Here is a 144,179-nt window from a genome sequence, read left to right as displayed (position 1 = left end):
CATTATTCGAGTCGAGTTGCTAGGCAGATTTCGTGTGGCACATCTGAAAGTGCCCCCCCCACCCAATGTTAACTTCGGCCTGTGTGTTTCACGCTCATTGGTGTTTCCATGGCAACAGTCTTAAGTTTGGGCCGTTGCCCCCAGAGCAGAGACGGACGGCAAGAGAGAAGCTCATTTCACAGAGCAAGCACACAGACAGAAACACACATGAATCAAATGACTCCAAAACAAGACTATAATGCTTGTGAGTCATATAAAATAAAATAAAATATATTTTGCCACAAAGTACAGATGTATTGAGCTTTCTGCACAACACCGTCATCTGGATCTGGTGGGGCAGTGCCCCACGTGCCCCTAATGTAGAAACGCCACTGAGTTCATCTATTCGCAGCACTTTTTTATTCTATGGGGGGCCAATCAGGGTTCAGCATCTTGCCAAAGGACACTTCGGCATTCAGATGGGTCAGACCGGGGATCGAACTGCCGACCTTCAGGTTGGAGGAAGACCACTCTACCCCTCAGCTACAGCCGCCCCGTTTCCCACAATGCATTATGAAAATGAGTGTACAATCTATGGTCACTAACCAAGGTACTGAATACCATCATGCACTGCAGCAGAGAGGTGAGAGGGCAGCAGGAACAGCCCAACCTGTCGTATAAATGTAAATATGAGCAGAACAGAGCATCACAGCACAGAACGAGACAAATAAGTTAATTTCTACATTTAAAGATGGTCATTCAACCTTTTTATTTATGTTTTCAATTATATCAATGATATCTCACACTGACAGAAAGCAGAACTTGATGATTCTTTCATTTGCACCTGACATAAATAGAATTTGGACCTCTAGCTGAAGGCACTTCTGAGTTGTAGCTCACTATATGTAGATGAAACCTCACTTTATATTGTAGATTCAAACCTCTGTTTGATGTATTAGATGCAAAGCAAGCAGTCGGAACAAAAGACCTTCTTATAAAAATAGACAAATGCAGTGTATGTTTGCTGTGCTTGAATCTTCTACGATTTTTTCTCAGACAACAACAATCCATTTTTTTAATTAGCCATTTTTCGGTAGCGTACATCAACAGATGCAGGAGACAGCAATTTCTGCCAAGGAAAAAATATCTAATCTCCCAGTGAATGCATTGCAACATCTTGTTTACTGTCAACTGCACAGTGTGAATACATCCTCGGGGTTGTTAGTTGTACAAAGACATTCATCCATTCGTATGTTATCTCATTCAACAGTTGTCCCTGCTCTCCACATACAGTTCAAGGAAACATGTTATTAACTGTTGAATTGCCGTGTGTGCTCTCAGTGTGTTGTGTGTGTGGTTGGGAGAGGCTGTGCAGATTAGTGATGTTTGTAGAGTTCACACGAGGATAGGGACAAGGACAAAGAAACCACTGAGAACACGAGGGAGAAAGAAAAGACACACGTGTGACAAGAAGAGAGTTATGTACATTGACAACCTTCTGCAAACCTCCGACTGTCTGTGGAAGACATATCACGTGAACTGTTCATCTCATTGGCTTTACACTTGGCATGTGTAATCCTCAGTTCCATTTAATGAAAAATAATGACTATAAATACTTCATTGCTGATAAACCAGGTAGGATTAACACTTGAACAGCGTTTTAGTCTGGACAGGTAGAAAAGAAGATGTTTGGAAATGATGAAACACTTATAGATTGGCTCTTTTCGGTCACAAGGTTGTCTTTGCGGATTGATCAGGCTCCACAGCTGTGGTACAGTTACATTCGGCATTTTACAATGATACAACTGTTTACATGCATAGGAGACAAGTTATTATTCAAGCAACCAATGTTTACCCCAGCACGCACGTGTCCAGTGTCTGTGTGTCATGTGATATGGGATGTCAGTGTTATGGACGGGTATGTCTGCCGTCCTACCAACACTGTGGCTTCTCGGTGACTCCACTACACTGAGGTTGTTTAATTGTGACTTTAGTACCGAACCATCATTCCCTGAATCCTCCTCCCCTGCAACACTGATGAAGAAGACCTCTTCCACAAGGCTTGTCTGTCTGAGACTCTGCTGCTCCTCTTCAGGCTGGAGCTGAGAAGATTAAAGCAGACAACTGGCCGAATGAATCCACAGGCTCTATTATAAGGGACAGCCTGAAAGCAGGGCACGAGTGGATAACAGACAGAGCACATGTCTCCTATGGAATGTACGAGGAGCCTCTTATCACGTACCGATCTCTGTTGATTAGGTAAAGGAAAATACCTCTTAGATCATCAAAGCACGACTCAGAGATCCTGTTGGCTCCATAAAGTGCGTGGTTAACCTCTCTGCTTGCTCTGACACAACTTTCTCTCCAACCAACTGTGAGCAGTTCTAAGATCTCTTTCTGAATCTAATTCACAGCATTATGTCAAATATTTTACATTCCATCAAAGACATCTCACTGGGACCCTCCTGCTTTTGATCATTTCCACCCAATCTCTTTATTTTTGCTTTGACACATAATCGCAGGTGTGAAACCCACAAACTCAGCTTGATATAATCCAGACAAAGCTCCTGAAACAGCAGTTGCTCTGTGCATACTGATGATTTTACTGATGGTTTTTACCAGATCTGTCTTTATTTCAGGTGTGTCGTAGTTCATCCCCAAATTAAGAGAGCCTGACAAAGCTTCCAAACTATTTGTGAGCTACATTTAAATATCGAAATTTTTTAATCAAAATACTTTTTATTTGACTTTTTGGAATCCCTTGATTCGACAGTCTCACAGAGTGTTTTGCCCATATTAATACAAAAATTAATAGATATGAAAAGCAAGAGGCCGGTGCTCTCCGAAGTTCCACTCTTTCTGGATCCAAATAAATGAAGCAATCTCGTTGTTTCTAAAGAAACCACAAAACCGTTTCTTTAATATCATGCAGATGTAACCAACAATAACCTCACAGTCCACTGAAACAAAACAATTTCCTCCAAGTCTGTGGGATTCTTTCCTCAGAGTATAGACAGTTTCTTCACAATCTTTTCAAAGTCCTGATACATATGATGATGTGGTGGTGATGTGACAGAAGATGAAGTATTTCATTATATGTGAAACCTAAATACTAAAGCATAACTTAAGAAGAGGCTCCACATACATCATGTTATCACAGGAGACATGCTGATCTTCTGATATTCCATCTCTAATATGACATATAGCCTGGAATTATCTCTTAATTCTTACACAATGTTCAGTTATATTATGGGGTGTTAAAGCTTTTTAATGACAAGACGACAGTTAAATCGTTTTTCTTAATGATTTAAAACGTCAATCTATTTTCTTCACCACATCACTGGCCTGAGAACAGACTGGACTGACTGTACTGTGATACACAAAGCTCAGAGAAAATGTCACAAGATGCAAGCCTTGATGAAAAGATGGATCAATAAGGTGCAGTCGACCCGTATCTTGGTTCCCTCTATGATTACTATCGGCTATAAAAAGCTCAACCTGCTTCGCACTGAAGAAAGAAAGAGAAATTTCCTCTACTACTGTGTAGTTAGAAAGACATGTCCACATACGGAACACCCACCCGGAGGCAGTGATCATAAAGGACCCCTACCAACAGCGTTTAGTTTTTCAGCATTTGACAGGTAACTACTGTGCATCTTGAAAGAAGCAGAGGCTTTAAAAGAGCCCTCCAAAGAAACCTGTAGTTGACATGACAGTTGTGACATTGAGGATTTTTCTGCCGCCTGCCGGCCTCATGGGCAGAGGAAACACGGCTGTTGCTCCAGAGCATGACATGCAGGGATACTTCCTCCTCTGTGGGCTGTGGAGGAGCTGTCAGACATTCACTGAACTCCAGACATTCCCCTGAAATGATCTGGAGCGGCTGTATGTGAGAACGATCAACCAACTGATTGATCAATTCAATATGAAATTGTCAAAGCATCATGTGACCCACAGAAATGAAGTGCTGGATTGAGCAAGCACCGCAGTAAGAGTAGTAGAATCGTTAAAATCTGAATGTAATGTCTTGCCTTTATAAGTTGATTGACTTGTAAAACGAATAATTTCAGCCTAGTTGCTGAGACCCACACACACGTGTACATGGACAGGTAGTTCTAGTGTAGTGCAGCTCCAGCCTGTCTACTTCCAGCTAGGCCCTTCGTTGTTATAATGATATTATATTCATTCATTCACACCAGGCTGAGGGCACAGAGGCTTAAACATATTGATTGGTCACGGAGCTGTGAAAGGCCCTGAGAGGAATCAGAGCTGCAGGTGCATTTGAAGATTGGGCGTGATGGTGCTCATGAAGATGGTCTCAGCTCGCTGTTTTTAAATTCTCTTTTTTGATTACAAGAGCCCAACACTGCGTTTTATAGTTCATGTGCTGCCTCTGTTTCTGTGATGGACCGGCTCCCTGCCCCTCAGAACCTGTGGATCAATGCCTGATTTCATCAATGTGTATGTTTTGGGATTGCCTATTTATTCAGTATATATTCTGAGGTGGTCTAATAGCCAGTTACAGTTAGCCAGACGTGACCTCGCTGCACACCAGGCAGCATGAAATTAACCTGGAGGAGAAAAGGGAGCACAGAGATGTGAGGAACTCCCTCAGCACCTTGAGGACACGAATCTCCCTCCAAGCTGAGCTCAAGATGCAATCCGGATTTTCAAGAGATAACTCGCAATTTCATAAAACAAGAATTTTTAATATTACAAAAACAAAGTTGTAATATTATGAGAAAAATGGAGAATAAGGTCCACAGTCTGATACTTTGAGAATAAAGTCATAAGATTGCAATACAAATTGTTATGATATTGCATGGTATAAAAAGTGGTAATGATCTAAAAATATTAAGATTTGATATAAAGGTCCGATGGCTGCCTTTGCCTCTAATGTACTACATTATCACAACCTCCTCCACTGTCACCTTGTTTGTTTCTAAACGCCGCATAACGTCTTGAGCACAGACACTGTGTTGTGACCATAAGATCTGACCATAAAATGTCAAGTTGTTGGTTTTACACAAAAAGGTGGTACTGTATCTTAGTGATGCTGAGTGTTGGACAGGGCCAGGTTCGATGTCTAAGCTTTTATCTGCTGGCTGGAAAAAATATTTACTGCTTAAACATAGTGGATGTGTATTTAACTTCTCATCCACAACTATTTAATATAGACCTTTGAGATTCATAGATCTTATACATGGGTGCTCTGCTTTGTCTCCTCTTCTCTATGAAGACCCCCCCCCCCCCCCCCCCCCCCCCCTTCTCTCTCTGTCCTCGTCTGCTCCAGCCTCATCTGGTCACATGGTCAGTGGCTGGAGATTTAGGAGAGCGATGAGAGGATTAACCTTAAGATTTGGTTTGTTTTTTCTCTGCAGAGCTGAGGGCTATGTGCACCTAAAGAGCAAACAGAAAAGGGAGTGTTCACTTCTTCTGCAAGCAGGCGTAATTAATCTGTCACTACTTTTCTGCTTTGGACCAAACTGCAGGAGCTGATTCTGATGTTTCAAGGTGACTCACAATGTACAAACTAATGTAATGTTCAGGACCGTTTTTAATATTTACTCACACCATTTGAAATAAAGAGCTGCTGTACCTATATAGTAAGGAGCTACACTACACTTTGGATTTTAAGTTCTTCATTTGTAACTTTTTTTGAAGCAGGTCTTGAAATATCTTTTCATGGTGAGTAATAACCGTTTCTTCCAAGGTCACACTTGGTGGCAGAATCACAGAGCTAATTAAAGTCAAAAAATTCGATGAGAAGTCTATTGTCTCAGGATCTCAGATAACCCCCACTCAGCCCCCCCCCCCCCCCCCGCATCAACAAGCCTCCACTTTATACTGCCTGCTTAAATCTCATGAAGCTTTAATCGATTTTTTTGAAATCATGTTGTTCAGCCATTGTTCACTCTTGATAGGCGTGATATTGAGAGTGAGAGTGGTATTGATTCACTGTCATTTATTGTGAGAATGATCTCACAATCTAGCCAGCACCTATAGCTTCTAGTCACGGTTTACATTCACTGACCTTAATGACCAAAAGCTGTTTGAGGTGGACCAATTAAGCTTTCACAGAAACAGAGCAGGCTTCTCGTCACTCAGCCTGATCACTGACGCATGAGGCAGTTTTTTTGAATTTTTCAATGGGAATCACTGAAACAATCTGAAGTCTGCTCGCTCTCTTGTTCGCACTGGGTCCTCATAGGGATCGGTGTAAGGCTAATTTATGCTCAACACTAGATACGTTCCCCTTCTGTATGCAATCCGCGTTCATTGAGAACTTATTTGTGCAAGTCTTCTGAAAGCTTCCGGATACGGACGATACAGAGCAGAACTACAAGAAATCGTTTGGGGCAGTGTAACCAATAGTTTAGAGCAAGACAGCCACATTGTTGTTGGAGAAAAAAACAACGTGTAGGCATCTATATGATGTTATTTAGTCCGAAATGAGCCATAAGTCTGACTTGTGGTTATATTTAGTTTTATATGGGTGTTGAGAGAAACTTGTCTGCAGATCATGCAAAGAGAGTATGGCCGAGATGTCTCACAGAAGTGCGTTAAAGGAAAACACGTATATGCAAGTGACAACTCAACTACAATAGCCAGAAGTCAACCGCCCAAACCACAGCGCGTGTTTCCTTGTTTGTAATGCAGTGTTGTGCAAGTTCACTACTCTCATGAACTAGTTCAAAGTTCAGTTCATACAAGTAAACATGAATAGTTCACGTTCATAGTTCACCATTTAAATTCTGAAATAGTTCATATTTCAGTTCATTTCATAGTTTTAAGGTGGAAAGTGAGAATGAAAGACTTAACTTGTTAAAGAAAACCTTATCCATCACTACCCCTTGCCTTTACTGTCGGAATGTTTATCAGACAGTGTGTAAAAATCCCTCGCTCCTGCTGTATATCCGAGAAATAAAGTGTCCGCATTCCAAGTAAAGAAACATCTCCTCCTCCTTCTTCACGGAGCGGTCCAGACGGCTGGTTACCGGCCAGACAGCGAGACAAGTTACAGGGGCAGCTCCTGGTACAGGCGACACAGGAGACTGATTTATCATGACGTGACACATGCAATGTAAAACAATACATTAACGTCACACCATCATCCTCTAACCCCGGGGACGCACCGGAGGTAGAAGCGCTGTGAAAAGCACTCCGCCTCCTTTCCTCGCCCATGTTAAATACTTTGGCTGTTCCACCGGCAGCGTAGTGCCGGGAAGAACCAGGAAGCGCCCCAGCCACACACACGAGCACATAATCTCCTGTGGGGGGGTGGCGGCTACAGGCTTGCGTAGGTCAGTCACCTGTGAGGACCAGCATCATTTACCCCTGAACCAGCGCGGAGAAATGATGACGAAATGTAATAAAAAAAATTTAAATATAAAATTTAATATAAAAAAATTAAATTAAATTAAATATATATATTTTTTAATTAAATTAAATGGGGAAAAAAAATGCGGGCGCACATCCTGCGCAGAAGCCCACTGCGCACATTCTGCGCAGAAGCCCACTGCGCACGTCCTGAGCAGAAGCCTACTGCGCACATCCTGCGCAGAAGGCCACTGCGCACATCCTGCGCAGAAGCCTACTGCGCACATCCTGCGCAGAAGCCTACTGCGTACATTCTGCGCAGAAGCCCAATGCGCAGGAATTGTGCGCGCAGCTTTTTTTTTTTTAATAAATTTTTTTCCTGTTTGTATATTTAATTAATTTAAATTAGCATAGTGTAAGATATTTTGCAATTAATAGGAGAAGTCCTGCCAATTTTAAGTGTAACATATTGCCAGCTTGAAAATGGGAAAGAGTGGGATTCGAACCCGGATCGCTCTTGTTAGAGACCGAACGCCGACTAGACCACTTCAGCTGATGATTTCCACCCGGAACTAAGCACATTAAGAAGATGGACCAATTATCGTGTGTGTGTCGGTGTCATTTTATGCTGCTTTTGATAAACACTTCAGAGAAAATATTTTCTACTTTACTACATATATTTGACAGCCTTACTTAAAAGTTACTTTCACATTTTTGGCTTTTAGATACTGGATGAAACCTATTGTTAGAGAATAACCCAGTGGGGGGGGGAAATATTTTTTGAGAGAAGATTCCAGATTTATTCACTATACGGCTCAACAGAGCCGTATAGTGAATGAATCCATGAAGCTTCCTTCTACCAAGTTGTGTGGTACGGAGCCGAGACACTGGCCAGAGAAGAAAACACTTGGAATACGTTGCTTGTTTGGTCTGCATATGTGTGCCATGAGTGATGGGTAACGTAGTGATAAGTCTAGTTAGTTGGTTTCGGTTAGGCTAAATCGCGGACATTTTCCGGGCACTGTGCAACGACATGGTGAAAGCATTCGATTTAGAAAGCGTCTCTCCTGAGGAGAAAGTATTGAAATGTCCCAAGGGTCAGTGAACAGGTAGGGGTGGGGCACGTGAAAGTTCTAGGCCAATGGCTGTAGGGTTTTGTGGGATGCCAGGCTCTCATTGGCTGATGAGTTGGCGTATCAATGGTGAATGAGGAAGGGGAGTGAAGAATACAGTGGTGGATGAGAGGAGTGTCAGAGTTACGAACAAGAAGCGTGTCGTGTTCGCTGGACTTTAATAAAATTACACATAAAGAGAAAAGTTTCCTGTCGTCTATACGCGAGGACGCTACAATTTGAACGTGTTCACCGTTCAAATTCATTATTTCTCATTGAGTTGCGTTCAGTTCATCGTTCTCATAAAAGTGAACGTGTTCATTGAACGCGTTCTTTTGCGTTCGTTCATGCACAACACTGTTGTAATGTGACCGCATCTTCTGCTCTTGATCAGTCTACAATGGTGTGGTCTCTGCGGACTGAGTTGACCCATAGACCATGAGACGGTCTGTCCACCACCGATTTCCTATTTGCGTCACCTTTGCCATTTGTCCCTCTTTCACTGTTGCACCTGTCCACGATGAAGCCTGGGATGCGTTGGCCTGAGAGGGTTATGGTATGAAATATTCATATGGTGTCATCTCTATCTAAATGTTTCATCGTACACTTGTGCATTTCCTCAGGAACAAAAACGTATCTCTGGCTTTCAGTTGCTTGACATTTCAAACCAATCAGATACACACATTGTCCGTTTCTAATATTAAAGTGTCATGACAGCTGCACAGCCTTGATTTTTGCCATTGGCTCTGTCTGCATGTTCTGACATTTCCTGTCATTTCTTCCCTGGTCCTTTCTCTCCCCATGATTAATTCAAAAAGGTTCTCAGCATTTAAATCCTGCATTGTAGTACAAGTCTCAAGAGAGAGGGGGCACACAGAGATAACATACACACAAGGAGAGGTGGTAATTAGACACGAGTTTGTAAGTAATGCAGTCAAGTTACTCACTAAGTCACACAGCAGCTTTGCAGTTATGGACCTGTGCCAAAAAGGACTCAGTGTCAGTAATAAGATGGCTACACAGTCTGTAAAGCACTTATACAGCAAATCCACAGAAACCATTATCATTGACCACTGACATATTAGAGCAGTTGGCTCATCTGCTCCTCCCAAGAACCTCTCATCCAAAACAGCAGTACCACAAGTACTTCGGTTTTCTGATAAAAGAGGAATACCTAGGCCAAGTTCTCAGTAGCTTTAAAGTAACAACAGGTGGCTAATTAGGTAGAAACAAATGTCCTAATACATCAGTGCTCCCCTGTAGCTTGTGCCATGATAAAGCAGATATGACGAGTACCTGCAGGCAGATTCTTTATTAGTCTCTAATACTTGTCTCTCTTCAAGTCATCGCTCCGATCTTTACTGCCATCCTCTCCCTGCCTCTTCCCCCAACAGGGAGCTTTATCTCAGTTCTTTCTCAACCAAATCCCCCTGTTTTTTGCTCTATCTTGGTCCATCTCTTCTCCCAATCCCCTCTTTAATTTCACCTCCAATGTTCACTTACATACACACACACACACACACGCAGAGATGGGCAAAAATACATCAAAATGTATTTCGATACAAAATACAAAATACCCCTCAAATAAATGTATCAAAATAATATACAAAATACTGGTGCCAGAAAATGTAACAAAATACATTACATGTATTTTATACATTACATGTATTTTGTAATTGAAATATAGGAAATACTTTTTCTGGATTTTCTGTTTTCTCACAATTTGGTATAGCAGAGCATTCAGGTTTGGGCTGTATAATTTACACAAAGCTCTGGTGAACCTCACAAAAAGGAAGAACAGTCACGGAATGTCAGTGTAACTAAGCAGAGCTAATAAAAGACAACAACTTGATTGATTACGTATATATATATATATATATATATATATACAGTGGTGGCCAAAATTATTATAACACCATTAGGATCTGAGAAAATTGGTAAACTGATAAAAAACATAATAAACTGGACAGATCTATTGTACATTCAAAGGAAAGCCTTTGGCTTGAGTTGCAGAAGGCATGGGATAAAATTAGGGTTGAGGTTCTTAGGAAATATATTGACACTATGCCAGAGAGATGTGCTGCTGTAATTGCTCCAAAAGGTGGACGTACCAAATATTAAAGTTAAAAGTGTATAAAATCAGTAGGTCTCACTTCATCTGTTATTTGTTTGTGCTCAGAGCAACCATCTGCATGTTTCATGAACATTATGACATTAAATCATGATTTGAAGGCAAAAAAAGTCAATTTTGTCAGATCCTAAAGGTGTTCTAATAATTTTGGCCACCACTGTGTGTGTATATATATATATATATATATAGATTAATGGGTAAACAGCCCAAAAACAAATATTCATCACATATGAATAGCATCACACATTAGGCCTCTGTATACTATTAAAGCAAAATATAGAATTAAAACCAGTTTTACACAGGTAAATAGCCTAAATAAATTACTGTACATAAAGTTCTGCACAGAAAAATAACTAAACAAGTGAGTAGCCTACTTACTTCTCTTTTACTGAACCTTAGCCAGTGGCATGGTAGCCTGCTAATTTCTCTCTTACATTGGCCAGTGGCATGGTAGGCCATAGTTATATATTACAGTGTTAAGTGTAATATTCACACTGACATATTTATGACATAATAATCCTTTCCATTTTGGTTCTTGAGACCCAACCATTGATATGGCATTATGACATTCACATTGAGAAGACAAAGCAAAACTTGTAATACAGTGCAAGATTAGATGGTCAGACGTCTCTGGATAAGGTTATCATGAACATACAAGCTCCTAATCTCCCTCTTCCTATAGCTAGCTACTCAACTGATAAATTAACTTGCTAAACACTAGCTATGCACTAGCATAGCCAGCATGCTAGCGTCATTAGCATGTTAGCATCTATCGCTAGTTTGATATTAAAACCATCACCATGTATATACAATAGGCTATATAATGTAGCCAGACCCTGACATAAGTTATACATCCAAGCTAGTTGACATCTGTCACACTCAGATAAAATATTTACCTTGACAGACAATCTGCTGCACTTGAAGATCTGAAGACTGAACTCGTGAACTTCTTTTTGATTAGTGGAGAAAGTATTTTGAATATTTAAAATACTAAATTACTCCACTCTAAAGTATTTTGTTACAAATTACATTTGATTTGTATCGGCACTATCAAATACAAATTACAAAATACTTAAAGTACTTGAAATACGTATTTCAAATACAAGTAATTGAAATACTGCACATCTCTGCACACACGCAGGCATCACACACACCAATACTGTCTCCTTCTGTCTCCATTCACCCCATCATGGCTGTAGGGCGTCTGTATTATGTTATCATTGGCTCACTGTTGACAGTTGCCATAGTAATGCTGTTTAAGCTTATAACTAGCCAACTCAGCTCTCTTTTGAACTGTTGTTCTAGTATCGTGCTCTATAATTATTCAAAATGCTGTCATCCAACTACTACTTTGCAGCATCCATTTATAGAGAACAATGCTTTTCTCTGCTTTAGTCATTTATGGGTAAATAGTGTTGATAAGCAGTTGCTCTGAAATGTTTCAAAGCTCCAACCATTGCCATGATTATTGTAATTGTCATTATTACTGTTACAATATATATATATAATATACAGGCATTGCCAAAAATTTCTCAGGATGAAAAGAAGAGTCATATTACACTGACGAAGATGTCCACAAAAAAATGGGGTGGAATTTATACGTCTTGTCCTGCCTCCTACATTCTCTACCCATCCATCACTGAAACACTCCAGATATCTCTCTGTTGTTGAGAACACATCTGACCCATTCTTCCCAATTGATTGGACATTTCCCAGAGTTCATGTCTGATTCAGTGAGGTGTCTAAGGCCATTTTCAACCATTGTTTGCATTTTGTTCTATCAGATCTACAATCTGTATCTTGACAGCCAATGTCTGCAATCACTGGATTAGGATTGCAAAACTAAAAACCAAGTGATTTCTCAATCCTCTACCGACATATGATCACAACCTCTGATGGCTATAAAGTCATTTTAACTGCAGAAAAGTAGGGTTAAAGCTGCAAAGATCTAGAAAGTGCATTGTGAATGTAACTTGAAACCAGAAACATGAGATAAAAAAAAGCCTGTTATGACACAGCTTGTGTGGCGGACAGCTCTTTTTTGTCCTTTCACCTAGACACATGAAGTTCTCATAGTAATCTAGCAGTCATTTATACCCTAAAACCTTTAAGTCTAAATATCCTTTTTTTATTACAGCCCAAAGCCCTTTATTCAGTCACTTAGCTCGGTGGTCTCTAAAGTCTCAGTTCCTTGCATTTCATGGCCCTGCCCTCCCCTGCTGTTGTTTTAAGCGCAGACAGCTTCCCCATGCTTCACTGGCTGTCTGATGAGGGGGAGAGAGAGGGGGAGACTGACAGGGACAGGTGTGTGTGTGTGGGGGGGGGGGGGGGGGGGGGCTGTGGCTGTGGTGGTGTAAGACAGCAGGTGAAAGAAAATGAAAGAGGAAGTCGGAGAGAAGTAAAGACACCGGAATAGACGGACGAGGGCAGACAGTCATTTCGTGAAGGAGGGAGTGGGTGGACGCGCAGCGGGGGGGAAGTGGAGGGGAGGGAGGCCACTGTGACCTCCCTCTCTCCCTCATTTCAAATTTTATTACCCATTTCATTTTTATTCATCCGAGGCGACTCATAACTTTCCTCCCCCTGTGAATTAAGAAGTGCATATCCTCGCCTGAAATCTCCGGCTCTGGGCCGCGGTGTCTCTTCCCTGCTTTAAAAATTAAAAATGATATTTTGGGCATCCGAGTCAACAAAGGGTCAATATTTGCATTATGACTCTTTTCATTAAGAGGGATGGGCCTGGAGCTGCTCGTCTCTTCATAGCCTGTCTAATTACACCTCGGATGATGAAGGAGGGCAGGGAAAACCATGTTAGCTCTAAAAGCCTTATGTCAGTCTGGTTCTGAGCCGCAGCAGCTGAGGACTGAGAGAACTAGACCAGGAAAGTGTCGGTTTCCAGAGGGATCATGAAGTTGTGAAAAGGACGACAAGCCAGTCACCATTCAAATGTGACGCTTGTCTCTTTAAGGTGTTATGGTACAGGGGTGTTTTCCCTCTTTGGGTAATAGCAGCACTTTAACCATAACATCGTAAAGAGACAAGCGCCACATTTGCATGGTACCTGGTTAGACTGGTTTTCACCACCGATGGCTCACTTGACTCATACACCCATGACTTGACCACAGAGAGCAGCTCTGCTTGTTTCATTGTCAACATCCTGTGTCACTCACCTCTGTTGTAGTTGTGTGTCTGTATTGTGGCTTTTGTAGTTTGGTTGTGGCTTTTGCATTGGTGCTGCAGCTTATGAATTAGAGTTGTGACTTTTACATTGGTGTTGCAGCTTTTGCATTTGAGTTGTGACTTTTGCATTAGAGTTGTGGCATTTTGTCATTCCTGTTGTGGCTTGTGCATTAGAGTTGTGGCTTTCGGTGTGTAGACATTTGTCATCTTCAAGTCTCACGTATATCTCATGAAGTCATGTAAACGAATGTACAGGCAATTGAGAGAAAATACTGAATGCATCTTACTAATGAATGTCCTATAGATCATTCAAGAAAAAAAATATACACAAAGTTTACTTTTGGAGTGAGGAGTGACTCTTGGTTTGAATTATTTAATGTGTTAGAAAGACGACACATGTATGAAAGAGACGTTGAAAGCCTTTTTGTCTCTCTCTGCTGTTTTCATTGATCCACATCTTCTCACGATCCGGCAGATGCTGTAATTGCAGTGTTTCGATGGCGAGAAATCTCATCATGATGGAATCAGGTGCTCGGCGAAATTGCAAACTCCCCAGTATCATCAACAGAGAAGCTGTGTAAAAAAACATCAGCCCCTGAGGACGGAGGTAATATAAGACAAAGACAACAGCAGCTCAGAACCAAACATGAACATTCTATGACCTCGTTACAACGATAGCTATCATTTATCATTTTAAGTTTCTCTGCTTTTGTTGAAGGTATCTTCTCCTAACTCTGATAATAAAAGTGCTGGTAATCAATGACAAGGGAAATATATGAATGTTGAAATCCTCCCCTGGGTTTCCTCTCACCTCATGTCTTGAGCTCTCAATGGCTGTAGCTCACAGCTGTGCTCATTGCTAGTGGGTCACAACCACCAGGTTTGGACCCGCGTTGGGTATTTGGAGAAGGATGTCTGAACCACATGAGACATTATCATCCTTGGTCTTTTGCATGTTATACTCTTTATACCTTCATTGTTCAGCATTCAAACACTGTGCATTTCACTCTTAAACTATCTAGTTTGAGATCTGAGGGCACAGAGTATGAGCTTCTTGCAAAGTTGTTTAATCCCCTACTGACAGGTACTTTTCGAACAGGCACTCCACTAGTAAAGTAAAATGTATGAATGTTGGTTACACCTTGTGCTCAAGTTCAGTCACACAAATACACAATAAAGCAAAAGGCACATCCCTGCAGTTCACCCAGAGCTGCCTGGAAAATGTTATTAGAGTGTTGTTTGGCACAGGTAAGTGCTCCATAATGTCTTGTTTTGAAAGGTCGACAGTGCATTTAAAACCCCCGTCTGCTCCACACTCATCTGACAGCCCAGTGTTTCTCCCCACATCAGTCTCCCTTTTCTCCATCTCTGTCTATTTGTATAACCGTGTCCCTTAATGCCTCTCTCTGCTGATTTTAGCTGGAATTAGCATGTCCATCAAGCAGAGACGTGCTGGTGCTTTTCAGTAAGCAGGGAGAACAAGGTAAGAAAGAGTGAGCGCACAGGCAAACATGATCCACAGAGGAACTCTAGAGAATTGGGTCTGGACTTTTCCTGCAGTGTTCCTTTAACACAAGTACAACTCTCAGTGGGAGGTTCTCTGCTAAGGAGCGTTCTCAAAATTATTCAATTCAATTACTAGGTAACTAGTAGTTAGTTAGTTAGTAACTTAAAAACGGTTATTGTTCATTCTGAAGAATGATTACATTACCATAGACTTCAGCACCAATCCAATCCGACATTGAAACGCTGAAACTTTCCCAAACTAAATTAAATTATTATACATAAAAAAAGATAAACATGTTCATTTTTGTCAAGTAAAATGTGTGACTAAGCAGATGTTTGTTGGGGAAAATGTTAAAATAATTTGTGTATGAAAAAAATAAGATACAACACGCTTGTTTGTGAACTAGTGTTTCTGGTAGATAACTTTGGACAGAGCCAGGCTCATTGTTTCATGCTGTTCGCAGTCTTGCTAAGCTAAGCTAAGCTATAAGGGTCTCTTTTCTCCAGCTTCACACTAAACACAGATATGTGAGTGGTATCGATCTTCTCTTCTGTCTCTTGTGAACAAGTGAACCAGTTGTCCAAAAGTTTTCCTTTAAGTTAAATTTAGAATTACTTTCTGTGTTAGTGTGTTTGCGTCACTTTCTATATGAATGTATATTTATATATATGAAGTGTGTCTCAGCCTCTAAACAAAATGGCTGTGGCCTCGTCACGGCTGTCTTGCACAAAGGAAAGGTCAGACTCCTGCAATCTCATCTAATCTAACACCGATCAGTGTACAAAATGTAAATAAGCCACCCAGCTCCGCAGCTACACTGATGCACACAGGTCACAACCCTTTCATTCATCCACATTTCGGCTCAGTCGCTGTAAACTTTCTCTTTAGGTAATTGCACCCTTGTATTCAAGTCTTTCTAAAAGTATACCCTTAGCAGATGCCCCGCACTGTACCACTGAGCAGAGAGCCACCGAATCAGTGAATCAGATGTTTTCAATACCCTCATGAACCATTTATTTTTTCCTTTTTTTTTAGGGAAAATAAAAAATACTTTGCTGGTTCTTGTTGAATTGCATACAACAGGGTAAGAAGTTCAAGACATGGCAAACTTTACATATTTCCAGTTTGCAAAATGTTATGTAGGTCCTTATCATTGCATTTTCTAGAAAGGCATAGAATCACAAGAATTACATAGCTTTTATTTGTTGCATGTATTCGAAACAGCGAAAGGTTATTCTAAATCCTTCCTGTCTGCTGAACACAGTAAAATCATTACAGATGTTTTAACGGCCCCTAATGCTGCCCTAAATTTATCCTAGTGCTGCTTATGGTCTGTCCCACTGCATGTGTCAGACACTCAGTGTTTGTGTGGGAGAGAGTTTGATGCCTTTCGATTCATCAGCAATTAGTTTAGGATGTTCACCAGCACACTCAAACTTCTCTCTCTCTTTCTATCTCTCTCTTGAAGGGGAAGGGGGTTGGCAGAATCCCTATATTTATTCATCTGCTGCTACCCGGTCCTGTACATATATTCGTATTCACTTTAACTGTAATTTACATCTGTATTACTTACCTCAATGCACACCGATCACTCTAATCATTCAGTAATTGTCATTCGATAATTATCTATGTTATTACAATTAGCTTTCACAGCCGTTAACCTGTTTACCAGCCGTTTAAATTCATATACAGTTCTCTTTCTTTAAAATGTTTGTATACTACATTGTTTTTTAACTGTCCGCGGACTTGCACTGATGTCATCATTTTTTTCTTTCTTGGTTTTACTTGTGTTTTGACATCCTCTGTGTGCCTTTGAATTTCCCTCCGGGGACAAATAAAGTTGTTTTGAATTTGAATTGAACATATCCTTAGATCAATTATTCCTCAAAGAAGAAAAGAAAGAAACATTTGGTTCAAGTTTCTCCTCATTGTGACTTAACTCCTACTCTGCTGCTGCAGCTCTAATTGTTCTTACGTGTTTCTGACACTCAGTCAGCGTGAGCTCCTCGAACCAACGTGACATCCCTGTTACATCTCGCCTCAGCATGTGTCAGCGCAGTTTGAAATTAAGTCACTAATGACAAGAGGGCGCATCGAGGGTGTCACAGACTTCTCTTCATTTACTTTATTGTTTTGGGTTTGTGATTGAATTTTAAGGACACTGATGATGGTAGGATAAACAGACCTGTTAAAGCTGTGATCTGTTAAGTTCTCATTCACTGTGAGCCTCCTTAATGTCTTTTCAGCCGGTATATCAAGTAGTAAAAACAGAAGAACAGGGTAGTTAACATTATGAAGCCACCATCCCTGGAGGTGGTCGTATAAACAAAACTAAATTGACAGAGGAGCAGGCACATTCAGGAGCAAAGCCACCATGTCTATCGAAGTTACAGTGAACATCTGCTGGGTTTTCACGGTGATCTCTGACTTTCCATTGACTTTCCATTGACTGATGCAGACGAGCCTCTGTCTGTTGAAAGGGATATTTTTCTGACTTGAAATGAGTAAGAACTATAATGTTTCCAGTATGATACCGTCAAATTAAAGACTCAGGAATCCACATAACTTTTAAAGCAATGCAACTCATCCAAAAAACATACCTGTATACATACACAAGTCATTTTTATACATTAATAATTACATAATAAGCGAAAGTATGTAAAAACATTTTACATACTATACTACTATACATACTATACTAACATTTTACACTATTTAATATATACTTTAGAAAAAACTAGCTACAGCTAAAAGGCTTTTAAATTTCCCATATTTTCCACATGTATTTTTTCCTTTTCTTCCTTAAACTTGCTCATATATTTAGATTTCTTTTTAGATTTTTTTTCCCATGAAAATTTCACTTTATCACCTTTTGTAATTTAACTGTTTGTATACCATTAAAATCTTCATTTCATAATATTTAGTTTGTGGTGGATCAAAATATCGGTGATGTTTTTCTTGTCATTTAACGCTGCGAAAAAGTCAGGGTATAGTTTATGTAAGCCAGCAGTGCAGCACTATTTCTAGCCTTTGACTCACCTCTGAGTGTGTGTGTGTGTGTGTGTGCATTACACTGTGTAGGTGGTCAGTATGAACCTTTGTTATTGTCACTGCACAATGTCTTTCTCCACACTGGTAGAGAGCTGTAGCAATTCAGGCTCTGCCATTACAAGCACAATGGTTCATCTGGGAAACACGTCACTGTTGCGTTGTATCTCTCCAACTCTTCATCATTTGGCAGAAAAGCCGAGAAAACAGAGGGAGTGATGGAAAAATGAAAACTCAGAGAGAGATAAACAGGTGCTGAAAGAGTGAAAGGTAAAAAATAAGGGGGGAAGAGGGACCAAGAAGGACAGCCGGAGAGGACCAGAAAGAGAAATGATTGACATAAAATGCTGCTGCTGTGCTGCCTGGGCCAATTACAAAGCCATTATTGAATCTCCATAATGACGCATCATTGAGCGTGCTGTACTCCTGCACCAGCCCAGCTCCATTATTCCCTCACGCCTGTTCCCTCTTCCTCCTGCGGCTGTGAAGAAGGACAAAAACACAAGGGGTGCGTGGGTGAAACTTATAATTCTGAGGGTTGACGTGCTCCTGTGAATACAAGGCCACCCTCAGGGCCGGAGAGACCAGGTGACGCCGTGCCGATAATTTCACCTCTGGGTTCCTGAGCTGCTGTGTCATTGAACTGCTTTTAACTTGATGTCGAGTTAGGAGGGCTGACCTGTAAATTTGGCTCCTAAGGGTAAAACTACCATCCTACTGTATATATCTGACTTATATAAAATACTGCAAGAGAGAGTGAAGCAGCCAAATCATAAAGACAAGAATCCAGTCTGATCCTGATCTGCACTATTGAGGGACTGTTTAAAAATAAGTAGGGGAGGTCAGAGTACTTTCTTGCTTTTTCTAAGTGGAGAGTACGTTGACTGTTTGGGGAGAGCATGATAGGATTCAAAAAATTCTACTCAAAACTTAATTTAGGACTTAACCTTTCTCATCATTGTAGAACCAGTATGTCAGTTTGGACCTTAGACTGGATGTCGCATCTCCACTTCATTGAGGTCCATGTCCTATCAAATAACATGGAGGAGGCGGGATTGATAACCCATACTGCAGCCAGCCACCAGGATTAACCAGGATCTCAGAAATGCAATATGCCTCATTAGGACCAGGGTTTGGTCCCCACAAGGTCTAGTGTATATGCTGGAAAAGGTCTTACAGAGGTAACAAAAACAAGCATACACACACACACACACACACACACACACACATCCTCAGTGAAATTAACAGTGAAGAGAGAAACTCTGTCTCAGCTGTATTTCTAATGGTTGAAATGACAACAGAGACAGCAAAAGCAGAAATGAGCCGAAATGAAAAGTAAATCAAGATGTTGAACAGCTCATACTCGTACACATTAAATATTCATTAAATGGAGTTTCTGCTCTGCATCCATTATCCCTGCAGTGTAAATGTAGACGCCTTGAATCATTGTCTTCCATTTCTGCTGCACGAGGAGCCCAGTATCGCGCCTTGGCACAGTGCAATAATGTGATGCTCAGGAAGATTGTTACCCGGGGATCCGAGTTTGTGGCGCTATGGCTCCAACTGTCTCCCAGGTGTAAAATACACTATTAGAGGTATTGTCTCATCTGTCTCTTCTCTGTAATTCTCATTACTCCCTCTCTTGCAAACGCAGTACTCCTGCAAAACACCCAGCAGCTTCAAGGCTAAATAAGCATTCAGGCTCATAGAAATAACACTCAGTGGATGAGTATGTGACCTACTGACTGATATACCTGGTTTGTAATTTGCTGTCTTTGCCTTATTCCAACGTCCAAAAGAGTCTTTGTTGACATTTTTTTATTGACTACACTGTAAAAAATACACAGTTTTCAGACATCAGACTCGCCCATTGATTTGGTTTCCAGCTCGAGACACCCTGAGGATTTGTATTAAAATTGTTCCTGTGAATCTTGTAGGAGACTGGCTGAAGATTTAGCTGATGTTTTAGCATCACAAAATCCGATCCAAGAGCGTTTGAAGGGACTTTGGGGGCCGGATCATGCAAAAATAAACTACCCTACTGTTTTCCATGAAATTTTGTGGAGGAGTGGGACATGACCCAATGGAGAGCCTATTAAATTGTTGTAAGGATTGGTGTGGTCGGACCCAGGATTCCCCTTAAGGACAGATTATTGAGTGGAGTCACAGTGGAACCTGTTGGCGCTGCAGAGGTCTCTGTATATGGGAGGCTGTTTTCACATTTCCAAATAGCTATTGTGTGACCACTGGACCGAATGCCATTCCATCCATCCATTATCTATACGCTTATCTAAGCCAAACTCAAAAAGCCTTCAAAAAAATCAAAGCTGCCGCAGCATCTCGGGAGGTAATAGGAAAAAATGTAACCTCCATCAGTTGTTGGAAAAGAACATCTAAAGGCTTGATGGCACTGGCCTCATTGATCTCATTACAACAAATGTTCGTACAAACTGTTTGACAGCAAGAGAAAGAGTAATTACAGACTGGTAGAGGTGTGAGGATAAATTAGGTTTTGAAGTAAAAAATATCATTGAGAGTCAAAATGTCTAGAACATTTGCACGTTTCTCCCTAAGAATATTTATCTGTACCTTTTTGATAAATGACGTATGAGCACGAAGGTACAACATGCGTCTGTGGAGAGACAGGCGTAGTTATTTATATCTAAGTGGTTGACTCAAGAAATGTCGCATTCTCCTCCTCAGCCTGTAATTGTCCAGGACAGACGGGCAAAACCATTTTTGAGGGTTTCTCTCAGAGAGCTGGCATTATCTTCGTTTTCTACATGCATCGCTGAACGCCATAATTACTTCTATCACATTTCAGAAGCCTGTGGAGCACTCACATGAAGAGCATTCACTTCTCAACAGCTCTGCCATTCAATTAGGCACGCACATGCGCACACACACACACACACGCACACACACACGCACGCAAACACACACACACACACACACACATACACACACACACACACACACCTCATAAGACAATTACACATGTGCTTTAGAAGAACACATGCATATGTTCAGTTTTTATCCTGCGGGAGAAACAGCAGTCCATTGTCGATTATTTGTTCCCTCACTATTCATCCCAAACTGAGCTGTTGCGTTACAATAGACTAAAGTCAATATGCTGCTGATCCTGTTCCAAAGAGTGCAGGCGAGCGAGGCAGCCGCTGGTTTCACTTCATGGCAGCATAAGGTGCAATGATTAGTTAGCAGCTTGAAACTGGTAACACAATTATCCTTCTGCAGCTGATACCTGAGCTCGCTGCAGAGGAACGCAGGCCAAAATTATATTAACTATTTATTTGACTATTGGCTAAACTGCTCCTGTCTAACCGCGATTGTCAAATTGTAGCTTAGCAACTGCAGTGAGGCCCGGTGAGACACGCTTTGCATTTCACCTCATGTCTGAGTGGTGCAGAAAGAATGGATTTTTAACAGTGTTAATCTGCTTTAGAGTGAGCTGCACCTGAGCATTAGCCCAGCCTTACTTCTCAGGCTGTAATTAGTGATTATTACCTTCACGTATGAGGGAATTACACAATCCCAGGATTACAGTAAGTAAGTTTTGTGAAGTTCTTTTTGTAAACAGGCAGATTCTATATGATTATTTCACACATTGAGATAGAGGGCCCCTCAATTATTGAGTCATCTGCTGATTATTTTCTCAATGAACTGGTTGTTTGGTCTATGAAACATCAGAAAATTGTAAAAAGAATATGAACTTGCCTGTTTCACAACGGAGGCAATCTTCAAACCCAAGTTTTTCCAAATAAAAGCTCTGTATTAAAAGAACATAATTAACATTATGCTTTCACTTAAAAAAACAAATTGCCAAACAGGAACTGCTGCACCTGTGTCTGTCTCAGACCAATATGGTGAAATAAACAAATATAAATAAAGTTTCCCTGAGAATACACAAGTCAATTCTATTAATGGTTGGTGACATTTCTTTTCCACACACAGACAGCCCGATATTTGTAGAATTAGTTGATGGTCCAAATAAAAATCTGGATCCTGAATTTAAATGTGGTTTGTCAGGGGATTGTTGGGCCTTGGCTGAAGCATTCAATCTACTAAGTGCCCTTCAAGTTCTACATAAAATAAACTGGCAGAGAAATTACAGCTTAATATCATGCATGTGTTAAGAGCACATGTCAGAGCACTTTACAGAGTTTTCAAGTATAATCCTAGATTCTGCAGCTCTCACACAGTCTCCTTCACAATCTGTTCAGACAAAGCAGGTAACTCCCCTCAGATCTCCACAATTATGAACTTTTAAACCATTTCACAGACTGAGCTGAGGCTCTAAACCAGACCAGACAATGAGTTCCCTCAGGGAGAAGAATGAGCCACAGAGACAAAGCCACTCCAGTTAGAAAAGTGCTGCGCCGCTGACCTGATGTGGATCTCATATCTCGCCAGTGTCTCTCCCTCAGGCTATACTGTATGAGTTTGTACTTTTCCATTTGATTTGGTGTCAGCGGTCAGGGGCGATAATGGGGTAAACAGCGTATAGCTCACTGAGTGTGTGGCCCAGAGAGAAAAGAAAAAGTTTTGCGGGAACTTTGCTGATATATGTTCACATAAGAGGAGAAGGCGTGTGTGTATGTGTGTTTGTTTTTGTTAGCTCTGTACAACCTTTTCCAGCATAAACACTGACCTTGTCAGGACTAGTTGACCTCATGGGGACCAAAGCCTGCTTCTAATGAGGCTCATTTCTGAGCTCCTGGATAAGGTTAGAGTCAGATGTGATGTGTGGTTCGGGTAAGGTTAGGTTTAGGCATGAATTGGTTATGGTTAAGGTTTGGGGTAGGTTTTTGGTTAGGCTGTCCACAAGGAATAGAAGTCAATATCAATCCTAATTATGATAGATGCACAAACGTGTGTCTGTGTGTGTTTGAGAGAGAGAGAGAGAGATGAGATAGCATTAAGCCCTGAGGGAACTAAGAGCGAATGATCAGCAGAGTCTTTTGTCCCTTTGATTTGTTTCCCATTAGATGAAGTGATCAGAGTGACAAAGAACAGATAAAGAAAAGGAAACTGGGAAACAAAAAGCACAATGCGACGCACAAAAGACGAAACAGCAACAGTAAAAAATGTGTCAATCACACAAAAGTACTTTAGCCATATTTAAGCTGTTAAGAGGAAGTTAGTGAAGACACTTTAATTCTTGCTCATTGACTGTATTTCTTTAATCTTTTCATTTAAAAGGTTAAACCAACTCTTTTGGTCATGACCATAGACTAGATGGACAACATAAGCATCTCGATGCCACCTGGTGCCTGGCTGCAGTCTAGGTATGCAGTATACCTCCTTGATGGTAATGCTTCAGTTCTGGATAGTGGGGGGAAGTGGATACTTGTCCTCCTTCTTTATTTACGGACTGTGGTCATGATCAGTATGGTCGATATCAGACTCAAACTCCGGAGAATGTCTGCTCAATTGGGTTGGGACTTTCTCCAGAGGTTACCTTTCACAAATAGTAGACTGTGGAAATGAACATTTTCTAACACTTACCTTAACTGCCCAGTCGACGGACGAGACAGGATGGAGTCCTGAGATAAATTAGTACACTGCATTGGTTTCAGAATAGATTTCAAGGTTTTACAAGTCAATCATGCCATGGTCTCCCTTCGGAAGACATTTGTAAATGTTTTTGATGCAAAAAACTCTGAATCAGCTTGTTAAATTCACTTCACTAAAAAAATAGTTTTCCCCCATTTGTTTTGCCTCCGTGTTAGATTGGGTCATTGTGTCCGACTCATGTGATTAGTCTGTGTTACCGTGTGAACCAAGGGGCTTTTCCTTTGTATTGTGCAGATTATTGTTGGTTTTACGTTGCCTCTTTCGGTCTCTGTGAAGCTTCACAAGGCTGTTTTGAAGTGTGATGCAAATAAAGGCTATTATTGTTTTTACGTTTTGAATAATACATTTACGTATGTCACCCGTGAATCATGCCAGTTTTTAAAATGTGTGTTCTATGTTTTTTTTTGTTTTTCATTATGAGGCAATCAGGATTTTTCCTCCTCCTCTCCATCCTCCTTCTCTTCTTATTTCTCCTCGTGCTACTTCTCCTCTGGCTAATCCTCCTCATCATCCTCCTCCTTTTTTTCTTCTTCCTCCTTCTGCTCCACTTTCTTTGTTTTCTCCTGCTCCCCCTCTTCCTCCACAGGTGTACGGTACACAGAGCTCTCTGCGACGCTGTGTAACTGAAGCATCCTCTCTTAAGACATTCATGTCTTCATGGAGCCACAATGGAGGAACCTGTTGCTACAATCCATCTTCATTTTAATTGGGAACATTTTGTGTTGCTCACATTAATAAAACAAAGCCCTGCAGCAGTTTCTCGAAAGCTCATTAACGCGGTCCAAGCTAAGTGTTGCTGAGCAGAGGACTCAGAGGAACAGAGGAGATACTTTCCCTCCTCTTCATCTTCACACCATCATTGATTCATCCTCATATGTTTACCATTATTGTCATCAGAGCCAAGATGTTAGAGGACATTTTAATTTGTATTATAACTTCATTTGGTAATTTTTTGTAATTGTATGGCGCTTGTGAAACTTACCCTGGGATGGGATGGGCATGGCTCCAAAAACTGATGGCGCAAAAACAAACAAAGGAGGATGATTTGTCGAGGAACATAAGGACAGAATACGCAGGTTCTGTTTGGAATTTTGTTGTAAAGATACAAATATCACAATTTTTCATTCAAATATATAAAAACAACTAGATCTTTGTTATTTATCGTGTTGACTTGTGCACTGACATCATCCAAAATGTTTGCAACAATGTTCCACCCAGAGAAATCCACAATTTCATTCAGCTTAATGGACGGTTCACTTTGGTCGCCTTTTTAGTTTTAATAAGCGTCTATCTGCTTTACTGTGGCTTTCCCATGATGCGGCAAAAAACTCGCTGCTAGCCAGGTAGCCAGTCTGCTGTTTTCCCTACCACTGTTTGTTTTGGTCATGATTATTCAGTTCTGCTCATTCCTTCGCCAAAGCTCTCTGAGAAAAGTGGACCCACCCACACACAAACACCAAGAAATAGTGAAGACAGCAACTCCCATGATCCCACACTGCTTCATGACATCATCAAATTAGGTTTTTTCTTATTGTTTTGATTGCAAGACCAAGTGGCAAAAAATTTATATTTGGTTCCACTCGGCCTGATCCCCTCTTTTACTCTGCTGCCTCATTTGTTTGCAATAGTTGGTAATTGTTCATTTGACCGCCACAATAAATGCATTTGAACTGAACCGACAACATCTGGTTTCATAACAAGAATATAGGTTCTGATATAGTCGGTGCTAAGTTGAGCCGTGTGTTTAGAGCAGCACACAGCGAGGTAGAGACGGCCCACAACGCGTCTCCCGCTGCGACAAATGCAGTTGTTTTGGGAAAGCGAGCGGTGATTCATGCCGGCAAACTGATTCTTTTCATGTGCTGATAAGCCCCCGTTTTTCCCTCTGACCAAATGCTGCAGTGGCTTTGTAAACCCCCATTTGCAAACCACAGTGAAGCGCCACAGTGAAAAGGGACAGGGTGGGTTCACAACAACAGCAGCATCTCACAATCTGTAGTGATTCAATCCGAACATCCCAAGTGCTCTATTTTTATATACTAATCTTGACAGGTAATTGTTGTGATTGTGGTTTGGGCGACAATCTGTGTGTGTATCTCGGTATACAGGGCTTATGTTTGATAAGTGCCCTGCAGGTGTGTATCTGCTTTTAGGAACATCGGTGGCCGGCTCTTATCAGCAACAGGCAGTCCATAGCAACACACCAGGCGCCGAGATGGGTTTTGAAAGAGCCCACCAGCTAACCTGCGCTACACATCTCAGCTCTGCCTCGGCTGCAGGGATCACACAAGCTGCTGGACCTGTGACCTGTCACTCAGCTCCGAGCAGAGCCGAGGGCATGTGCTCCGTGTTTTGCGGGAATCAAATGGGGGAGTCGGTCCCACACTGGACCTCATTCTGACAGTTTATGCAGAGGATTCAAACCAACCCTCTTCCTTATTTGTTAATTTAGGCAAGATGGACAAAGAATAATAAGACATAGAGTCCAAAAGAAACCTTGATGTAGGCTACACCCCATGAGCAAATGTAGCACATTTATTTGATGCGTCTACAACAGTGTTGAGAATATCATTGTTGAACTTGGTGAAATAGAATTCAAAAGGCAACAGAGGTTTACACACACACACTTAGGCACAGATGTACAGGCAGCTGCAAAGTACTGACTCATACACTCTAGTACTCACAGATGAACAGATGTCACAGCACATTTATACACACACATAAACACACAGACACACACACACACAAACACACACACACACACACACACACACACACACACACACACTTTAGAATATCAAGTCTTCTGGATGAGTCTCAGAGTCAACAGTGCCAAAGGATCACACTCTCACACTCCTCGGGTGCGGTGCGGTGTGTGTGTACGTGTGTGTGCATGTTCATTTGTGCGTATCACAGTGGAATTCCTCAGCGGCCATGTAAATATGTGGCGTGGATCATCACAGTCACGCTCTTAGAAAACCGTGACTGTAAACTTTGTTTTGCTTCTGCCAGTAGTTGATGGAGGAATATCACAAGTTAAACAATACTCATGAGATCGTGTCAAGCTCGAACTGCCCTGACCTGGTGAGACATTTTCTCTGCCATGACTTTGTTTGCAGGGGAGCTCTCAAGGTCCGCACCATGTGCCGTGTGTTACCAAATCCCACATGTCAGTCTGATGCAGAGCCTACAGTGTATCAATTGCAAGCTGTGGGTCACAGCGAGCGTGTGATTACAGCCTGTGAGAACATGCTCGTCCGTGTGACGAAAAGAAAACACATCGTGACGGACAGACTCTCTGGCCACATCTGCCAAGGAAGACAAACAGAAGCAAGCAGACGAGTGTGTGTACAGACGCTTGTTTTTAATGTTAGCTAGAAAAATACATATTTGCCCACGTCCTTCACCCGAATCTACAGTAAAATATTTGCTGTCACCGTATGAGAGGTCTCCCGTCGCAAAACAAAGTAGTTCACTAGCAAACACCTTCTCTAGTCACAGTTTATGTGCTGTTGGTAAACAATATTTCAAAATACAACAGTTCAAAATCAATCAAAAGTATAGTAGTCATCGGTTAATGTACAGTAAAACTCTGACATTTGTGTTTGAAGGCATCATAAAGACTCAAATATGTAGCTACCACATCTGCATACATGAAGCAGCCGTGTAGAGATCAAAACATGTTATGTACAATCAACAAAACAGCAGCCGGAACCTCGTCACAGACACATTGTGAACTGATATTAGCTTCCCATCTAGGTCAGTTAATTTACTAAATTTCAATGTCATTTTCCACTCAACACTCACTCAACACTCAGTGACGCACACAAGGGTAGAGCTCAAGCTCCGGACCAATATAGAATTCCCCTCTCCACACACTGATATAAATAGGACACACAAGGAGATCACACTGCCACCTCATATTAATATTCTTTACCCTTTCGCCAGAAGAGCAGATTTTTTTTGCCCACCGTTGTTTTCTCAGTCTCACTTTTTTTTAATTTGTGACCTTTTTAAAACCTGTCAGCCACCAAGTGTGATTAGAGCTTAAATTGATGGTATTGATTTGAATAAAGTGTCTTATTTTTCTCCTGGGCTGGCAGAAAAAATTGGCCAAAGACAGATGTAGGATGAGGCTCGACTAGGCTACATCCAAACCACTACAACGATCTTTGGCTTCGTATCAGTTTGAATCCCTGTCCACACAAATATTCTTGAAAAGGTAACATATCAGGTGACCCCTCACGTGCATGCACATGCTGGTGTAAACAGGAAGGTAAACAAGCCCTGCTGGACACAGGAAACATTGGCTGCAGAGTTGTTGAAGATATAGTTTGATAAAAAGCTCTGGACACTTTTTTTAGTTCTATTTTGGTCCCAGCCCGTTCACAGGCTTATCTTAAACGGAGTATGAATCACATTTGGTTCTGGATAGACAATGTAAAGTGAGTGAAAGAACTTTTGAGCTCAAAACTGCTTCTTGTACCAAATCATTGGTGGCTGGCCCGAAAATTGCACCAAAAAAAGGTGATTTGTCACTATGAGCAACTCAATTGTCTCATGATGCAATCCATTCTTTAAATAAAGTAACAGGCAATACAAATTTACAAAAATTTAAAATTCAATTCAACTTCATGGCGTTTTTTGGGGACCCTTTCCCTCTGTTACCATTTGAATAACTGCAGGCTGCAGCTCAGTGTCTTGAGCACCAGAGCAGGTGTGAGCCATGAACAAGTGGATCTCTCTTAACCACCAAAGCTGGAGGTTATGCACACAACCAATATTCCCTGAGGGAGGGAAACGAGGTAACACGTCAGCATGTGGAGCTGCAGCTAGTTAGCTAGCTAAACAAGGTAGGAGCTAGCATCGTAGCGACGCCCTGAAGGCAAACAGGGAAGGGAAAATCTTTTCTGCCTCCTGTACCAGTGATGATCTGCTTCACAGCACATTTTAACTCTGGCTAAGATAAGCTAATTTGTTAGTTCAAAGGTGACATTCTTTTTAAAGTAAAACCCTTATATGCGTAAAAAACTTTAAAAAAAGCTATTAAGTATATATTTTCTGGGGGATTTATTACACATCGCATCACACCTATTGTGATTCTGTCTTTTTTTCTTTGTGATCCACAGCCTGTATTTACAGGTGCAATACATATACATCCACTTTAGAGCACACAGCCTGCACTTTGCCAACATGTAACACAGGACTAAACGTAGTAAACCGTTTAACACAGAAAGAATGTGTGAACTTTTACAGTCACACTGTAAAACAAAGACTGGAGGTGAATAAAAGGAGAGTCAGTGGCAGTGGACTCAATTTAGCTATAATCAATGGGGATTTGGACAATAAACTCTGGTGGCATTAATCACAGACACAGTTCAGGATCCCAGATAGTATCCGAATGTGGATTGGGCAATGACCTCTGGCCTTCTGTGGCCCGAACAAAATGGATGTGAGCTTAAATTTCCCCAAATATCCCGTAACAGATTTTTTGCAAACATGCAATGCTCTCAGAAAGGTGTAATCTGGATGTGAGCCTACATGGGGTCCATGTGGTAAATGGTGAATATGACCCTAATAGCACAAAACTGATTTTAGCACCTTTGGTTGAAGCGCAGGAATACTATGACATACCATTGGCACAGATTTGCCAAACAGGAACCGACCACCCACGTGCCATCATCCCATGCAGTACATGCGCCTGACGCCTGTGTTCAGTGTGGGACAACTCCAGGCCTAAACAATTGAACTATGAGGGGATAAGAGCGGAGTAGTTTGGACCTTATGTATTGCCGTACACAGGACATGATGGAAGCATTTGTGTTTTTGCAGTATGTGTTGGAGTGTGTGCAAGCAGGTGCTACCCTTGATGGTAATAAAGCATTTAAAATGTGTGTGACATTGGTGGTGTGCCCACGCGTGGCCCCATCTTCTCTTGTACAACTTCTTACTCTGTTAATGGCAGCACAGCACTTCATAGCATTTCTACTCCTTCTTCAATTGTGGATTCGTTCAGTCATTGCATGACCCAAACTCTAAACTCTGAAGAAAAACAAGAACCAAAACAAACAAACAATAGAACGACAAAATCAAAATGGGCAGAAAAGCGGCTGGCTGAGGGGAAGAACTGGATCCTCTCTCCCTGATGAAATACCCCCCGGTCTTGTTGCGTCTCCCTGCCGAGTCCTCCAAGAACGTTCTCCTGTTTTCTACTTGAGAGGAAGAGGAGAGAGTGTGGCAGCGATGAGTACAATCCATTCCCTTTCTGCACCTGCTTCTTCATCGAGTTGTGAAGTGATGAGTGTGAAGAGCAGGAGGAGATATGATTGTCCGGACTTTAGAAAGAATCGTTGGGGTCCATCAGAGCCTCCACTCTTACAAGCCAACGATTATAAACGAAGTAAAAGTTCACATGATTCCATATTCCTCAAGAGATTTGAGCAGCACCGTGTCCTTGACATCGTTGAAGACCCTGCGGATGTTGTTGGTGTCGGTGGCGCAGGTGAAGTGTGGGTAAAGAGTCTTCCACTCCACCGTCTGGTCACGTTTCCTCGCCTGCTGCTCGTACATCTTACGGATGAACTTCTTTGCTTCCTCAGGGTCTTGCCTCTTACCTGTTACAGGGGTGAGAAGGAGATGAGCAACGGAAGTGGACAACAAAAAAGGCGAAGTATGAATTCAGGTCAGTTAATATTGATTGAGATGATCCCTTGCTCCAGGATTTTAATGTCTTATGTGATAGTAAATCGACAAAAAGCTTTATTAGGCCAAATTTTGGTTTAGTTCAGACCAAATCAATTAAAAACACAATAACCAACATATCGATTTATAGTGAAAATAGTAGTTAGTTGCAGCCAAAACTCAGCTTGAATAAATTGTTAGTAACAGATGGAAATAAGGAGGAGGACATTAGAATTTGTGTGTAAGTATTTAGGCTACATCAATACTACATTTTTATCTGAAAACGCATCCCCTCTGCTATGGATGCACTTTGCGTCATGCTCAAACCGCTAAAACAGAGGGGTTTCGAGAAGCTGCTGGTCCAATTGTGGTTTGAAAACTCCAGCACTGCATTTGAGTCTGGACAGGCACAAACTGAGAGGTTAGACAATTGGGTCTTTTTAGCCACCATGTAGACTAAACTAATTTGTCTGACTCTTTTCACATGGCCCCCTTCCGGAAGAAAACACCTGGCTCTTGTCTTTGCTAACAGTTTTTGTGCATTCAAATACTGTATTTTGCAATGATACACCTGCTTACATGTTTAGGACACAATGTTATTCAAGCAATTCCCAGAATACGTGATTGGTCACGTTATATGCGTTTTCAGGCATATGTCGGTGTGGACAGGGATGATAAGTGATGCCGAGCCAACTCATGTGAACAGAGATCATTTTAGTTTGAAAATGCTGTTTTTCAACTAAAATGTAGTAATAAGGATGTAGTCTAAATTAAACTTTCTATAGACGCAAAGGTAGCCTGGATGCCAGACGAACTTAGCCCCGCCCACAACATTTTGGTCGGGCAGTTCGGTCTGGAGTCGCTCCATTGGGAAAAAATTATGGGGCGTGTTTCAACTGACCAGGAAGTAAAATTCCTCTTCGCTCAATTGGATAGACCTACAACCAATCAGAGCAACGTAGTATGTGACGTATGCTAAGCAACGCATTGTGAGTTATTTACTGGGTTCACACCGGACGCTTCAGCGCAGCGCCAAGCCTTAAATAACAGCTGGCTCCCATCCACTCCCATGTTAAAACTTTGTGCCGGTCACACCGGAGGCTGAAGCACCGCGAGGCAGCCTTGGCGCAGCGCGGTGCTTCAGCCTCCGGTGTGACCGGCACAAAGCCGTGCAGCGATCTACTGGATCAACGGGTGATATTATTAGCGCTGCCCGGCGGTTCAGCGTCGCTTCAGTGTCCGTTGTGAACAGCCAAGCGCCGGGGCGATAGGGATTAGCGCGGTGCTCTGGCGTCGCCTCCACGTTCTGTGTTCCTCTTTCAAAATGAATGCGCTGTCGATGTCTTCTAAAACAGACTCAATGGCAGCATCTACACATCTCAGCTCGCCAGCGGCAGGCATGTTTGTTGAAAACGAATTCAACCCAAGGGCACTTTGGTGACGTGGTTGATTACGTTACCGTTGATCATCTGTCAATCATCGTATAAAGCCCGCCCTGACAATCTGATTGGCCCGGTCGGGCCATAATTTTTTCCCAATGGAGCGACTCCAGACCGAACTGCCCGACCAAATTGTTGTGGGCGGGGTAAGTTCGTCTGGCATCCAGGCTAACGCAAAGGCTTAATATCTGTAAAATTCTGTCAACATTCAAAAATGTTGTGCATCTCCTACTACAAATAATGTCACATGAAACAAACATCCTGGACAAACAGTCTTATCAAATCTAAAGAGAGGCAACTCCCTCTGTGATGATACCAGGGTGTTGTGATGATGTTAAAGCTTATTAGCTTATTAAAAAATTATTGTTAATTGCAGTCTAAAATCTTGCAGTTTTAAAGAAGGTTCCAGGATCCAGCCCTGATATGGATCCCCAACAAAATGTCATAGTTTTTTTTTGTTAAGCTGCTAACTATCAGACAAACAAACAAACACAGATAAAACTGATAGATTTGTGTTAACAGACTAATAATTGAATTGACAAATCAGTTTAGTGCTCCGGTCCAAATCTCCACATCTCTCACTAATTAACATCAGGAGCATTCAAGTGAAGCTACAGCAGCAGTGAGAGGGGCCACACTGTCTCCACACAGGGACATGGCGACATTACCGACAAATAGCAGCCAGTGGTTGGAGCTGCTCAGAGCTGGTGTTAAGGTTAAATTGACATCATGGAGCTTGACCCTGTGTGAGTCATTATTTTAAGCGACACACACACACACGCAAACACACACACACACACACACACACACACACACACAGACACACACAGACACACACACACACACTAATATTCACTTGCAGTCCCTCCTTGCACACACGTATTCACACATGTGCACCTGGGGGTTGGGGGGGGGGGGGGCTGCAGGGATTGCAGGAAGCACAGTATCTGTCCGTAGTTGCCATGGGTAACAGAAGGAGAGAGGACGGAGGTGGGGTGGGGGGGGTGGGGGGGGGCTGTCAGGGTGCAGCCTTTCACACCACGGAGGCTACAGGCTGCAGCCGCATCATTAAGCACACTGAGTACCTGGAAGTGACTCATTTGTGTGCATGTGTGTGTACAGTTGTGCATTCATGTACTGTATGTGTGTAGACTCACAAGAAAGAGGGAGGAAAGAAAGAAAGAATAAAAGACTCAAACAATAATAAAAAAAAACAATGATTGCTAAATTTCACTTTGCAAATTAACTTTTTGAAATGATACATTATTTTGCATCGGATGCAGTAGGAGGTGAGGAGATAGCTGCATGCTAAGAGCAATCTGGCCGGAGAAAACATCCTCACAACCCTTGTTTTGTCAGACAACCACAGGAGCTGCAGTCGTACTTGATAACGGTGGTGAAATCTGCTGTTGACCTGTCTCTGCACTCAGGCTTTTCCTCCAACACGGTTAAATTATAGACTGTATATAAAGATGGACGATGCAACTCCACTTCGTCCCTTTGTACAAATTTTTTTTATATTTCGAGTCTGCACAGTAGTGATTGAGATGTGAAGTGAACAGGCTCGACCAATCACGAGTCAGCATCAGGTGTCAATCATGACACCTGATGTTTCACCTCAAAAAACAAACTTGCCCGAAAGACGAACAATTGAACAAACACCAGCACGATAACAACTAATGAATAAGACATCATTAAGAAAATTTTACTTTGAAATGTACTTTGATTTTTATAGTTTGGTCCATGTTTCATAATCTAAGACAGGGAAGATGTGGGATTTATTAACTATACTGCAGCCAACCACAAGGGGGCGATCAAGAGTCTTTGCCTTCATGTCAGTGTTCACACCTGTATTTGAGCCAAGTTACAAAACGCCTCAGGTCTTGGAACCCTAACTAAAGTAAAGTGTCTAAAATTGTGCTGGAAGAAAAGCTAACAGACAACAAAAGATACTGGAATTCATCCAGTGAAGGTCATGAACGTGTAGCAGATTTCCACCCATGAGTTGTTTGTCAAAAATCCAAATATTTCAAATCTAAAACACTTGTCGGACTTCTGAGCCATGAACCAATTAGTTCAACCACTAAACTAGTTTATCCAACAAGTCCTACTACTTAACCTCACTATATAGGAAACAAGCTTACCTGTGAAGCTGGGGAAGTATTTCTGCAGATCGGAGGTCTGGATTTTGTCAGCCAGGATGTCAGTCTTGTTGAGGAAGAGGATAATGGAGGTTTTGAGGAACCAGGGGGAATGGATGGTGGTGTAGAAAAGAGCCAGACTCTCTTCCATTCGGTTCTGAGGCACAGAGAGGGAGATATTTCACTGTGTCATTACACTTTGACATTGTGCTCATTGTTGGGGGGAGATTTTATTGTATTTGAAGTGTTTGAGACTTTGACATGGAGTTCAACTTGTTCTCTGTGATGCCTGGGTGGATTCAGATGACTGAGGTTGACGCACAGAGAGGAAGCGGTCCTTTCAAAGAAAAGGGGGGGGGGGGGGGGTATGGGGGGGGGGTGAGGTCTAGAGCGTGCGGGCCACAGTGGAGGTTAATGAATGTGTTAGCAAACTTAAAAGTGGCTGGGAGAGATAAAGGGCTTAGTGACAGGATGGGAGGGAGGAAGTGGACAGAAGGCGACAGGGAGGGGGGGGGGGGGGGGGAGCGAGGAGAGGTTTTCTTGTACAAGGGTGAGACCTGGTGGTGGAAAGATGAAATGACTGCAGTTGGATTTACAGATGGATGGATGGATTGACAATGCTGCACCAAGTCAATTTTGAAAGACAGACTTTTTGTTAGTTGAGTATTGTAAATTATGGTATTGGTGAATAGGTAATGGGTTTAGTTATGTCGCTAGGTAGTGTGGTTTATTTATGTAGATGGGTAGGTAGGTAGGTAGGTAGATAGTTTGCTCACATTCTGCAGTGTTGGACTGACAGAGGAACACAGACAAAAAGCCCCCCCACACACAAACAGGATCTTACTATGTCCTCTCTCTCCTCGAGGACCTGGTCATACTCGCTGAGGGAGGCCAGGAAGATGAGGGAGATGACATTTTCAAAGCAGTGTATCCACTTCCGACGCTCTGACTTCTGACCGCCCACGTCCACAATCCTGTCAGGGACCACAGCAGAGGAATATATAGGTGTCAGAGTATGAAGCATTTTGTAAAGACTTTACGAGTCATCATATATATTTTTATATAGATAGTTGACATGTGGGCTCCCCGAAAAAGAAAAGTCACCTTTCCTAGTAGCCACCTTGTGGCTGGCTGTAGTATAGCTCATAAACCCTGCCTCCTCAAGTTATTTTTGATGTTATAAAAAAGGTATGAAAATGTCATGGCAGAGATTGGCAGAGACAGTTTATCTATGGGACCTTGGTCCATGGCTCCATCCCCCAAGCGCCTCTGCAGGATACTTAAGTTCTGTATAGTGGGAGGATGTGGATCTCTCATTATTTACAGCCTATGTTAAGAAATCAAGCAAAATGCCTTCATCAGTTTATCTGGTTTTATTCTGAGCTCTGTCTCATGATTAAAGAAAAGGTGTTATTTCCTTGGGGAACTGTTTCCCTTGTGCTGTAAGTGAACTTTGATCTTCTTAGCTGTCAAAGATCCTGCTAATCTCCGAGAGAAACGACACCAATACAAGGTCAAAGAGAAAACACGCAGAGCGCCACCTCACTTCCCGGGAGGAGTTCTGTACAGAGGTGATGAGTAATGTGATCCTACAAAGAGGCGAGCGAGTCAGAGTCAAGAGTGTGGTTTGTTTCTGTAAGAGACTGGTGATCTGAGGATTGGCCACCTTAGCGTGACGGGCTTGATGGTGAAGGAATAGTCGTGGATGCCTGTGGTGGGGAATCGAACTCGCAGCACGTCCTGTTCTGTGGGGATGTAGTCTTGGACGGCAATACGATCCAGATTACTCATGTAGCTGAAAGAGAGGGAGGTGGGAAAGAAAAAAAAGATAGTGTTAGTGACACTAGATGAGTAAAACAAACTGTCTGTGTTTATGTCACATCCAGCCTGGTCCATGGGCAACAAACTGAAGTGAGATGAAGAACGGTGATGATGATAGAAGTAAATCAGTGATGTGGAGGTGGCTCAGTGAGCTCTCCAGGTGAACCAGGGAGAGGGGACTGGCAGACCTGAGACTAGTTGGCCAATCAACTCTCCCTGGATTCAGAAGGCAGCAGCTGAGCTGCCAGAGAGAGAGAGAGCGAGACACCCACAGGAAGAGGAACACGGACACACATGGTGAGAGACACTGAGGGACAGAGCTGTGAATCCAAGGCGCCAGCAGAAAGTGCAGAGATTCATGTTTGGTCTGGACTTTATGTTTCCTGAGTGGACACTGTGCACATGTCGATACCACCGGGGTCTCCCCACAGCAACCAGAGACAACCATTCACTTTTCAGCATTTATTTCTTCCTGAACACACGTGATGAAACATAAAGACCAAACCAGACATACATCTATGCACCTGGAGGTGCTCACTGAGCCATCTCCACAAGTGATTAAAAACACAAGGAGGGAGTGGGGTGAGTCCATATCAGCCTGTGTACAGAATACAGCTTTATGGCTTGTGTTGATACAAGCTGTCATTAGTTCATGTTGACTGGATGTCTCTTATCAAGCTCACACCACAATGATTGAGCTGCTGGGTAAACACAGAGCAGCAGTGGAAAAGAGAGATCACAGAAGAGGAAGGTTGAGCCCAGGCTTTGTTCCCTGATACCTCCGACACTCACACCTACTCTGTGTTTTTATCTTTTCATGCCAATTCAAAAGATGTTGACTCTGTGGTGCTTACTGACAATATTGTTGTCTCACAGTTCATTTTTTTTCTATTTCCCTTAAAAAGACTCTTATACGTCAACTGCAGTTTTCAACACGGCAGAGAAATGATCAATTGCTGTGACGTCTGTGAAGAGTTAGCCCCCTCTTGTGGTCTGAGTACAGTATAATAGGTGTTAAATACAACACAAATGCACCAAGTATGTGTATCGAAAAATATTGAAACAGATAAAAAAGAAAATAATAATCTATTTTGAATATTTTCATTGAAACCGTATTGCATTCTATAAATATATATTGTGTATATTTTTCATATTTTTTGTTCTTTATATTTTGTACAGTTTTTTTGTGTTCTTTATCTTTTATGTTGCTGCTACAGCACAGGCATGTCTGTCTGTTAACTACCTATTGTTTGGTCAGTAAAATGCCTCAAAACATTCTCTCAGAGCATTTGTTTTATCCCATCATGAATCCAAAGACGTTCATCATTTTCTTATGATCATTGGATTTTAAAAAACGACTGATTTATCAATAAATTAGTTTGTTTTCAAACACTCAAAACATGCAGGATGAGACGCAGTGTGAGGAGCACAGGCTTAAAACAACTCATCTGAGTCTCTTTGTTGTGCTTCCACTTGTGAGTTATGGTGCAAAGGTCACATGCGGTAACGATGCAGCATTATGTCGCTACATGTTCTCTTGAAATTCAATGGCAGGAAAAAAATGATGTTATTAATACGTGTGTATAGTTTTTATGAAATGCAACGTTTTTTTCCCAAGGTTGCTTCCTTTCTTTACCATGGCTATTTAAGTATTGTGCTGAGTCGTTTTTTGGTTTATAATAGTTTTCTATTCAAGAAGATTGACACATGTTGTTATGCCTTGTGCTATTTAGCCATACTTTGTTTTACAGTAAAGATTCATGAAAAATCATTAAATAAAGAGGTTCAACTCTGGTTGATACAAAACCTGTTCCCACTCATTATGCATTTGGCACACATTCATTCATTTTTTTTATTTAATTTGTTTGCTCTTTTGATCATTTCTTTTTGTTTTTGATCCAGTTAAATTATATTTATATAAACGCGCTAAAAAATACTGGATCATGGTAAATGGTCCAGTTGTTTTTGTGAAAAATTTGATCCAACTAAGAAAATACAGTATGTATACCATATTGTCCTTGCACAACTATTTGTCCTTGCCTCTAAAGTAAGAAGTAAATAAATACAAAGTTTGATTTGTGTTTTTTGATACAGTATATTAAGACATTCACAGGTGTGTTTTCTTCTATTTCCACAGGCATTGTGCTGTGATGTCTCGCTGATATTGTCTCCTGACCATCATAGGTTCCTGTATAGTGATACAATCTTTGGCAACTGGCTCTGACAATGCTTCACCGTGTGACACTCTCAAATTCCCAGCCCTGGCTCAGGGTGTGGTGCAGTGTCGACAGCAGCTCACTGACAGTACTCACTACTCTGTGGAGTCCAGGAGTTGGTACTCGCAGCGCCGCCTGTAACAGACACGGATGCCCGGGTCGGCCCAGAGGCGGCGGATCGCCTCCACGTAGCCCCGCTCCAGCTGGGTGATATGCACTGTGTTTACGTCCTGCAGCCACTTGGCGACCATCTGAAAGACGGCGAGAGAAGACGTCAGCACATACTGATTTGTGTGTCGCCTTTAACACAACTCTCAACTCTCTGAACTCCTGAGTGCATCCTGTTACGTTGGCCCTGAGGAGATCACCACAGTAAGAAAACACGAAGAAATAAAAAATATAAGGTTCCTGCTACCTGTTGACAAGGACGTACGTGTGTGCCGTACCAGGAAAACAACAAAGGAATGTGAAAGCAGTATGTCCTTCCTGTTAAAAAGACGGATAGTGCGTTCATCCAATCAGCAGCGATCCTTCCCGACAGCCATTTTCCACTGGAAGTTAATCTCGTTGTGTTTTTTTATTTAGTTGTGCCGTTTCCTGTGTGTTAGGTTTTTCCCATTCGTCGTTGTGATTTGCAACACAGGGCCACAGACATTTTGTGTGTAATTAGTCCCTCTTTATTTGCTGTGCTCCACTGTTCATTTGATGGGTTCATGGTTATGCTTCTATTTGTAAACTACAACCTGCTGAGTGTGCAAATAGATGTGTGTGAGTTAGTGAGTGTTATCCTGTTTGGTGTCTCTTGTTTAATGCGGGCACTAAACATTTTTTGCCTTATATGACGTCTGCTTTTTTAACACCCGGTGATGTGAGTCTACCTCGTTCTCTGGGTTTGAGTAGGGGATCCTGAGTGTGGTCATGGCGCCAGTCATGGCCTTGATGGCCAAGAAGATGTTCTGGAAGATACATTTAGCAAAGGTTTTCCTCTCCTCTTCTGAGAAGCCTCGCCCGTGGATGATCCTCATTTGTCGGATGAAGGTGGTCTTTCCACTCTCGCCAGTTCCTGCACAAACAAAAGATGAAATTACCAAAAACACATATTAGGGTTACGATTCTACAGATGTTAGCAGAAAGGCTAACTCGGTTTGCGTCCACATTGATCGGGGCCATTGTAGTTGTATGTCTGTAAGTTTTCTTTTACAGGTTCTACAGCTTCATCCCTCGATCTGAAGACGTGGAGAATAGGTGAAGTGAAAACTTGATGTGCGTGTGTGTGTGTCTTGCTACCTTGGACCCTGTCTGAATCAGTGATTTACTGATAGTGACACTGAAGCTCCAGGCTGTCTGGTAGTAGACTGCAAGAGCGCTTGGCAGTTCGCAGCACTTAAGATTCCACTTTTTATGTGTATAAATAATATAATATTCGAGCTTTAACTTTCTTCTAAAAATGTATCTGAAATATCATTAACTAATGGAAACATCTCCTCTAACGCCCAACAGTCAAATTAATTCAATCGAGCTTCACCAAATTCCACAAGCTCACAGGGAGCAGTCCCCTCGACATGCTTGGTTATTGCACATTGTTTGAGAAGGTGAAAAAAATCCTGAAACTTGAAATCTGCTTCAAACAATATTGCTCTGCGAACAATGGATCAAAAATGGTGTAGCTGAGAGTGACTAGTACAGATAATAACCAACTCTTACTCAACTCTCTACAAACAATTTTTGCATCTTTCAGCTCACCTATTTGGTTTTATGTTCTGCAACATTCATATTTTCTCCCCACGCTCTAATCAACCCTGTTTTCAGCATGAAAGCTCTGGTGAACAGTTTGAAACTGTCTAGGACTAAACAGCAGACAAACAAAGTAAGTGATACCCTGTGATCACAGCAAAGCATTTAACAGACAAGTAGACATAAAACCGAGCTAAAAGAAGAGTGAATATTGGACTCAAAGGGATAGTCAACCAGACAATTCACTTATTTCTGGGTGAACTATCCCTTTAAATCTTCAGTGTGTGGGATTTAGTTGCATATGGCAACTTACAAATACCCCTTGCCTGACCCTTCCCTTTTAAGTGTGTATGAGAAATTATATTTAAAATGTGATAGGCCCTCTCTAGAGCCAGAGGTGGTTTGTCCTTTCCGGGCTACTGTAGAACATGGTGGTGCTACGTGGCAGAGGGAAGAGGAGCTGCTCATGACTTAAATATAAAAGGCTAATTCTAAGGTAACAAAAACACGACTATTAGTTTAAGGTTACTGAAAACACCATTTTGAATTTTGTAATTGAGCCAACTGTACCTTTAATGTTTACAGCACGTCCTGCTTCCACTGAGAGCAAGAATTCAATCATGCTGCTTTTCAGTAGCAACAAAGAATTTCTCATTTTAAGGTAATGAAGAGAGACCACTTTATGATATCAATGATAGTTGATAAGACTAATGAGTCCCCACCAGTGGTATTAGTCCTGTCTGCAAAAGTCCTACAAACAGCAGACTGTTAAATGGATGGATATGCTATGAGAACGTATTGCACCTCGTCTATAGGGTTAGATCTAGCACTGATTTCTTTTTTTTCAAAATACATACATAATCAACACTGCCAATAAATTGAATCTATAATCAACAAAAAGAGATATGTGGTGATTAAAATCAAGTCACCAAAAGTTGAATTTCAACAAGGCAATCTTTCTATTTATGTAATAAAGTGGTGCTGAGCTCTAAAAGATCAAAACTGGAAAAAGAAATCCAGCAAACAACATAAGAGGAACAAGGTGACTGACAAATACTGTTGAACCAGAAGTTTAACTAATTCGAGCCTGACCAATAGGGAGAAATAAGGATGAATAAATGTCGTTTTCAAACCCTTATGACAAAGAAAGGTTAATTGGGGCTTAATATTTGTAAAATGTAAAAGTATATTCACATTTTCACATCTTTGTTTATTCTGTCAAATAAAAGCTTTCATATCAGCACATATCGGTAAATATAAACCCTTATACTGATTACAGACTACACACAGAAACATCAGAATGCAGAACCTATGACCTCTTGTGATTGGTTGTTCAAGAGGACTGAATATGAATAATTTATTCATTCATTCTGTCGAAGAAATCTTCTAAAGTTTTCAGTAATTTATTAACACTGCTTTTAATCCTTGCACAAAACTGGATAAAACAATTTTTGTAAAAGTTTATTAATAGTTCTTGTCCCAGCGCAAACAAGTGTTTTCAGTATTTCTATGCAATTAGAAATAATATATATATAAAGCAATAATAAAAAGCAGCAAATCTTTGCGACTGAGATGCTGAACTTTGCTAAAGTTCTGCTGTTATTATGCAAAATGCCTAAAAACAATCAATCTGTAAACTAGTTGGATAAACAAGTGGCAAAAATGCTTTCTTACTTCAACTAATAATCTGCTATAATAACCTGCAATTATTATCCTGACCTCATTAAAGCCTCAAAGCAAAACTGCACAGCTGCTGCCTGTCAGGTGGGAAGTCAATAAAGGTTCAGTGTGCAGAATCTAGTGGTGAAGTTGCATGTTGCAGCTGGTAACCTTTCACCTCAGCCTCTCATTCCGAACACGAAAGAGAACCTGTGGCAGCCGTCAGTTGTCATAAAAACTCAAAAGGTGTTTAGTTTGTCCAGTCTGGGCTACAGTAAAAAACATGGTGGCGTCCATAGTAAGGACCCGCTCCCGATTTGTAAATATAATTGTAAATTATAAGTTGTAATTGTAAAGTAAAGAAAACCACAATTAGTACAACTGAGAGGAAACAGAGAAGTGAAAACGTTACTAGGATTATTTTATTTTCAGGTTCTGCCAATAGATCCCTTTCACCTACACCTTACACACTGGACCCACTTAAAGCGGCTGTAAACTCGGCCCTCAGGATCCTGGGCGGTGCATCTCCACATTCCCTGTGGTTTTTCAGGTATAACCAATCTCAGTCTGGACCATTCTTTAAATACTCAGATGGTGACACATGCTTTACAATGCTTTCTCACTCGGCTGCAGGCGATCAAACAGGCCGAGCAGTTTTCATTTGCATGCAGGGTGTTCCTCACAGTGACATCCAAAGTCAATTATATTTCTTTCATTTGTATAATTAGTGCCGTTTGTTGAGCCTTTTCCAGAATAAACGCTGACTTTGTCAGGACCAGTAGAGCTAATGGGAACCAAAGCCTGGTCCTTATGAGCCTAAACTTCCTTTCTGATGGTTAAGGTTAAATGTGACTTGTGGTTGGGTTAGGGTTTGGCTTTGGCATGAATGAATTGGTTATGGCTGTCCACAATGAAAAGAAGTCAATAAGTAGGATAAAGAGGATAGCTGCGTGTGTGTTTGTGTGTGTGTGTGTGTGTGTGTGTGTGTGTGTGTGTGTGTGTGTGTGTGTGTGTATGTGTGTGTGTATGTGTCTGTGTGTTTGTCTGTGTTTGCGTGAGTGCAGTCACTGACCCAGCAGGAGGACTTTAACTTCCTTCATCTCCTTCTTCTTCTGCTGCTTGAGGATCCTCTGGATCTCTTTGTGCACAGCCATGGACTTCTTCTCCTCCTCGCTCATGAGGCACACACAGGTGCGCTGGCACCACTGCCAGCAGGCCATGGCCACAGCCACCGACACCAAACTGTTAATGAATACTCAGCTGTAATGAGCCGATAAGGACTGACAATAAAATCAAGCTGCCGTGTAGGATCCAGTCCTGGTCAATGGTTTTTATTCTAGCAGAGTTTCTCTGAAGCTGTGACCACAATCACTGTCAACAGGTCAGAGCTGAACTTTGGTAACTTTACAATATTCACTTGGAAAACCGCTCAGGCTGCTGAGCCGGTGTGAACGTGTTGGAGCTACAGACAGAAATCCTCCAGCTTCTTACCTCCTGTCAGTCCGTCACTCTCCCCGATTACGCGCAGCTCCGCGCTCCATTTCTCACCGCGTCTCCTGTCCACACACACCGTGGCTGAAGCGCAGCTTTCCAGTTTCCAGCGGCAGTCGGCTCGGGAAAGTCCGCCGCGCCTACAGAGGAATGCGCAGCCTCGGTGGTGCGCGGCAGACTCACCGTACCTGGAATGCGCTCAGGGCAACGGAGCGGCAGCAGGAGCGGCAAGTTACCGCAGCAGCGCCGGAAGTGGGGCGTCGCGCGTATGAAATAAGAGCATGCCCAAAGAAGTGAAGTAAATCGATGGATTTTACTTGTTTAAACATGTTTAAATATGTTGTATAAAACACGTGGCATTGTTTACAATCTTTCATTTCCACATGGGGTGACCACTAACAACTTATACCTATACAATGGAAGTGCAATATTTGTATTATAATGTGCAATATTTAAAAATAGTTAAAAATCATGGGCAATATTTCAATATCATGTCAAATCAGATATTACTCACTCCTTCTTTCATTACTACTTAGTGCCACTTTTGTTTAGCTTCAGTTTCACTGTCTCATGTTACTTGTTTATTTTATTCTTATTTATATTGTTATCTCCTTAAAGCACTAGTAAACATATATATTATTTCATTTACAACACACTATTTTATTATTATTGTTATTATTATTATTATTATTTTGTTTATTTACTATGTATAAGTTTATATTACTTCCATGATACTTGTCTCCTACTTTACCTAACTATGTTGGTGCCACTTCATGCAATTACATACTTTACTACTGTCACTATTTCAATTTGAAATAATGTGTTGTTTACTTCAGTACATTTATCTAACAAATACTGTGTGATCAAAATGTACATAGAACTTTGAATATTTTTGAGGAATTCATTTACCTTTTCAGAGATGACATTTAGACTGTGCTAATTTTACTATCTTTCTCAATTTAGACATGTACATGACATATACATGCAATTTACTACACGGTATTATCATGTTGTTTTTATCAACAAATGGCATCCTCATATCAACACAATCAATCAATAAATGAATCTAGTTTGTATTTCTATAGCCCATATTCACAAATCACAATTTGTCTCATCGGGGTTAATGCATTGTGACATCATCTGCCCTCAACCCTCAACAAGAGTTGAAGGAAAACTACAGAAAAAGTTATGAACAGGGTGTAAAAAAAACAACGATCAACAGCCACCACGATCAGGATCCACCACCATGTATTTCAGCTACTCGTGAATCGTTTGCAAATGTGTTTGAGTCTTTTGGATCAAACCGAAAAAAAGTCAATCTTTTAAACCTGTTGTTATTGTGACATAATCATCTTGTGATAAAAGATGCAATATGCTTTACAAGATGATTCCAAACCGTTTAGGGCTGCACTTGTTTTCTGAACCATATGATTCATTGTTGATACTGACCACTCCTCAGGTGCATTGTTCCAAAGTAAATAAGTGGTTCATGAGTCATGCAGTTACATGATGAGAATCCACAGAGCTGTAAGTGCACAACAGGCTAGTCCTAATGACAGCAAATAATATATGAGCTTGTGTTTGAGTGTTTTGCAGGATGTGGCTTCGTCTGAGTCCTGCTTGATGTTACTGTCTGACAATTTGGAGAAGACAATTGTGGGGTTTTATTGTGGCGAACAGTCTCATCGTGAAAGTGTAATAGCGGAAGCAGACTTTCTCTAACTGCGTGCGATTTGCGTGTGGTGAATCAGTGCGCTGCTCTGCGGGTAAAGTTTCGGCCTCAGCGGAAGCTCCCTGGTTCTCGTTTCAGCTCCAGGGAAATCACCCTCACACACAAGTTACACTCGAAATCTGTGAATCACTCTGATTTTACTTAATTTCAACTTCTTATGAAATTATTTTTTATTCTTAGCTCATACTCTATTTGAAATCACAATCAACTCATCAAATTGGAAACACAACATTTCTATAAAAAACATCATAACACTAGAATAAATGAGTCTCATGGTAAAAGTGTGAGAGAGCAGTGTTTATGTGGCAGCAGGTTGTTTGACTGAGCTTATAACAGGTATTTGTTGTCCCTCCTTCTCTCTCTATTCTGTTTGGATGTCAATCTTTTGTCTCAGCCAGTAGAACCGGTTTGTCCAGGTTCTCCTGGTCTCACATACTGAGCACTGCATTGCCATGGGAACCAGGTGAGGTGAAAGAGCGAAAAGAGGTGTGCACATTTACTGCAAGTTATACTGTACAGTGAGTTTTTCAAGGTTTACTACAAAGCTGCTGAGTAATGATTTTACTTCACATGATGGAATTATGTTACAGCTGTTATTCCTACAAACAAATAGGCCTTCTTGTCACACGTGGTGTAGATGAGTGTGTGTGTGTTTCACAACAGGGCAACCAGTTACACAAGCGTCAACATACATCATATATTCTACATATGAATTTATGTGTTTATGTATTTTTTAGTTTACAGCGCACAAAATTCCTCGAACAAACAAAGACAAATTAGCAGAGACAAAGAAGTCAAATAAGTTATAATTATAAAAGAAAGTAAATAAATCCTTATGTGCCCACTTTACATTTTCATAGCCTTTATTTTACGACTTCACGAAAATCTTTACGAAAGCTACTAAACTTGCGTTAATGTAAAGAATTTGGCCTGGACAATAATTAGATTCATTGAATTATTTCGCTTTAGGTGTTTTGTCAGAAATCAAGAGGCTAAACACAACATGTTCAGCAACTATAAAATCTTTCAACAAAATTGTAATTGTCACTTTGAAACAATAATACAGATGCTGCCAAAAAAGATGGGGCGCCGTTTTTCTGTGTCTATGAAATTAAAGGAAAAGGAAAAAGGAAAAAAGAAGAGTGGGAGGGAATCCAGTGGGTGTGGACTGACTGTAACAGAAAACTATCCACCACATCCTTCCAGGTATGTTACAGTTTACAGGATGTAGATCCCCATTACCCACTCTGTTGTGACAGTGACAAATATCCTTCCAGTCACAGACAGGGGGATGTTTGATATGTTCACCTGCTTGTGGAGGTGAAGTGGAATCTCCCAGATATATTGTGAACACGAGTTAGGACAACCTGTATAGTTAATAAACACTTTATGCACTTGTTTTATTGCATATTATTTCACTCCATTTTATTCTATTTTACTCATTTGTATCAATATTTCTAGGTATTGTTTTGCTAATCAAAGTTTTCTGTTTTGATTATGTATATATCTGTTAAAAATATGGGAGTAACAATAAGATCAGAGGAAGATCACAGAAGAAAATTAAAATATTTGATGACTTTAAATACAGAAGCTGAATCTCTAGAGAATGATGTAATACATTGTAGAAATATGCAGGGCCTGTAGGATTTGAGTCTCCTCTTGATGGATCCTTACAGGCACCCGAGAGACCAGCAGGAAGTGGAGGACCGCGAGGAGACTTTGTCCCCTGTCGCCGGCTGGTATGGGAAACAGAGGATGATCAATAATTAATCTGACAACAGCAATCACACCCTGGGACGCACTTTCCTCTCATGTTAACATCACTTCCAAAACAAATTACCACCCATGAATAATGCCAAGTGTTACTAGTGTAGTGTTTAAAACACAATTTCTCAAACAAGACTTTGCAGCATATTTGTTTGGAAAATGGAATAAAAATGTTAAGCACGATGTAAAATTTGAAAATGACTTAAAAACGGGGAATAATAAGATCTCCAAACTGAACTACCCAACATCCTATACTTTTCTTCTCAGTAAATGTTGTTTAAGGATTTTTCCATTCGAAGTATTTGACTATTGCAAATGTTGTATTTTTTTTAGATCCAGAGGGACTGAATGAGGATGTTAGTCACTTCTGTGGGTGGAGTCTTGTGGCAGGAGTTTCAGCTCACAGCCCCCAGAGACGTGGGCAGGCAGGTCAGGCTGTAATGTCATGAGTCATGTCTGAAGTTTTTTCCTCATCATACCAAACATACCAACAATGCAATCTGAAGCGCTACATTCGTCCCGTTACATGTATGTGTCTATGGCATTTGAGCGTCAGGATGTCAAACTCGAAAACTGCCAAAACCTTTTTCAACTTTCCGTAAATCGAATTGTTTAGGAGTTGTAGAGAAGAGATCACTGCTTTCAGCACAAGGCACAGAAAATATGACTGCAGTCCTATGAAGTATTTTATTTTACCCCAGGCTTGCAACTACACCACACGTCCACAAGATGTCACTTGGCTCAACAAGATCGCATGTCGGCCCATTTACTTGACATGAATTTACTCACAGTGACAGAGTTGTGGTTTCAACATCGATGAAGATGCTAACAGTCATCATCATCATCATCATCATCCACCTGCTCTGCCTCATTCTCGTAGAAGTATTCACTCTGCTGGAGGAGAGTAAACACGTACAAGTATTCTATTCTATTTTTTTCTTTTTTTTTTATCTGCTTGTAATATTTTGAGCATTGCCATAAGAGAGCCTGTGACCCAAGCATTTCATTGCAAGCGACTGCTTAATGTAATCGTTGTGCATATGACAATAAACTCTTGAAACTTGAAACTTGAAGTACAAGTGTTGCTGCTCAAGTATGTCATTCGTCTGCTATTTCAAACTTGTACTTCTCCACATGTATTTGTCAGCTGTTTGCAGATGAAGATTAAGATTATGCACCAAATATGATGCAGTCTTACACACTAAACTTCCCAATAATACACTGACTGCTTAAATGAGATTCACCTTCATCAGTGACAACATTCACACACACACACACACACAATGATTTTTTACTGTTCTCTTAGGAAATAATTAATAGATCAAAACAGGCACATTTAAAGAACCGATATCTATGAGTGTGTGAAGTTAGGTGCAGCTTTGAATCTGACAGGACTATTGGTCCTCGGTGGAGTTATGTGCTCTACTGGATACCATCCTAGTTTGTGAGAAAGTCGTATTAGTCACTAGTTTTACATTGAGGTCGTATAGCTTTTATTTGATTAACTCATTCAAATTATTATTAAAGCCTACCTACAGGTTAATGGTAAGAATATGTGATTAAAACATAATGGACCTAACTACCCAACAGTATATTAACTGAAATTTAGTAGATAGATAGATAGATAGATAGATAGATAGATAGATGTGCTTTATTGATCCCAAAATACCGGTTATGTTACAAAAGCATGGTATCAGGCACATAACACACTAATCAAGTACAAAATAAGAACAGAACTATGCAAATCATCGACAATAAACATATGAAAAACACATTATCAAATTAGTAAAATAAACTTTTATATGGGATCAATGAATGAAAGATAATCATTAAATTATTATTATTTATTTTTTGGGGGGGGGGGGGGGGGGGGTTGCCACCGAGCACCTCCACTGTGGATGATCGGGTCTTTGACAGGAGATGGGCGTTGCCCGTCCAGTCAAATGTCAGCCGCTGATCGCTGACACGCCTCCAGAAGGAAGACTTCCTCTCAAGCAAACTTGGGAGGTTAACCATGCTGGTGGGGAAAGTCCCGCCCTCCACGCCCACAAGCGCCACTCTCACTGGCTCTGCCCGCGTCAATCAATCACATCCCGAGCGACGTCAGCAGCAGCGCCACACCGGGGCTGAAGAAGGAGTGGGTGACGAGGAGCGATCGCCACCACCAGGAAAAAACACCAGGAGCCGTAAAATGCACGGACTACATGGCTCCATTTGACCGCCAGTAGGACGCCCTTTCCGCGATTCACAGGGTCCGATCCTGGGGGCCCGTTTGGGAGACGTCTCGATAAATGCGCCGGAGCTGCTCCGTCAGGCCGAGCCCTGTGCTTCTCCGCTTCAGCCAGAGTGCTGCAAATCCAAGGATGGCTAGCTGAGCTAACCTAGCCCGCTAACAATTAGCCTGTCCATTTAGCTACCCTGGCCACCGGAGCCTGAGACTGCGGGAGGATACCTGCCCCTGAGCGCGGTGCTTTCCTCTCAGCGGGTCGTGGGGGTTGACTGTCAGTCGTCTTTCCGTGGGCTCGGTGGATGGACAGTTTGACGGGCGCTCATTGTCACTGCGCGGGCGTACGGCGTTGGTTTCGGGGCGGCTAGGGTTGTGCTCGGCCGGGCGACCAGCGGAGGAGGGATTGTACAAATGTGGCAGTGGCAGCCAGTTGTGTCCCACTGTGTCTGGGACCGAAGTCGGTAGTTTATTCAAATTAAAAACCCGTCATTTTCTCACGCAGTAAAGATATATATATATATATATATATATATATTTCAAAAGTGTTGTTACGCTGAAAACCCATCAACTTGACACGCTAGCTTGGTGGTAACATTAGCAGCGTTTAGCTTACTGACTAATAACAGCTTTTGTGGAAAGTGCGTGGAATGATGTGGGTATTTGCACCGGTCTTCTGAGACGTCTGTGGACATGCTGCATTGCACACTGTCTGTGGTCGGTTGTCAGTCCCCGTAGCCTGAGGATTTACACAGGACTTTGACTAAGCTGTCAAATATTTGACACTTGACAGCGGTTTTACCTTCATCGAGGAAAGGCCAGATTCTGCAGCGAGTCTCCCAAGCACCGCTCTTTGGTGTCTTATAGAACCTGAAAACGGACTGTTGCTGCTCCGAGTGTGTTTTTTCCCCCTCATTTCACCGGTACTTTGTGTGAGGTGTAGCCCGGCGCCCCCCCCCCCCCCCCGTCAGACGGGCTTTTTCAGCTCATGTGGTGATGACTTTAGACTCCATGATGGCTTGTTGCCTGAGTGAAGAGGCGAAGGAGTCCAAACGAATCAACGCCGAGATCGAGAAGCAACTCCGGCGAGACAAGAGAGACGCGAGACGGGAGCTGAAGCTGCTGCTGCTGGGTAAGTAAAGCCTGCATGGTGCCTTCGTGTTTGTAATAGTTTCACACACTCACTCACACAGGCATGGCTGCAGGATGACACTTCACCTCTACCTCTCGCTCACACACACACATACACACACACACACACACACACACACACACACACACACGTCATATATACATACATGTGCATACAATGGGAAACACAAAGTCCTATGCAGAAAGCCTATATGTCTGTTGATGCTTCTTTAACTTGTACTGTACTTAGTCTAAACACCAAACACATACATGTGCATAAATTGGGAAAACACAAAAGTTCTATGCAGAAAGCCAAGATGACATTTCAATGAAACCACATTGCTTTTGATTTGTATTGTACAGGCTCCTCATGCAAAACACTGCACCCACAATCGTACAACATCTATTTCCCTGTTCACCGCACGATTTGTCTGTGATGTGATACGCAAATACAAGATGTGGTTCAGAGGGTGTTTCCAGTCCAGTGCAAGCGAATAGCGGCAGAGCGGGTACATCGAGCCAGGAATTCAAGCAAACTTCTTACGATATTACATGTGCATTTATTTGAGGGAAGTTGGGAAGGCTCTTCAGCTAATAATTAGATCACAGCTAGTGTCTCCGTTCTGGGTGTCCTCTTGCTTTGCCTATTCGTTTCATGTAAAAGGCCTTTGACACTGTCTCATTTACATGCTTCTAAATAAGTTGGACGATCACTCGTATCAGATGAGACCACAAAGGCAGGAGACTGGCTCCATTACCTAAAGACTCATTTACAAGCAGGGTTTTGTTTAATGGTTGAGAATTTGACTTCACTAGAGCCTCTCTGACTAGTTTAATGATAGTTATCTAGACTTGATTTTAATAATGTTGTGCCTTTGCCAAAACTCTTAATACACAAATAGAATTTTCTTTTGTCTAGAGACAAATGGGTATTCTTCTCCTGTACATGAAGACTTATTTTTAAGATCCTAGAAGTTGATGCATTGAATAAAAATTCCATCTCAATGAGTGACTTCGGTTAAGAAAAGCTGTAACAACCAGCTGTCAGCAATTTTATTTTCCTTTAGTCTTCTTCCACTCAACCATAGTTTTATCTGCCTTTAAAACATGTCTTAAATGATGAACAGGAGTTGGTTTTAATTAAGTCTGGTACATGGGAGACATTGCTCTCTTGGTGTCTGGCCTCTACTGAGGTGGCCTGCTCTGGGAAATGACTGCTCTCCAGAGAATAGGCCGTGCCATCCGCAGACTCATTTTCATGTTTAAAGAAAAGTAGCAAGGCCACTGAGCATTTAAAATGTAAAATTGTAATTACTTTTACCATACTTTGGTTTCACTCTAGTGCACAATAAACAGTAGTTGACACTTTGGCAGCTCAGTCGATTGTTATCCAAGCTGACTGAGGTTATACTCATACGAATACATTTTTATTTTAAAATACTGCTTTAAAAACAATTTCCATCCTGATGTCTCCATATTGAAGTAATCTCCATCCACACAAACAGAGCTGAATACGTAAGTCAAGTGACCTATTGTACACTGGGCATCTGTGTGCTGGTGTTAATAGGAAGCAGATAGTCTACTCTGCATTTGGTTGCGTAGTACTATACTATAAGTGAGAAAAGGTAATGACGAAAGGGATTTTGTCTCTCAGAGTGACAATGAGGTGGAACTGTTACTGAAAGTACGTGTTGGCAGCGCGTTGTCTTCAGCACGGTTAGTGGGCTTGCTCCCGATGAGACCCAATCACGAGGCGAATGTGGCCGACTGCATCATCGTTTCCAAAGTCTCCATTTCTGTCTGTCCAGAGCAAAACTAGACCTGGTGTTTTCAAATGGGTCAAGAGACGATTTCAACCTTCTTTGCTTTAGGTGATAGAAAACTCTGGAGTAGTTTGGACTTCAGACGTAAACACCTCCCATCACTTCAGCTTTCCTACTTTGGCTGTTTTTGAGAGGCTGATGCAGAATAAAGGCATAACTTTTGCACTTTGAACATGTTGTGTTAAACTGCTTCTCCACTTCTCATATTAAAGGCTACACGTCCTTTGGCCTTGCTCCGGGGTTCATAGTTGGCTACACACCAGCAGCATCTGTCGGTTCAGTTCGCCAACACAATGCCAAGAATTGATTAGAATAAAAAATGTTGTAGGCGGAAGAAAATATTTTAATTGTCCTGCTTTTCCTGTTCACAGATTAAATGCAGGTACTGTGACTCACAACCCAATTTTTTGGGTAAAATGTTAAATTACTAATTGGCTTCTTTTTTCTTTTTTTTCCCGTAAGTTGTAGGAGTCTGCTGTCACAAAAGCATCTTAAAACTATCTAGATTTATGGCACTCTGGTTTTCTCACTTCATTTGGAAACTATTATAGACTGTTTAATGCTGTTACAGACCCTCATACATAGTGAGGCTTTTTATGATGCTTTTGGCTGCACATGTATTTGTCTTTTATCTGCAGTGGCTTGTGACTTGTTATATTAACTTATGGATTATATATTTTCTTACCAATTTGGACAAAAACAACGTTTTGGTTGTTTTGTGTAGTTGCTGGTCGAGCTGAAACACTATCTCTAGCCAAATATATATGTCTTAAGATGGAAATATTAAAGCTTGGAGTTGATCTAACTTAAACTTGCAATTTCTAATTAAGTTCAAAACCTTTTATTTAAATACAGTGGTGTTACTGTAGTTTTAATATGATGCACTGGTGTAATTCTTCTCTGCTACCTCTAAGGAGGACTGGTGGTTTTGTCAGATGTTTTAAGCAGAGGCAATTATTCCAGCTGTTATCAGCAACAGGCTGGATTTCCTCAGTGTTGTGGTTAGCTAATGCAAGGTAGACATGCCGGCTGAGGAAGAGCCCGGGTCAGAGGAGTGCTCTGCCTCCTGCTCTGTAGCTAATTAAAGCCACAAGTAATTAAATGTGTACAGCCGGAGCCCAGGGAGCGGCAGTAACAGCACTAGTTTGTAAGCTTTCTTAAGTAAATAGAAGTGTTTGTTTAGAATGTGGGAATGGCTGTCTGGTGCAACTTTGTTAATATTGCAGACCTTAGTTTTTTTAATAAATTGTTTTCTCAGTAACTGAAATGATCAGACGAACACTTATGTATGTAGGGGATTTTGACGAATTGAACTGGTATGTTGTTGTAAAGATATGCCATACTTTAAAGTACCTTGTTATTTGCAAAAAGGATGGTGCTGGAGGAAAAATAAGTTTGGGTTCCGCATTGTGTGTGCAAACAGTGACTCGAGACAGTGAGAGTTTTCTATGTGGATCCTCTGTTGACTGAAGGGTAAGTCGTTCATATGGATGTAAAAACCTGTCAAACCTGTACTAATGCAACGCGGCACTAATGCTGCATATTTTCTCTTCCTAAGTGAAAGCATCTTCACGTTACAAAACTCGGATCAAGGAAGTCAGACAATTAACTCATCCTGTAAACACATTGCTCGAATCATTTCTGGTTCTTTGTATAGAATAATACAAAAACCCAGTATGATTCTAAAATTATCTTAATTAATGCATTTAATAAAAAATTTAAGAAAAGGTCCTACCTCTTCCTGCCCTAGTTTAAAACTGTTTGGTCAGCATTAACAATTTTTTGAGGACCAGTCTGACAAATAAATCGATTGATCTTTGAGAGTAAAGAATTATGAGACAGTCAGTCGGAGCTTTTAAAAAATGGCGTTTGCAAACTAGACAAATTCAGTTTCTTGTGATTGTGGAGAGGTGTGTCGTCTCCCTTAAATAAAGACAACTTTTTCCTCATGTCAAAGGAGATTTAACCAAAAGAGCATCATGTCAGAGGCAAAACCCATGTATTTTTTGCAACACTTACTTACACCTCAGACAAAATGATCATATTTCTACTGGAGATTCTAAAAAAACATAATTGAACTCCTGCAAACATCCTATGACAGGGGTGTCCAAACTACGGCCCGCGGGCCATCTGCGGCCCGCCATCCATTTTAAATTGGCCCGCCTAAAAAAATAAAAATAATTATAATTGTTTTTATTTTTAAACTAACAATTTAGTAGCACTTTAATGGCACTTAATTATAGCACTTTGTAGTTTATCTCTATTTTTGAAGATATTGTACTTTCTTGATTCTTGTTGTTCTGGGTTTGTACCCTTGAATGCACTTATTGTAAGTTGCTTTCGATAAAAGCGTCAGCTAAATGAAAGGTAACGTGATGGACTATGGCCCACTGTATTGCAGCTGTCCCTCAGAACGCAGCCAACCCCCCCCTTCCTAACTGTCAACAGTCCGCTCCAGGGCAGGCCCGGACCTTCGTATTTTTTTCTATATGTGGCCCTCGGGATAAAAAGTTTGGACACCCCTGTCCTATGACATATGATGAACCTTCAAGAGTGGATAAGAGGAATATCTGGGCAAACAGTTGTTTGTTTAAAGGACTAGCAACAACAGAGTATCACTCATTTGAATTTAGCTTGGTTAATGAAACTCCTAAAACAGTTTTGGGTCTTCTCAAACCAGAGGGGAAAATTTGGGCTCAGGCTAAATGCTTCACTAGATTGTTCAATAACTTTGCCAGTCTGCTCTTTACTTTTCAGCTGCCATTGTAGAATGGGGTTTGACACCATGAGTGCAGTGAAAGTGCACCAAAACATCGAACTATCAGGTCAGGCAGCTGCACAGTGAGAAGAAGGATGCTACAAAGCTCTGTAGGGAAGTGGGAAACGAAAGCTTTGTAGATCTGAGGACCTGAGAACTGCGAAGTCGAGAGATGAACTGTAGGTTTAACTGTGGGTAGAGGAATTAAAATACCCTTTTAGATACAAGTAAGTCATAAAGTCCATTTTTATGTAAAAAGTATTCAGTACAGCTATGATGCACAGCTCGGCAGCAACACCGTGCCTTGTACAGAGGACCACCCAAGAAAGATTGAAAGCTACGATTAAGTTTTGTGATTCACCTTTTCACACCCAACTTGACCTGCCTTCAGTTTTCCTCATGTGTTCTTGCTGCCTCTCTGAGCATTGCACTGTTTGTCATGTGAAAGCCCACTGTGAGGAACCGCAGAGAAAGAGAGCAACTAGCAGCCAGATTCAAATCCACGACACCAGGAGCACATTCTGTTCACCTGACTGAGCTAGCACACCAGGCACAGGATATTTACCTAAACTTACAATTGAAATGAGAGTCAGGATACAGTATTCACACACACACATACACACACACACACACACACTGAGCACACACTTCATCTGTCAATGTGCACAGCGCTCAAACAGGTCGGTAGTATGTGGGTTAATGAGTGTTTGCTTTTTGGCAACACCCAAGGATGTCTCATGTATGGAGCCCTACCTACGCCTATTGTGGTTTTCTCTTAGTAAGTCTTCACAGTAAGCCAAGCAGATAAGCCCTGTGTTCGCCATATTTATTCGGATCCCTGTTAGCTGCTGCCAAGGTAACGGCAGGCATGTCTGGAAATAACAAATATTTCAGACAATACAGATGAACAACCCACACACAGATTTAACATGGCCCATAAGAGCTTTGTGAGAGTGTTTGTACGTAGAGCAGCATCCCAGGCCAGGATTGCCCGGTTGTATCCCAGTTATTCTCACTAGAACAATGGCAACACTGAAAGCAGAATTGGCAGAGTTGCCTTCCTGTATCCTCACTACCACAGCTGTATGTCTATCAGCTAAGGTTGATAATGCTAGTCACCACCCATGTGAGCTTATTTCCCAGAAATCTCAAATTGCAAATTTTTTGTTATCAGTGCGTGACTACTAGAGGTGTGCGTCTTAACTAGACTCATGATTTGTGCTTCAAGAAAGTATGAAGACTGTTACTGTTATTACAAGAATGCCATGCTGTAATTTTCAAAATTTAATTTTCATTTGAAAAAGCTGACTACAAAGGTCAGTCTTTAACAGCGGTCAGTGTTCTCCACATTGATTTGACATTCATTCCGACATGTGTGCTGCATCTAAAAACCATAAACTCTGATTAAAGCTTTTGGCAGCTTGAGGTGCATCAGCTGGTCAACAATAGATTCTACTCCTCTGATCTTTTCTAATCACTCACACTTAGAGCTGATCTTTATACATACCTATCATATTCATGTTCTTGTATAAGCAGGACGTCGCTTCTTCTGCAAAAATGACTTAAAAAAAACCTCAGTGTTTTGTGATAATATTTGGGAAGAACTTCTCTCCTGTCTTATTGAGAGTTTTATAAACAAAGCTAACAATTTTATTTACCATATCACATATTAATCCTCCCATCATAATGATTTACTCAGTTGCTTAAATAAGCTATCAAATTGGCTTGATAGTTCCTATCAAATCAAGATTGTAGTTACCTGTTCACACCTCTCCATGGGTCAGTGGGAAAAAAAGACCAAATGCATTTTCACTACCTGTATGTGAAAGACGTTTTGACTTCTTACAATAAATAAGTAAAAAAGCAAGATCAAATTATTTCTTAGAACTAATCTCCATTATCCCAGATTCCTTTTCAAAACCATTAATAGACTCATAAACCCTGCTCGTTCTGCCCTAGTATCCCTTTCAAATACGTACTGAAAAATCATTGACGTCAGAAATAATATTGTGCAAACTACCACTGTTATTCCAAATATTGCTGATTGTCCTGCCGGTCCTTTTCTCTTTAGTAATTTTCACCAAGTTTTTCTTTCTGAGTTTATTGATACTGTGGTTTTTCTTCCAGCTCTGTTGGTATTCTACACCCCTCACTGTTAAATGAAGTGATTGGTGCTATTCGCCCTAGCCTTCTCAAAAATATGAATTGCTCTCTTTCTTCTGGATGTGTCCATGGTTATGTTAAGAAGCCAGCATTCAGACTTTACTGGAAAAGCCAAATCATGATCAATCACACAGAATTATAGCCCTATTTCAAAAAATGATCATTGCTTTGGCAATGTCACCTAAATCTACCTGTCTTTAAGGCCAGACTATGTCTGCAACTTGAGTGTATTAACAGAGTGCCTAGCTGCCATCAAGGAATGAATTCCTTCAGATTCGGTCATGATCAGCTAGCAGGCAGTTTACTAACATTTCTCTGTCCTCTAACAACCAACAGTAAACAACAGTAAAAGTAATTCAGCGTTTCACTTTGTGATTCCATCCCAATAAAGTTCTTTAAAACAATTTCTATTATGTCATAAAAGACAAATTGCACAGTATGATTCATCCTTGCTCTGACATAAGAAATACTTGTTAGTCCCCTTTTCATAGGTGGCATAAGTATACCTATGCTCTCTGCCAACCCAAACATTTCTTTTTTACGGGTATGGATATGAAATCCTCATCTCCTGTACCTGTTAGATTAAATTTGAGTTTCACAGTGTGGTACAAGCGCAGGGCATGTAGGTGTTTGTAGTTCTCCACTGTTTGTCTGGCGGCTCTGTTGGTTGAGCAAACTGATGTTGACACACCCAGTTTCGGCAGTTATGTGGCAGTCATCCCTGTGAAAGACTGCCCAATCATTCTCATGTCACTGCCTGCCTAGCTCGCTATTACAGACATGTATGTCCCACTAAAACCTTTACATTTAATATTGTCTCAATTTATGTCCGACCTTTTGCCTGTAAGGATAGTTTCAGTTTGTTAAGTGACTGAAAAAGGTTTGACACCTACAGGACCAGCATTGCTTCTGAATGGGTATACTAACATGCCAGGAATCAATATGGATTTAAAAAGTATATTCTTCATCAACCCAAATGCATGGACATTGGTAGTAAACTATTATGGTATTACTTACAAGACAATTTGTTTTCTTTCATTCGGATACAACATTGATTTAGTCCTTGGAAGGTATGACGTTTCTTCTTTTTTTTATGATGGCTGTGGATTTTGAATGGCAGCATGAGTATAATCTACCCAGCACTAAAGGCCATGTGATCTGTATAAAGGTGAAGTGACAATGTACAGCTGCAACAAGAGGTGAAATTGTTTATTAGATTGATCCATTACTTATCTTGACACATTGGAACTTCAAAAACAAAAAATGGAAAAGATCATTCCGAAACCACATGCAGCTGGCATGGTCAAAGGAAGTCGATCAGAGTGTGGCCAACTGTGTCAGAAGCTTTTGACAAGTGAGTAAAAGGAGGGCCACATTGTTTGACATTTTGTAGGACTGTGCTGGATAGGGAATGAAGGCTGAGCTCTGAGCAGAGTTGGACGACTGGCCAGCAGCCAGGAGAATGAGCTTGGGAGCAGACTGATGGGGCGTGAGGCTGAGTGAGAGGCGCATTGTCTGGAGTGTAGCAGGCTAGGTCAAACAGGAAATAATGTCTGATCCTGAAGCACAAGGAAATAAAGGTTACACAAAAAAAATGCATTAGGAACATTAGAGCAACACAATTTTTAAGTGGCAGAGCATGTGGTACCACACTGACTGCCGCACACATTGGGTAAAGAGCCAAAGTATATATACTGCAGGCCTGATGAGTTGGTAAATGGCAAGTCTTTGGACAGATTGGCAGCAGGCAGCTGGAACAGAACAAGTAGTGCCACGCCCACTCCACAGACCCACAGAGAGACCTACATAGGAAGACAGAACAAAGTGAAAAAGCAAGGAATAAACAAGTTTTGGCTAAGATCTGGCAAAATCTAAATTTTTATTGCATTTTCAGTATCTCATAAATCTTTGACTTAGGTGTTAGAGCGTTTTCCCCCTGCAAATCTCTATTTTAGTTTTTTATCTCCTGAGAGTATGTTTTTTTTTTGCTCAAATCTACCACTTTAATCACAGAGACCAAACAGGAGTTTTGTTACATATATAACTTCAATCTTGGAGTTTTAATTTTCTCCGAATATTACTCCCTTACTCTGTAATTGTATTTACTTATTTTTTTTACATCCAGTGGCTCTAATGTTCTGGTGTAGAAGCCGGACTAAGATGAAGTTAGAATGGAATGCTTTGATAAGTGTTTTCAACTATTCATTAATTGCCTCAAGTACTTTTTGTTACAACAGATGAATTCTTAGAAGTAGATTTTAATATCTTCCAGAACTTACTGGGGTTATAAAAGGAATTGGTGAAAGAGTGTGGATAATAGACAGAATTGGCTTTTCAGGCAAGAGCAGCGCAACTGTTCTCCACTGTTTTGAAGACAAGCCAATAACAAGTGTCTTTGGTGTGTCTTGTCAGAGCCCATGTTTATGTCTCCGCTACTGCGACAGCCAGTGGCCAGAGGTACTACGTTTTCAGTTTGTAGGTCCGTGCATACGAATGTCTGTCCATCCCATTCTCATGATCACCATATCTCAGGAATGCCTCCATGGAAGTTCACGTGGACTCAAGGATGTACTGATTCGATTTTGATGTTCAAAGGTAAAAGGGGCGAGGTCATGTGGCCTCAAAAAGCCTGTTTTTTACCTTGTCAATGAGATTTCTATGTTTAACAGTTTTTTATGTTTTCTTTGGGGTAATCAATACAATACAATTATACAATTACAGCCTACCCCATGCAGAAGAAGTACATACATTAAGATAGACTTCAGAATGTGTGTGTGTGTGTATATATATATATATATATATATAGGAATATTGGATTATAACAATACATGTTAATACAACAATGGTGAATGCGATTTCTCTGTGAAGGAATCCTTTCACATCAAGCACTAATACTGACTAGGCCTCAAGGATTTATCGTTAAATTTTTGTAACCAAAGGTCACGGTGGCCTCATAAAGTATGTTTGTTTTTCTTGAACGTGATATCACAAGAACACCCTGTCGGTATTTCTTCATATTTGGTACAAACATTGACTTGGATTCAAAGATGAACTAATTAGATATTGGTGGCTGGGGGTCAAAGGTCAAGGTTACAGTGACCTCACATTGTTGTGAATGCGATATATCAGGAATGTCCAAAGGGAATTTCATTACATCTGATTAAATACATTCACTTGTTTGTTTCAATAGTTTGTTTCTGGAATAACACAAGTTAGAAAGCTCAGTAGTGAGCCAGGGAGTGGAGCTACATTTAGTTCTTGTCTTTTTAAAAATGTGCATTATATTAAACTGACTTTAAAATATTGGTAAAATAGAGTAAAACGAATTCAAAATAAGGATTAGGGCTGTTCATTTTAAATATTTTTATATCCTGCTGATAGTGAACTCTTGTTATTTGACCTCATTTTTAACAAGATCTGACTGAATGTCAAATCAATGTTGAGAGCAATGGCCACTGTTATAAACTGACTGTTGTACTCTGATCTTTGAATTAAAAAACTTTATTTTTTACATTACAGCACACTTGCAATAACAGTAACAGTCTAAAATACTTTTTAAAGCACAAATCATGAGGCTAGTAAATATGCACACCTCTAGTAGTCACACAGTGATAAAAAAAAACAACTAAACATGTATGGAAATAAAATTATTTGATCCATCGATAATTGTTTTATAATCGAATCGTAGCCCCATGAATCGGAATGAAATCATGAAGTGCCTAGAGATTTCCCACCCCTACTCCATATGTTGAATTAGTGGATAGTGTCCAAGCTCAAGTTTTTTTGGGTGGAGACCATCTGGACCAAAAAGCCCCCCGTTCCCAGAAGACATCCAAACCCTCAATAAAAAACTTGAGCTACCAAAAGCATCACAAGGACAGCAATGTGTTCAGGCTCATATGCCTACGGAGATGCCCCACTCCACAGACACAGTTATATGAATGATTATTTCTGGAAGTTTTAGCACTTTTTTTTATTAGTGTGTATGTGTGCATGTACACGTGTGCATATGATAATCAAGCCAGTCCGGACACCTAAAAGACAAAGAGCTTAAATTGTCTTTTTAAGTTTAGACAGTCAAATGTCAATTTGGCAACTTCCTATCTAGAAAATGGAAGTGAGGCTGAAGATGGGATTGCAATTAGTTGAGGGATTGTGAACTGCAAAACCTCTGTCATGTGGGAAACACTGCTGTTCCAGTAGAACAAGCATTTTTGATTTAATGGGAACTAAAATAGGCAAATAATTAAATTGTCTAAAAGTCCTTTAGAAGGAAAGTATGCATGGAATTTTCTCATATAACTCGAATAGATATATACATGCTGACCCCACATGCTGACCCCCCCTCACCGCCCGTCAGTCCACATGCTCCATATAGACACAGTTTCAACATCCAAATAAAGCAAAGAAGAGACTCAGGTCCTCATCACTCCGACCCATTCTCTCTAGTTGCCCTCTTATTAAGAAGTATGTGAACAATAATGGCCATATAGACTATCTTTATAAGTAGGGATGGGCAATAAAACGATAGCGATAATTGAAGCTTTATAACTTTTCCTCGATAGAAATTTAAGACATGTTGATAGAACTCATCCCATTCAAGTTTTGACCACAACATGGATAACCAATGAGAATAGCCCTGCGCCGGATGACTGTACAAAAATGTTTGCATAAGGAGAACATTGTAAGTTATTTTCTGGTTATTTGATTTATATCGCGATATACATCTATCGACTGATGTGAAAACAATTAGCGTGAAGATTTTTTCAAATTGCCCAGCCCTACTTTGAAGTGACTACAAGAAAATGTAAATGTTGCACATGGATTGGATTGGAGGGATGGCCTAGTGGTGGTCTGGTATGCAAAAAAAATAGTTTTATGATTCAGTGCAATATATTTAGAAATATTGAATGTATCCACTTCTGCGTGTAGTCAACAACTGACTTTCAAATCAAAGAAAGAATAATGAAACCGTATTTTAGTAGTATTTATTTAGAGTTTTCATATTGAACTGGAGGGATTATAAAATTATTATAATTATAATAATTATAAAAAATTTGGCATATTCATGAAAGGGCTTTATTTGAGCTAAGTCTCACTTTTGTTTGTTTTGGATGTCTACTTTGCTCTTTTTGGAGTACGCAATGTAATGTTACTTTTCCTCTGACTCACTTACTGTTTCAGTCTATTCTCTCTTCTCGGATCTGCCTATCGACTGTTTAGACTGCTCATTACAACTCACAGATTTGATAGGCTGATTATTATCACATTATATGAATTTCTCATTGATCTGTGAGTTTTCAGGACTTTTCTGTCATTCATTCCTGCTGAAGGTTCCTTCAATCCACCTATCACCAATTTACTCTTTGTCCCATGTGCTCTATATATATAAATACAATGGCTGGGAGGAGGGTTTGTGGGGGGCTGAGACAGGGAGCAGTGACTTTGCAAATTCATAAGAAATACATTTTATTCCTCACCATCACACTAACACGTTTTTAAGCAACCAACAGTTCCTGTCTCCATAGCAGCCATACACCATAGCATCTGCCAACATGCTAATCCAGTGAAGCTATTATCAGTAAGTAAAGTTAGCAAATAGGTTTTTTGTCAGCAAATGCAAATGACAGTGAGACTTTCAAAGAAATCGTTTCAGGAACTAAGTCCGGAACAAGCAGGAACTAGCCCCAGGATCTAAAAGTTTCCTATGTATATTTGTTTTTCTACATTTCAAGAACGACAAAGACTAGGCAAATTAGCTAGACAATGGATTCCCATTGGCTTTGTTTCATAGTGTAATTAAGATGTGTTTATGTCTGTAGTAAAGAAACCAGCTTTTAAGTGTTTTTTTTTTTTAAAGCACTATGAAGGCAAAACACACCAGGTTGTACTCAGGTTCCTCCTTGATACATGACTGGACTGCAGCCAGGTGGCATCTTAAAGGAATGTTCTGAATAAATTAGTTGGTAACATAAATGCAGATGCTTGGACAGGGTATGCATATGAAAATTATATCGATGGTAGGGCTGGGCGATATGGAAAGAAATATTATCACGATAATTTCAGCTGATGTTTTCTAATCACTCATACGTAGAACTGTTCTTTATAATAACCTGCTGAATTCCTATTCATGCTCCAACATAAATGTGGCATCGCAACAATGAAGTCAAAACACAGCATAGTGTCATAATCTGCGGAAAGAGCTTCTGTCTGCAGGAGCGTGTGTGTGTGTCTGTTTGCTCATCTATGTCCCCCCTCACACACAAACTGATCATCACATGTATTTAGTTATTAAATCGATGGTGTCTCCATGTCGTTCTGGTCACTTTAACCCTAATGTCGTGACTGTGTGCATCACGTTGGGTCTCGTGTTGTGTAGCAGGTTTAAACATGTCTCATAAACTCTAGAGCGAATCAAACAAACACAAAGTAAACATCAGTCCTGTACGTGGCCTAATAACTTGTGATCGGTGATGGTGTTTATTGGTAAAGTGTAAAGTGAGCACAGGTCAGAGGAGGAGAAGTGAGGAGGAAGAAGACTCCAACGGAAACTCTGACACATACAGGAGCGTCCGTCCTGGACCAGCGGTGTTATAATTATTCAGCTGTGGAAAAAATGCTAAAAGAATAAACGAAGCAGAAAATATGAATGAGCCCAAACATTAGCATGAGCCTAACCTGAACTGACGTGGCTGTCACTCTATTCCAGCCACATGATTGTGTTGTCAAAACATGGATGGCATGAGTTCTATTGACATTCTATCAACCATGTCTTAAATTTCTAGCGAGGAAAAGTTACATCGCGATAATTATCACTGTCGTTTTATTGCCAGGCCCTAGACTCTGGCCTTCTCGGCTACCGGGCTTCAACCGAATTTTACGTGGTCAAACATCAATGCGCTATGAACTACTTATCAAGACAGTAACCATTTTGGGGAAAAATGTATTTGACGTGTAATTTGCCTTTTTTGGTCCACGTAGCCAGCCAGTGATCAAGATGCTTTGGTTCAGTTTGATGGATCAGTCATGTCTCAAGTCCTCCATCTTTGTATAAATTCTATGCTCTCCACCAGTTGCAATGACTTCTGCTGTTTTTTGTCTTTTTTTAATTTGTATACACATTATATACCAATATTTAGCGTTTGTGTAACTTGGTTTTCACCAGTCTATTATGCTCAGTAAGGCAAAGTTAACGCCAAATGTTCTTCTGCCAACAGAATACCTATGTAGTAGGGCTGGGGCGACGCATAGACGTCACCGATTATGTAAATGCGTCTACTTGCTTAACGTGTTCAATGTGAAAATTAATAATAATCATGGTTGAAATACTATTCAATTGTACCTCTTTATTTTATTTTAATTTCATACAGACACTGATACAACTATTAGTCTACTTACAGATATATGGCACTGAATCATAACACACATTAGACATTATGATGTTTTGAACTTTTGCTTGAGGAAATTCTCTCTACCTGGACTTCTTTGAAGTTTAATTGAGTACCCCTGATCTAAAGTTCGGGAGTTCTTAGTCAGGGACCAAACAACATGGTGCTCTGTAAGCTCTGCAAATCAGAAATGGCTTATCACAGTAGCACAACCGCTATGCACGGTCAAGAAAGGGAGGAAGAGGTAGGAGGAGAGAAGAGTGGGGGAAGGGATTATGTGCTTGGATGTGTTTGCTACTCAGAGATGAATTATTCCTGTTAAAAAAAAGTTAAGTGGAAAGTTTCAGTGTTACTTGCTCAGATTTTACCCAAAGACCATTCTTGGGATTGACTGCTAATCTTGAATTTGCACACGCCTTGCAGTGCATACTTAATATAATCGATTAATTGAAAAAAATATCGTTAGATTGATCAATAACAAACGATCGATAGATGCAGCCCCAGGTAGCATGGACCTCTTTAGGTGCAGAAACAGACTAAACCCAGAACTACGCAGTCAAGTTAGAGCGTAGCTTCGTAAAAAACTTATTGGAAAAGCTGCTGCAGGCGACACAGGTCTCTAGACAGTCATTCAGTCATTCACTACAGTACAGTCATACAGGCCTTCAACAAGCCTTTCCCAACACTGAGCACAAGTGGACATAGCTTCCTGTTTGATGTGCTTGGGGAAGTTTTAAAGAATCATTTACTCAGAGCGCCCCTCTCCTCCACTCAGTCACACTTTTGCCAAACTATGCCTCAAGTCATTACTCTTCATGTAAACCTTAGCAGAAATGTCTGCTGTGGCCTCCAGCTGCCCCGACTCGTCGTAACAGATCTGTTTCAACTATTCTCCTGTTTTTGGTGGGTTAATGGTTATTTAGCAGAATGACTAATTCCCTGGTCGGTGCACGATGTGGGCAGAGTGACACGGTTCTGCTTCGTTTAACGGTCACAGCTGTGTGATTATTGGGCTTCTTCTCACTCTGCCCCCTCCAGGCTTTGGTGTGTTGGGGATTTTGAAATGGCTGAAGGTCTCTAAGCCTGTGTTCGTTCTCAGTGCTCTAATATTTTAAAGCTTCTAATTTAACAGCTCTGCTCGTGATTGTACAAATATGTGGGTTTGGTATTGCATTAGTATTGTCTACTTTTTGTAGTCATATGTGCAGTATATGCTTCTTAATGACGGATGGCCTTCAGGGGAGCACCTCTCTGTCTTGCTTTTTCTGAAAAGCAAAGATGACCATTACTGGTATGACGATGTGTTTTTTGAATTCATAAAGTGGATCTTGTTAAATAGGATATTGGTTAGCACTTTTTGGAAGTTGACCCCATGCAAGGAACAAGAAACCAGGATATTTTTTCCTCTGCTGCTGTTACCTACATGTAATTGTTTTTTAATATTTAATATTGATACATTCTTACATAGATAAACAAGAAAAAAATGCCATTAACTTCGGGTAATATTCATGGATGCAAATGATAACCACAAAGATTTGAATCTTCTAGCAACTAAGTATCTAATTGTGAAAATTAAGCACAATTTAACATCATTTTGAAATTTAACAACCACTGATTTTATAGCACTGAAATATTTTCTTTTGAAAAAACATTTATCTGGTCTGAGTTCCCCTTTTTCAGTATTTATTCTTTCAGGGTTCAGAAATTCAGGCTCAAATTTGTTTTCAATATGCAGAGGAGAATAAGATTTTTGTGAGTTTCAAATCTTTCTCTTTTTGTTTTCCTCCATAACTTATTACTTCCCAGGGCTTGAGAGGAGAATAGTGGTTGAGGACGTTTGGGATTTTAAAGTTGCATGTTTGGCTGGGCTCTGTGGAGACGTACTGAAGCCTATCAACTGGGCCTATCAGCTGGTGTTTTCTGCCATGTATTTATGAGACTAGAACAGGAGTTGCCATGGGAACTAGCATTACCCCTCAGGAGAAGCTCTGGTGAATGTACAGTAGCTTGTCCGTGAGAAATGCTTCTGCTGGGTTTTCCTGTTAGGCAAAACAATGGGTTCTGTTGAATTAAGCTGATCATGCCTGCAAGACCTGCCGCTCTGCTTTTATAGCATGAATGTTAAATTAAGATATACATGAATACACACTAGGTGTGGTTGATGGGACTTACAAATGATATAACCTTTTTTTTGGCTGACTATATATATATATTATTTTTATTTACATATATAGTATTTTTATTTTCTTTCTTACTCAATCACTCACATCCCCGTAACACCCGTCCCCTCGGTTCTAGCTCTTTAGTCAATGAGAAAGTGAACTCCAGTGCTGAATCTTGACAACTGCTATTCAGGTCCCACTCAAAGACATACTTTGTCTGAAGGGGAAAGTCCACTGTGGCTTGACCTGCTTTCCGCAGTGAAAGATCCTGTCTGGTTAGAGGGCAGGCAATACTCGGGGCACTCCTTCACCGTACACTAAACTGTGCTGTTTACTCATCGACAGTCAAAGTTGACTCTAGTCATTCCTGGAAGACAATTCAGCTACTTTGCCTTTGGGATCCCTGCTGTACTTTATACAATAAAGCACATTGTATTATCTAATCTTATCTACACTTCTGCTTAGACAACGCCGCTGTAAACATTATCAGTGTCACGAGTGTTGTTTCGTTTGTTTATTTCCTTTTGATCCTAATTTGTATTGATATTCCAATTTCCACGTGTACAATTTTACTTTCACTTCTTAATCCATTGCTCGTCTGAAGAGGCAACTATAGATGACATTGTCAGTAGAGCCACTGGCTTGTTCCACTAATTCTGTCCAGAGTTGTTGACAACTATTAAATGTAGAAATATTGTACCATCAGTCATTATCCTTGGAGGATGAATTTAAACTTCCTCACTTTTTGTCTAATGCTGCCACCAGGGTGACAGTTGTGGCTTTGAGTGAGGAAACTAATTGCTCGAAACATTTTTATTTAGGCAGTGAAGCCCAGCTGCTTCCTGATATTAGCAACAATTATTGCTATGCCTTGAGCCTAATTCATGCTTCTGTGCTGAATTTACACCATAGGTCCAGTGTAGCCTATATGCATAACGGCGTATCTTTGCTTTTTTCAGGTATATGAGCCTGTCGCATATTTGAAACGTCATCAACACGCCCACATTTTACATTTTCATCCTTGTGGATTAAAAGCAATCTTGAATTATGTGTAAAAATACCAAACATTGAAAGACAGAGGCTCTCATATGTGATTAAGTAGTTTTGTTTCATCAAACTACGCAACATCAGACTCTAGTAAAAGAGTGTGCGCAGCTTGTGCAAGCAATTTTCCTCCCCTATGACTTGGTCTTTCTGCATTTATGCACATGTGCATATGCTTTGTCACTGCGACACAATATTGGAGGAGTAAAATCAGTTTACCGCTCTTTGTGTTGGGCTGAGGTGAGCCATGGAGCCCTGTGAGCCGCTCCACTCACCAACTCTGTCAGTCAGACGTCTGTGCTAACCACTGCCCTAAACACTGCAGTGGCACAACTCGCCTCACAAGATCCAAGAGACTTTTAGGATAAGGGCTTGACAAAAATTAGGCCCAGAGTTAAGTCTATATTCATATCTAGAGTAGATTACACAGAGTTATGCAACCTCTACATTGCTTCATCATCAAAACTCTAAGTGTTCAGACCATTCTGCCTGGAAGTGCGCCAGTGGGAAATAAATAAATCAAAAGACTCAAGGGTATATTGGTTTATTTTGTTTCTCATGTTTGAATACAGACAGTCCCCTCAACTAGGGCGGAGGGGAAAGAATGACCAGTTCAGCTGAGCAGCCTTTGTTGGTTAAAAACAGACTGTGGCTGAGTTCTTTGGGGTCATGATGATGCAGATTCTTTCAAAGTCTACTTTGTCAGGAGCAGGGTGTAGGTGGACAGATCAGGGGCCTCATTTATAAAACGGTGCGTAGGATTCGTACAAAAATGTATGTGCGCACAAAAAGCCAAAAATGGTGTACGCAAAAAGGTACATAAAATATATAAAATTCAAATGATTGCGTAACACTGTCAGAATGTAAGGAAACTTGTTTTATATTACCCATTGGTGGGGGGGCCATCTGTAAATGAAAACTAAAGTTGGACTTGAGGAGTCACGCACAGAGTTAGAAGATACGTTTTTTTTAAGCGATTAATGACTGCTGTGCTACTCAGCTTATAATGGAAGTATTTTTTATATATATATTGTTTCAATTAAGGCGCTTATGGTACAGTTATGTTGCACGAGCAAAAATATAGCCTGGGTTTTGATGTATTAATAATGAAGTGGATGAATAATCTGGCTTCAGGTGACCACCTCACGCTGCATCGTCATTTTTCCATCTCCAAAACGTTTGCACACATTGGTCAGAGTTGGCGTAGAAGTGTGCACATTTTCCCATCAAGTTAGTTTTTACAGATCCCAACGTTCGCATGAGAAGTGGCGTGCGCTTCTTTCGTTTCAAGTTTTGTGCAAACGCAACGGTTATAAATGAGACGGCTTAGCACCCTCAGGTCTATTCATTTCAGCCTGGTTTTTTCTTAAGCATACTTAATCATTTCATTAATCATACTCATTCATAGTTTCACATCATATTCTAAATTTTACCAATTTATCTGCACACAAGAGTTCTCACCACACCTCATTTTAGTTTTGACTGCTCTTTTATAACATTGTAAGTAACTATAAATTTGTGCAAAAGTGGGAAGAAAACTTTTGACACTGTCGGCAATGTGGCATATCCACTTCTGACCTGTTTTCATTTGCCGGCTAACCTCCTGTCTCTTCTTGTCCTCCTCCTCAGGTACTGGAGAGAGCGGCAAGAGCACTTTCATCAAGCAGATGAGAATAATCCATGGGTCAGGCTACACAGACGAGGACAAGAAGGGCTTCACCAAACTGGTGTACCAGAACATCTTCACCTCCATGCAGGCCATGATCCGCGCAACCGAGACCCTTAAGATCCCGTTCAAGTATGAACAGAATAAGGTGTGTAATGTCAAGTGCTGGGATTAAGATGTTTTTGTGAGATGTAATATTGGAGCAGAGGTACATCGACCGGGCTGGTTGGATCAATCAGCTCTAACCTGCATGTTTAATTTACGTTTCTCCAATTCACCAGACTCTTCTCATTGAATTGTCACTGGTGAAAAGTTTGGTGTCATGGACATTAAAAACTTCATCCAAAAAACACAGGCACATATCTTGGTGTAGTTTCTTAGTCAGTCTCCTATGAAATGTTTGGCTGCAGTTGTCAATACCGGTCCAACGCCCGTTTGTTCAGTTAATCTCATGCAAACCCTATTTCAATAGATCATAAACCTGGTATTAAAATAAGATGTTAAGTGAATCGAGCTGTCATTCTGCAGTTAAAAGTGGCCACTAATAATTTACACTATATTTAAATGAAAGCGACATTTTAAAAGTAGTGATGTACATTTTTATTGACTGTATTACGGCTTAAATAAATTATACTTCCTTTTATTTTTATAATATTGTAGAGGAATTGCCCGCCTTGTGCACTGAAAGTACTGAATCCAAATGCTTCTGTTGAAAGATTGCCTCTTCGTTCTGTTGCTTTGCTCTCAGAATAATGCGCTGCTGGTGCGTGACGTGGACGTGGAAAAGGTGTCATCATTCGATCAGCCGTACATCGGTGCGATAAAGATGCTGTGGGCCGACCCTGGCATCCAGGAGGCCTATGATCGCAGGAGAGAGTACCAGCTCTCCGACTCAACCAAATAGTACGTCTGATTATTTACTTTCTGTGTAGCAGGCTTTTTTAAGAGGGTTTTTAAGGGTAACACTCAAGCAGAGGAAGTGAAGAGGGTTCAGGCAGATGGGAAGTCGGGGTAAAGGAAGAAGTCTTGGTAGGTTTATAAATGACTGGTAATAATATCAGAGCTAATTAAAACCAACATTAATCTATTCTGACTTCAAGCTTATGCATAGTAGTATGGTATTTCTATGAGCTGCTGCTGGCTAAATGCATACATTTTTTACAGAAATGAATTTGTGTGTCTGAACTTGAACTTGAATGTGCATGTGGCCTTGCATTGTTGAGACTGTTGTTTTGCATGTATGTGCATCTCTGTCATATGTTCCCTCCACCTCCACAGTTACCTTAGTGATTTAGAGCGAATAGCATCACCGGGGTTTGTGCCCACTCAGCAGGACGTGCTGCGGGTCCGAGTGCCCACCACTGGCATCATCGAGTACCCATTTGACCTGGAGACTGTTATCTTCAGGTACTGGTGTCAAGTGCTGCTGATCACTGGTTGGCTCGCTGCCTGTTGCCAGTCAGTTGGAAACCGCCGATGCCGCTATCCACATCTACGCTGTGTTGCACAGCAGGGCTCAGCACTGTTACACATTCCTGATGGTGCGCTCTCTCTGACTGGCCTCCACACTCATCAGAAAGACACTAATCTTGTGTGTTCAAAAAGGGTGTCACAGTTGGCCTAAAGCTAAATTGTCATTTTGGAGTCAAGTTATAGTTACTGCTTCCTTTAAACTTACAAACCTGCACTATGAGAGAAAGCAGAGGATTGGCTATGTCTTTGAGAGCTGCCATCACGGCTGAAGCAAAATTTCTAAGAGAGAATTGGCGGGGTGGTGGTAAGAATTGTCACCTATACCCCTCATAACTCTTGGGAATGGTTTTTTTCTCCCCTTTGGTTACCTCTTGACTGTTCCACTTGCTTTTGGAGGGGGTGTGCGGTATCTGCTGTTATGCTTCACTTTCTCTTTCCTCCCTCTTTTGTTGTCCTACCTGTCTTTAGCTATCTAAGTGATCTGGATCGTATTGCTGAACCATTCTATCTACCAACCCAACAAGACGTGCTTAGGGTTCGAATCCCAACCACTGGGATCATAGAATACCCTTTCGACTTGCAAAGCATCATTTTCAGGTAGAAGAAGAACTACACTACTTTACTAACCCCAGTTTTGTACCCTACTCGTGTTTTTTTTATCATTTTAAAATCCCAACTGCCGGCTACAGTCTGACTCAACATGTCTGTGTGTCCTACAACATGTTTCATGTCCCCGTTTGTACATTTAAACCCAATGTTTGCATATGTCTCTAATTTATTCTGTTATTAATAACGTGTTTAATGTGTTACAGTAGATGCTGCTGAAGTTTATTGATTAGTAATTTGGTTTACTGACTGAAAATCAAATTATCTTATGATTGATTAACCTAAAGGCATAAATGTTCAAAGTTTCAGTTCTGGGTGATTTTGCGACACGTGGTTACTATGGGAACATCTTGTGTGGTGTAGTTCTACAGCTAAACACTCTCCGAGCAGCTGCTTGGACAGAAATACAACAGAGAGCGTCTGGTGTAGCAGAATTTGGTGTGTTAATAAAGAATTGCGACAACAATCTGATATCATGCTGTGCACAGCGTAGTGAGTTTTCCACACGTTTGCTACATTTCTGAGAAGATGGAGGTGTGCAGCCTGTCGCCTGCAGTTTTTCATCACAAAGCTCACTGTGGCTGCCGCTTCGTGCTCCTCTGCGGGCAAGAATTAATAGCCAGCCCCCTGAAAACAAAGATGCCGAAAAATTACCATTGAATTGTGTTTAAATACCTGTGAATCCTCTTCACAGTAAAGCCATCCTACTTTTAAACCAGTTGCATGCTTTTAATGTGACGCTATAGCAGTATAATGATCCATTTGCATTAATAGTAATTTCAAACAGAGTTAACAGCGAGGTCATTGTTGCATGCAATCGTATCCTATGAATCCATTATGCATAGGCAGGCAGTAGAATCCTACAATAAACTTCAGAATTATAACTTAAAGCAATTGTAAAACCGCAAACATTTGCAGAATTGTTTATATCTTATGTGATAAATTATCTTTGGGATTTGGACAGGTTTTGTTGCAGCTCTAGTATTTTGCATGATTAAAAACATTCCCAACAATGGATGTTTTATAAACACTCCCAAGCCTCACTCACTATAAACGGCTGTATTTTACCATGATCTTCCCAGTGTCGTCAGGACTTGCCATAGAGGCTATCATACAACCTGCCATCAATACGCAGAGCAGCTTCCCTTCCTCCTCCTTTTGTCAAAAAAGAGAGAACATACAGAGATAGAGATCCAGGGAAAAATAATGTTTACAGAAGAGTGCAAATCAATAGGATGCCATCATGTCGGCCCGCTCCTACGCTTGGCAAGGCTCAAAATAACTCTGCTAACAGTGACGTGCTGAAGAGGTTCCCAGCAGCCCTGTTGCAGTTGGCCAGTGGGCTCTGCTGGACAGTGCTGCTGATGGTGAATCACTGTACGCTGTCAATTACATCAATTTTATGTTGAGAGACCAAAAATGCAAAATCGAAGTGGAGATGAATGTGAGATGTCAGGCTTTATTGAGAAGAACTTTATTTTTGTAGTTTCCTATTTTAGCGAATCACAAGTGCGTGTTGTCATGTACTTGTAATTAAACATGGAGCGCAGTCGCTCAGCCCAGCATGTGGATAGTAACGAGCACATGTGGGATTAAACTGCTTGTGCTTGCAGCTGTCGGGGCAGTAGCCACAACAAGGAAGCCTTTCATAGACTAACATCTCCATTAGGCGTGCTTCCTTCTCTTTTAATTGGCTTTTGAAGTCACAGAAAATGTCATTTTACTTGGCTAATCCAACATTGGAGAGTTTATCGTACTAAGTAGGTCACTCATCCTTGCTAGAGGGGAAAAAAGGAGGTCGTCTGATGTGAAGGAGTTTTAATTTAGGCCGGCTCTTCTTCTCCAGGGCTCCATTTATCAATGCCCTCCCTTCCTCTGGCCGACTCATTGACTGAGTTCACCTTTGTGATGTGTGATCACATTTTCACTCTGTAGCTCTACAATGACATGGAGTAGTTGGTGGAATTTTCTGTAGAACGGAGACTTAAACTGGACTGTAGCAGTTTAATTAGTTTCAAGGGAAGTATCAAACAAAATGACCACTCTTCAATTCTTATGCCACAGAATTTGGTCTTCATTCTGATTTCATTTCATTAATTGTCTTAATTTATTTTATTCAAATATGAAGCTTGTGTAAATGAAGAGTTCAACGTTTGAAACAGAATTGTCCATGAGTCGATCCAGGTTTCCTTTCCCAGAATCAACACCCATATATCAAGACTTCCAAGCCCTTGTTTTTCATTTTCTCACATTCTTTCGATGTGTCCTCCCTGATTTCTCAATTCTTTTATCTGCCATTTCCCCTCATATTTCTTTTCCTGCAGCCGTTCCTTTTTTTCTTTTTGCCTCCTACATTTTATCTATGGATCCTCTCGTATCCCTCGCTCTTTTAAACAGGGTAATATTTAGCAGATTTACTTTCCATCTCCTGCATGGACTCTCCAGCATTTTCTCTGGAGAGAAGTAAGATGATGGCATTGTTTGAACACACATTTACTTCCTTGTAGTTATTTAGATTCACCTAAGGGAACGTTTGCTCTGTTCTTGATGCAGATTCTTCTTTCTCTTCTTTTTCTATTCTCAGTGCGAAAAGAGTGTTTGGCCTGAACTGCACTAGACTCATTAGATATTATGTTCAAGTAGTCTTTTGTCTGTCAGACTATAATTGAAACGCATCACTCGGCCACAACTGAATACAAACCTTAGTGTAACCAAGTGAACATTTTGGCCCAACATCTGCAAGATTAATGCCTCTTTGCACTGATGGATTTTCTACTGGAAAATCATACTCCTGTCCTGAAGTGACCCAGATTCTTGGCTTGTCCTTGGCTGAATTACTTCAGTGTTTCCTTTCTCATGGCTTTGTTGCCAAGTTCAAAATTTGAATTAAATGTGAACTATGTCATGTTTAATTTAGATTCCGGGGTACGTAAATCTGTGTTTCAAGTTGGATTTCTTATCCATGGTTGTTCCCAAGATTTGACAAAGTTAAATCTTTGCAATGTTCATCATAAAGCATGCTCACCTTATCGTTTGACAACTAAAAATCATACAAAGACCTTTGTGCTAATTCTAATATCTTGTCTTCCATGTTATTCTCTTGGCTGTTTTTTTTTGGTGGCCCACCATCTCATCCCACCATGATCCTATCAGGATGGTGGATGTTGGGGGTCAGAGGTCAGAGAGGAGGAAGTGGATCCACTGCTTTGAGAATGTCACCTCCATCATGTTCCTGGTGGCGCTCAGCGAGTATGACCAGGTCCTGGTCGAGTCTGACAACGAGGTGAGACAGAGACGCAGTAAAAAAATTGATTTCACACACAAAACATTTTGAAGCAACCCATTCATACAATCGGCTCTAGTTGTGTTTTTCAACACAAGAGGTTTACACCGTAGTTTGAAAATGATTTAGCTTCCATAACTTAAAACATAACTCCTTTACCCTCTCGAACTGCCTGTAGAATGTCGTACAGCTGAAAGTGGATGTTCAGTTAATTGTCCAAGGAAACTAGACACATTCAAAGTCTCTTTATATATCTTGATTTTTGGTGGTATGCAGTGATCAGAAAGCCTTTTCCATCTTTGATAGTTTTGATTCCGGAATTATTGATCAAATGACAACATGTTCCCTGCATCTAAAGTTCCATTATATTTAAGTGAAAATTAATCATTGTATTCAAGTTTATTGCAGCAATAATGGTTTAAGATAGAATATCCTTTATTAGTCCCACAATGGGGACCTTTGTTATTACTTTTTGGACTAAGAATATATCATGTGAACATTCTGTGTCATGGACACCTCAACAAATAAATAAACCAAACCAATCTATTAGATAGAAACTGAATCAATGTAACTTTGGAATAAGGAGAAGGCTTCAGTGATTAAAGTTCTCTTTGGTTTCGAAAGAGAATTTTTTGGTCAGTAGTGACTGTAATTATCTGTGAATTCATTAGAAGCCAGAGTTAGAGTTTGATGGTTGATACAAGCTGTCCTGTTGGGCATGAGAGCACAGTTCAGCTGTCTCAGCCTTGGCTGTCAATCATGACGTTTCACCACATTTTAGTGGAAAGATTGGCACTTGAACAGCCTCTGCTGACAACAAACCCATTCTTCTCCTATATTATATTATCTAATATAAAGAATAATAACAAAATAAACAAAACAAATGAAAAAACATTCACTTGGTGTTTAGTGCCCAAAGGTCAAGGTCATAGCGGCCTCATAAAATGTGGTTGTTTTTCTCGAACGTGATATCTTTAGATCAGCTTGAGCGAATGTCTTCAAGTGTGTTACAAACATTCACTTGGACAAAAAGATGAACTGATTAGATTCCAGTGGTCAACTGGTTGTTGGAGCAGTGCAGTCGTGCAGTATGTTGAGTTGTTTTCAGCCATAGTAGTTTTACTTTCCGTGCTTGTGTGTACGATCCCAGGTTGCACTTCACACTAGAACATTTTTCATGCCATTATTCCACTGTATTTCTGAATTGGTGACAGCTGAGACGTGGCTCTGCACCGTTGAGGCAACACAGTCAACTGGGATTATCCTGACGTGCTGACAAGCCCAAGACCGAGACTTTGACCAGTCAGAGCCTGATGAGATTGTTTTCAAACATCTGGTCAACTCTGGCCAGGATCATGTTAGGAGTCGCCAAGACTGAACCGCAGGAGTTAAAATCAGAAAGAGGAGGAAGAGTCACATTTTACAGCAGCTCTCAAGCTCTAAGTGGTTTACATGAGCAGCTTTTTTAACTTTTTATGTTTGCTGGACAGTTTTATTTTGAGGGACGGTCTTACATTAGGGACACGTCTGGATCAGTTAACATATCAGGAAAAGTCTCATTTCATTCTCTGCATTGTTTTAACAAACTTGAGTGTTTCCAACTGTTTCTCATCTGTTACTGTTCAGTGTAATTCTTCCAGCTGCCACACCACGAGTCCATCCATCTCCATCAATCACAGTGCTAAAGAAAAGGCTTAAAAAAGATACAACAGACTCGTCAGTGCTGTGGCTGCTAATTGAGTTGAGAAATTATTTAGAAAATATCTTATGTTAATATTTTAAATTGCAGAATCTGAGGCCTCTGTGTATTCACAATGAAGAGTGACTCGAGCAGATGTTGAAAAGTCGTGGATACTGAATGTAACCTGACGTCGTTTCTTCTCCTCTGCTCATCTCTGTCAGAATCGTATGGAGGAGAGTAAAGCTCTGTTCAGGACCATCATCACATATCCCTGGTTCCAAAACTCCTCAGTCATCCTCTTCCTCAACAAGAAGGACCTGCTGGAGGAGAAGATCATGTACTCTCACCTGGTTGACTACTTCCCAGAGTTTGATGGTATTATCCTTTGTCAATATTTGCTTTTTGTTTTACCTCTTGGCATTATAAAATTCATATGAGCTGCCTGTCCTGTAAAGGATGTATATTGTAGGACCATGTTGCTCAGTGGTGAATTCACTTCCAGGATTTATTTAATTAATTATCCGTGCATGCTCTAACTCTGGAGCTGAGTAGTTTTTTTTTTGTCTGTTTCCAGACGAAGCCTTTTAACAGAGCTCAACTTTTATGAACATCAAACATTCTGGTTTCTGTCATATCACTGATACTGGCCGCGTTCCAACTGTCAGTATCAACAGCTGCTCTCAAGGGTTGAGTTTTCATTTCAATCTTTATGACCCATATCTTTGATTGTAGGCTGACACCTTGTGGTTACTACGCTGTACTACAACACAACCTGACATTCAGCTTTAAGTGCGTGAGTTTTTGGTTTATGACCCTATAAAATGCCTACTCACCCTCATATCCCCCCATAATCACAGTTGTGTCTATAATTGGCACGTGTCACTAAGAAATAAACAATAAGAAACCCAGTAGATGGCTGTAGTGCACCTTGATATTGGTTGCTACATGGTTGCTACCTGCCAATAAACCAAACAAAGAAGAAGAAGTAAATAAACAATAAATAGTGTTTAAATGATAAGTCATGGATAGCCGTCTACTAAGTATACATAATTTCCCCCCAATAAAATGTATGTATTATTCCCTGGGGAAAAAGGTGAAAAAATAACTTTCTGGATCCACTCCTTTTGTGTTGATCCACCTCAATATTGTGAAGCCACAGAGGATTCTCTCTTGGCCCACAATTCATCCCTTCACTAACTTTCCTGGATCCACTCTGTAGTTTTTGTGTAATCCTGCTGATAAACAAACCACCAAACAGACAAAGGTGAAAATAATAGCCTCCTTCTCTGAGGTAATCAAGGTTCCATAAGGCAAATATGATAACTGCTAAAATGATGTACTCTATTGTTCTCCTAGGTCCTCAACGGGACGCCCAGGCAGGTCGCGAGTTCATCTTGAAGATGTTTGTGGACTTGAACCCAGACAGTGACAAGATCATCTACTCCCATTTCACGTGCGCCACTGACACGGAGAACATCCGCTTCGTCTTCGCAGCCGTCAAAGACACCATCCTGCAGCTCAACCTCAAAGAGTACAACCTGGTGTGAAGGAGAAATGGAAAGAGAAAGAGATGGAGTGAGAGCAAGCGAGAAACCTGCAGCCCTCCCAATACACAATAACACACGCACATGCTAAAACGCACTCAGACACACATTATCAGAGTCCACCTCTAGAAACACACTGCGGCTTAAAGAGATGAGTATTGCTTTATACTTTGCTCGACCAACACTACTCTTGTTCTGTTCACGTAGCTCCTCGGTTCTGTTTAATCATTCTATGAATTGCTCCTCCGGCACAAACACACATGAAACACACTCAAATACAACGCTCCCTCCATGTGTCCCTCTGTTTGGGGGGGGTAGTCGTTGGTCCACTCCGGGGCTCCTCTTGCTCCTCTTTTGGCCCCTGGCGTGGCTCACATTTCTTTCTTTAACACTACATTATCATCAGTGCTTGTGTGTATGACGTGGGTAGAGGGCAGAGCAAGCTTTCATGGACAAAGGGCTCTCTCCTCTTCTTCTTATTTAACCCATGCATGCTATTCACTACAGAATGAGGGCATGAAGGTCCGGCTGCAGACCCTGCACTCCGCTCCCCTGTCAAGGGTTACTAATTATGACCATAGGAATATATTATCAGGCAGTGCTGGGGTGCAGTGAGGTACTTGGTTCCCCCGTGGGTCGTTAATTGTGTATTTGAATTTTTCTATTTGTTAACCCTGCCCTAAACCGGAGCACAGGAGCTCTGTTGAATGTAAATAAAGTTTTTGTGCTGCTCACACTAATGTGAGGGGTAGACAGGGGTGACTACACGCTCTCTGCCGACTTTAAATATTTTCAGCTATTTCTTGGGTATATTATTGCTACTAATGTTGAAGTTGAAGATGGTTACACAAAGTGAACACAACCCTACAGAAAGCGTCACATGTTCTTATACACTGCTTGTGAAGTGTTAACGTACATCATGAAACAAAAGATTGAGAAACACTTCCAAGTATTTACACTCTGAGTTTCAACTTCCATGTTATTTTGTATCGCGTTGCCAAATTCAAACCACATATATTTGTGCTGTAAATATGATGACATTGCCAGTATCCCGTTCATCCCTTAAAAGGTTCAGATGCTAACAGAAACCTATTTGGGAGCCGGCTTTGACAAAATGAAGTGCAAATTCTCTCATGTCGGATCATTCAGTTGTTGACGGCTTAACAACTCACTTTGTGTGGCATTTCTTTTATGTCGGCAGTTGTCTGAATCACACATGTATTAGAACTGTGATTTCTATTTCTTTGTTTCCTCCTCGATGGTGAGAATAATCTTCCTGTGCACAACGTGTGAATGATGACACATTAGTCCAGTGCAATAGTTGGTTGTAGATTAAAAAAAGTAAAAAGCTTTTGCGCTGCCAGTTTAGCTTCAGTCACGAGTCTCGATCATCTAAACAGCTCTTCTCTGTAATCAACGCCATTCTGCCAAATTATTCAGCCAACATTTGATGAACTGTAACCGATAGCAAGAGAGTAGATGGTTCTTTTTTGTATCGTCTAATTTATCAATCAGATCTGCGTATTGTTGACAGTAAATGAGACTTCCTCCTTAGTTTCAGCGCAACGTTTTTGTCCAACCTTGGAGATGGGAGGAGATTTTATACAGCTGTAAAATATCAAAACTATTTTATGGACAAGTGTTCTGTCTTTCTAATGATACTTCATGTATTTAGTTGTTGGAGTTCTGTTTTGAAATGCTTGACAATGGAAGAAAAACACTGTTTCCGTGTCGGGTTTATGCTTTATGCAAATAGGAAAATCTAAACAGACAAAAAACTTGGTGGTTGAATATTTACTGTTCAAGGATGCTTGTGATTTTAGGGATACGTGTTGGCTCTCGGTACCAATCCCATATCGTGTCTCTTGCCTGATAGTTGTTTAAATATTCCATTAAGCTGAAAGTTGATAAATGGCTACTTTTTGTCTTCACAATGTAATTCAGGTAAGTTTTCATAACTTTTTCATCACAAGGGCTACTACTAGCAGCTTTGGTAGAAATGAGAAGGACTCTATGGAAGGAGTAGAGTGAAAGATGAAATTAATTAAAGGGGGGGAGGGGGTGTTGACATCCTACTGAGGATGAAGGCCGCAGGTTCAGTGAGGGAGGAATGCAGCAGTCCACAGATGCCTACGTGACATTCCCGAGGGAAGTGTGGCGGCTGTTTTGGCTCTTTGTTTGCTATCTCTCTCTTTTTTTCTTTTGCCTTTCAGAAGAGGACGATGGCTAACGTCAAAGGAAGGGGGGAGGTTTCCCCGAAGGTGCAAAAGCACATTGTTAGCATCCTAACTGTCCTGCACCTAAACATTTTATTTTGCTCTTGTCACAGATTGTGTGCTGATCGTCTTGGCTTTACAAAAATGTCTGTTATGTGGTTTTGCATATTGGTTTGATCTTCTCATTGGTCGTGTTTCCGTGCTCGACTCTGGCATCGTCTGTGTTGGACTCAGAATAAATGAGTCGGACTAAACATCTTAAAAAAACAAGACTTATCTGAAATTGTTTGCCAAAATGTTATTTCAAATTTTCTTGTAATTTTTCCGATAGAAAAGATGTGTGTCTTTTCTTTTGTCCTTGAGTAAACTTTGCACCTCACGTTAACGTGCACATTTTTGTTGATGATGCCTTTGTCTTTTATATTTATGCCCAAGCTTTATCTCGAGGATTTTTAGGGTGAAGCGTCACAAACACTCGCTGACAATTTTTGGGGGTTCAGAAATTAGAGCTTATGTATTTTGATGTATGAATGAATAAACTGACATACTTGAGGTGAGACTTAGGCTAATTGGCTTATGTCTATTTAACATTCTTAGCTGTGCTTTCTGAGATCACACTTGATTCCCCTGAACTGTGGTTTAACACGTTGAAATCTGTTGTTGGAGTCCTTTCACTTTATGCTTATACAGATTTAATGTTAAACAAATTGGATTGAATACGTTTCTGTGAGGATGAAAAAATTAAGGCGCATTCGCAACAACTTTATTTTTTTCACTTGCTTTCAACATGTGAGCTTGATGCCTGGTCTGGTTTATTATGGCACGGGGACGAACACGGAAAAAGTCAGATGGCGAACACCACCAGTGATTAGAGCCACAGCAGAGCTGGGTCATGTAACTAAAACCTTTTGCATTTGTGTGTACTGTATTTGCTTTATCTGCATTGAATGCAAGTTGGAGAAAAATTTGTACGACAATCTAGTACAAAACACTGTGCCAAGCAGAATCAATCAGTAACAGAAAAGATATCAAAAACTAAACCTAATAACTTGACCCAGATCTGTGGTGAAAACTTTTCTTCATCCACTTGTGCATTTATATATATTTCTTTTCCAAATGAAGCTTGTGTGTTAAGCCTCAGTATTAATTTATTTATTGAAACACTTGCCAAGTGAAGGTACCGAAATGGCCATTATAATATTTTTTTGGTGATTACAATAAGGAGTGAGCGAATATGCCGCGTGTTTACATGTCTGCCATTCTCCGCTCCGCTGTTTGTTTGTTTACCCCTTACTTGATTGGACTGTGTATTCTTTCCCTGGGTCGAAGGCACTGAAACTGCACCACTGCAATGGGCCTGCATTCATGCAACTTAGACGTCCTTTCAAAACGCGCTTGTTGGTACTCTAAGGTGTGTATGTTTGTGTGTACACTTTTTATGGCTATTGCTTATGCTTGAGATCCATTCTGGTTAGAGGGATGGACATACAGTGATATTAAAAGCTATCTTTGCATATATATTTTTTTTTTCTCTTTTGAAGGTTGACACACCTTAACACGTGTATTTAGGACCACTTAAGATGAGACTTTTTTAAGAGTTAAACTTTGTGTAGTGGTGTACAAATTGAAAGTAATGTATTTTTGTTTGATTTTTATTTTCTTTCTCTTTTTTTTAAGTATACCAAATGTAAATTATGTACAATGTGTGCCAATCCCCTTTCTTTGTAAAGCCAGACTCTTAACAAGTGCCAATGTTGTGAAAATCAAGAGGGCCGATGAATTTCATGGTCCAGTTTTTAAAACGAATAAACACTAAGTATGTGATTAAGTAACTAAAAAAAGGACAATTTTATTCTATATTTAAGATTAATGATGAACTGCTGTTTTTAAGATAAATGTCATTTTAACTGCATGTGTTTGCCAGGTTGGGGAGGGAGTGGGTGGGTGAGATACTGTATTCATGCAACGCCCTCATGAAAAGGGTCCTAATGGTTATTGATTTACAGTATTTTAGCCATATTTCTCTTTTTGTATGTTTCATTTCAACCACTGTTGCCTGAACCTCATTCAGACATGAAAATGATTTTCATAGCCTTCTCCTTTAAATGTTTTAAATTGGAATAAAATATGTTCCTATACTCTCTTATTGCTTCCCTGTACAGTTCCTTTTTCTTACATGTTGGGACTAAAGCACCACATACGCCCCAAACTACATTACAATACTATTAATCATATATATTTTAAATAAGTGGCTGCTTTTTCCACAGTATGCAGCAATGTTTTACATTTACATCGGTAATGTCTAAGGCTACTATAATGCATATTTTTCTACCTTTCACTCAGCAACCGAATCGCTCGGTAGCACTTCCAACCTGTTTTTCTCTATGTGAATGTGGACATTTGTCCTCAGTATCAGTATCATAAAAAATGGAAGAATGTCAAGCAACTTAATCTTAAAATTATTTTCCTTATTTTCTATAAAGGTGAATCATGCCAGATTGAGTCCAAAAAGCTTTGACAGCATTTTTGTACAGCTATGTCCTTTGAAATATGTTTTCAAAAGTGAGATGATGAAACCATGATCATCCTAGTGATGTTTAAATTGTTAAGTCTTCAGCATCATAGTAAAATATTAAAAACAGACCAATGGCATCAATAAAGAGGAACCAGCACTGTAAATGCATCTGGAATGTAGCCACTGAAGACACTTCGATCAGGTGCTTGGTGATATTTAAAAGAATTGGTGGAGGATTAAAGAACAAAGATCAGTTTAATTCTGTTAATACATATAACCGTTTTTTTTTAAGGCTGATTCTACTCAATATTACTGTTGCATATCTTAAAATTAAAATAAAAATAAAATAAAAATGGATTTAGTATTGTATAGTATTTCAAACCTGTTGGCACCCAGAAGATTAAAAAAAACCTTGTGCAGTGATAACATTTCAAACTAATTTAATTAAACTTTTAAATTAATTATCAGAACAGCAACTCTTTACACGTGTGTCGTGTCATTTGATAAGCTGTTGAACAAATATTGAGGAGTTTCTTGAATTAACTAAAATGAAATAATAGGTAGTTTTATATGTAGCCTGTCGAAAAACTATGAATAAACATGAGATAACATAAGCTACGAGACAACATGATAATTCTTCATTAGTCCCAATTTGACCTGTTACAGCAGCAAAGAATCAGAATCAGAATTATTTTTATTGCCATGTATATTTGCACATACAGGAAATTGCCTTGGTGTGGTTGGTGCACTTTACAAACAACAAATTAAAAACCACAATATCGAACAATATAACAATATAAAAAAAAAAAAAGTATATACAGTTAAAGAGTTACGTGCGGTTTTAAGGTGCAGAGATTGGTAATAGTGCCAGTAATATAGAGTTATAAATTATGTGGGTGGGGGGTGGGGGGGTCAGCAGAGTCAGTGTGATGCAGGGGGCTTGTTTGTGAGCCCCACTGCCATGGGGAAAAAACTGTTCAGGTGACGCGAGGTTTTAGTCCTGATGTCCCGGAACCTTTTTCCGGACGGGAGTCTCTGGAACAGGTGGTGAGCGGGATGGGAAGGATCAGCAATGATGTTGCCTGCTCTCTTACTGGTCCTGGAGTGGAACAGATCTATGAGAGCCGGCAGGTCACAGCCGACCTTCTCAGCTGACCGGATGATCCGCTGCAGTCTGCCCTTGGCCTTGGCAGTGGAGGCAGCGAACTAGACGGTGATGGATGAGGTGAGGATGGACTCAATGATGGCTGTGTAGAAGTCAACCATCACTTTCCGCGGCATGCTGAATTTCCTCAGTTGCCGCAGGAAGAACATCCTCTGCTGGGCCTTCTTGATCAAAGAGGATATTAGGAATAGACCCCAGGTAAAAGTACCTCCCCAAAGACCTAAAATAAATGTTTTTAAGATTCAAGAAGATTTGTCATTCCAAAACGTGAGGTACATCAGAGGGAACAAAACTAAGTACTGAGAAATCTATAAATTAAGAATCTAAAAACTAAGCAGAAGCTGCAAATAAATATAATGAAATAAAAACAATAGAATATCAAGGTAAACAAGGAAAAAACAATGCAACTGCTACTTAAATTGCCTATACAATATTACAGAAATTCTGTTTTAATGCGCGTTTTATTATTATTCATATTTGTAATACTGCTACTGCTGCTAACTAAATGATAATGTCTGCAGCAATACTTTAATGTTGATCCTTTCACATAATACTACGCAGGTTTCTCAGAATAACCTTTTCTAGAGTTGACCACAGCTCTTGACAGTAACAAGGGGGTTTGTATTGGTGGGGTCGCCTCGGTGCCTTTGAGCCTCAGCAGATTCAAGGTTGAGGGTTGAACTCTGGCAGCAGTGGACCTCAGCTCCCGTCCTCCACAGCCGTAGTGCGCGGACCTGTCCAGAGGAGGCGCTGTCGACCCGTCCACATCAGCCGCTGATAGATCCGCGGTGTGTAGATCCGCGCTCATCTACCCGCCGCGCTTCTGTGTGGGGCGTTCTTCTCGGCGGCGTCGCGCCCACCTACCTCTCTCCAGCTCCGGGAATCGGACTGACTTTCTGGCTCCCGCAGCAGCGACAGACCCCGCTCTGCTCCTCCAGGACTGATCAACGCCCAGAGTCTGGGATAAATCTCAAATTGAAGTTCTCTTTCCATTTCCTGTTGGGTTTTCTTTCTACCGTCCTAGCGGAAGCAGCAGCGGCAGCACTGATTCCTCGGCTGGCGTTGGACGAAGCGGGGATTCAACTTAGACGAACCCGCAGACATTTTGTTATTTCTGAGAATTAGACGCGTTTCTTTCTCCTCGTCGCCGCGGAGCGAAGTGGAAGCGTGTGAAGGGCCGCGACACAAGACCCGGGGGGAGAAGAAGCCGTTCCCGAGCCAACTGCAGCCCGGACGTGTCCGCGTGTGGAACGTTATTCATTTACCCGCGTTTAGCTCGCGTCGCTGCCGCTGGTGCGTCGAGCCGGAAAAACAGCGATGAATCATTTTGACGGACAGCGTCTGAAGAACTAGCTGAAGCAGAGAGGAGCCCGGCTGCTGGTGCTTCGCTGCGCGCAGACACAGTCAACACAGTCAACCCAGGGGGGGCAGGCACCGCTCGACGCTCCTCCATCACCCGCACGAGACCCAGAGCCCTTCTCCACCCGCGCTCGCCCTCCACGTAGAGTTTATCTCTATCGATTCCGGTGTGTTTGTCCGGGGGGAGCTGGGTCGCTAGCTACCTTGTAAGCTAGTCCACCGGCTAACGCTGGACAGCTCCTGGTGAAGGCTGGGCTAGCTGTGGACAAAGGAGCACCGCGAGGTGAAAAATTACAAACACAGGGCACACAGTTGATCGTGTTTAGGAAGGAGAGCAACAAACAAGGGACTGACATGATGTTTCCACAATCCAGACACTCAGTAAGTGCTTTTCTTTCTCTTTAATGCGACATCTGTTTGTGAATTATGAGCCGGATCCAGCTGATTTATCACGTATTGAACTTGGTTTTGCGTTAGACAGCATGTTGTATTTCACACGGGCCCATTAGGAGGTGGTCTTGGCACAGTAGTAACACGATACTGGTTTGGAATTGCATTTTTTTCCTTCTTTTTTTTCAGGTAAGTTGTTTTCAGGTGAGATGTGATATGAGATTACAGAGGACATCTGTTTTTCGGCTCTTAACTTGATGGCATCCTCCAAATCAAAACAGCTCCGGTGTGGGCTGGTTTCCTGAGTCACAACCAGCAGCGCCAGTTTAGTTTCAACCTGCTCCAGAGAGGAACCCGAACCCAGACATTTATTAGCTGTAGGGAAACCCAAAACTTCTTTCCCGCAGCATTTGTAAGGTATTGGTTTAGAATTGCAGTGATAGTTCAGTTAAATTCTGCAGAAAAGATGACATGAGATTACAGAGAGAAATAGATAATTTGGCTCTTGAGTTTTCCCAAATGGTTTTTGCGTCCTCCAAATCAATCCTCGTGTTTTTGTCACCCGTGGGTCAGTTAAGTTTCAACCTGTTTCATCCTCCAAAAAGGCCTCAACCCTGATATCTATTAGCTTCAGTCCTGGCAGAACATGGACACTGGACAGAGGTTGCTTGTGGTTTCTGTCATCATATGGCAGCTGCATCGCTCACAATGCCCTGTACAGTATTCTGTGCAGGTGGGGTTTTTATGACTGTAAAAAAGCGCACATCTCCTCTGTTCCCCTAAATCTCAAGTTTCCATGGTAACAGAAACTCAGTCCAGGGCAGGCATTCATCAGTGATGAGGGCTCTCCGCCCATTGGTCAAACATTTATGTATATCGACCGGCAGCTATGGACTCAAATCAAATAATTTCAGTTTTTCGACTTAAAATGGAAATTGTAGACCACTCTGTCGTGCATGGTGCAAAAAGGAACCTGCCCCGAGCTCCGCTCATTTAGCATCCTACCTGTATTCCCACCTTCCAGTTTGGGCTTGAAATGTCACTTCAAGAGCAAATATAACAAAGAGGTATTTGTGTAAGTGGAGCACCGGTAAACCCAACAGCAAGAGTGCTGACATGTTGCCAGGGACCGGGCCCTCTGCTTTTCCCCCGGCAACGTCTTGTCGCCACCACTAGTTCTTTTACTGCTGAAAGGGGAAGAGTTGTTTGCTGAAACTAGAACCTGAAAGTCCTTTGTGACATGAATGGTTTGCCCTTTGGCGGTCAGTCTGCGTGGCAGCCTGATTGTGCCACTGCTAATGTGTGAGAGCAGGATGTGAGGATTTGGGAACCTCTGGTCACAACCCGGCTTGTCAGAGGAGTAAAATCCTTTATTTGCGCTGCATCCCACAAGTGTAACTTAATTATTTCAAAACTAATCATCTCAAATAATACTTGTTTTTTTATCTTTTTAAAACTGTAAATCCAAAGTCGTGGTCTGAGTGATCGGATCTCAATTGTGTCCTCAATGCATCTTTTACATTTTTTACACCAAAGTTAGCAGGTATATGCATGTTTCTTTTAAATGCGGTTAAACCTGCTAAAAATAGGCCAATTGACACCTTTCCCACTGCCAGTAGAGGAGTTTGCCTCTCTGTGTTTGTCCCGAGTGCTTCATGTTCGACGTCACAATCGCACCGGCTACTTAGGTGCTCTCTCACCTTGCTGTCCTGACAAATTAGTGCGTTCCCACGGGTGTCACTGCCGATCGGAGCCTGTGTCACGGCAGAGTCATGACCCAGGAGTGAAAGCCAATTGAATCCATTCCCATTGCAGATAAAAGCCTGATGTAAGTCGGTATTGGTGGGTTTTTTAACCAGTGGAAAAGGTGCTTTGCTGGGCAGTCACACCTGCACAGGGAGCTGTGTACTAGGGATGTGATCAGCTGAGATGGATGTTAATGCCAGGTTTGATCTGCTTCCAAACCAGCCCTCCTTTCCTCTGGGTGAGTCACCTGATGTGGTGGGAACTCTGTCACCATCTCCAAGGTGAGAACATGGGTCGCGCCAATGCTGTCCGCCTCCTTTCCTGATGAGGTGATTTTTCTAATCCAATTCAAGGCCCCCATCCTGCTTCATTTTAGAACTAAGACCCAACACAGGTTTAAAATGAGGATTGCAAATTTAACATATCTCTTCACTGGTGCTGCAGCAGGTTTAGTCTTAAGCCACCACAACCAGTTATTTACAACCCCCCACAAATACACCTGTGTTCTCACCGCCTGCCGTCTCCCAGAGCTTTAAATATACATGCACTCTACATAAACATTTCCCCTGCAAATCTCACTTCTCTTCTGCAGCTGCTGTCACAGGGGCCTGCGGATGGGGAGAATGTGTGACACCCATATAGATACGAGTGTCAAAAGATACGAAGGTGGAGGATGAGAGGGTAACAGCAGTGCGTCATAATGATAGATGATAGATCTCTCAAACTGACTCTGTCACCGTCGAGTCTGCTTTCGTTTTATTTTCCTTTGTTCGTCTTGTAGTAACGTTAGTGTTTAAGGTCCTGACTACCATATGAAGGGAACAGGAGCATTACATTTTCACAGCGGATATGCACAATCGAGGATTCTCTCATGTATGATGCATCTAATTTACAGCAGCGGAGGGCTTGCAGGGAGAAATGGTGGCGGTGGAGATGATGTGTGGTCACATTGCATTAAAATACTGTTAAATCTTTTCCTGTGTGAATGATTCAAACATACAAAATTTCCACTTGGATGGCTGTGATGTCTTTTCAGAGAGGCACAGTGTGGGGTTGTACCATTACTGGAGTTTAACGTTGTGTTTTGGTCATATTGGTGCATATTGTTTATTCTAAAGTCATCATGCACATTGTTAGCGCTTACTTTTTATATATATTTATTTGGCTTTATGTTCTTTAGGATTATGTTGTTTTTATAATATCCAAAGAACACAGATGACAAATTATTATTATCGTGTCGTGGTTTTTATATTCATTACACTTCACAATAGTTACACACTAAAACAAACATTGCGAGCAGAGCAAAAACAACAAGGCAAAATAAAATGGGAACCCACACTAGAATGTGGAAGGTTCAGATCAACACGTTGAAGCGATATTCTGTTTTGGTCTTGTCGACTGAGCTATCTACTGTTTATTTTTCAAAGGCATGTCTGTAAACAGGCAAAACATCGGGTCGGATCCGGACTCTAAAATCAAAATCCTAGCGTGGCTTGGGTCACGCTTGTTAGTTTTTTGCAGGACTCACTCGGGTTTAGACAGAAAATTGCGGTCCAAGCTGTACCTGAACTCGCACACTGTGAGCTCGTATTGAGAGAGCAGGCAGGGACAGTCGTTAGTTACCCATTGGACGCACAAGAAGAGGAGAACCTTCACATGGACAGCTGGTAATATTAGGCCACGTCAATTGACGTGTGAACTGACAAAGTGAACACTATGCAGACTTCCTGATTACAGAAAGGAAATAACTTAAATGGCATTTATTTTGAAACGATTCTGTCCAAGCTTTTTGATTCATATAAGTGGTCATCACTCAAATTGGTTCCCACTGTAATTGACCCATTGAGATAGACCAAGGTTAAACGGCGATTCATGTTTCTTTTTCTGCATTTTAATCCACTGTCACGGGTCGAGGGCACAGTTCATTGGTTTAGTTGAAAAAACTCGTTTGATAGTGGCTGACCCAGTTGATAGCATTTGCCATATTGTATGGGTGTTGATTAATCCTAATGCAGCTTCAACAAAACTGACTACGGCTTGAAAGTGGAGCAACAGAAAGGCCTGGTGCCAAAGTCGAAGCACACCACACGTAATATGGAGGCGAAATCTCCAAGCCCTCGGAGCCTGTGCTTGAGATGGCCACAGGTTGCACACACACACACACACACAGAGACACACTCCCTCCTCCTCCTCCTACTTGTCTCCCTTTATCATGTGTTTCCTCCCAGATCTGATGTAGTGGTGGGAGGGTCAGGGGCAGAGGGTGCACAGGCATTATTAAGCCCACTTGAATTAACAGAACAGCCCCCAGCCTTTCCTCTAAAGCCTCCAGCTGGGGGGAGCTTAATCCCCATGGTCCCCTGTCTCGCCCATTAAACAAACCCCCCCCACCCCTGCTCCATGGCTCTGCTGCAAACGCACACACACGTGTTCGTGTGTGAGCGGAAGTCCTGGCAGTGTGTGTGTGTTTGTGGGTGCACTGGACAGTAATGCATTCACATAGACCCATACAGAAGAAAACATGAGTGCGTATTAAAAGACACAAACATACACCTTTGTGCTGCTCTCAGCTTGTAATTATTGCTCTAGTACATGCATAGAAATAGAAGGGATTTTCCTTTCACCCATACATCAACAGCAAGGAGAGACACACACACACACACACACACACACACACACACACACACACACACATTCTTACCAGCCTCAAGGGTCTTATCTGCCTTTTTTGTAGCTGGGGAACAAATTGAATGTGGGTCTTGACACACGCAGGCCAGCAGATGTCTGGGTCGTTAAGGTTAGGCCAACTGATTAGCATGACAAACAGAGCGCCTCCACCAAAACACTCCCACTCCGCAGGAGGCCCTGCTTTTGAGTGGTGGAGTTGAGGCCATGGGTCACAGGTGATGTTGATTTTTATAGAAGGCCACAGTGCATGATTGTCAAAATGCTTTGGGGTTGGTTGAAAAGGAGGGGTGTAGACTGGTGCAGCCCTTCTCTAGTTGAACACACACAGGCACTGAATTGGACTCAAGATGATACATGTGAACACACATTCAAATACGCTGTCTGACTTATAGCTCCTTTATACTAAGGACCTTTGTACCCCAGTGTTAAGTGTCTCCCAATTTTTCAGAGGGGGTGCATTTTATTCCTTTTTGAGGCAGAGTCAGTAGACAACAGAGCTTTGAGCCAAACTGGGGATGTTGCCGTCGCAGGTTATTGAAAAAGTGACGCAAATTTGAACCAAAATACAGGTTAATCATTGAGATAACCAACTCGGTTGCCATTAAACCACTGAAAAAGATGCTGTATGAGAGTAAATGAGAGCCAAGCTACTTGTATGGGGTAATATGAATTTTTTAGTTCACAATCACAGCCTAGACTTTGGAAAGGCTAGCAACGTCTTACCAGAGGATCTCAGAGACTGCCTCCTGGCTCGTAGGGAGATAAGGTGTATATGTAGGTGTGAACTACAGGGAGGGGCCAGCACATGCCCGGCTTAAAGGTGATGAAAAGTATTTTAGCATTGGAGCATTCTGGATAAATGTAGACAGTCGATTTGATTTCTGAGTAAGCCCACTATAAAGGTAATTGTTATAGCTGAGGCGAGAGGAATTAGGGTCGTGAATGTGTTTTCCGGTCTGTATGTGAGATTTAACCATGGCTAAATTTCTTAAATGATAAAAACATGATCGCACAACCTAACTAATATGGTTTTGCTCAAAGACCACACCACGATTTCTAGCTGAGGACTTTGTTAATGGGGCGAGTTCGCCGAGGTTTGCCGTGATATCATCCGTGCTCTAGGTGGGACCAAAAACAATTACAGAGATTTAGTAAGAGAAAGGCATCCGGTGTTTAATTTCAGTTGGAACTTGTGGCAGTTTCAATGTTTGATTGGTCATTAGGACTTATTGAATGTAGAGCCTAGTGTCATCAGCATAGCAGTGACCAAGTACATCATGATTTATTTATGAGGCTGATTCAATTGCACTTTGACAGTTTCTTTCTTTTAAAGATGCAACAAGCCAAGAGTAAAAAACGCTCATGCAGTATTTCAACTTACTTAGGGCCATTTTTCATACTCTTCTGTTAAAGTACCACATACACCAATAAGCCACATCACTAAAACCAGTAACAGGTTTTAATGTTGTTCCAGATCAATGTACACAACACTCAAAGAGCAGGATATAGTCTATAATGGACACAGAGAGCGAATGCAGATTTGAGTGCCTGCATACAGACATCATGGCCATAAAGTTTGAACTTTAGACTCAAGGTTGTAACTGTGATATTTCAATATGAAATATATTTAATAGGGTATTATATCATGTGGTATATTATCTGAAAAATCAATGAGAAAAAATATTTTTTATTAAAATGAAGAGACAGTCTAGGTACTTCATGATAAAATATTTATTACCGACAATGTCAAAAGAGCCTTTTTTACAGTACGGAGATAATAAAGGGATAACTACCAGCGGGAAGACAAATTGTCAGCCTTTTTTTTCTCTATTATCTTATGGCCTGTCTATCACCAGACTTAAATACTGAATTTGGGTCAGTACCATTTCTTTCTGGATGTTTGATGACCGTTGGCCCTTTTCTGACCTGATAACCCTCTGTCCTGAGTGATCTTATCGGAAGATCAGTTCTGAGTTCAGATGTAAATGCACACAAGTAGTATTGAGGACGCAGTTGAGGGAAGTGGTCTGTGATGAATTCACACATCTACTTTCTTTCAACTGTGTGAAAGCCAGTGCATCCACCGCCTACTCAGCTGACATCTTCTGACCCACCACACTTTCACAATGAATCTTAAGTGTACTTACAATTCTCAGTGTTTCACATGCATCAAATTATTTGTGGCCACTGCTGAATATTGGCTTACTAAGTATAAAAGAAATTCCCATCTCAAATTTGTTGGAAGGAAAAGTTGTGGTTAGTCTGGTTAGTTGTAGGCAACCATAAAAAGTGTAGCTGGTCCACAAGTCAAGATCCTCAGTCTCTGATTTACCGACAGCCAAATGTCAGTTTTTGATTGTTTAAAAACGTCTTCTCCTCTGAGAGCATCTTTGTGAAGCTAGGTGTATTTGGTAAAAAAACACGTTATATGGCTTTAGGTGCATTGGTGGATGCAGCTATAGCAAAACTGACACATGTAGACACCCACACATGGCACCATCCGTTTGGAGTTTACACCAGGCAGATTCTTGCTTGATGGAAATGCTGAATCAAAGGAAGGGAAAATGTGCCACCAGGATATGAATAATGCAGTCTCCTGCTGGGCCAATCACTTAGAGAACATCCACCTTGAGGTTATATGTTGTGTTAGACAGAAATAACTGAAGAGAAACCCTTATGAACTGTTTACAATCATACAAAGCTAATGTCATTAAAAGATTATAAGAATGCATAAACGAGGAATGGACAAATCTTGTGCTACAGGCCAGGCCCAGGGAATACACAGAAGCCTATTGTTAGGTTCATCATTGTCATCAGGTGAAATAAATGATGAAACACATTCATCAGAAGGGTTTTCCCAATTTTAAATTATTCCAAAAATATATAATGTTATTATGTAAATACAACAGAGCAAGTAGGGTTGCCCCTGAAACTTTGATGAAGATTTACATGCTGCATTGAATAAGCACTTCTTATTTCCCCCTCCCTGGCTGCTTTGCCTTACATGAAGTGCCGCAGCAAATTCACCTGAAAGAAGAACATGAATATAAATAAAAACAGATGTCAACTCAGTCGTACCAGGTTTTTGGTTTTGCCAGAGAAGCTATAGATGTGTGTGTACAGCATTTACAGGCGAGGTGTGTATATCGATGTGGGGTTGACGTGTAGTATAGGCTGTCTTTTTATAAATTCATAAGCAACTGACAGCTTTGTATGTGTGGGAGGGCCTTTGTTGTCTTTATACATTATTCTCTTTCAGTGTATCTGCAGATTTGTGTGTGTGTATGTGCGCGCATAACTGAAGGATGTAGCGGGTGAAAAGAAAAAAGAAGAATGGTAATGAGTTTGTGCTTGTGTGTGTTAACATGTACGTTGACATGGGCAGATGAGAGCTCATCGGGTGGTTGTGTGTGTGGGAGTTTTGTGTGAGAGTGAATGCAGGGTGTGTGTGGTGGAGTGGCTGCATCAGTATTCAGGAGTGTGTGGGAGGTGGAAAGGCGGGTCGGTGGGGTTGGGGGTTACAGTCCTTCCCCAGAGCAGAACGGTGCGACGGGCTGGAACAAAGCAGCTCGACAGGGGGCTGCCTGATTGGGTCGCCTTGGCAAGGGCCCCTAGACCTGCCAAAACGCGCGGCACTGCACCAGTCCAGACAAGAGAATTAGCTGTTCTGTTTGTGTGCCCAAGAGCAGAGTGGCCTCGAATGGAACAATACGTCACCTCATCCCCACCAAGATCCCATTCAGACACCCGCAGGATTCACAGTGCGGCCATGAAAACCTCCCTCGCTCAGCCTGTTAGTTCAGCAGGGGGGAGTATTTCCACTGTGAGACAAGCCCGACTTCTCTCATCTTGTCTTCAAAATACATGGCTTGCACGTATCGGCACCCCCCTAGTCCCAACTCCAACTAGTTCCATCGATATAGCAAATGCTTCACATTTGAACAGTTATAATTTAGGCTAATTTAATTTCTGCAGCCTTATTTAGACATTCAGACCACCAGTGTATATATTTTTTTGAAATACTAGTAGCTGCATTGACGTGGGTTTGTTTCTCGAAGAAGATCGTAATGTTACAAACTTTTCTGCTAGGATTATATACATTTATTTGGGCGATGCTTTGAGTAGCATTGTGTTGTTTTCTGGAGTCCTCAGCATTGATGTATGGGGCATGCTTGAAAGTGATTAGTTCATAGATTGTGTAATAAGAAAAGCAGGTTGTGGTTTCTCCACAGGAACACAGTGAATAATGAAGCCCATGAGCACTATGTTTTAAACATAGAGCTCTGCTAAACACAAAATATCATTGGTAATAATCAAGTGTTTTAGTCTGCAAATTTCTCACCCACTGATAGCCATTTGACAAGGTAACCTTTCTTAATGAATTTAATTTTGGTTGTGCGTCTGTAGACAGCTCACAAATTTTCTTCCTGGTTTATTTCTGCACTTTAAAAAGCCGGGAGCATTAACATCTCATTTATACTCACCATTAATATATATCCTCTTCGGCAGCAGGAAATGCTTCAGCAGCCTCCAAAAATCCTGTAGGTTAAACTGGACCAACCAAACTGTAAGTCCCATTAAGCCTGTAAGACTAAAGGGACACTCAATGACAAAAGTGATTGCAAGTTGAAGTCCTGTTTACGTCCTCGCCCCTGCACTCCCGATCAGTCCCTATGTGAAGTGGACATCCTTGTTTCACAAATTAAAACGTAAGATCTATTTACACGTCTTCTGACTCAGGAATAGTGTAGGTTGAGGGGGCATCACTATTGCTGACATTCTGAACATGGCCTCAAACATGCTGATATTTCATTACACTGCAGCATGGTGTAAAGATTACATTGGGACTCATTAGCTTATAATCAAAATTAAATGACTTGGATTGGAATCATGGGAAAAAATAGCACTAACTTTTGAAACTTGTAAACTGCACACGCACAAGAACTTTAGTACCTTCACCTCAGTTGAGCAAATTAAACAGAAATTCCCTGGTGTTGGCCGCATGCCGGCGCTACAGCTTTCTGCTTTCATTATCCACTTATTTGTTGCGAACTTTGGGACTAATCTTCCTTCCCTCCCTCCCTGTCTTTCCTTCTTCGCAGAGTGTTGTAAGTAATAACCTTGGTTTTTACAAGCAGGCATCAATCATCTGAACAACTGTACTGGGTGTAATCTTGAAGCCCCCCTTCTGCGAGGCTGGCTTTAATCTCAGCCATGGTCTCCAAACCCACAGCCATGTCAGCCTCACCACTTTCCCCACTCTTGACAAATTGCCCATTTCCCTTGGCTTTGCAATCTCGGCACTCTTTTCCTGTGTATGTGTATGTGTGTGTTGTGTTATAGAATGCCTTCCCCCACCTTTTGTCTGCTGTGTTTGTATTCATGCCTGTGTGTGTGTGTGTGTGTGTGTGTGTGTTTTTTTGAAGGTAGGCCCATTTTGTGCATCTGTGTTTTCAGGGTAGTGTGCCTGAAGTGTCATGTTTGTGTGTGTTTGCAGTGTGCGCTTGGCTGACTCTGTGCAGGAGGTCAAGATAGTTCTGCAGAGTGGGAAGAGAGGGCGCGCCACGCCAAGCCTGTGTTTGCAAGGGCACTTCACTCGAAGTGATAAAAGTAGAGTAATCCCCTTTAAAGCGTCTTAACGAGGTCAAATCTGTTGGGCTGCAGGGGGGAAGTGTGTGTGTGTTTGTGTGTTGTGGGGATAACACTGCAGAAATGGGGGTAAGCCTTAGCTTGGTTCGTGAGAGATAATAATCAAAATCAAATTCCTGGCCCAAACAGGATTACGCTCTCCCCGCGTTCTAAATCCCCTGTCCTGAGTGGCTGAAGACACAATCCTATTCCTCAGCCTCTCCTCATTCTCTCTCACAGGCACACACACACACACACACAGAGCATTAGCTAACGTAGCAAGGTTCGCTTGGCCCAGACTGAGTTGGCCGGGGTGAGCCTGGATGCAGGCCAGTTAGGCTGTCCCTCTCTCAGATCACTGGGCACATAGGCTTTATTCCAAACACTAATCCGGGATATTTAGATGGAATTGTTTGGTTGGAGCTATTCTTAGATGGAGGATGTGATCTTGTTTGATGCGGGTGTATTAGCAAAAGGCTTAAGCCCGCAACGTCTGGCTTGGTGAATAATGTCATGATTTTTTTTCTAAGTGGTTTGCTTATGTGTTAAACAAATACTCCACGTGTTGTGTTCACCAACTGACATAATTATCTCCTTCTAATAGTGTGAATTCTCATATATTCATATATTTGTGAAAGAAATATACTGGAGTTTTCACGTTCCAGAGCACAGTTAAGATGAGTTATTCCAAATGTATTGTGTGAAGTCTTCATAACCAAACAGCACTTTCCACAAAGGCATTTATCTAAACCTTAATCTTACTGCGTTCACACCAAACACAAATTTACCCTTACAATGTTTAATCTCTGCACGATCTCAACTGAAAAAGGCTAATAATTATTTGTGCTTCAAAACAAATATTTTCCTCTGTGTTTTCAGTCATTTAGAAAATGCATTATCCTTGATTAATAAAGAGTCTCCATCTATCCTCCGCACTAATACTGTGCAACAGGAGTCTGTATTGGACAGAAGAGGCGGATGGCTCAAATGGCATCCTTGGGACTGTTGCTATGGAGCAAACTAGCGTTGAAGAAAAATAGGCCAACTGTTCATCAGCGTAGATCTTCTACATTCATTTAAAGTGGGAGTGAGATAACATCCAGTCATTAGTGAGTGATTACAATGCCAAGACTCTATCCCTGCCCCCAACACACACACACACACACACACACACACACACACACACACACACACACACACACACACACACACACACACACACACACACACTCCCCTCACTCACTCACTCATGCAAACACTCCGACTGAGATGTAAACAGTCAGGCAGTGCTCCAGGAAATACAATCCCCACACTGCCACTACCCTCAGGCAGGATTTATACTGAGGAGGATGTTTTTCAATGTATCCTGCTGTTATTATGGTGTGTGTGTTGTGTGTGTGGTATTTGTATCTAAATACTCCACTGGATATGTGTACTGTATTCATGTATTGTTGGTGTGTCTAATCGCTGTGTTGTGGTCTGTGTTAAAAACCCCACCCCGCATCCTGCACCTACCTCCTCAACTGATCTTTAGAACAGAATCGGCCTAAGCCTGATTCTTATTTAAAATAGACATTATGGTTCACAGTAGATTTCACATGGATTGGACCGGATGATAAGGCCAGGGAGGGGAAGAGTTAGTGTGTGTGCGTGTACTCGTTAAGAGGGGGGTGACGAATAGTGAGCTTTGGGTTGGTGGGTGGGGGATGGGGGTTGGGCGGCAATTTCCTGAAACGATGAATCCCATTTATTCGCCGAAGACTGTCTCAATTGCCTCACCGGCGCACAAAGCTTTTTAATGCTTTAATTGCGTCTCAAAGGAGCAGGGCAGAATCAAATTAGAGATTGTCCTACATTTAGGTGCCGTGTGTGTGTGCTTGCATGTAGGTTTATGTGTGTGTAATATGCAAATTCAGCAAGTGATGGAGCTCGGGTGTGTGTGTGGGCTGTTCTGTCCTTGTGTATGATTCATGGCTGTGAATATTTGTACCTCTGGCAGCCAAGCATCATACATTGAGGTTTATCACACCCTATACACAGATGCACACATCTATTCACTGTCTCTCTTTTGCTGTATCACACCCATATCTCTCTCTGTCACATTCACACTTGTCTCGACTGTTCCACTGTAATACCGAAAAATTACACACACAGACACTCATACACATTCACATTGGCCAAGCCTTTCTCTCTTGCACAAACACATTTTCACACGCACAGCATGCAGGCACCTTTTTTGTCACAGCAGATGGCATGTGTCACAATATTACGGCAGTATTTCATTAACATTATGGGCATCCATCTGTTGTGGGCTCTCAGGCCCCCATAGAGCACCTTGTTTTGGTCACTGACAGAGAGCGAGAGATAATAAACATTGTTAGCTGTGTGTATTGCATGGAGCTGGGAGAGGCCCGCATAGTCTGAGTTTGTGGTGGTGAAAGAATGAGGGCAGCCATCTGAAAATTGTCCTTCAAACTCCTGTACTTGGCTCAATATTGCATCCAGGATTTAGGTGAGATTTACCAAGAATTCCTGGCATTGCAATAGCCTTTTTAAATATGATTAGCGAAACAAAAATACAAATAAGAGTGGTGTTTGACTGCTATTGCGAACTGTCCTGCCTGCTGACAGGAAGGATTCTCTGATGGGTTTTGGTCACAAAACTATGGATTAAGTTATTCCAGTTCCTATTTCCAGACTTCAACTCCAAAAAACGTCAAGACAATATGATCCTATCTTTCTCCGGAGTTTGCCTTTAGCAGGCGATTTTGCGGTCTGACACGTTCACACCGACAGACAAATCTTGAGTTTTTAGGCAAGAGGTGGCACAGCATGCAGTAGGCAAGATATAGTGTATTAACTCCACTGCACTAATTTCGAGTGTTTGTTTACAGTTTATCAACACTGGTGTAGACCCTTTATCACCAAAAGCTCTTGAATTTCCCCCTTTTTTTTAAAAACCCACTTCATCCTCTGGCTTTAATGAAGAATATTTTGCTTCAATGAGTGTTTCCATTGTGATCATTCAGCCCATCAGAAGTACTAGAATAGAAAATAAAATGCAGAGTATAAAAAAAAGCACAAAAGACAGCTGATGAGCATTAATAATCCACAAGATTGAACTTTGCAAGAAAAGCTTAACCACACCAGATGACATTTAGAAACCTCTTCAAAGGTTTGGAGTCACAGCGGGGCTGATGAGCAGCAGGAACACAAGACAGCACGCCACCGAAAATAAAAAGGCAATTCAGATTTGTGCGAAAACAGTAGAATGTCTCATCAAAAACAAAAACTGCGTTGCAAGTTAATTTTTTTTGAGAGCATCATCAGATCAAAAATCAAACACAGCTCTGACAAACCACAGATCTGGTGGTTACACTTGCAGAAGTTATTCATCCAAATAATGATTTACCCTACAAACGCATCATCTTGCATATACAGAACACCAGTTCAGTGTTCCTGTGTTTGACTAATTAAACTTAGCCCCTGTGACTGTTTGACAAAGAAAGACAGAGTTCTGCAACAGTCACATATGCTTGACTATGTACAAAGGTCAATCATCACTCCAGTTATACTTTGTAATAATATTTTAACAATTCAGTCAGGCAGGTTTCTAGCAGGTAGCCAGTTGTAAAACGTGCCACTTAGCAACTGCCTATAAAAGCTCTGTTACTAACTATAACAAAAACTATAAAGATCAAAACTAAGTAGAAATCTAGTGGTTGTTTGGGAGTTTAGACCAATAACGTATCCAGGATAAGGTCCACAGCAATTTAAATCATTACCAGTTAACAAACACATTGACCGTAGATTCAGGTGTGGACAGTGTGTGATGTTTCAAGCATGTTTGATCGGTCTGATGTGGTTTGTCAGTCTATTTTAGTCAAGTAGTGTAGTTTTGAGCATGTAGCATGCAGGATAGAAAGGTTATCAACACGCCCTCTCCCTCCCTGTGATTTAGCTGGACAATGACACATCAGATCAATCTGACTTTAATTAGTTAGTTAGCTTGTTTTGTGTATATATATATATATATATATTTGAAAATACTGATTTGGGCAAATGCCCCCTCTAGTCATATTTTACTTTACTAGAATTACTAACAGATTGAGCTCATACATTTTTGTTTACCCAGAAAGGTTATTGTCTTCATTCATAAAAGTCCTAATATGTACTTATTGGCCTTATGGTTTTATGATGTTCTGACTTCTTTTCCCTGTCTTTGTCCTGCTCTGTTTTCTCTGCCTCCCTCTTTATTCCCTGTGGAACAGGATGCCCGACCTGGGGCTGTTGACTAAGAGAAACTTTGGTATTTTACTGTTTGCCTACTGTGCTACACAGGGAGGAAATTGGATCTAGGGCAACAACTCTAACCTGCGGCACTGGAGGCAACCTTCGTGCAGACGCACACACACTAACCCATATACACACGTATTAAAAACTTTACAAGTGCAAGGAGTGAGTTGCACGGCTGCCTGTAGCTAAGTGTGTCGTGTTGACACAGGCTCTGCGTGGCACAGAGCCATATAGCCAAGCTGTTGTTTGCTGAGTTTGGTCCATGCCACACTGGCTGGAGAGATAATGGAAAAGGTTACTGTGCTTTACAGTCGGAGCCTCTGTCTCTGAGCAGCAGCTCGTTCTGTGTGGATTGGGAGTTTCTGAGTGTGGAAGCAGCATGATAATGTCAGCACTTCTCATGACATTTGAACGTGTAATGGCTCAGGTCACTGTGATTGTCCCTACGTTTTTAAATGTTCTAACTGTTAGCCTTTCTCTTCATATGCTAATGTTCCAGAATTCCCCATGTGTAGATATTTTTGTATGTATTCTGAAATATTTAAATTAATGCCTAAATGGAAACCACCATATATTTTTGTCCGTACCCTTGGAAGGTTTTGTAAGAATCCATCCCCAACCCTTAAACATGTAAGAGTGGAGCACTGGCCTGCTGAGCCTCAAAGCAAAAAAGAAAAAGAAATCAGCCTTTGAAGCCAGAGGTCTATGACTACAACCTGAAGCAATCCTGTTGCTTAGAATATTCTCTGGCCATGGTTCTGTGAATGCGAAACAGCCTGTTTGTAGTTAAAATGAAGCTGAGCGACATGCCGGGGGGAGCGGAGTACAAAGTGACAGGTCATTCCTAACAGCAGCAGGCTAGTTTCCAGTAAGTGCTGCAATCACATTTCTGATGGTTTTTTATGCCTGCTCAATCATAGTGGGAAAATGTCGAATTTTTTTTTTTTCTTCTTCTCCCCCCACCTGACCCATTATGCAGCCTGCTGAGAAATAATGAGATTTTGTCCCTATTTGGGTTTGATGCTTGCTGTGCTCTAACACACAGCCAGGCCATCCACCGCTGCTTGGGGAATGTAGTGTGGACAGAATTACAATAAGGGGCGAATAGCAACATTCATGCTAGGTGATTGAATAATTTTGTAGCTGGCTGTACGCGGCACAAAAGAAGTCTTCTGATATTACATGGGTGGTATTTGGTGCGGTTTTATCCAGCAACATATATTTAAGCGACTACAGCAGATTTGTCCACTGGGGTGATTTTTCTACTTTGCCTTTTAATACAAAGGCATAATGTCTGTGCTGATGGCAATATTGGATTTAGAGGACTCTTTACACATTTTTATCAGTTTCATCAGTTTGTCATATATATTCTAAATTGTAGAATTATGATTTGGTTATTTCATATGAGTTACTTCAAAGAAAATTTACCATAATATTATAAATAAAATATACTAAGTATAGTTCTACTTTAGAATAAAATTTTACCAGTATCACTGACTCTTGCTCCACAAATGCCTTACAACAGGCACTGCTTATGGGATGTTTTCAATGTGGAAAGGGGCAGATGATGTCAATCTGACAATGTAGTTGCCGCTAAATCTTTTCAACACATCAAAGTGCTCAACACAGTCTCAACCAAGTTCCCTGTAATAATATTTATCATGTGTGTTACCGACCTTTTTAAACAAGAATGATTCATCCTAGCCTGAGTAAGTAAGTTTACTTAATGCCACCCAAGCTGAGTCTGGGAATAACAATAAGGAATGATGAAACACTAACACACAGCGGATTATAAGTTTGACGCACTCCTGTGTCATCAATCACTTTGCTGGTATGGCTTACAACATCTGCTATTGTTCATAACGGCCGTGGGTAATAACTCTTTAAGGTTGTGAAGACGCTGCCAATGCTGGAGCAAGGACAGCGAGTGTCTGGGTTATGTCTATAGAAGGTTAAATATGAGTGTCAACATCCATTTATGGCTAATTGGAGCTCCGTGGGGTTTAGATTTGAGTGCAGGCACATTATTTCGTAGTGATTGAAATATAAAATAGAGCAGTGTGTATTCAGAGCTTTAACAATCGGATTGTAACAATGGGTCCACATTTTTTATTCTTTGTGTATGCACTGTTTTGTTCTTGGAGTCCTCACAGGATTGTATGTGTATGACTCTTTGTGTATGGAAGCATACATGACAACCAATTTCAGGTTGACATTAAGTCACCCTGCTCCCTCTCTCTGTTGCAGCCCCCCCCCCATCTTAAAATATGTTTTATTTATGTCTTTCCTTTTGGTTCTTACGTTTTCCTCTCTTGTTTTTTCTCTTTGGCAGGCTTCATCGCAGCAGCTGAAATTCACAACCTCCGACTCCTGTGACAGGATCAAGGATGAGTTCCAGTTCCTCCAAGCACAATACCACAGGTGCAAACAGAAACACTATGCATACAGACATATACACACAAAACGGACTCAGAAAAGGGGTCAATCTCGTTGACCCCTAGTTATCGATCTTGGTTTACTGCTTAAATACCGCTACAGTGCCAGAAGTCTCAGGCACCTCCAAAGCACCCGATTTGATCTTAACCGATCTTTTTGATAGTCCTTATAAAGAGGGGAGGACGCCACAAGGTCTGCATCTCAGCGAGAGATCCTCCCTTTGTCTTTGAAGGCCGCTTTCCCTCCTGAGGAGTTTGGTTTGTTTCTCTGTACCTGCTCTCCGAGAACCTTCCAGAGGCTTCCCTCTGCCGAGACAGGCGCAGGCAGATGAAAGCCTGGCATATTGTGTGCAAAATCCCTGCTCTGGTCTGATCGCTGTTGTTTGTGGAGGATTCTGAAGCTGCAATAACACCCCGTGTGTCTTCTTCCTCGCCTTTGGTTTGTGTAATTCCCACAACGGTGAGCAGCACCGTTTAACCCTCTTCAGAGAGGCAGGGCGCAGTTGAAAGAATGCCTTTTTTGTCTGAGCATACAGAGCATGCATACAGTGCCTATTGACTCAGGAGGGGGGCTGCGAGGGGGTGGGGGGCTTGGGAACCACAGACAGGGCTTTGTAGCGCGCTGCTTCTGCGCTGTGCTTGTCTGGTGCTGAAGCCTTTAAAAGGCAAATGTACCGCAGGCATTCCCCCGGGTATAGTAGCAAGCATTGTAGCTGTCACAGTCTTCCTCCTCCCAACTCCCCCCCTCTCTTCTTCCCTCCCCTCATTCACATGCATAAATAGATCAGGGAATACATAAATCAAAATAAAGATGACAGCAGGAGCGATTTAGAGACGGAAGACTCGGCAATAAAACTCCATCAAAGTGTCGTTTGAGAGCAGCGGTGCAGGCCCAGGGGCGGCTGAACACCAATCAGAGGAGGCACAAAGCCAATCCCAGGTAGGCTGGCAGCAGGGAGGCCTGTCGCCATGACAACCCCCCACACAGCCTACACATGAACACAGGGATGGCAGAAAGGGTTTTATGTAGGAGGGAAGGGCAGCATTTTGAATAAGTGGAGGCTGCTCATTCACACACACGAAGAAGGCTGAAGAATAAAACCGCTCCTCACCAGCAAAAAAAACACCCAAAAAAACATACCCCCTCCCCCAGAGAGCAAAACAGATTGGGTATCTGTTCCGTGCCATTGTGGGAATCTCCATGATCATCTCTAAACAACACATTGGACTTAATGTGTTTAGATTCAGGACACGCCCGATCTCCATTCCTTCTTTGAATTATTGAAAGCTGATCCATAGTCGCAGACCCCTGTCTACTGAAAAATCTACTCATTTATATAACATATTTGACTCAGTAACTGAGTCAGTAACTGAGTCAAATATCCGTCATTCTCCCTCAGAGTTAAATCCTTCAGATGAGGAAGAGTTGTTTGATTGACGTCAACAAAGAGAAACATGCAGTTAGCATCAGCTGCTATAAGGGATTATACAATAACACATTGACATTATCACACACCGGTTGACATGTTGTTTCATACTCTTCAGGATCACTGTCGTCTTAGAGCGTGAAGGACCTACTGTACAAGAGTTTCTAACTTTGCAGATGTTTTGTAGATTTTTGTGACAATCAAGGAAAGTAAAAACCCATAAAGCACAATATGAGGACCTTTTAACATTTAAATTTGCAAAGGGATTCTGTTTAAGGCGGTCAAGTATAAGGAAGCGTCATTATTAAAGAGACATTAGGGGATGTTTCTGCCAAACAGAAACCACACAGATTCTGAGTCATTAAATGACTGATTTCCAAAAATACTTACTTCAATCAGCTGTTTCTAAACTCAGGGGAAAGACGAAAATCTTGTCAAAAGTAGGCCCACACATGTCATCAGTGTTGGTGCGACTGATTTATTATATTTGATAATATCTGCGATAATTACAGAAGAAGCAAAATACGGAAGTGAGTAAGCTCACATTATGGTTGTGTGTTAAATGGAGTTAAGTCTACCAGTTAAGACTCACAGCGATGAAGATTCAGTCAGTGCTCACTGTAATCGGGCTGTCATTCATGCAGACAGCTTAGCAGAAATCCCAATATAAATATACACACACCAGCAGACAGGTTTGTCAGACGTACCTTAAATATAAACCTATCCACCGTGTGCATATCTTTAGTTGATCTGAGCCTCATCCAGTCCTTATATCAGATGAAGCCTTCTGAGGCCGACATGTTGTAACTGGCTGTTTCGATCAAAGACATCAAGGAGCGTTTTTTTTTTACTCTTGTCTTTTACACTTGACGATCAGGCTGACTTGTTGACGCGTCCCCCTTTGTCCTGTCGCCTCGCATAACGTCAGCTCTGACATGATTACAGCTAATGGCTGTCTCGGGGACTGGGTCACAGGAAACGCTCTGACACTATATTTAGACTTTTTACTTCACTGCCTCGCCTCTATTTTAGAAAGCAGAATTTGGGCTCGACATCTCTTAGACCTCTGAGTTGACCTCCACCTGTTAAGTGACACCATGCCAGTCTTGGTGTATACACAGGCGCTGACTAGTAAAGATGATGATGGTGGTGGTAATGATGATGATGATGATGATGGAGGCGGTGATGATAAAGATGGAAATAGTGGCTGAGATGATGACAACGGAGGCGGTGCTGATGACTGTGAATGTGGAGGCAGTGATGAGGGTTGAAGTGATGATGACAGTGCTGTTGGTGAAAGTGGAGGTAATGATGATGAAGGGGCAAGAAGTCATCGGGTGTCAGCACTTTAGGAGGGAGACTGTCAAGCTGACTAACAAGGTCTGACGCTGTGCTTCTCTCTCTCTCTCTCTCTCTCTCAACAGTTTGAAGCTTGAGTGTGACAAGTTGGCCAGTGAGAAGTCAGAGATGCAGCGCCATTATATCATGGTAAGTGAAGAGTGTGTGTCTTGTGCACCAGAGGTGAATATATCCTCTAATGATAGTTTTACCTTCTCGCTGATTTTAACTTTCAACCGAAGTCAAAATAATTTCCCGAAATTTTCCAGAGTGGGTGTGTGTGAGAACACAAATGTCTGAGTCGGTTGCTGCAGACATTTTTCCCACCGGCGCCCATTTCAAATGTCCAATGGAAATTGTCCAGAGGCCCATGTCAGAATATAGCAGGAAAATGTCTGTAAAATTCACAGCTCGTGAGTTGGTATGTTGACATTTCTGACACGTCGTGGATACGAAACAAAAATAAAACAAGGATGAAAAAGAGTTTATATATGTAGAAGATGCTGACAAAAGTGTCAACTTGGAAAGACGGAGACATTTTAGTGATAAAGGCCGAACCCCGATGTCAATATTTCCAGAAAGGAGTTTATACATCGTGTCTGTCCTGCCTTCGAGGTGCTCTACCCAGGTGCCACTCGCCTGAATGTTCTAGACATTTTCCTGTTATTCTGAATGTGTCTCAGACATCTCCTGCTGTGCTAGTAAATCCTCTTGATGTATATTTGCAAAGAATTTTGTTTTTGTTTTTCTTCCAGACATCCTCCACCACTTCTCTCTATTTGCAATGTGATTGATTCTAATGTCTGGTTTCTCTCTCTGAGCAGGACATTCTGGTTTATAACAACTCGGATCTTATTTTCGTAGTCTGGGGAATCTGTTATATGTATTCTTATAAACTCAACAAGATAATTGCTGACATCTTGCGATGCAGCTTCAGTGCCAGATACAAGTCAAACTGGGCAAAACCACCGGCAGTAACAGTCAAACATGTTTTAAACAAATCCAATTGGTTAACTATTGGGGATGGGAATTTCACATTTCAGTTTAGATTCTCATCACGATTCAGGTCATAGTTACTTCCCAATCCTAAATAGATTATAATTTTTAGTAGATAGAGAGTACTAGAGAGAACTATTTTCATAGCTCCCCCCCCAAACTGTTGCTTGGTCTCTCTTGTTTTTTTGTTTTTTTTTGAAGGAAGAGAAATTTGTTGACTTGGGGTGTGCTCACATTTGGTTTTACCTGTAAATAAAAGTAAATCATGTGGCTAAACTATTAACTCATGCAGTGATATTTTAACCAATATCATGATATGCCCACTAAAAATAGGTCAAATAAATTGAGATGAATAGTTATTGTTCACTTCCTTTCTATTTTTATAGTTACTGTACATGTGATTCCTCTTTCCCCAACCCCCTTCATTTCCTCTTTTCCCTGTCTCTCCACACACACACACGTGTTCACACACCAACACGCACGCACAGATGTGCTCGCCCGCTCTCTGCTCCACCTCCAGGCTAATCTCATTGTTGCTGGCCGTGGCTGTGTAGCCGTCTGATGTTTTGCCTCTAATTGATCCTCTGACTGGCTTTAATCTCATCTAATCTGTGCCGCCGCATTGCTCTCTCCACCATCAGCCAGCCAGCAGGCACACACGCACATGCACACACTTCCTCTGTGTGTTTGTGTGTCTCACGCAAGAGCGAGTGCACACGCTCTCACACTCACTCAGGCATTGTTAGCCTGGTTGTAGCCTTTCACACACACACAAATACACGATGGCTGACATTTCTTATTAAAAAATCCAATATTTGCTCAAACGTGAACATTTTAATATCGAACCTGTAATGACCTGTTCAAATCATCGACTATATAAAGATGGATAGCGTGTCTCCACTTCCTCCCACTTCCATAAGTAAAGCCAAAATATTCTGCGAACGCTGCCATCTTAGGTATTTTTTGTAGCCAGAGTCTGTGCTGTGGCAATCAGGTGATGGAATAGCGGTAATCACGTCCCGCTGATTTAAGTGCCTAATCGATCCCAAGAATGTCTCAGCTGTCAATCATGAAGTTTAATCTTGTTTTTATTACATCAAATAGCAATAAATTGTTATATAATAATTAATGATTTGATTTAAAAAAAACTTAAAATCAAATTAACAGCAGAAAGTAGGACTCGAACACATCAGTATAGTAAGAGCCAATTCAAATGATCAAAATAAATAGCAGATTTCTTAGTTTGTTTGTCCCATCTGCTAACATTAGGAAGCTAGATTTATGACTTATAATGTAGCAAGCCACCAGGTTGTGATAGAGACGCTTCAGCATCACTTTTGGAAGCAGTGAAGTTGTCCATTTTCATATATGGTTGTGGTTCAAATTATGTTTAAATCATGTTCAAGTTTGACTTGTGATCCAGCAGAGGGCGTTCTAAATCTTATCTTAAGCTTGACTGTTGACTGAATGCTCAAGCTAGCAATGTTTCGCAAGGGCACTAGTGAGCAAAGTGTTCCTGAGTGGATCTCGTCTGATTGCCTACTATTTATCAATTTTAGCCGGCCCCTAGCCAGGAGCTCATAACGCCATCACCATCAAGATAGCTGGACTACAAGATTATGCTAGGGATGTATTTTATATCTTGCAGAGATAATTTCAGTCACAGCCCGACATATTGACACAAAACGTACTAGAATAAATGATGGCTCAATTATTTTAAATGCAAAAACATCTAGTTTAAGACGAGTTACCCTCTGAAATTCATAAATATATTTTCTATTGTCGTTACTGTAATTGATCTCGATTAGGGTTAAAGCTGAATTACACGTTTACATGGTTTGCAACAAAAACAATTCCTCAATTACCCCAGTTTACATGATTTCTTTGATGGCTGGGTAAATGTCCAGCAGGATGTTTGTTAGCCGCCAGGCTGATAATATCATCACAAAGAAAAGAAAGGAAAATTGAGGGTTGTCATTAGCGTCTTTATTAGTGTTTGCTATTTGAATTCAGGTACAGCCCAGTACAGTGCACTTCGCCTGGCAACTAGTTTGTTTCTGTCCCCCGCAAACATTTTTTAACAAAGCCTTTGTGTTTCTTTTCTCTTTTTAATAACACTGCTTTGTTTGCAGTTCTCCCTATGTTCTAACGGCTCCATAAAAACACTGAAAGAAAGCAGACTGAGGCATTAAACTGCAGGGAGAATTTTAAAGGTTAAAGAGAAGTTCTCTCCGTCAATCTTTGTAGGATTTAATCCCTAAAATGTTGTAGCGCCACCTCATCATGTGTGTGTTGTATAAGCCTCATCATTCACATTCCTAGAAATGACTAACTGCACATGTTTCCAGAATTACTGAGCAGTAGAGTATTACATAGCTTTTTCATCAACTCAACTCTTTGTTATTTTACCCTGGCCAACATTACTGGCACTGGAAGCATGTCGAAGTCCAGTAGTTGTGATGACATTTTTAAGGAGATGCAGAGGAGGTACAGGCTCACATTGAACTAACTCATTGCAAATGACCAGAACAAACAATATATTCAAGATTCAAACTTACCTATAAATGTGTGAACTTATAAACATCTGATCAGTAATCCTCTGCCGAAAGAAAAATTCACTTTATCATGTTTACACATTGCATGCCTTATCTTCTTCTCAGTAAACTGGCCAATGTTTAGTGTTTGGGCAAGAAATGCTAGGAAACACACTGATGGGAAGTTACTTTTCTGGGGGTGTGCACCTAAGGTTATGTTGTAGGCTACATTGATTTTCGCAACTGATTCAGCCTTAAAGTAATTTTATTTTGTTGTATATCACCCTGGGCTTTGGAAAAAAAATTGTAGCCAAGAATTTTCACTTTTTTTCTTAACATTTTGAAATTTTCAGAAAATAGTAAGAATAGGCAGATTAATCAGTAAAAATAATTGTTAGTTGCAGCCAAAACAAAGATTCAAAGATCACAGGTAAAAGTGAGTGTGTTTGCTGACTTCTGCATAGTGACAATGACAACTGACATGCGAGTGATGCAGCAGCACAAACTATCCCTGGTATGGATTTCATACCAGGGACATATGTTCTCTGCTTTTGAATTCATTAGAGCGAACATGTTTTTTTTCCATTTGTTCAGAATGTGACAGTTCTTCGTCGACACAGCAGCATAATTCAGGTTTTACTCCTGTTGTAATCAGTCTGTGAAAGAGGGGCAATTTATCTTTTCCCCAAAAGAACAAAATTATTATCTTCACTTTCAAACCCTCTTCTGGTTAAACTGAAATTGTTGCTATGAGATTGAACCATGAAGGTAATATTGCTCCTACTTCACTTGCTTTCTCATACTCTCTTACACACACACACACACACACACACACACACACACTATTCATGTACACTTGCACACTTTTAATCGCACTTCCACTCCATCAGAAGCAGGCCCAGCCTTGTATCCCCACAACAACCCAGACACCCCACCACCACCACCACCAGCTCTCTAATAGCATATCGGGTTGCCCCACTCCCCCGGCCAGCGGTAGCACCTCCATTTTCCCAGTGCTGTAATTACTTTAGGGAGCTTCCGCGTGGGCCGCTACAGAAAAGAGTGTGTGCGTGTGTGTGTACACGTGCATTCACAAATGAGAAAGTGCCAGTGTGAGATCAAGCAGAGTGTGTGTTTGTGCACGCATGGACGTTTGTGTGTGAGCGATCTTTGTGCTGTTTGTTTTCCAGTGACAGAGCCAGTCCCCCTGCAGATAGAGTGGGTGATTAACAGGGTTGACGCCTAGAGGGTGGCCCTCTCATTAACACTGAACATACACACACACACACACACACACACACACACACACACACACACACACACACACACACACACACATTGTTCGTTTTTCCTATTTCTAGCTTCTCTTTGTGGGTGCAGGTGGTTCTGAATGAAACTATGATTAGAGAGTCAATATCTGAGATCTTAGAGTCTTTGCGGTCTTTGAGAGTCGTCTATATATTCATGAATTCATTATACATTTAATTCCTAGATTTAAGCTTCATTGTATTATTATTTTAACATTTTTCTCTTTATGTTTTGTCTTTTTCTTTCCAGTACTACGAGATGTCCTATGGGCTCAATATTGAGATGCACAAACAGGTGAGTCTTCCATTTATTCCTTAAGGGAAACTCATTAATTCTCACAGCATAACACATAAAACAGTTGTGTGTTCATGAATAGCATATTGATTTTGCTGTAAATAGTGGAACTAGAGGAAGAATTCCTTTGCTTATGAAGCCTGGGTTCAAACTTTTGTGCATGTTGATGTAGCTATAGGCCCGAAACATTAACAATCCTTGTGTCAGTGTGTTAAATGTTACTATAGTTGGTAAAGGCCGTTCTGCTGTGTTACTGTGTACCAGTGTAGGCTGTGAAATATTTCCTAAAATAAAAGGTCCTTGTTTATATATTTATTTCAATATTTCCCTGCAGCAGCCTGATAAAAGATTCTGTCTGCAGTGTATTTGCAGCAAGTTAAGTCTTCAAGCTCAAAGCTGGTTCACAAGATGAAGCTTCTAAAAACTTAAAAAGAGCTGCAGGTTAATGGAAAATGATCTGAATGTTTTTTACACATCAGGGTGATATTCAGGAATATTATTTACACTGGGCAAACAGCGAAATACTACAGTTCCCATGACATTGTTGCCATGGAGAAGCCGAAGAAGAGTCTCAAATTGTTTTTCACAAAACTCTGAGAATGAATTCACAACCATCTTTTCCTGACCTTCATTTTCTTATGCACCGGCCTACCAGGTGTGTGTTAGACAGTATTCATTTTGATGTGCTGCACAGAAATCACCGTGAGCTTCTTAACGTCAGCTCGCCATTAGTGGTGCTGACAGCATCGTTTAGAAACCTTGTTGAAGGATGACGTTTCAAGACGACCGATCCTTCGTCGCGTTCCGTTACCACACTTGTTTTTCAGCCGTGCTGATGATTCAATAGGGAGATCTTGATGGCCGTCGAAACCCCAGAGGTGCTCCAGCTGCCGATCCTCTAACCTGATCTATGCAGGATTAAACTTTTACTTCCAGAACGTGGAACATACAAAATAGCTCCTCGCTCCTTGTTGTTCCGTCAGTGCAGGCACAGCTGTGCATTCCCAAACCCATTTCCCCCTCTGCACACCTGCAGCTCACTGATTGGCAGGTGTGAATTGCCAAGATAATCTCCGTGTTCGGAGACGTTTGAATGATGTCACCTGAGGCTGTGTGTAAAATGCAAGTGCCATGGGGTCTAGCTGTTTTTGCTGTTGCCTGTAAGTCTCAGAATGTGTTTAAGGTGGTCCATTTTTGGTCAATTGAAGTTTTGCCGGCACAGTCGTTAGAGTGTGGTAGTTGGTGTCAGAAACATTCATTAACGGAATAGTATTTTTCTTTTATTTGCAAAAAATCTATTATTATTGCCCAATACACTGCATTTGAAACAGGAGAGTAAAGGACTTCACCCAATCGGGGGCCCATACATCAGCGGGGGGAGTAATTTATGCTCAGTCTGTAGGAGGGAGAGAGCGATGGGCCTCCGAAGGGCCAGCCCTTATCTGTGACCTCGTCTGGAGCTGCGGTCCACACACACACACACACACACACACACACTGTCTTATGATTGACGGCGCATGCTGACAGCCATATTGGAGGAACCGAGTGGGTTTTGACAAATGGAAACAAACACATACACACACACACAGTTCGCAGCTTCCATGATTTAAAGACCTTCACATATATGCACCGCCACAAACTCTAGGTAGGAGGCATCGCACAGGCACTGTGGTGCATGCAGGGCACACACACACACTAAGCCATATGCGTGCCATTCATTACACCCCGTTTCCTTTATCTGACAGGGAAGAAATTCAAAGTGTGTGTGCGTGGGTGTGTGAGCTGTTTCATACATGTGTGTTTTTGAGAATTTGCTTATCTCTATTAGAGTATATGCTTGTGTGTGTGTGTGTGTGTGTGTGTGTGTGTGTGTGTTTCTGTGGCTCATTACTGGCACACACAACCACTCATGACACACACACGTGTGTGTGTGTGTGTGTGTGTGTGTGTGTGTGTGTGTGTGTGTGTGTGTGTGTGTGTGTGTGTGTGTGTGTGTGTGTGTGTGTGTGTGTGTGTGTGTGTGTGTGTGTGTGTGTGTGTGTGTGTGTGTGTGTGTGTGTGTGTGTGTGTGTGTGTGTGTGTGTGTGTGTGCGCACACAATGTGAGTGGGTGTGGAGAGTCGCTAGTTCCATTAGAGAGTTGAAATTGAAGGGGATGTGTAGAAACGAGTGTCGAGGAGCATTCATGTCTAGGCCTATTGTGCCGAGCCAACCACCCCCTCCTCCTCTGCTCCTCCTCCTCCTCCTTTTTCAACCTCTGTCTCTATTTCCCTCTCTTTCTTTCTCGCTCGCACTCTCACACATTCAATTGCTCCCTCTTGATCACTCTGTCCTACTCAATTCAAAAAATTCCTCTCTGCTCTGTCTTCTCACTCCCTCTCTCTGTGTTCGCTTCTCTCTGTTACTCTATGTTTTGTCTCGGCAAGGAGAAGCAAGGTTGAGTTGTGAATTTAACTGGGAATATGTGGAATGGAGCTGTGTTACTGCTGGGCCCTATTGTCCGGCCTTGCATCGTGTTTTCCCCCTGAACATGTGTGTCCTACATGACAACATACTATTTTATCTATAGTTAGATTGTGTAGCTGAGAGTGAAGGGGCTTTCATTATAGCCCCTTGTACACAGCCTGTTCGATGCGGAAATGTTGTACCTTTATTCCAGCTCGCTGTTTTGTACAAATAAAGAACGTGGATCTATTGTTGTTCTGCCCTCGTGACGGCAGTGGACTAATTGACAGAGCTGGAACAGCATCGGTGTGTAACAGTGTAGAGGGTCTTTGCAAATGTAACGGAATCTCTGAATATGATCCCGTTACTGTACTGCTACATTATTTCATAATGTAAATTATCTGTTCCAGGAGACATCAATGCACATACAGTACAGCACATAGCAGATCTATATACATTATTACAAAAGTAAACATATTCGTTATAATATTAACTGATGTCTGAACGTGTAAGCAGCATTGAGATTGCTCTTTGTTGACTTGGACCTGATAGCTCACATTTCTTTTGAATGTAAAATATTTATTCTTGTAGCTGCCACACTATTGTAGTTAAGTTATAAGTTCAGTATTTCTTTCTGAAATGTGATTAAGTTAAGTTAAGTTAAGTTCACATAAAATGTAACCATAATGTAACTTTGAATGCTTTCCTGTATAATAAATAAATGCTGGTAAGTACAAGTGCAGCAAAACATTTTTAAGACCAGGACTTGAATAATGTGCTCGATTCATTTCCACGACTGTATATCAGGTTATGTCAGTACAGATGATGTAGATGTGATGGCCCAAATTAAAATGTAGCTTTCATGAAGCGTGACATACAACCTCAACAAGTAATAGGTCCTGGTGTATTCATAGCAGGAAAAATGCACAACACTTAGACAGTAAAGCTCAAACAGGAACAAAACCAAAAGGAAGTCTGTGAAATGTTAGGCTTGTTTAGGCTGCCTCTCATGCTTCCCTGAAACACATTTTAAATCAACTCAAACACATTTCTGTCATAGTGCATGCTTTCCTATTTAAACCTCCATTTTCAGAACTATAAATCTATAACTAAATAGACAAAAATACATGTCCATGATCAATGAATTTAATCTGCTACTAGCCAATGATCTATGTCAAGTCTCCTGCCTCAGTTTTATATTATCTAGGGTGGATTCTCACACACGCACGCACGCACGCACACACACACACACATATTGTTCACATTCTGTTAGTAGCAGTAGCACTTGAGGAAGGCTAAAAAGAAGCAGAGAAAAATGTAACGCGAGGACAAAAGAGAGAGGGAAGCATTCGGAGAGAAAGACTGAGAGGAAGGTGATAAAGAGGAGACAGACACAGAGTCGGTATGAGGAGATCGACAGCATAAAGGGCAGTAAAAAAGACGAAGAGTCATAGTTAGCACGGAACGAGTCCCACCGAGACATTTTAGTGAGACATTTCAGAGATATCAGGGAGTGTGTACGTGTAATGATGAGCGGATAGGAGTGAGGCGCTTGATGGGGAGCTGTGCTCTGCATGCCTAATGACTGTTCGGAGGGCCCCTCTCTCCTCATCGTGCCACAAATTAGGCTCTAACACAATTACTGCTGCTTTGCATATCTCAGACGGATTGGATGATTACCAACCAAATGTGATAATAGACCTGCTCGGAGAAAGATGGGGAGTGTGCATGATGAGAAAGAGGAAAGGGTATGTGTGTGCCTCCTTGGGTGATTGTTAATTTGTGCGCGGGATTGTGTGTGTGGGGGGGTGCATCCAAGAGTTTTGAGAGAGTATGAAGTACAAGCAACTTAATTAATGAGGTGATAAAGGGATTCTGATATGGCTGATATGTGTGTGTTTGTGTGTATAATACAAGATGTGTGCCCCAGTTTGGGAAGGTCATAGCAGATGTTTCCCACACTAATGAGATTGTGTTTGGAATCGCTGAACGATCATTTACATTTAATGAGGATTTAAAGGAAAAGTCAGGTTCTTTATATTTTCATGACAACAAATAAGAAAAGACTTATCGTTCTTTTACTGGTCAGCTGAATCATTGGCTTATTTATAGTCAGACATAATGCAATTTGTCTTGGTTGCTGTTTACTTGATGAGCTTTGTCTCATACGTTGTGTTGTTACTTGATATTATGCATTGTACCTGTCTGAATAGTAGTCTGTATTTATATTTTAAGTTGCCATTTTAAAACCTGACCAGAGACAACAAAGTAATGAAAATGATCAAAACCAGCAGTGATACAGAAAAGGTCTCTGGTTCGTCTCTGGTTCGACTCCACGGAGAAACAACAAAAAGACGAACCTGGATTGATCTGTCCAAAAATCCAAGAGGATTCTCCCTACCCTGTCTAGTGCCCCTGAGCAAAGCACCTTACTCCCCCAACATCTGCTCCCCGGGCGCGGTACATGGTCGCTCACTGCTCTGTGTGTCCTGCACCAGATGGGTCAAAAGCAGAGGTTAAATTTCCCTACCTGCATGAGTGTGTCAGTGCATGTGTTTGGGACAAATAAATGCATCTTAATCTTAATCTTAAGTATTGTCTCTGTACGCTGGGTATCACATGATGAGACCAAAGTAGGAACTACATACCGTGATCAATATGCCATTTTCACAGCAGATATTTTACTTGTAACAGTAGAAAATACAAAGGTTTAAAACATAAGTAATGGCTCTGTTGCATTTAAGTGTCCCAGCAGTCATGTGCAGTTGTTCAGCTCATTAAAGACATTGTCAGGACCGATTTTTCCCCTCCTACATAAACTACTGAATTCCATTTTTTTCCTAATCAATCAATGTATTTGATGTGGACTCCTCAAATAACCTGGAGGAGTTTGTGACCTATACTGCATCTATCCATCAGGGGCAGTGTGCGAGATGATATATATCACTTTGAGGAACAGTTATGTCGTCCATCTGTAGATACACTCTATGATTGCAAAAACTTTTATCTTCCCCTCACTGGCCCATTTTTAGATTATTTTTATGATGTACAAAGTACTGAATGAGCTTTCCCCTTCATACCTGTCTGATCTCCTTAAACCAGATATTATATCTCATCCTCTGCTCTTCTGAGAACAAAAGGTTCCTGTCTGTGCCCAGAGTTAAAAAGAAGTCTGCTGGCTGCAGGGTCTTTTCCTATCGCCCCCCCCTTTCCTCTGGACTAACCTGCCTGCTGACATCGGACTGTCTCACTCAGTCGAAGCCTGTGAATTTAAACTCAAAACTCACCTTTCAAACGTCACTCTCAGTTCGTGCCTTATTCTTTTATTATTTCAGTCTGTGTAGCTGTTATCATAAACCACCAACGGGTCGGCCTCAGTTTCAATGAATTATTTATACCTGGTTTATAAAGTACAGTCCATGTTGTCCTGCTGACCAGATTTTTACAAACTTTCTGAAAACCACATCTGCTTCGGTTGTAACAGTTTGTTTGCTCACTCAAGCCCATAAACGTCCAGGCAGTGTTGCCTTCTCTCTCCTTCTCCTAGTGTCTGCCTTTTAAAACGTTCTCCTTGCTTTTGTCACCAGGTCCTCGCTCATGGTCGGAATGGTTGGGTCCGTGTAAATAGTATTATAAAGAGTACTGCTTAGACCTGTTCTACATGAAAAGTCCTGTAACTTCTATTATGATTTTGCGCTACACAAACAAAATGGATTTGGTTTGACTTAGATGGCAGACCCATGACATAAGGTGGAGTTTATAACATTCATGCTCAAAATGATGAACTGAATATAAACCGAATTTACATTCATACAATAAATATATATCTTTATATGGTTGCTTTCAGACATGCACTGAACTCTGCAGATACTCTCTGGATGAGGTGCATTTGTGAACTTAAATGTTCCAGTGAGACGCTCCGCAGTTCCTGCTGACTTTCTCACGAGGCCTCCAAGTATAAAGTCGAGAGAAATCCAGGAGAATCCGATGTGTGAACACAGCAGGGAATTCCCCGCTGGATTCACAGCGAGCGAGTGGGTGGTTGATGACGCTTCTAACACACGGCAGACGCATAAATGAAAAGAAAACTCAATCTTCTCGTCAGAATATTGCAGAGGATTTGATGTTGTGAACGCGTCTGTGCAAAGAACATCCTGCTGTGTTGCACATGTGTGAAAGGCAAACTGGGTAAACTCCGTAGCCAATTCACTGGATTTTACCCGCAGGTCGTGTCTGAAAATGTCTTATGGTTATGAACTATACATGTCTACTTTAACACATACCCATACATTTATACTCATCATACACATAAGCCATAAAAACAAACTCCAGACTCTCCATCTTTTGTTCCTCTCAGTGCTGTGTTGTTCGGTCTGACAGCTGCAGGCAGAGTTGCTGCTCTCAGCCTGTTTGTTCTGCACTGGATGTGTGTGAAATTTGTGCGGCTCTGTTGTAGTGGATTTGGATTATCTGCTCTTGTCTGTGGGAGCAGCATGTTCACTCCTGCTCTGGAGAGATGGGAGTTGTGCTGGTGTGGAGCGACCACTGGAAAATGTCCTGCGGGACCTTTTTTTGCACCTACTGGCTTTTGTTGCACTCTGCCATACTGCAGCAATGGCCTTACAGCAGTAAAGGTGGAAACACAGTCCTCACAGGATAGGCTCTGTCTGATTTAAACCTTCAGAGAGTGGAAACATTTAGATGCTGTCCTCACTGCCGGTTCAACAAGAGTTTCCTTGTTGAGGTTTGAGTCCAGGTGACAACCTTGGAACTGTATTTGGTGGAGGTCGAGTGGGACTGCATGTACCCCAAGAAGCAGAGGTGCAGGTTGTGGTGGTTTTCTGGAGAATCCAATTCTCATATCCACAGATTTTTACCAGTGAGCAACAGGCTCTGCTTGAATTACTCAACCCAAGACCCTGAAACTGGAGCAGCCAAATAAAAAATAAAAGGCCTCATGGAACATTGTTGGTTAGGGCAAGAAAGGTGGTTACCATTTGGTACATAAACTGCCACCTACAGTATATACTGAATATCAAAAATTTTGTGCGATACCTATCAAAATATGACATTAAGCAAAATTGTCTTTGAAAATACATACATACAACATACATACATCATTGTGTACAAATATGTTCTCTGATGTCTGCCAATGCTTAAAGGCAGTGAAAAGATGAAATTAAGACTCCCCACTTCTTATCTGGCACCTCATTTGTTGCCTGCGTTCCATTGAAGCAATTTTTACCTTTCATGCTCCCAAATCACAAGCAGCTCCCCGACACAGCCAGATGAAGCACAGTCAGCGATAATGACACAAGTCCCCTGGACCTAACATGTGCAGCGAATGAACAAGAAGAGCGAGGGAGCTGTCAATCAGTCACAGTTTGTACTTTCCCACACGGTCTTAACCAGACCTAATGAGGCCTCTCAAGTGAGAAGTCCTGTGTAGGTGGACGGACGGCGCAATCACACAAAAATTTGCTTCCCATTAATTTCCCGTGTAGAACAGAGCGAGACACGTGTGCTTCTGGTTGTGAATTGGCTGCAGAGAGTTGGTGATAGCTTGTGCAGTTTATGTTTCCAGGCCTGCCTGCACTATTTCATGTCCCCTCTGCTGTTGGCCACACTTTATAAATGTTGCCAGGTGGATTTCAGTCCAACAGCACCATTAAAGGTTTGTATGGGCTGGAAAAACATATTGATGAGCAGCACCACCTCACTGGATGATGCTCCTTCATCATTACAAACATGGGGACTCTATTTTATTTTGATTCAGTAATTCATACACCAAGCTGGTGCTGTAAACATACATAGGAAAAAAATGTGGTCAAGTTCATCTGCTTCTTAAAATAGTCACCAACAGTCACATGATTTACTATGACACATCACTGTCATATCACTACTCCAGAGTTTCCAAGCACCCAAAACTGAGAAGCTGCTTGCCCTTTTTTAAGTTTAAAATCTCAAAGGCTGTGTTGTACAGACAAGCAAAACTGAGACGTTTAGAAACCGTGATGCAGTCGCCTGATTGGTTGTCATAAGTCACGACTCAACCACCCGCTGTGAAGGCAAACTGTTGTTAACACTTTCTGTCACTTGTGTGACAGTTCCACCTTGTTGTCGGTTGCAAAGAAGAAATCTATGCTCTTTTTTTTCCCACAATTTTTCTTTCCTGTTTTCTGTAACTAAGCAACTATCTGCACAATAGACAATCCATTTCCTGTTTACACCGGCATTCGACCCAGTCTATACATGAATGGTCACGTGATTTGTATTTTGATGTATTTTCTTATAGGCAGGGAACTGTTAGTGATATGGAGCTAAAACGCTTGGTGGACAGCGATCGTTTTAGTTTTATAATGAAAATGTATTAATGTAGATGTAGCCTTAGAAGAGACACTTTTTTAATTTGTGACTAATATTTAATGACGGAATAAATGGTCTTCAAAAGTCGTGGTCTGATATGTTGAAAATAAACCATTTTGAATGGTGCCAATATTATCATTTAACTAATTAAGTCTCTCTCCACAGGCTGAGATAGTGAAGAGATTGAATGGGATCTGTGCACAAGTCCTCCCCTACCTGTCTCAGGAGGTAAGTACACACACTGTGGCGCGCACACACACACACAGACACACACACACACACTGACACAAAGACGTCACTGATCCCTGACCCTCGGCCCTATTTCTCACATCGTGGAATGAGATCACCCTCATTCCCGCCTCATTACCTTTCCACCTCTGTGACCCCTCGCTCCGCTTCCCTCCTTCCCCTCCTCTCCCCTCCTCTTCTCTCCTCCCGTCATTCATCATCAAGCACTTCCTGTGTTCCTTTCCACCCCGCTTTCACTATTATTCCTCCCTCCCCCACCTTGACTTTTTGCCATATTCAATCTGCCTCCCTTCCCCCTGTCCTCCCTTCCCCCCCTTCCTTTTTGACATTCTCCTTCACTACCCTCCCTCCCTGTGCAGCCTCCTCCATCCCACTCCTCTTTTCCTTTATACATGCATGTGTGTGTGTGTGTCAGTGAAATAAATGGTTGTGTGATTCAGATAAGCCATGCTCTTATCTGCCCAACCGGGGTTTGACCTCCACCCATTACAGCACACCAGCCGACCATCCATTCACCAGTGTCTCACAGGGCCTTTGTGTGTGCGTGTGTGCGTGCATGTGAGTGACTAGATGAATGGCATTGGGGGTGGGGGGGTTGCATCACCAGCGAGGGTTGTCGGGTCTCTGTTGCAACTATTGATATTGATCTAACCTTTTCACCTCTCAAACCCCCTCCCCACAAACCCTCCTCCCCTTGTTTCTGCCTCACGTTTATTGTCTCCCTCACTTTCCTCCTCTCGTCTTTAACACCCCCAACCCACTCTTCTGCCTCCAGCACCAGCAGCAGGTTCTGGCAGCCATAGAGAGGGCCAAGCAGGTCACCCCTCCAGAGATGAACTCCATCATAAGGGTACGATTTTCCAGCCCTGCCAGAGGGTCTTGTGATGGCTAGAGAAGCACAATTATTAGCGATTAGAATCAACTAAATGTTTTGCTTTGATGACGTTCATTTAATGAATAATTGTTTATGAGCTGAATGAGTGGGGAAATTTAATCTGTTAGCATTGATGTAGTTGTTAATGTATATGTTGGCAATTTTGAGATGACGTAGTACTGTAACTTTACTTCTTTGATGGTAAGAAAAGGAAGATTCAAAGAGCCTACAGCTCAGGCTGAATGGTCCTGATTATAAGATCTTACTTTGAGTGGATTTATTTATGAGTGGAAATAATTATAACCATTATTTTTTAATAGTTTTGTCTCTAAAATACCAGAAAATAAACAAAAATGAGGCAATCATTTCGTGAAGCCCAGAGCTATGTCCTCACAAAACAATTAAACGTTTGTTATAAATACAGAATTTACATTACATTAGATTAAAATACATTACATCTTCACAAAATACAGACTGGGACTGTGCATGATTTGGCATTTCAAATCTAAACAAATCTAGTAAACCGGTAAGAGTTGCAGCTTTAGTTTGGAGTTAAAAAATGCTCAATCAGACCATTTCAATTCTACAGCTATAGATCCAATGCTTCATCATAGTGGCTGTAGTATTAGCCAGCTACACTTACTTAATCATTATCTGCCTTACGCTAGCTAGCCTTAGCTACTCCATAATTTTACTAGAGGTTTAGCCTTAGCTAGGCTATCTACTCCATCATTTTACTATGAGTCTAGTGTTTGCTAGCCTGACTTCTCTGTCATTATGATTCATGATTCACACAGTTGCCTCGCCATTTTCTTCCCGTCTGTTGCTTTAGATACAGAGGATACAGGTTCACATAGAACTGAGAGAATCCAGTTATATCCATTTTCACATTGTTGCCATTGCCTTCTTGTGATACAGAGCATTTGAGCTCCATTGTGAGTAAAGCTAAGCTGTAGGTTGTAGGTTTCGACTTAGGAGACTCAGGCAGTTATTCAGGATTGTGTTAAACATCAACCCACTGATGTGTCACCATGTAGAGTGTGAGTACAGTGGTTCAAATTCAATGGCTGTCTGTATATGAAAATGAAAAGAGTGTGAGTGAGTTTTTTTTGTGTATTAGCCTATGTTTAAATTTTAGATTTTTACTTTTACTCCTTTTCTCTTGGTGTTATAAATACACAGTGCTGCAGATTTTCCATTTGCTACCGAGTATGTATTTTAACTATGACGTGAATTCCATCTGTCCCAGCTTGAACTCTTAGTGCTCTGCCTCAGGCATTATATATTAAACCCCAGTTGTGATGTATATGAGCTCCGTGCACTGCAGACTTAGCATTTTCCTACAGTATCAGTGTTTTGAAGTGATTTGTGTGCTGTGTCTGCCCGGCTGTGCCTAAGTTGTGTCTGGTTGTCTTCCATGCAGCAGCAGCTCCAGGCTCACCAGCTGTCACAGCTCCAGGGCCTGGCCCTACCCATGACCCCCCTGCCTCTGGGCCTGAGCCAGCCATCCCTCCCCGCTGTCACCACCTCCTCCGGTCTCTTCTCCCTCTCCTCCCTGCTGGCCTCCCAAGCCCAGCTGGCCAAGGAGGAGAAAGCGTCACGCGAAGGAGTCGACAGCCACCGCGAGGAGGACGGAGACAAGTCTGATTAGATGTTTCCAGTTCAGCTCTGTTTCTAACCAGAGACCTGAATCCAGAGATCTGAGCCCCCTTGGCCTACAGTCGCTCTCCTGGTCTCCCTCTATCTGACCTTAGCTATCATTGGCTTTAATCCCTTCACCATTTACCATTTACCTGGATGTTTTTTATCCTCCCTTCTCTCTATCACACCAGTGTCTCTTTCTTGTATGCTGTGTCTTTTCTTCAAACTCTCTCTCTTTTTTGTATGTAATACAACTTTGTTTCTACCATGTTTTTTCTTTTTTATCAGGACTACTTTCTATTTCGGTTGCTTCCTGCCGTCCTGTTGCTCTGTCTCATGTTTAGTTTCAGTTTTTTTCCCCCCACCATCCCTCTATTCCTGTCCTGTCCCCCCCCCCCCCCCCCCACACCTCCTGCTCTGAGGGGGCTTGGACAGCACTGTCAGACAGGACTGATCTATGGGAATGAACACGCAGTCCTGTAGGTGTTAAGACAAGCTAAATGTTAAACAGAGGGATTCTTTGGCGAGTTGTAAAAACTGTCACATCCCATCATTCCTACAAAACTCACTTTCCTAAGATAAGGTCTCACATAGCTTAATAGTGTTGATTTCTTTTTTTGTGTGGCAGCTTACATTGCATGCATTTATTAAAACATAAAATCGGCCTTGAGTTAACATTTGATGGATCAGAGAATTGTTTGAAAATTGCCTAATGCCCAAACTAAAGGGAGCGATAAACCTGTTGTTTTGTTTCCTACAGCTACCGTCACATTCTGACCAAAATTGTTTTAATAAGACCCCTCCAGAAAAATAGAGATTGTGTATAATCCTGAATTTATATGGAGAAAGGAAAAGCACCTTGTAAGAGCTAACCTCGTGCTGAGAGCTGTCAGTCCAGATAACAAACCCACCGTAGTAAGTAATCCCCCATATTTACGATCCTCCTCGCCTGACCCTGTGAGGTACGTCAGATCAATCCGCCCAGCACCTTAAATACAAGACAACTTTTTTTTAATCAGACATTAAAGAGAGCAGAGGCGGCAACAGAAATAACCGAGATGCCACTCATGCAACCGCCCCCCCACCGCCCCTTTCATCTTTAACGTGCACTAATATTCGAGCAGACACTTGCAGGGAAAGAGCGTGCATGCTGTGTGTTTGACAGCAGAGGGCAGCGTGTGTCTTTGAAGAAGCGTCCTTCACGGGCTCAGGCTTGAGCTAAAAACAAGGACAGGACAGAGAGCAGGCTGTGTCACGAGGGGGACGGCTTATTGACCCTCGCTGAGTGTACAAACTTAATAAACAGAGACGAGACTGGAGACGTCGAAACTCTGCATGCGGTCCGTCCCAGTCTCTGTCATGAACCAGATCTTGAGGAGTAGCCTTTGGTCTATTTTAAGAAACATCTGTGTCCTCCCATTAAGATGGAAACATTGTCCCGCTGTACATTGAGATTCACTCAGTGCGTTTGGATTCACTTGAACACACAGGTCTGCCACGTATTTGACTAGCACGACATTGCACAGGTGATTTAACATCTTAATACGCCACTGAAGTCTCCAAGATCTAACAATTCATATCAGACAGATGCAGCCCGGAAAGCTTCTTCGGCTCCGTCAGTCTCACCACCCTGCTCATCCACCCTGCTGTTTTCATTTATAATGTTACCTCGTCTGATTAGACCTCTCGTCAGGGGGAAGTTGAAAGTGTCTACATGGACCCGCTGCACCACTGTAAACATTATAGTGCCCTCAGTGGCCCAGTGGTCCAAACACAGGCCGTACAGTAGGTTTTCAAGGTCCCCGGCTTGTGAACTTTGAGGCATCTTCTTCCCTCACTTCCTGTCATGTCTTCAATGTCTGACTTAGAACAAAAATAACCTAAAAGTACTAAATAAATATCCCACAACTTCAGAATTCAGTGCTCACTATAGAGAAGTTGCTCTTAAACATTCGTCCAAAAGTAAACGAAACAAAAAAGTTCCAGAGTAGTTTTTAGTGAAATGAGGGTAATTGTCGCCATGTAAATACAATTGGGTTGAATCCATTTTCCCCTGGTCATCCTCACACACTGTAACTCCACCTCCCCAGTTTGAGAACCACTCTAGAAAAACCACCTGATCTGTGTGAATGAGGGAGTGATTTCAGACAGTGTCTATGTACTTTTGAAATGATTGCAAGTTGAATTTACACATGATAGTGGAACGAATTGTTGATTCCCATGTTTATAAGTCAAGCTTTCAGTAAACAACAGAAGGACTGAAGAGTTGCGTGTTCTCTTTGAAGGTTACAAACACTGTGAATTGACGACATACCACTCTTTCCATTACATTTCAGCTTAATTAAAAAGGGCTTTGGTTGACACGAGGCGTTTGGCTTTCAGGCATGAGTCTGATGTATTAAAGGTAAACGTCACACACATCAGTTTTCAGGGAAAAAGAGTCTTTCCCACTTTCTAAAACTTTAACTCTGACGACATGACGGCAGCAAAACATGTGCAACAAAACTACTGGTGGTGTGACGGAGCGTAATCTCCACATCATGTGAAACGGGGCATTCATTCATACTTTAGTCGTGTGCACAAAGCCGTCAGCAGGTGATACTCTGCCGAAAGACCAACCTTTCGATCGCCATGTCCAGTCAGTGCACGAAGGCCATGTTTGACAACGCTACGTGTTCCACATGTGAGTGCACTGACTTGAGAGACAGAGTCACGTGAGGAGGTCTAATCAGGCAACATGAGTGGAAACACGTGTGTGCTTGGGCACCTGTCTAAAGGCTTTAAGAAGCTCTCCAGGAGCCAAGATGGCGCCATCACATGTTTGAAAAGTTTGAAGCAGGATGAAATTCACTAACACATATTTCCAGCAGAGGAATCCTTAGTGGTATCGAACTTGTGACACTGTCGGTCCACAGAGGTGGTCGGACTTAGTGACGACCTGTGTTTGTATGATTGTTGATTTGACATGTTTTACACATACGTACATACACACACACTTTCTCAGCCTCCCCTCTGTTTTAATGGCTTAAGGGTGAGTGAATTGATATGAAGAGTTTCATTCTCAAACTCTTTACACATGTTTAAACAATCTCTGGAAACAATGATGAAGCACATTTTATTGTTGACGTCATCTTAAAACTGCTGATTTGTGTGCGAGTTTGACACAGTGGAAATTCAGGAAGCAAAAAAACCAACATCTCCATATAAAGGAATCTCAGAATGAAACCCTTTGTGTGTGTGAAAGTGTCTGTGGGATGATCCTGCAGCTTTGTGTGCGCACGTGAGCGAGGTGTGTGTGTGTCTAAACCGTTGTACAGGTTCGGCCGTCAGTGATAAACCACAGGAATGAAATGCATCGCTGTTCTTACAAACGCTTACATGCTCGTGAATTTAAGCTTGCGGCACATCGTCGTCCCATCTAGCCACATGCTGTATGTATCCAGCTACACACTGTACTTGTTGTAGTGATATGCAGAGCATGTAGACAAAGTGACACACACCCACACATAAGTGCATGTCTGCGGGGGAACTGAGTGATTTCTGTCTAGAGGAGACTTTTTTTTTTTTTTAAAGAATGTTTGTTCCAGGTTTTTCTGTGATCAATGCACTTGGTGTCTTCTTTCAGTTTTTTTTTTTTTTTAAATCAGTTTTCTTTTCCTTTTTTTTATTCGAAATGAACTAGAACCAGAGTTACAAAGCTGACGTTATAAACATAGAAATGAGAATCTATGTATTTGTTAAGTAGTGGGAGGCGCTGGCCTCTGTATACAGTTATACATAGAAAGCTTTATGTGTATATGGCTGCATCCTCTCTTGTCTGTCCTTGATGATTCTTGTGCTATTGTGTTACAAACCTGATGTGACACCAGGGGGGAAACATCTGCAGTACGTTGACCTTTTTTTGCCCTTTGACCTCTTTCCCCCCTCTCTGATCCCCCCCCACCCCACCCATCCCTCCTCATCTCCCTTTACTCCCGCACCACATAAACCCCCCCCCCCAGCCCAAACTTTTTGCCCCCATAGCGTGAAGCATTGTAAGCGTTTTGAGCTTTGTAAAGGTCTTTTTTAAATACTTATTTTGTGTATAATGTAAAACCTGAAAGTGTGTACTTTGGCGGAAAAAAAAAAAATGTTTTTGTGTCTGGAACCATAGCTTCATTTAAACAAATAAACAACAACTACAACAAAAAGAAACTATAAAAAAAAAAGTACAACAAACATTTACTATAAATAATATGAAATGTTCTGCAGTAAAGAAGGACTTCTTGTGCCTTACAAATAAAGTCAATCAAATCATAAGAAACTGTTCTGCTTCTTCTTTTACTCTGCTTGAAATCTTTGTTGAGTGAACTCTGGTTACATTTTGTACTCTAAATGAATGACATTTTATTTCCCGTTTCACTATTTCATTTTATATTAACTTTATGATGCATTTACATGTCTTACCTCTTTATACAGATTTTTTGTAACAACAGACATAATAAGAATTTAGATTCTTTACTCTCTTATTATTGGTATCACTGTATTGATGGATCACTTTAGATGTAAGTTTTCTAAGCTGTCACAGTTGAAAAGTGATAACAGAAGTTCTCTGTTTCTAGCTGAGGTGCAGTAAAAGGATACAAACTCAATCAAAACACAATTTAGCCGTTATAGTTCCCATAGAAAGTTTCCTGCCTCGTAAACCTCCTGTGGCTGCTGAACTTCCATATGCAAGAAACCAAAATCACTTTGTTTTTACTTCTACTTTTACTTGCTGCACAACAGCAAAAATTTGTTTTTTGTTGCCTAATGAAAATGACTGGAAAGTTTCCATAGAGCACATTGCCTTATGTAAAACTACATATTTTATAACAAAGTATGTTTTGGTGGTAAAACGTGTGCAGATTCTTTAAAATAATTTTAACAATGGTCGTATAGAACATGCAACACATAACAGATCCAAACATCCCTGCACCGATTCAGACTGAAACCTGTGTGATCTGGATTAAACAATTCTCAGATGGTTTCTCAAGATAAAACTGAATTCACACGTCAAACAATCCGATTTTTACAAGATTTACTTGGTGACCAAAACGTTTGCTCAAGAAACGATTTCAGATCCTTTAGTTTAATGATTTTGTCTAATTGACAATTAATCAACAGGAAGGATGACTTCCTGCCGCCAGAGGGCCCCTGCAGTTCACAGCTCATCCACCAGGAGGAAGTGTTGATTTACGTTTAGCAGCACCTGCACTGTGAGGTGATGGCAGCAGGTACGGCCCAGTGCGTGAGCGCGCGCGTGGGTGTAGTGTGGTGGAGGTTTGACGCACGTTCACACATATGATGTGGGCCACGACTTGTTTGGCACCTGTTTATAATCTTAATTTGTGTGTTAGCTCTGAGACATAAGTTTGTTGTTGCACACACACACACTGATGCAGTTGTTTTGTCTGTGTGAGTGTGAGTGACAGCAGGTCTTTGCTTTTCTTCATAATTTCCTCCTCTGTCTGTCTCCTTTCTCCCTGTTTCCCCTTTGTGTGTGTGTGTGTGTGTGTTTGTGTCTTTGTGTGTGTTTGGCGATAGAAAAGAGAAAGAGAAAAGCATGCGAAACCTCAGAGCTCCTTTGGTTGCAGCCCTCCTCCTCTCCTCCTCTCCTCCTCTCTTCCTCCTCCTCTCCTCCCGCTCCCTACAGACAGCTCTGGATCTGACACTTAAATAAATATGAAAGTGCCCTATTTCTTCTCTTTCTGTCTGAGGATTCGCTCTCCCCTCACGAGCAGTGACACACAAGCAGCAGCAGCAGCAAAGGTAGGTTTTCTCTGATCCACTTCTTTTTCCTTTTCAACCCATTAGAGCCTCTGGAAGAAGATAAAGTTCCATCATCACATCTGGTTTCATTTAAAGGAAAAACACTGATGATGATTCTACGTGTTTCTCACTTTCAACAGGTGAACTGATAATAATTATAGTAACGCAGCTCATTCTGGGACATGGGAATCCTTTGTGCTCCAAAGATGTATCAGAGACAGATGGATGATTGGTTGGCTCTGTTTTTTTACTATAATCGTTTATGTGTTGTGTTTTTATCTATGTTTTATTTAATGAGTTTTTCTTATGACATAGTAATCCATCATTGATGGAAGGACGGGTACTTGAACTTTCCAGACCCCTTCCTGAGGGCTGGATGGGAGAAATCAAATGTCTGAGTCCGTTTCTCTTTTCCTGCCAGCACCCTGGTTCAAAATGTCCAAGTGACAACACACCAGGAGAAACTCAAGAGCCTTCAGAGCGTTGATGATGTTTCAGACATGAAACTAGAAGAACACAACTGACTGGGGAGGACTGAGAGGAGTCATACACACAGGAGAGGCTGATGAACATGTCAGCTTGGAGAGACGACTCCACTTGGGAGCTTTTTATGGATAAGGGCACACGCCAGGGTTTGATGTGCTGTAAACAAAAACACTGGGACTTGCTGGAATCTCTGCATCACGTTCATCCTCCTGCTCTGCTCACACAGCCCCTCCTCACCTCAACGCTCCGGAGGTTCTCCTGGGGAATCTGGGTTACAGAGATCAATCCTACACGTCACTTAACTATTGAAGAAATCCAGAAACAAAACGAGAGGGTTTATTCCAGACTTCATTTTTTATAAATCTACAGGAAATCATCGGTAAAAAAAAGCTTTATCTTATTTTCACACCAAGGCCATAAACACTGTGATGAGGTCACAACCAGAGCTCCACACTCACATTTCATATATTTCTCAGAGCAGCATGTATTCAAAGCACCGTTAGCTCCACACCTCTCACTCTGTTCCTCCTGCTTCCCCTCCACCAGCATCCCCATCGCTCCTGTGGCCTCGCCGGCTCCAGCTCTGTTCTCCCTCACTGGGAAGTTCAAAGCTTCAGTTTTCAGTGTTGGACATTTTCTACAAAACGTGATGATCGTGAGACGACCGACGATGAAACCATCGAACACAGAATAGTTTAGAAACCACAGATTTAAAGAAAGTGTTGGAGTGAAAAACACATGATGAATGTTCAGAGAACACAGCTCTGTCTGTCTGTGTGTGTGGTGTGTTGTGTGTGTGTCTGTGTGTGTGTGTGTGTGTGTGTGTGTGTGTGTGTGTGTGTGTGTGTGAGAGAGAGACACTATGATGAGTCTGAGGGAGACAGAAAGAGAGAGGGAGCGAGCGACAGAGAGCAAGAAGCGTCTTGATTAATCATGATTGACTCATTCAGAGCCCACTCGTCTTTTCTCCCTCGCTCCCTCGCTCCCCCTCTCCTTTATGGCTTGATTACGGAGATGTGCTCCATCTCTCATTACCTCCCCTCCTCCATCCCTCCTTCTTCTTTTCTCTCTCTCTCTCCCTCTCTCTCTCTCTCTCTCTCTCCATCCATCCCGCTCCTCCACCCCCGCCCCCCGCTGCGCCGGTTTATTCATCCGTCGCTGGGAAAAGAGGAGGCTGTCCCTCTCCATCCTCTCCCACCCGCCGCATGTCCCTTCATCCATCCCTCCCTCCATCCATCTACATCTCTTATCCATCACTCTCCTTCATCCTCTTTTTCTCTCAGTTTCACTCGTTCCTGTCACTTTGAGACTCTTGCATATAAATGTCTGCCCCTCTCTCCTTTCAAAGACTTCCTCTATTTATCTCCATTCGCCCTCTTCTTGTTCTTCTCCTCCTCTGCATTCTGTCGCTCCCTGCATGTGTGTCAGGCACAAAAATGAGGGAAAAAAGTGAATAAACAAATTTGATTTCCCATTTCTGCTGTCTCAGTCTCTCTTCCTCTCCCCCATTTCGCTCTCTCTTTCTCTCTCACCCCCCATCTCTCTCTCTCTCTCTCTCTCTCTCTCTCTCTCTCTCTCTCTCTCTCTCTCTCTCTCTCTCTCTCCCTCCCTGTCTCCCTTTCTCCTGGCCTCAGCTGGAGGATCAGTCGGAGTCGACACAGCTTCGTCTGATACAGATGCTCCCAGAGATGCACCATGGGAAACTGTCTCTTGGCCCGCTTTTCTAATCTTGTCTTCTCTCTGTACTGTTACACACACACACACACACACACACACACACACACACACACACACACACACACACACACACACACACACACAGTATTCTCAGTGCGTTTTGGGGCGTGTGTGTAAGTGTGCACATATTTATTTGTGTGTGTGTGTGTGTGTGTGTGTAAACAGAGAGAGGGATGAGACCTATTCAAACTTTAATGGAGTCATCTGAGATACAGCCCTCGCTTGTCGTCCTCTCTCCTTCACTGACCTTCCTCATCTCCCTCTTCCTCTCTCTGATATTTTAATCTTTTTTTAATTTCACTCTCTCTCCCTCTCTCTGTTCCCTCTTCTCTCCTCCTCTCTCTTCTTCTCTTTGCTCATTTTCTATTCTCTTCATCAGCTCACCCCATTTCTCTCACTCCTCTTTTTTTAGGTTCGTCTCTCATCTCCCATCCCGCCTTCACGTTTGACTCATAACCGCTCTCGACTAATCTCTATTAGTCACTGTCTCCCTCCGTCGCTTGGTTCGGTCCCCGAGTCTCTCCTTCTACCCTCCATTGACTTTGCTTCTTTCAACAGATGCCTTACCATTTTCATTTTCCTGTCTTTCGCTCCTACTTTCTTTAAAGGACAACATTACCTGATGAAATGATCCGCACTTTCTCCCTTCTATTGCTGAACCCTTGGGTAAAACATGTGAAGAAAGAGTTTGAGACATTTTGACAGATTAACACCAGGACACGTTGAGTGTAGCGTCGTTGAGTTCGGCACAAAGATGGAGAACCATCAGGAGGCGGACTGCAGTTAAGATGGACGACACGTCTCTACTTCTCCCGTTGTACAACAATTGAGCCGGTATGTGTAGTTTACGGCTGCTGTCTTGCACTTTTGACATCACCTGGAGAAAGGAGACAAATAATCTCACTTCTCTAAACGTTGAACTGCTCCTTTAACCTCCGACAGCTCAGGATGGATGTTGGGAAGTTCTTTCTCTCACTTTAATAACAACTAAACAGATTTCCTCTTCAGCCCACATGTCCTATTTTTCCCTCCAATTCAATTCATCTGTGATGTTTTTGTTTCTTTTCCTCCTCTCTCTCTCTCTCCTTCGCTCTCCCTCCCTCTCTCTCTGCATGTCTATGGTCTCTCGCCCCACACTGGTAATGTCGTTCAGTGTAGAGCCCTCCCCTGTGTGGTTAGTGGGCTGTTACCCAGCTGCCTCTGATACTTCCTGCCTGTCACTTCCAATCCCTGTGACAACACGCCTAAAACACACACACACACACGCTCACATACACACACACACACACACACACACACACACACACACACACACACACACACACACACACACACGCTCACATACACACACACACATTGCCTATTACACACCATTAGGAACATTATATAGTCGCCTGTCCAACAGATATGTACAAACATTCACACAATATTTTCACCGACACACACGTTTGCAAAAACATTTGTGTATTAGTGATAAACACAAACATAGATGTACACAGACACAACCTCATTGGTGAAACTTGAACACATACAGGCAGTCATACATGCACACATATAGGCGTGTATACATATGCCTGTGTACACAAACATACAAACGCAAACACACACACACACACACTTCCCATTCCTCAAAGTCAAATTCATTCAACCAGGACCCCCCCCCCCCATCTCTTTCTCTCTCGTTCTCCCTCTCTCTCTCCCCCTCTCTCTCTCTCTGCCCTCTCACTCTCTCTCTTCCTCTCCCCAGCTCTATTTGTAGCCTGCCTACCCCTCCTCTTCCTCCTCCTCCTCCTCCTCCTCCTCCTCCTCCTCCTCCTCCTCCTCCCCTTCGTCTCTTGCTGCCAGAAGAGAAACCAAGTCTTCTCTTTCTTTTCTTCTATCCTTCCTTTCCTCCTCATCTTCTTCCTCCTCCCTTCCCATTTATGTGTAACTCCCACTCGTTCTCTGATTATATGCAACAGTTTATGATTAAACACTAAATTTATTTACAGACGACAACCCTGTGAGCTGTATATATATACAAAAACAAACTCCTGGTGTATTTTCCCCTTTAAGGTAATGTTGAGATTTCAGGTACATGAGTTTTGTCTGAAAACACATATGGATAGCTTTGGCTCTGTAAATAAAAGGTAAGACAAAATATTATATACAGACATTTATCATCCACTGATATTAGAACTTTAATAGTATGTATGTATGTATGTATGTATGTATGTATGTATGTATGCAGGTAAGACATGTGTGTATGTAATACATGGATGTGACTTTTGGGGTATTTTGGGTAAAACAGATATTTCACATATTTCCTGTGTGGCAGTGATCAGAAGTCTGACAACAAGTCAAGTTGTTTTACCAGATGTTAATAATCAATGACCTCAGTGGAAAAAGACTATCATTCTAATCCAATATCCAATAATCACATGAGGAAAAATCCACCCCAGAGGAGGAAGACTTCACTGACATCAGCCCTGGTAATAACAAACACAATTCAGTACATTTTGAGTAAAAGTTCTTACTTGGTAAACTTACTTATATACTTAGCTTATTATAAATAATAGACTGTATGAAGATGGACGACACATGTCCACTTCCTCCCACTATTCAGAAATGAAGCTCAAATATCCGGACTCCGCCATCTTCCAACGCATTGAATAACTAATTAAAACCTTAAACACTTGAACAAACATCAGTGTGATAAGAATCTAATTACTTAATGCACCTAAGATGATAGAAACCATCTTTGAGAAAATTGTATTCAATATATACTTGTGGTTTGGTCCATGTCCCATCCACCAACATGGAGGAGGCCTGATATACATGACATGTACTGCAGCCAGCCACAAGGTGGGGATGGAGATCTTTGACATCACTTTAGGGGAGCTGTCATGTCGTCCATCTTTATAATCAGTCTATGATATAAATTAATAACAAAAAAAGTGACACTAATCTTCTGTTGATATTCTGGGAAACATAACAAATGTCAACTGAGAAGTTCTTAACCAAATAGCGTGGGCAGATTGTTATTGTTATCGGATATTGTAAAAAGTACCAGATGATAGTTAAAGAGTACATACAGTATGTATTACATTATATATTTTCTTCACACTCCTCTTCCTGTCACTCTCTCTATTTTTCTTGCCATAACTTTATTCCTGCTGTGTCATCGATGGTCAGATCAGGCTCTGCGAAGGGGAAGTGTGTTTATTTTCTCGGGGGCCCTGCAGAGCTCAGTTCCCAGCCCTAAACTGGAGATTAAAATCCAGGGATCACTGGTGCGATTTGGACTTTGTAACGGGCTGATCGTGGAGCTGAAGTCGACTAAAACAATGTCAACGTTTTAATCACTTCCACAAGTCAATCATTGATTCTGTCAGACCTCACTGTTGGCATTTTGCCGTGCTTCTGTCTTTCTTGCCGTTTTTTCCCCCTGTTATGAATAAAGAAATAGAAAGACCTATGTCATATTTTTTGTTGACTTATCTAAAATGTTTCCAACAATGTTCAAACCCAGAAAAATTCCCAATTAATATCTACAGCACGTTTTATGCTTTGACCTTCCCTGCTTCGACCTCTAGGGCAAACGACATGTTAGGAAGGAAAAACAAACACTGCTAGTCAGTTAGCCAGTTAGCCAGTTAGCCAGTTATCCAGTAAGACAGTGAGACAGTGAGACAGTTAGACAGTTAGACAGATGGCTGTTTTTTCCATTATGGATCACAATTATGCATTAACGTCTGCAGCATAACATGAATAAAACTGGATGACTTCATCTGTGAACATGATGTGCACATGATTTGTGATAAAGATGTAGCAGAATTGTTTTAGCTGACACCGAACACTGTCATCCGGCTCACAGAGAGCTAAATAAGCCTTAGCAAGACCGTGTGTTAACCAAAGGTGGCACAATTTTATTTTTTTCATGGTTGGGCCATATTTACCATTTACCACATGGGCCGCTTTAGGTTCACTTCCAGGTATCACCTTAACTAGAGCGCTAGCATGTTGGCCAAATAGGGCTCACGTTTGTTTTGGTTTGGGTTAGATACAGATTACACATGAATGACCTTCTATGTGCAGTGAAGATGTGATCATGCTTAAGGTAATGTTGACAGGTATGATATGTGTCAACAGTTCATTGGTTGACTGGGCCCGTCTGCTTCGTCAATCCAGCCCAGCTCCCCAGGCCTACCTGTATCCCCCATATGCCCCGGTTCTGTCGAGTTGGCACTGTTGTTTCTGGAAAGCACTTTCATCCGGATCCTCATCACTAATTCATCGGTATACGACCTCCATCCATCAGCGCTAGCTCAAGTATGAAAACACCTCGGGCTATCTTACAACATTAGTGGCCTGGCTTCCTCCTCACGCCATCAAATCCACTCTGCTTATTTTCTTTTTCTCTTATATACCTTAAAAAAAACAAAAAACTCCTCCTCCCCTGTCTCACTTCGACTCTCTTCTTCGATTTCTCTTCAGCCACATCTCCGTTGTCTGCCTCTCGTATTTAAACTTTTACCTCCGTCTTTCTTTTGTCCACTTCTTTCATTCAAAGCCGTCCTCGTGTTCCAAATGACAAGATAATGGTCTGCTTGTAGTTAGCCTCCTAAACACAGTCTGGTAATTGTTAAATCGTCTGTTTCAGGAATCATTTCAAACTGAAATGTAGCTCAGAATTCAAACTTTGCACATTGTTTTTTGTCTTCTTTGTTTTTCATATTGTTAATTATACAACTCTTCTCCTGTTCATGAATGAAAGTCACACTTTCGATCTGAACTGCTGCGATTTACCTTTTTTTACTCCAATTTTCAGTGTCTTTTGAACGATCATTTTTTCCCTGCAGCACTTGTCTGTGAGAGCGATTCAGTCTTTTGTATGACTTCATAAATACATGGCTGTCGGGCTGAAAAGTGTTAGCTTCGCTCAATTGCTGGAATGCTGATTCTTTGTTGATACAGGTGTTTTCAGCTGTCATCTGCGATATGCTACCCGCTGTTAACTTCTCCAGTCGCCATCCCAAACCTTCAATTTGTGTCTGTCCACGCTGGTTCTTATCCACACTAGCACAGAGGCCGTTGTGTCAGTCGGGCGGCTGGTGGATGTAACAATTTGTACAGACTGAAATACCTCATTGAGATTCACTACAAACAGTCATGGTGCTCAGAGGATGAACCCTAATGATTCTGATGATTCCCTGAGTTCTCTCCTAGCAGCAACACAAAGCTGACATTTAGTTTTTTTCCACGACACGTGGGATCAACGTTCATGTCGCCCTCAGGATGAATTTCATAACTCTGGTAGACTCCTGATGTTTCATCAGCAGTTCAGAAATGTAAAGAAAAATATCACATGACCTGTTTTGTCTTTTTCAAATTATGAATCTCAAAACTCCCACAGATAAAAGGAAGTTTTTTTTAAGATCTCTGAGCAGGTTCACCGACATTTATTCATCTGCTGCTGTCAGGTGTGGATGGTTTCACAGGGGCCTGTGTTGAGTGTCTCCATCAGCGGCGTGTTGATAAGTGGCCAAAATGGGGATCTCACTAGAGCAACCAACTTCCTGTAGCACGGAGGATCCCATATGTGTCTCTCTGCACCTCACCAAAGGTTTTACAGTAACAGGCTTCACTTTTCTAGGTAGAATCCGGATTGGTAAATTTGACTAGACTTTAAAGCTGGAACTGAGGAGCTCTGAAAGTTATACGGAGATATTCTCCAGATCACTGGCATCTGTCCTGCATTTGGCTACCTGTATTAGCTCTCACCATCAGGTCAGTGTTTACACTTGTCCAGTTTCTATTTTCGTCTTCTTTGATTCTTACTACACTGTTCTCCTCGGTGTCGGCGCTGGCTCTGTCATGATGTACATACTGACCTAGCAAACGTTTTCTTATTCTGTAATGCACTGGGTGGGAAGGTGATCGTAAAAAAGGTGCAATTCCAGCCGTTCCATAAGCACTGTGGCAAAGACAATGAAAATTAGTGTACCATCAAAATGATTTTAAAGCTCTTATATTAAGATAAAATTCAACATATTCATTAGACAATGACCTTATTCACCACACTGCTGAGTAAGATTAAAAGCTGAAAACTGCATTTTACTCATAGTGATTTTGATTATGTTTTATTTTTCATTAACATCTTGATGATGTGAGCAAAAAAAAAAAAATTTTAAACACAACCCTACTCCATGTATTTGTAACTCTGTGATAAACCAAAACTACAACACACATTTAGTATTTTTCAGCCTTTTCAAACCCCGTAGTTTCAACATGAGACTTACACTGGTAGCGTGTGCGTGGATATGTAGCATTGTTGGTCACCTGAGCAGTGTGTCATGGATGGCAATTTGAATTGAATCGTTGCTGCACAGTGAGTCTGCTGCCAGCTGAATAACTCAGTTGTCAGTAGTAAATCGAGCCGGCTTCAGACAGACAGGGAGAAGACGGAAAGCTAAATTATTTAGGAAATGCTTAACTTGGGCTCCTGGTCTGTGTAAATGTCTTTTTCCTTCCAATCTGCATTTCTGCTTGTGTGGCGTCTTTTTTTCCCTCCATCGCCAGTCTGTTCTCACCTCCTCAGCTGAACTTCATCCCTCTATTCCAACCTTTTTCCTCTTGTCCTTTACCCTGACTATTTACTCTTGTGCTTTTCTTTCCCTCTCCAGTCTTCCTCCTCCTCCTCCTCCTCCGTCCTGCAATCTGTGCCTCCCCTCTATTTCTCTTCCCTCCCTCTCTCCCTCGCTGCAGACAGGCCATATGCAGCTCAGTAAATGGCAGGGTGCTGTGTGGTTGTGATGTGGTCAGGCCGTGGTCTGTTTGCACTGCCACTGCGGTTCAGTCTGTGTACAGGCCTGCTGCTTCACCCCGTCTGGACCCGGCCGTCTGCCTGGCTGGTCTGGCCCAGTGCTTGACTGACTGGCTGCTGCGTAAATGCACGCACACACACACGCACACACACACACACACACACACACACACACACACACACACACACACACACACAGACTAACATCACCGCAAGCCTGTCATAAACTATCCTTGTGTGTCACTGGAGACACAGACCAGCCATCAGGGTCTCATGCTGCTCTGTTCCCAGCTTGACACTCCCTGTTGTCTAAATTCTCCGACAATACCACCAAACGCCATTCATCATCCCATAATTACAACCTGCAGAAAGCCGGTCAGCGATAAAGCTGAAAGTGATTAACACGATGACTCATGGTACTTTGTGTGTCTGTCCAGCCGATGGGATCTGGGATTTACAGTATTTGCGAGAAGCAGACAGGCAGCCTGTGTCTGCATGCGTGTGTAAAGGGTCTTCGTGGCTTCATGCAGCTATTAGACCATAGACCTGCACTTAGCGGAGCGGCTAGTTAGCAACAAGAAAAGGAGATGCGGAGGAAGGAGAGGGAGAAACAGATGTGTACAGGAAGAAAGAGAGTAAAAGGTGAGGTAAAGAGCAGTAATGTGAGAGTGTGAGGAGGCAGGAGAGAGAGAGAAACGGAGTCAGACAGAGAGCAGACAGAGAGGAAGAGGGAGCAGGAGGAGGGCTGCTGCCGGAGGGGGAATGTTGGAACATAGAGCATGCTGTGTTGATTTGATTAAATTCAGTTCTGTTCTATTTGCAGTAGGCCTAGTTACTCAGCTATATTTGTACAGTGCTGTCTGCCGAGTTTTAACAACACCGCCACAAATCTCCAGGAGAACGGGAGGCCTGGGATTATATTCCAAAATACACTTTTAAAAAGGAGAGACAAAGTTTTTTTTTTTGGGGGGGGGGGGATTGGCCCCGTTTTTTTTGCTTTATGGTTCATCTATTGCTGCTGACGCTAAATGAATCCACATGTCCCCTGTTTGCTCCTGTGCTCAGCGGGGATACACTTTATCAATCGCTGTGTAGTAAGAAGAACAGATACTATCAACATATAAGAATATAATGAAGTAGTGGTAAATATCAATGCTCAGCAGTTTGTGTATGCTAATAGACCGGTTACACACAAACTGATAGAGTAACACACATGAGTTTGAAATACCAAAGACAACACCTGCATGTGCCATAAAAGTGGTGGGTCGTATGTAAAGGTAAGTTGTGTACTCGCAACATTTACATGCCCACAGTTCCATTCATACTAAAATGTGGATCCGTGTTGGTCTGGCGTTCCATTCATGTGCTCACGATCCCACACTCCATTCCAGTAGGTGGCTGTACTGAACCTGTAGTAAACGTTCACAGTCAGCATGGGCGACGTTATATCTCACCAAATTTTAGGCCAAAACATCTTGATCCCCCCCTGGTGGCTGGGTGCCATATAGGTCATAAACCTTCCTCCATGTTAGCGGATGGGACATGTCCAATACACATGAAATATGTTTTTTTCCAAACAGGGCTTCCGACCTCACATTGATGTATGTCCAATGTGTTCATGTTTCTGTTAAGTTTGATTTTATTCAACTATTTGATGCCATAAGAATGGGTGGAAACTTCATGATTGACAGATGAGACTAACACACGATTGGTCAGGTTTGTGTGATACGGCAGCTCTACTCCATGATCATCCAAGACATTGTGGCTCAATTTTAGTGCAATAGAAGGAAGTACAGATGTATTTATATACCGTCTATGGTGTAGATGTATGTGTGTTTGTTCATTGGTCATGTTTTGCTACAGTATACTCTGTAGATTGACCCACTCTTACAGCAATCTATGTTGAATCACCTGTGTCTGCCAAAAATATTCAAATATTGAAATCAAGTCATGGCTTTTGTCAATTATTTTAGTTTTCAGTGTTTTCATACATATCTGTGGTACCCTCATTTATTGAGGTGTGACAGCAGTTTTGATCTGTCTCTGTCCGGCCCACTACCTGCCACAGCCTCGTGTTTCTGCTCATCACTTGACCCAGTCACTCGCTTCCCCCGCTGCACCTCCGCTGCAACTCACTCTGGTATTTAAAGAGGGCACGTTCACAGTCTCTGACAAATTGATTGCCGCTGTAGTGGTATTCTCTTTGTTTTGTTCTGTTTCTTCTCCTGGCTGTGACTGTTGCCTGTCGACTTAGTAAAGACAGTTTACACAAGTTCCTCTGGCCTTGGTGTTTGGGTACTAATTCTGTGGTTGTTGGATTGTGTAAGGTTTCTCTAAGGCTGCAACAAAGCCCAACATGTTTTTTAGTTTAGTGGCTGTTCATAATGGCCTCATTGGAAGGCGAGGCAGGAAGGAACCCAAAGGATATACATCCATACTACTATGTAGTCATTTTAAAAGAAAACACCAATCCAAAATAACACGCCTGAAAACACTTACATGACGTGACAGCTCACGTACACATGCTTGAATAATAGCTTGTGTCCTTCACATGTAAGCAGTTGTAAAATTGTTCAGCAGCAAACCAGGTGCCAGCAACACTTATAATTGCTTATCCATGTTGCATTCTACACTGGGAGCCGAGGCCGACTGCCTGTTGTTATCCTCAGGAAGAGGTCTGGTGATAGGACCCTGGTGAATCACCAAAGGAAACGTTGTGAACAAAAAGACCCAATAACCAGAGACCGGGTGAAGAGGAGCAATGAAGAGGCTACGACGACCAACTCTTCACTCTGCCTTTGTGTGTTTGGCCATTTGAAAACAGCTATGAGCTCTTTTCCCTTTACGGACGTGGCTGGATGACACGTTGTAGAAAAGGGTTCATTTCAGCCACCCTGAGCCCTTCAGACAGCATTTCATGTGAAGCACACTGAGGCTGTCGCAGCTGCTGACAGTGCTAGTGCCCGAAAACAGGAGGCAGAGCAGGAGGCTGAAAGAGGCTTAATAGCCAAGGCATATGAGTTGTGTGTTGCATATTATCCCTTCTACTTCTGCAGCTCCATGACAAAGTACAACAGTAGAACATTTAGCAGATGCAGCAGAGAGATCAGTAACAAAGTAATGTGGTCTGAACGCACAGTGAACGTTGCCAGTGAGAATGAGGCCTTAATAGGACCAAACGCTTCCTGCTGGAGCATTCGGGGAGCAAATACTAGTCCTGTCCATAACAGGTGTGAGATGTGAAAAATGTTTTGTAGTATAATTCAGTTGAGGGAGCGTAAACAAAATGTATTTAGTCGAGTTTCTTTGAATGTTTTTATGAACTTGATGGATGGACGGATGGGGCTCAGTGGCTCAGTTTGTCGATAGTGAGTGTTTAGTGGACTGAGTCAAGCCAGCCAGCTCCAGTCCCACGGGACGCTCAGGCAAGGTCACACACACACAAAACACGCACACGTACACAACACGCACACACAGAGCCCAGCAGACTGGCTTGATCCTCACTCAGTGTCACTTTGACATTTACTCTCTGAGGGATCGCAGCTGTCACTGAGGACAATGTGTCACAAAGAGTGTTTTTAAAAAACTTTTTCTTTTATAATTTTTTTTCTTTTTGCTCTATGTTTACACTTATCTCATGAATTAATGGAAACGTGGCAACAAATTTCATCTCATGCATATAAAAGAGTATTCTGAGCACTAAATGTAGTAGAACATGGCTTCAATATAATACTATATGTTTCTGTCTCCATAAATGTATATTATAAGGAGGCCATTTTTTTATTTCTGGACTTTGAGGAGGAAGTTTACACCCTTTATGTTCATTTTCCTTTTAACTAATATAACTGCTTCTATGTCACGTACAAATAAAACCATATTCACATAACAGTCATTAATGCCATAACACATTAACTCACACTTCTTCTCTTCACATGCACTCTGGCATACACACTTCTACCACACAATTTATATTTTGGAGACACAAGCCTTAAAACATGTCTTCACCTCATGGGGGACTTGCTTTTTGTCCCTATAAGAAGACGAGCAGATAGCACGCTCAAACGCACCCACCCACACCCTTGGCGGACCATGATGTCCCAGCTTCCTGTCAGATGGTGTCATCAGCAAGACAAGGTTGCTCTGCTCCATTTATCTGAAAATATATCTGTCATAACAAGTTATTTAAAGGGCCACTTCACCCAAATTGCTAGCAAACCTTGGATAAAACTACATTCGAATAAAAAATAAAGGCACAAACAATGTCACCAGTATTATTAAGACAGGATGAGGATAATCCACAGAGCTCACTGCGAATAGTTAGGAACTGAAAAAAGGAAATGTTCAGCCCACTGATGGATTTGAATTGGCCCGTCCCTCCGTCCAAACGCCAAATTCAGCGCTTCCTTTTCTATTCTCTGAGACAGTTTTCCATCCTTTCCACATCCTGTCCTCCCCCTCACCTTCGACTAACACACACACACACACACACACACACATATTCATGTTCTTTTCACCTCATATCCGTCAGCTCTAGATTTTACAATTTCCTCCTTTTCACTTTGCCCTGTCACAGATACGGTTGCCACGGAGAACAGAAATGTTGGAGCATGAGTTGTGTGTGTGGGCGGATTAAAATGTGTCTGTGTGTGGGTGTGTATGTGTGTGTGTTTGGTCTCAGATCAGGAAAGGGTTAATTTTGAGGGTCGGGGTGGAAAGCCCAGATGGAAAGCCTTTAGTTTCTGAACTTAATTGGCATGACATGGCCCAGACAATGTGCCAAGTTCTGTGTGTGTTTGTGTGTTCATGTGTGTAGCATAATGTTGTGCATATCTGGCTGTGCATAGACAAGTGATGATATGTGTGAAGATTTGCCTACGGTGACAGAGACATGCAGTATTTGTTCCTGTCTGCGTGTGAGAACATGTTTGTGCTGCTACTTCTACAACGTATATGTAAATCTATATTGTATGTATTTGTACGAGCAGAGACGTGCAAAGGTCTGTGTGTATATATATTCAGACATGCGTGACAGGATAGAGAAGTGGTAGGCGCCACAATGGAGAAGCAATATCTGATGTCTTTATTTCTTCCCCTGTCAAATTCAAAGCAGAGCCACAGCAGGAACCCATGAATGTTTCTGCACGTAGTGCAGATGTAAAGGGAAGTTACAACCCATGTGCATGAGCCTCAGAACTGGCTAGAGAATGAACGTCTCTCTCCACGGAGATATTCACATTTATTTTTGGCTAAATTCCAGCACAGCCAAACGGTCAAACTTGATGTTCATGATGTCAGTGAAACAGCAAGGGTTTGGCATGATTTGTAATGGTTCATTTCATACCATGTTACTTTTTCAAATGGTTGCCATTGTGTCTCTATGAGTCATGCTAATCTAATTTTTGTTTTGTAGGGACTCTGGAAATCAAAGTGTAGAAATAGTATTATTTTTAGGATAATATCGTGCCAAGCTGTGTAACCCTCCAACAGCTTTTCCAAGTTAATGATTTTAAGACAAGTCATTACAAATGAGAGCTAAGAGATGCTGAAAGTAGCTGTTGGTTATGGCCACATTTATGGGAAATACTCCAGGTTGGAGCGATTGCTTTCCCGCAGTGCCAGTCTCACGTGTGTGTGTCAGTGTGTGTTTCACTTGTCAACAACACACCTGACAGTCTATTGGTTGGAGAATTTGGACAAACCAAGAATACTCTGTGGGACTGTTTAAGTAACATTCATTATCTGACTTCAAAGAAAACAAAAGAAAACGACGCAATCACAATAAAAAATCTTTATTTTTGAACAGAACCAAACAAGGGAGCAGGAATTCAAGCCAGTGTTTTGAATTTGATCTGTACACTGAGATCCAGGATTAACCAAGATATAGACAAACAGATCCAAAGCAAATAACACTGCATTGACTGGGACATTGACCATGTTGGTGCAAACAAGTCTGTCTAAACAGCTATGGCTGCAATCGCTGATTTAAAAAAAGGTAGAAATAAAGTCGAAATTGGGTTTCTAATGGGACCTCACACTTTTATTCAGCTCTGTGTGAGAATGTGCGTTTGTCATGCCGGTCGCTGCCAGTTTCCATTACATCGTGCAGAGTCCGAACCTGCTCCACTTGGGCTTGGAGCGCTCTGCTTGCTCAAATGGTCTTGGCACGCTAATGTGTCGTACACCACTCTCAACAAGCTCTGTGTCGAGGGAGCAGCCGAGGACTAATGTGTGTACTATTGAGTTAAGATGACTTGGTATGGAAAGCATGGACACTATTTCCTCCCCCTTCTCTCTTCTTTCTAACTGGTTTCTCTGTCTTTCACGTGTATGTAAATATAAAAATAATATATAATGGGAAAAAAGGGTGTCTGCGTTGTAAACAATGAAATGTCACGAGGAGCTGCTTGAGGTCGCTGAGCCTCTGCATAATTCAAGAAACCATCTCTGACTTCCTGTTTCATACCTCTGTTTCTGTCCCTTCCTGTGCCCCTGCCTGCTTTGTTTGTTTGCTGTTTTTTAAGCCATGCCAGCGACACGACTCTGTGGATGGCAGAGTCAGTCTGACTAGACTAAAATGTCTCAGCAACTGGGCTACTGGATGGATTTACATGATGTTGTATAGAAGTTCCTGGGGTCCATGAATCCCGATGTCTTTGGTGATGCTTGAGAAACAATATGAGGATGAATGAGCTGTGCACATTCAAGTCCTCTTATGAGATTCTGACCAAATACCTGCAAAATTCCCATCAGGCTTAGATGCATGTGGTGTTGAGTGCTAATTAGCCAATATTAGATATAAAGTTAACATGGTAGCATATGTTGGTTAACATACTAATATTGCACCAACAATCAGCACGTTAGCATCATCATTGTGAGCATGTTAGCATGTAGCTCAAACCACTGCTGTGCCAATGAGCAGATAAAGAGCTGTTGTGATATTGTGCATCACACTTAAGGGTTCTGAAAATGCAACAATTGCACACTACATGCTAAATTATACCTAAGACTTAAAACTATTGATTCTTCTTATATATATAATGAAGTTCTCTTTATTCCAGTGGTGCACTACAGGTGGTGGCTTCGTACACATCACCACTCACTTTTATGGACTGGGTGAAATATAACCACAAAACGTATCTTTCCTATATGTGTTTTTGAGAGTTTGATACAAATCGAGTTTACACTGGTACGTAAGGCCTCCAGGAAATGTCTCCTTCTCCAAAGTAAGTTATAAGTCTTTATAGCAGCAGATTATAACATGACCTGAAAGGTGCACCACGTTCAATACTCAATAACTCAATACATAGAGAGGTCGGCACTCAATATCTACCAGCAGAGGAAAACCATTGAAGATCCTTACACCTGTTGAGTAAGTCAATGTATTAATAGTTGTTAGTATTTATATAACATAACCCAAGAAATGTAAAATATCCACTTGACAGTCATCTAGTAACTTTGTTAGATAGGCAAAATTCCAGAGAGGCTGAGGAAAACACGACGGCTCAAAAAGTAAGACAACAAAAAAGATCTTCTTCTAAACTTTAAAAATCTAACTCTGTCTTTGATTCCACAACTTTGAAAAACACACATACACACACACACACACACACACACACACACACACACACACGCACACACACAAACAGACACACACAGTGGAGTTCTGTTTGCAGTACTTGCCTGTGCTCTGAGGCCAGTTGAACCACAAGATATCCCCCAGGAATCTCCAAACATGGCATCATGAATATTTCAACACTGACATCCACCATCTGCACCTTGGCCAGCTCAGACACACACACACACACACACACACACACACACACACACACACACACACACACACACACACACACACACACACTAACACATACACACACAGACACACACACACACCAATCCAGCATTCCGTACACGCACACATGCATCTGCTCTCTTTCAGTCAGTCTCACCTCT

The 144,179-nt window shown here is 41.6% G+C and overlaps 3 protein-coding genes and 1 long non-coding RNA gene across 9 annotated transcripts; 3 read left to right on the top strand and 1 right to left on the bottom strand.

Annotated features, from left to right (window-relative positions):
* Nucleotides 1–27,215: 27,215 nt before the first annotated feature.
* LOC128448332 (guanine nucleotide-binding protein subunit alpha-11) lies at nt 27,216–43,230 on the bottom strand. Its single transcript, XM_053430929.1, has 8 exons — nt 43,055–43,230; nt 42,636–42,805; nt 39,049–39,233; nt 38,267–38,421; nt 35,800–35,928; nt 34,978–35,107; nt 34,137–34,290; nt 27,216–30,486 (listed from the first exon to the last, which is right to left on the bottom strand). The coding sequence occupies exons 2-8, from the start codon at nt 42,781–42,783 to the stop codon at nt 30,281–30,283; spliced, it is 1,107 nt and encodes a 368-aa protein (XP_053286904.1). The 5' UTR covers nt 42,784–42,805; nt 43,055–43,230; the 3' UTR covers nt 27,216–30,280.
* Nucleotides 43,231–45,164: 1,934 nt separating this feature from the next.
* On the top strand, nt 45,165–47,620 carry LOC128448512 (uncharacterized). 2 transcript variants are annotated; one of them, XR_008339754.1, is made up of 3 exons: nt 45,165–45,249; nt 45,853–45,992; nt 46,463–47,620. It is a non-coding gene; the product is annotated as an uncharacterized LOC128448512 (long non-coding RNA). The 2 variants fall into 2 exon arrangements; XR_008339755.1 differs by having other exon boundaries at nt 45,181–45,272.
* Nucleotides 47,621–48,660: 1,040 nt separating this feature from the next.
* On the top strand, nt 48,661–81,858 carry LOC128447597 (guanine nucleotide-binding protein subunit alpha-11). Of its 4 annotated transcripts, XR_008339642.1 has the most exons (9): nt 48,661–49,909; nt 68,876–69,060; nt 69,661–69,815; nt 70,191–70,319; nt 70,854–70,982; nt 74,145–74,274; nt 76,177–76,330; nt 76,688–76,744; nt 77,312–77,418. XR_008339642.1 is itself a non-coding variant. In XM_053429793.1 (8 exons), exons 1-8 carry the CDS (start codon nt 49,774–49,776, stop codon nt 77,500–77,502), a joined length of 1,209 nt encoding a protein of 402 aa, XP_053285768.1. In that variant the 5' UTR covers nt 48,661–49,773; the 3' UTR covers nt 77,503–81,858. The 4 variants fall into 4 exon arrangements, 3 of the variants coding, with proteins under 3 accessions (XP_053285768.1, XP_053285770.1, XP_053285769.1); XM_053429793.1 differs by lacking the exon at nt 76,688–76,744 and having other exon boundaries at nt 77,312–81,858; XM_053429795.1 differs by lacking the exons at nt 70,191–70,319; nt 76,688–76,744 and having other exon boundaries at nt 77,312–81,858.
* Nucleotides 81,859–84,249: 2,391 nt separating this feature from the next.
* tle5 (TLE family member 5, transcriptional modulator) lies at nt 84,250–123,671 on the top strand. 2 transcript variants are annotated; one of them, XM_053430335.1, is made up of 7 exons: nt 84,250–85,135; nt 101,835–101,923; nt 104,789–104,852; nt 109,790–109,834; nt 118,810–118,872; nt 119,669–119,743; nt 121,194–123,671. In XM_053430335.1, the coding sequence occupies exons 1-7, from the start codon at nt 85,109–85,111 to the stop codon at nt 121,416–121,418; spliced, it is 588 nt and encodes a 195-aa protein (XP_053286310.1). In that variant the 5' UTR covers nt 84,250–85,108; the 3' UTR covers nt 121,419–123,671. The 2 variants fall into 2 exon arrangements, with proteins under 2 accessions (XP_053286310.1, XP_053286309.1); XM_053430334.1 differs by having other exon boundaries at nt 121,191–123,671.
* The last annotated feature ends 20,508 nt before the right edge of the window (nt 123,672–144,179 follow it).

The sequence above is a fragment of the Pleuronectes platessa genome, chromosome 9, assembly GCF_947347685.1.
Source record: "Pleuronectes platessa chromosome 9, fPlePla1.1, whole genome shotgun sequence".
Classification (NCBI taxonomy): Eukaryota; Metazoa; Chordata; class Actinopteri; order Pleuronectiformes; family Pleuronectidae; genus Pleuronectes; species Pleuronectes platessa.
This window is presented reverse-complemented; position numbering and strand designations above follow the sequence as displayed.

Bases quoted from the DNA above. Each gene is read 5' to 3' on its own strand.
- LOC128448332 (XM_053430929.1), bottom strand. From the start codon at position 42,783: ATGGCCTGCTGGCAGTGGTGCCAGCGCACCTGTGTGTGCCTCATGAGC. The intron at 38,422-39,048 runs GTAGACTCACAT...GCCGTCTTTCAG, and splicing joins ACTCAAACCCAGAGAACGAG to ATGGTCGCCAAGTGGCTGCA. The intron at 30,487-34,136 runs GTAAGCTTGTTT...CCCCTGTAACAG, and splicing joins ATACTTCCCCAGCTTCACAG to GTAAGAGGCAAGACCCTGAG.
- LOC128447597 (XM_053429793.1), top strand. From the start codon at position 49,774: ATGACTTTAGACTCCATGATGGCTTGTTGCCTGAGTGAAGAGGCGAAG. The intron at 69,061-69,660 runs GTGTGTAATGTC...CTTTGCTCTCAG, and splicing joins TCAAGTATGAACAGAATAAG to AATAATGCGCTGCTGGTGCG. The intron at 69,816-70,190 runs GTACGTCTGATT...CCACCTCCACAG, and splicing joins CTCTCCGACTCAACCAAATA to TTACCTTAGTGATTTAGAGC.
- tle5 (XM_053430334.1), top strand. From the start codon at position 85,109: ATGATGTTTCCACAATCCAGACACTCA. The intron at 109,835-118,809 runs GTGAGTCTTCCA...CTCTCTCCACAG, and splicing joins ATATTGAGATGCACAAACAG to GCTGAGATAGTGAAGAGATT. The intron at 119,744-121,190 runs GTACGATTTTCC...TCTTCCATGCAG, and splicing joins AGATGAACTCCATCATAAGG to CAGCAGCTCCAGGCTCACCA.